General features: G+C 35.8%; 3 protein-coding genes across 4 annotated transcripts; 2 read left to right on the top strand and 1 right to left on the bottom strand.

Annotated features, from left to right (window-relative positions):
- Positions 1 to 33,725: 33,725 nt before the first annotated feature.
- Positions 33,726 to 42,022, top strand: LOC122316647 (GATA transcription factor 25). Its single transcript, XM_043133332.1, has 7 exons — positions 33,726 to 34,302; positions 34,708 to 34,788; positions 34,874 to 35,010; positions 39,527 to 39,634; positions 40,185 to 40,290; positions 41,439 to 41,498; positions 41,622 to 42,022. Exons 1-7 carry the CDS (start codon positions 33,982 to 33,984, stop codon positions 41,727 to 41,729), a joined length of 921 nt encoding a protein of 306 aa, XP_042989266.1. The 5' UTR covers positions 33,726 to 33,981; the 3' UTR covers positions 41,730 to 42,022.
- A 1,554-nt stretch (positions 42,023 to 43,576) lies between these two features.
- Positions 43,577 to 50,797, top strand: LOC122316833 (GATA transcription factor 24-like). Its single transcript, XM_043133642.1, has 11 exons — positions 43,577 to 44,167; positions 45,022 to 45,108; positions 45,195 to 45,328; positions 46,301 to 46,411; positions 46,524 to 46,638; positions 48,094 to 48,153; positions 48,598 to 48,663; positions 48,753 to 48,827; positions 49,200 to 49,280; positions 50,199 to 50,267; positions 50,392 to 50,797. The coding sequence occupies exons 1-10, from the start codon at positions 43,892 to 43,894 to the stop codon at positions 50,262 to 50,264; spliced, it is 1,071 nt and encodes a 356-aa protein (XP_042989576.1). The 5' UTR covers positions 43,577 to 43,891; the 3' UTR covers positions 50,265 to 50,267; positions 50,392 to 50,797.
- A 3,237-nt stretch (positions 50,798 to 54,034) lies between these two features.
- On the bottom strand, positions 54,035 to 96,219 carry LOC122316451 (protein SABRE). 2 transcript variants are annotated; one of them, XM_043132973.1, is made up of 23 exons: positions 95,612 to 96,219; positions 91,752 to 91,863; positions 90,432 to 90,692; positions 89,800 to 90,062; positions 89,322 to 89,538; positions 83,139 to 83,309; positions 82,968 to 83,045; positions 78,380 to 78,631; positions 74,330 to 76,408; positions 71,344 to 73,213; positions 71,002 to 71,102; positions 67,542 to 67,901; positions 67,322 to 67,440; positions 65,585 to 65,834; positions 63,980 to 64,204; positions 59,311 to 59,450; positions 57,940 to 58,012; positions 57,021 to 57,122; positions 56,739 to 56,912; positions 56,174 to 56,503; positions 55,916 to 56,083; positions 55,222 to 55,603; positions 54,035 to 54,770 (listed from the first exon to the last, which is right to left on the bottom strand). In XM_043132973.1, the coding sequence occupies exons 1-23, from the start codon at positions 95,680 to 95,682 to the stop codon at positions 54,661 to 54,663; spliced, it is 7,908 nt and encodes a 2,635-aa protein (XP_042988907.1). In that variant the 5' UTR covers positions 95,683 to 96,219; the 3' UTR covers positions 54,035 to 54,660. The 2 variants fall into 2 exon arrangements, with proteins under 2 accessions (XP_042988907.1, XP_042988908.1); XM_043132974.1 differs by lacking the exon at positions 90,432 to 90,692.
- Positions 96,220 to 101,746: the final 5,527 nt, after the last annotated feature.

The following is a 101,746-nucleotide window of genomic DNA, read 5'->3' as shown; positions in this document are numbered from 1 at the left end:
GAAAAAGAGTACAATCAGCACAAGTCTTCAAGACATTACTTCCCCTTCTTGATATCAATTTCAACTTTCTTCTCATGAATTGCAATGATCTTTTTGTGTGTATCTGAAAGATAACTCGCATTTGTACATCCAACTAACTGGATCTTTCTGCTGATCACTACTCTTCTGGAGTTGTACTCTTCTGGAGTTCTTGTAAATAACACAGTTAGTGGAGAATTCATCAACATTAAACTGCTAACCTCATTTTTAATAAAAACGGTGGCCAGCTTTTTAAGATCAGACAAGCACCGCAGATTTTCAACTCCTCTGTAGGTGTCAGGCGTGCTTTCAGGTACTGCAGCTGTCAGGCGTGCTGTTAGGTGCTGCAGCTGTCAGGCGCCTCAGCTGTCAGGCGCCGCAGAGCTATGAAGCTATATTCCATCTCTTTTCTCTTGCTTCACGAGAGATGTTGTATCATAATTTTCTCTATAAAAGAGATATTCAGCTCATCTTCATTCGCATCTCATCTTCTTCACTTTTCTGTAATCATACTGCAATTTTACTCTGCAATCTCTCTCTACATTTTTACTCTGCAATGGCTCAGCGATCTTCTCATGGCCAATATATGAGGTACTCTGCACCTCGTTCATCAGCTGTTCCTGCTTCTACCACAGGTGCTATCATGCAATGTAATGATCTGACTCATAGGTCAGATAATGAAGCTATCTATGAGCTTGTGAGTCTCGGTACCCGATACTCATCATCCATTGTCGCATTTTCTCAGCGACTGCAATCCAGAACTTGTGGAGTTGACTATCTCCACGAGAATATTGCTATACTTCAGCGACTTCTTCTGGAGTCCAACATGAAGATAGAATCAATAAAGAAAGAGAATAGGAATTTAAAATCTTTGCTTAAATCTTCTTTTCGATTGCCCACCGCTTTAGATAGGGATGACATGCAGATTCTTGAAGAACAAGAGCATTTGAAGAATGAGGCAAAGTGCCTTAAATTTCTGTAATTCTTGCTTCAAGATAATAAAATAATATTTCACAAATATTCATATTTGTGTTTCTATCTTCTGGTAGATGTTCTGTGTGTTTCATTTTATTTCTTCTTTAATAATGCACACTTCTTATCAAACCTATAATATGAATCTTGAAATACTAATTGTATTTAAAAGATGGTATTTCATGACTAATAACATCATCCATCTTCCCCTTGAAGCCGCAAGGGTTTCAGATTTATATTTCAAATATGTGCAGTTTCATGAGCTCTTCTAGAGCCTCAATGACATTTAAATCATATATATAAACTGCAATAATAGCTTGATAGAATACATATAAGGATCATATAAGGATCTTTGAAACTTGATAGAATACATATTTCCAGATGTATTCATATTAGAAGTTTCAGACATTTTCTATCCTTCAGGGATTTTCATATATATATCATGATCCAATGATCCATATAAATATAATGCAGTTAATCATGCATATCCAAACTCTCGGTAACTTTCAAGCTAATAAAAATCTCAATATGATTTCAACCATTAAAATCATATCAATATTGTTTCTTCGAGAAACTAACTTGTGATTTCTATATCACATTTTCATATTAAAAGTTTCAGGCTTTTTATATCATGTATATAAATATCCACTGATATTTAACAAAAAAAATCACCTATTTAGGTGTTTGGATTTCAGGTCCATATTTATCACATTTTACTTAGTGATATCAATTCTGCAGGAATTGAGAAACTGACTCGTGATTTATATATCACATTTTTATTTCCTTTTTATAAATACCCACTGACATTCAACAAGCATCACCTCTTTAGGTTTTTGGACTATAAGTCTCGATGCATCATATTTTACTAGTGAATCAATTTTGCAGGAATTGTTTCTTTCAAATTTGGTCAATATTTTACGTCGTATTCTTCGACGATTCTTGATTCACTTTCATCATTACTTCTGGTAATGTCAATTGCCATCTCATATGGAAATACATTGTCGATAACAATTTTATTTCTATCCATAATTTCTCCATTATTCATGAAATGTAACGAGATCTCGTTATTTTCAGGTACCTGTCCCTCTTCAAGGGAAGACATTTTCATGAAAAACCTCTTCAGGAGGCACTCTTCAGGAGATTTATACTCTTCAAGAGTTTATATAGGAGAATTTTATACAGAAAATTTGGATGGACTTTATTGCTTGTTCTGTGGGTATGGCCTCTTCAGAAGCACCAAATTATTTGTGCTTTACTCTTTTGAGATACAGTACCTTTTGTATCTATAGGTCTCACATGCTTTCAGACTGCTAAATTTCTAAATTGTCCTACAGGGACTTCAATCATCGCTGGGATTTTAGCAGCTAGAATATGAGACATTTTTATCTTATTGCATCCAAAATTTAATTATCATCTGAACTTCTGATTCACATATGATAATCAAGATAACGTCGAATTATTTCATCTTATTTGCTTCTGGCAAATTTTTCTTTCCACTTCTGGTGGTAAGATTTTATAGTAAAAGAATCTTCTGGTTCTTTTATGGATGTCCATATGAAAATCATTCAACTTATCGTAATTGATTTTGGATGATCAAGATAACCATTAAAAGATACAAATATTTTGAATCATATCACCTTTTGATGCACCATAATATTTGATTTAATAATTTGTATAATATCATCTCAAAGAGAAAGTTTACATCTTTTCCAATATGAGCTTCTGGTCCGAAAAGATATTCATTATCACGTCCAATCTCTTAATTTCTTTGAATAAAACGCATTATTCTTTTCACTTCAGGGAATAGAATGATATAAATTCATTATCATTCACTTCAGGGAATGATGTAGATCTAGTAAGACGTGATTAATTATTCTTATCAAAAGCTCATTATTTTGCACAGTCACTGAAAGATCATATATAAATTTAGAATATATTGTGAACATTTGCATTTCATATTGCTGCTTCAGGAGCATACTCGATATTGCTACTTCAGGAGCACATTCGAGACGTTCATTCAAATATATATTCTTTCTACAATTTCAATTATGCAATTTCAAGTGCATAAATCATAATGAGCTTTTGGTACACATATCACTCATTTAAACTATGAGGTACTCAATAAAATTATTGATTTAGGGCGATCCTTCAGGGATGCTCCATTTCCATTCTCAGATAAATCATATCATTAATAATTTATAACAAGTATAAATAAATAAATAAAACTTGTATATAAACTATGTGAATAAATATAGAATTTATCAAGTAATAATAATGAATATAATCTTCAATATTTATCTTAGTGATTGCAAATAATATATTGAAAACTTACTTGAAATAGAAGATCACTAACTTAAAAATCATCCAGCTCTCCATGAGAACCTTATCATGTGAGAGCCTTTTGCGTGTGTTACCAACTCCACTTATTGCTCAAAAACTTTGAAGAAAAGTCCAACTGTCCAGCTAGCTGCTTGAAATAGAAGATCACTAACTTAAAAATCATCCAGCTCTCCATGAGAACCTTATCATGTGAGAGCCTTTTGCGTGTGTTACCAACTCCACTTATTGCTCAAAAACTTTGAAGAAAAGTCCAACTGTCCAGCTAGCTGCCTTGACAAGCATAATCCAACAAGTAAACATGTCAAATGGTCAAGGAGAATTAAGAAAAGTCTAACTATTTAGCTAGCCGCCTAACAAAAATAATCCAACAAATAAACATGTTTTTTTTTTTTTTAAAGGTGTATTGTTGATGGACACGAGATAATCATCTCTTATCATCTTGTCAGCCACTATTAAAGAATTTGTCAAAGTCTATTAAAGTTTTGTCCCCACCACGAAAGTCCTTTATAAACGGCTCCACATGTTAAAGTCTTAAAAACTTGTTTCCACGAAAATCACGGCAAATGGTTGACGTGTAGAGCCAACCAATTTAGAAAAAGAGGTCCAGTAGCCCGAGAAGGGTCCGGATTGCTTTGGAAGGCCGGTGGTCAGTTTCACCCTCTCTCTCAATGCTCACTTCCAGGTGAGCTCCTGATCGCGTTTGGAGATGATCTTCGTGCGGGTCAATGATCATCCGATACTTATTTTGGTACAGTTGCCGACATCATCATCTTGCTTGTTTGGGTTTCTTTTGGATTTGAAGACAAAACAAAACCCAACAGATCTGAACCTTTTGCATGGAGATCTGGACTCCGAAAACTCCCTTACGTGCGCCTGTTGTTGAGGATCATTAAGGAACTGCAGTGGGTGTCTCCACGCTCCAGTCATGGGTCAGTTTGGGTGGGCGCTGCAGCTATCTCTCCTCACTCCCTACGTGCAGGAGCTTGGTATCCCTCACGCCTAGGCCAGCATCATATGGCTGTGCGGCCCGCTCTTAGGCCTACTCGTTCAGCCCCTTGTCGGTCACATGAGCAATCGATGCACCAGCCGCTTCGGCCGTCGCAGGCCATTTATATTCTCCGGGGCAGTGTTGATCGCGGTCTCCGTAACTGTTTCTTGAAGAAGAGCGGGAGAGAGCGAGGGCGCGTTTGGACGATTCACGGCGCTGTTGATCCGGTCGGAACCGCGCCTCGGAGCTTTGACTGTTATGGTTTTCGAATTACAAATCTGCCCTTTTTCTTAGTAGCCTTTAGCGGCGTGAAAAGCTGAACATGGTCTTGAGAGAGAAATCCGAGAGAGAGGAAATATGGGCGATCCCAGAGAACCCTTCTACCGGGTTTCAATCGTGAGAGGCCGAGTCATTTACGGCTTAAAAACCCAGAACTTGAGCCACCTGGACGAGGATTCGAACCCCTCGCAAAGTGAAAAACCGCAACGCAGCAAAACGGTTCGAATGAGACCAACATGGTGAGAGAAAGATTTGAGGGTAGTGATCTCCGGAAGGAGCTAGAGGTGGAAGAATTTTTTTTCTTTTTGCATCGTGCTGATAACGTGTTATAAACTCAATGAAAAATAAGAGAATTTCAAGAGATTGAGAGAGAGCGAGAGAGGAAATTCTTATTGATCTATATATCAAACTTATATCTTTCTTAAAGAATTTAACGATATATATAGGCGTACAAAGGGGGACTATGCTAGCTCACTATGCTAGCACTATGCATTTGACGACTAGATAAATGTGGTCATACAATTCAACATGGTTTACAACACTTTTATTAATATGTCATTTAAAATACGTCGTATTATTTAATATAATAGTAAATAAAAAAGATTTAAGATAAGAGAAACATTATTAGAAAAACACAAATACCATTAACGATTAGGGTACATTTGGATACTCAGCTTATCCAAATGATTTATGAATAATAATAAAATATTAAATAATAGTGAGAAAATAATGATTAAAATATTGAATAGTTGTTAATAGTAGTGAAAATTAGTAAAAAAAATTATTGATAAAATTTGAATAATAGTAAATAGTAATGTAGTACTACCTAAACATAGTTATAATAATATCATAAATGCTAAACCCACCGAAGTTGGGTCCCGACAGTCTCTCTCTATACAAATTTTTTTTTTTTACTTAGTGATTAAAAAAGTATTTTTTGTTGATGTTGTGAATGTTTTTAAAAAAATATTTAAATATCTTCTATATATAAAAAGTGTGTATGAAACGAAATTTGTTGTTTTAAATGAAAAATCTTGTTTTTCCGTTGTTTTGTTGTTCCCGTTAAATATCAGTTAAGCCATCGTTTATGGCCATTTATGTTGTGTCTGTTTCAATTCCATTATCTAATAATTTAGAATCTGCAGGAAAAATAGTGCCAAATTATAAGTATAGCCATTAGTTGCTTATTGTGTTGTCTGTTTGAATTCCATTATATAATAACTCGAAATTTTGAAGAAAAATAGTGCCAAATTATATACGTTGAGTCTAGGCAGGGATACCATTGTCTTTTCCTATAAATTATAATGGCAAAACATTATAATAAGTTACAATTTGAAAAAATTACAATCTCATTTCCTCTTATTTTTCCCCTTTTGTACGTATGCCAGCTATTGAATTTGTGAATATTGTCCATGCATTGGAATGAAAGTTGCAACCAGAGAGAAAATATAAGTTAAAAATCTATGGAGACAGATTTTAATCACATGTAATAGAAATTTATAATAAGTTTTTATAATATGCAGTATAACTTATAATTTATAATAAGTTACTTTTTATGTCCATGTGTGTAGGCAGGGAGAAATTAATAATTTCCAATCACTTGATGAGGCAGCCGAATGGCCAAGCAGTGCAGTAGTCATATTCAAAGTTTGAATACCAAGAAACATATTTCATAGGAACCCAAGAGGCATTGAAAGGGGTTTAAGAAAACCTTCTATTACTTTTAGTGCAATGGTGCTTACGTTTGAAAAGCGACTAATACTTTTTATTACTTTCAGTGCATTGGTGCTACAGTTTTCTTGGTTTGAAGGACGATTGAAAAGTGAGTCTAACTTTCTTTTGTGTGTTTATAGTATATCTATGCATTACATATGTTTTTTCATATTTCTAAGAAATTAACTAACTGATACCAAGAAACCATAGAATTCATAAAACTTATTAAAAAACCTATCACAAAACTCAATTCAGAAAACTTATCCATGCTCTGTCTCTCTCAAATCAAGTGTGGTGAAACAGTGCAATGGTGCAAAGGTTTGAAGGTACATTAAAAATGTCAATTTTACTGCCTTTCTGTGTTTATATTATATATAATCTATGTATGCATTGCATCAATCTCTAAGTTTTATGCTATTAGATTCCTACCTTTTAATAATCTCTAAAGTTTTATGATATTAGATTACTGTCTTTTAATAAAAACATCAATCCAAATCAAACCACAAATTTTCTAACATGAGCATATATAATACATGAGCATATATGATCACAGATGTTTTCCTGCACAAATTTTCTAGCATATAATTTCATCAGTGCTTTATAATTATACAGTTCAAAACTCTTCACATAATTAGACAAACAAATGAAGACCAATGCGTGGATAGATAAAATGCATGAAAATATAGTAATGATAGGCTAGAGATGTATAATAATTACTTTTTATTACTAAAGTATTAAGTCAAAAACAAATAAGTTAAACAGACCATAGGTTGATACAAGTTTGGGGGAATTGAAATTACAGTGTTTTCCTAATAGGAGCATATATGATCAGATGTTTTCCTGCACAAATTTTCTAGCATATAATTACATCAGTGCATCCCAAAACAAATTGTGTTTTCATGAATGCTACATGAGTTTGTACAGGACTCACCCAAAACAAACAAGATTATACAGTTCAAAACTCTTCACATCACCAAATTTTGAGGAGCCCTCTTCGATCCTTTCCCACCCCATTTATCACTTCTTATTATCCGCTTTCTTTTTTTGTTAAACAAAAGCTTGATAAGTCTAAATGCACGGATCATTTAGAGGTTGGAAATATTTTGTGGAAGGTTTATATAAAATACCAAACACTAATTGAGATATGAATTAAAATGATTCAAAACATAAAATCTTAGATCGAAGATATATATATATATATATATTAACCTAGAGGCTCTCTTGAAGAAGCCCATTGCAATTTGCATGCCCTCTATGACCCTAAGTAATTAACAAGTTGTCACTTCCTTAGAGAGTAAAATGCCTGAAACCCGGCCTCTTTTCCCACTAATTTTTGGTTGGTATCATAAATTAGGGGATCGAGTGATCACAAAATGTTTTCACTTAGTTTGCAAGGTTGTTTCATAATAACATTTTATTACATAATTAATTGCAGATTTTTTTCATGCACGAGAAAAAGGAAATTAAAAAAAAAAAAACTTTAGGATTCAAATTATTTAGGGTTGGATAATTCCATAAAAACACAAATCCAAAATACCAAACCCACCTATTTTTTCACTTTTACATTCTAATTGGTATATTATGATTCAAACAATGCAAATACAAATGCATTAAACTGGAGAAAAAACTGTCAAAGTTTTTTAGATAGTTTCTTTTTTAAGTCTTGCAAATAGGTTGGTTTGGTTTAGTATACTCAAGGTCTAGGACTGATCAAGAACTTAGCTACATCAAAATAAATATCAACTGAACAGTTTCAGTAGGAAAAAAATTTGCCTACCAATGAAAAAATAAAAATAAAAATAATGACATCCAAACCAAAAAAATAAAACCCATAAATTTTTAATAAACACAAACTGCAATCTGACTTGAGCATAAAAAGTTGTATAGATGCTTCAATTCATACAAAAATTATGATATGAAACATTTAAACATATTTATGTAGAAATTCATAAAACTTATTAAAAAAACCTATAACCAAAAACAGAGTACAAAACAACAGCAACTAGGGAAGCATGTATTTATAACAAATTAAGTCTAGATAGTTTGAGAAATATTAAGTAGTACTGGATCTGGAGATGATTAGTACGTAGGTGGTACCACTTGATAATTAATTTATCATTAGGAAGCTTTCATTTCCCGATGAAAAATATTATTATTTCAACTTAGAATTAATGTTCTACGCAAGAAAAAACAAGAAATTCTTAAAAACATAATCCATAAAAAACAAGAGATAAAAAGAAACAAGAAATCATGAGATAAGTGCAGTACAAAATAGATTCAACACCATATATATTCACAACCATATTCGCAACATTAGCCCCTATATGCAAAAAATATATATATGAAAGAAATATCTAGGTTAGGGCATTGTAAAATTTATAGAGCAATCAGTGATGGAGCAATAATATCCATAATACTTACATAGCAACCAATGATGAAGATCTACTGCAATGGAGATCGTTCAGTAGATCGATTGAGTGTTTTCTTCGTGTCCCTCTCGTAGACAACCTGAAAAATAAAATTATAAGAAACTAAGAAAATGAGGGTCTTAGAGAGAAATATTTGTGTAAAGATAAAACCAAGACTGCAGAAAACCACGACATGCAAGGGGAAAAAAAAAATCTAAACCCATTTATTAAACTACTCTTAGTGGAAAACTGCATGTAACTTTGCACTGAACAAAGATTGACTCGAACAAATTAACACATAAAAAAAGGGAAAAAAGAAACGACGTCAGAGCTAGGCTTCTCAAGCCATGGACGGTGGAGAGAGAGAGAATTACTGAAACCACTGTTTCTAAAGCGAAGTGGAGGAGATCGAGAAGAGAAGCAGTAGATCTGGCTGGAAATCGCAGAGGTTGAGGTCGATATGATGGAAATAGAGGGAGAAAGAGGCGTTGGGGCTGGGTCTCACAGCTTCTGGAGAAATCTTGGGTCACGAGATAGAGGGAGAGAGAAAAGAAGGGGTCTGAGTTGAGAGGAAGAGGAAGCCGGGAATGAGAGATTGTGTGGTCTAAAATTATTTGGGGAAAATATCACTGATACAACATCAAATCACATGATGTAAAGACTAAAATATCTACACATAAACGGACACAAAACTGAAGATATAGAAGACAAAACACACAATCCAGGGTTAGACGAATGAAAAACGCAAGAAATTTTTTTGATTTTCAAATATCAAATACACCAATAGAAGAATGCAAGTGTCAGTTTCCTTAGCTAGCAAGGTGTTAATAAAGTTAGTTTCCAGATTCTGTGGCAAGGTGTTAATAAAGTTAATTTCCAGCTGGTAAGCATCGATAAATACGTTTTCCAGCTGGAAGATTAGCTGGTAAGCATAAGATAGGAAGAAGCAGGAGCGAAAAGGAAAAGTCTCAAGATTTTTTACAATAAAATGTGGTTCATTGTAAGACAAATACACATGCCACATGCTGTCTTCCTATTGGCCGGTGTGAACATGAGTTAGACATCCGACCATTTTTGAGCTTTACTACTGATTAGGCATTTAGCGTTAGATGTAACCATTACGTTTCATGTTTAGAGACTCACTTAGCTTTTACTTTTTATTGTATTGAAATGGTAATGCTTCTTTACTGCCATATTAGTACTCTTTCCTTGATGAGTGTTTCACGCGGGCTAACAGCAATATTGTTTAGATTAATTTCAAAATCAGTATTTTTTATTTTATTAATTTATTTTTAAAATTAAATTATGTTATAAAAATATTTTATTAAATATAAAAACACAAACTTGAAAATATAAATTTTCTTCTATTAATATTACATTGCATACGTTCCTTTTTTATATATTTTTAATATCAGAAAAAGAATTTTATTTATATTTTTAATAATTATTATTTGCAATCTAGAATCTTTTACATTTAACTGAGGTTAGTGATCAAAGCAATATATATATATATATAATATGTAATATTAAGAGGTGATTGCTTCTAAATAAGACTCTAAACCATTTCAACGAATTCAAAAGCCATATAATATAATTATTTGTAGTTGCGTGAGTACCAGGAGAAAAAGAAACATCGCTCATAGTGTTTCAGCAACTTTAATTAGTGCTACTTCTGTTTCTTATGTCACCATGATGTCATTTCTGCCATAATAGTGTCAGCAACTTTAATTAGTGCTACTTCTGTTTCTTATGTCATAATGATGTCATTTCTACCACAATAGTGTTCCAGCAACTTCAATTAGTGCTACTTTTGTTTCTTATGTCACCATCATCACATGTATATATATATACGAAAAATTGTAATTATAGTTGTGTAAGTGTTGTATAGTCTTTTTGAAAAATTGAATTAATATAAAATCCACATAAAAAATTAATTTTTTAACTGTGGATCTTACTCTTTTTCAAAATGATTACGCGGTATTTACACACTCCACAACTGTATGTAGCATTACTATACATATATATATATGTTTTCATTTCTGCCATAATAGTGTTCCAGCAACTTTAATTAGTGCATTAAATGATAGACCTGTTGTGGGATTCAAAATAGAAGCAAGGTAATCTCGAATTAAAACTCAAACTAATTAAACGACATCAAATAACAAAGATAGAAAGTTCACAATATACTTTAAATCTTATACGTACGTAATAATCAATAGGGTGAAGATTAAAAATGGCCAACATGAATCAATTAAAAATATAAGCGAAGTTCCAGCAGAATGTTGTTACGTAATTTGTTCCATATATATATATAGGCACACACCCCAACATATAGATATACATGTTAAGAGTTCTCTGCCCACTTCAGCTTCACTTTGTGGGAGCAACTTTCTTCCTCCTACATGGGGCTTTCTATTATGAGTTTAAGGCAATACTTGTCAATAACCTTATGTGAAATCCTTATGTCAATAACCTTATTCCTTTCCTTGTCTGTAGCAAAATCAAGTAATTTTTTTACTTAGTATATGAATTGTACATGTAACCTAATAACACAACGAAATATAGTTTATTGATAATTCAAATTCATTCATATATCTTTTATAAAGTAAATAATATGTTCCAATTTATTGTATTTATTATTATCCCTAATATGTTAATATAGTTAAGCTTAATAAATATAATTACATTTTTATTACATTCTGTTTTTTATATATATATTTTTTAAATATACCTCTTGATTATATCTTTATTTCAGTTGTACCCATCGTGGTCGTTGGAATCCTGCATTTTCACTTGCCGTTTATTGGTCTTCTAATTTTCGGTATGTCCTGATCCCTTTTAATATAAAAAAAAAAATCTGGTGTTTATATTTTGTAATAATTATTTTACTTATTCACATGATTGTTGATAATATCTTCTGGCATATATCCTAAATTCTAGATGAGGTATAGTATAAAAGTTTTCGTATTATTTCTCTTGAATTGAATACTTCTAATCGTGTATTCAATTTTTTAATTGCATGCAGTAGTTTGATGTTAAAAAAATTAATGTCATGAATTGTTTTTGGATTATTTGATTGCATGCTGCTATTGGTTCTTTCATCTTATATTCTGTATTTGCCTTATGACAAATTAAGAAGAAAAATGAGTGAACCAACACACCTGTCTTTTTTATTTTTTATTTTTATTATATGTTTATTCATTTTTTTTTGGAAGGAAAACCTTTACAACTTTAAAATAAAATGACTTTTTTTTTTTTAATCAACAATCTAATATTAATGCTCCTCAAGATTGATTGATAATAAAATAAATTCCATGAGAAAAATTTAATTATAAGACACACACATACATACATATCTTAAATATATATATGGTAACATGAAAGTTAGGATTTTTGATGATTAAAACGGCGCCATTTTGAGTTAGGATAGGGTGGGCTGGGCTTGTTTGTGCTTAAAACGGTGGCGTTTTGGTTATTTGGGTTATTGAGCTTGATGATTGATTCTGGGCCTAGATTGATTGGGCCCTTTTTTTTTTTCCCAAATGAGAAAAAAACATATTGTTATATGTTTGTTTACCTAGCTACTAGCACACAATTCATTTAAATTTTTTCACTTAGTGTATAAATTTTACATAAAATTGTATTAAGAATTTAAAATATATAAAAATAAGATTTACATTGTTGTAAAATTTTATTTGTTTTAATTTATACATTAATAATTATTGCAGATTTAATAATAATGTTTATAAAAAAAATTTAAATTTACTACTGTTCTATGAAAAAATATAAAAGATGATGCTCCAGAATATTACCCTTTTGCAAAGAGGGACTGGCTTCACCTACTATGGGTTGAGTCCAAAAATAACTTAATCCACACCAACAATAAACAACACCAAAAGCCCACTAACAAAGACTCAATAGTGATACAAGTGTATGGTACAGTTACAAAAATTATGACTTTATACCATATGACTTAGATTTATTTTAAAATAAAATTAAATTTATAACTTAATATATAATGAGTAGAAGTTTTTATTATATAATTTTTAATTGGTTTTGACTAGGAATTTTTTGACAAAATCTACAACGAAATGACCCAAACCGCCACAAAAATGTGTGATCCCAATTGGGCCACCAGCCCTCCACTCAAATACAAGAATAAATAAAAATAAACTTGAAATAATGAATACGTCTATTTAAACTAATAATAATAATAAAAAAAAGTAAAGTTAGATATAGTTAAATATTGTGAAAATATTGTGTGATTGTTCTTAAACACTTTTTGTATGTGATATTGAAATATGTTTTTGTTATATTCCAGTTTCATTGTATTTTATCCTTTGATTATTTATTTAATTGAGTGTAGGAAATAATTGTTATTTATTTCTTTCATGTTGCTTGTGTAGAACAGTATACAACAGTTGAAACAATCATTTCCTTCATTAACATAATGAGAAGTTGTAAGATTCCTTAAATAAGTTTATAAAAATAGTTACGAACAAAAATATAAGTTTCTATAAAAATTTAAGTTTGTAAACTATTTTTTGAAGATCATGGAAAACAACCTGCAAAAACAATTCTATATAGAGATTTACCAGAAGAGAAAAAGGAAGAGATTCGTAGAAAACGAAGAGAAAGATATGCTAAACAAAGAGCATACAAAAGTAACTCGATTCGTATAAATGATTCCACATCATTTGGTGGTGATAATTTCGATACATCTATTGGTGATCAAACGACTATGTCGATTGCTCGATATTCAAACAATGATGTCCAATATACAGACAACATTCAAGACTTTAGTCTTGTTCAAAGAGCATCAAAGAGACAGCGGAATTCTGATGTTCATATTGATATCATTAAAGATGATTTGTCTGGTGAAGTATGTGTTCTTCCTGGTGTTGAAGTCTATGTCATTAATTCAGAGACAAATTCATCCATAAAACAATGTCTTCGAATCTTCTAATCAACTATTTATCCAGCAAGTTCTCCTCTAATCATTTTTCGATATTTCTTATTCAACCATCATTCTCTTCTTTTGCTCTGAGATTTCGGAATATATTATACAAATAGGATCTATATGTCGTTCGAGAGAAGTCAAGTTATGATACAAATATGCCAACACCTTGTAGGGGTAAGAAACAAATATAAAATTAGTTGGTTCTTTTAATTCAGTCATCAAATCTTGCTACTGTACCAGTAATGTCCTTACTCAGATAATTCAAACAATATGACGAGCTTGCGTCAGTTGTCTTATTTTTATTTTTTGATCAAATAGGTCAGTCGCATCACGATTCTACCTGATTTAGACAATTATTGAAGGTAGTGCCATCTGAAGCATATTCTCTGTCATTAGTATCCAGCTGTATACATTGTAAAGTAAAGCGATTCCACCATGAAACAATTAGCTTCTGCTGTGTTGATGGAATAATTTCTTTAGCCACAAGTGATATTTCTGATCAGCTTTATGCGTTGTTTACCTCCAACACATACGAATCTACATATTTTAGGACATATATTTGAACTTATAATAACAAGTTCACTTTTACATCATTTGGAGTGAAATTTGATAAAGATCTTTACAGGAGAAATAGAGGAATCTATACTTTTAGAACTCAGGGACAGATTTATCACTATATCAACAATTTGCTTCCTTTAAATGGTCATCATTCTTATCTCCAGTTGTATTTCTATGATATAGAACATGAATTAGAAAATCGCATTTCTGATTCAAACATAATGGATCTATTAATCATAACTCAACTCATCGATATTCTTCGTATCAATCCATATTCTATTTTTTTCGCTCTTTTGGTGATTTTCCAGATTTAAAAAATCGAATAATTCATATAAGATCATATGTTGGCCTAGATCAACGTGTATTCAATGCCCCCACATCTTCACAAGTTGCAATAATATGGATAGAAAATGATGATGAAGATCAACTAAGAGGACGTGACATTTTTGTCTTTAACCATTCTGGTAAAAGTCATATAGTTCAGTACTATTTTGGGTGTTATGTGTAACAGCCCGCTAGAAATTCAATTGTGAAATTTCTATTAACTTTAAGAACCTCGTGAAAACCCCATAAGTTTTCACGAATCCATTAATCATATAGGTTTTTGTCTAACTACATAGTTAGTGTTATTATTTACTATGGTATCAGAAGTGTGTTTTTGATTATTGGAGATAGTTAGAAGTGACAAAATGTATTATGGTTTGTGCCATTAGACTCGGAGGGTTATTTAAAGTCTTATGGCGCAATAACATTTTTTCATATTTTCGGTCAAAACGTCTGTTTAAAACTGTAGATATTATTGGATAAAAAGAAATATCTTGAGGTAATTTTCATAGATATTATTAGATAAAAATATCTTAAGTTGATTTTTTTTTAGATATTATTGGATAGAATATTATAAGATAATCATTTATAGATTTTTTTTGGGTAGGAGAAAACTACACTCAACTCTCAAGTCCAGCCTCATCTCTTCCATATGTCATCCATAAGTATCTCCAGCCACCTCTCCCCACGAAATTATCTAATTACACCTTCCAATAAAAGATTATCAAACACTCTCTCTCGGATAGCTTTTAGGAGGTCTTTTGCACGCCCATTTCGAAGCTGTTGTAAGTGTTTTATCATAAAGTCTCCTTCATATAAGTTGTTCCTTTTTGAGTCTAGTTTACATGGATATCTTATTTGCCCCATTTGAAGATCATTTGGTCAGTAAAATATTGTATAAACTATAGAAAGGTCATTCTGGGAGATAAACTGGAGAATATGTTATAGTTTGGAGTTTTTGACCAAGCTAATGGATAGATATTGGTCCGAAATTTTTATGGAGTATTTTTAACATGTATATGTGACTATTGGTTGAGGATTTTTGCATGATTAAAGGTTTTGATGAAAGATTTACTTAAATTTAGAAACTTAGAAACTGGAAGAAGAAAAACAGTTTCTGTTTTGAGAAAGTTTAACTCTTTGGTGGTCTAAACCTATTATAATGACTTTAATAATTTTATTGGAGGATCCTAAGTATGTTATATACATGTTATATTATTATTTTGAAGATATTTGATGTTAGTTTCAAAGATATGAAATTTTATGCAAAGAGATATTCAAATAAGCCAAAGTGTGGATATTCTTGGCTAAATTTATGTTTTGGTTAATTTCTAACCATGTGATCTTGAATTAGAAACTTATATATGTTTTAGGACATCTTTTTAAACCATGTGATGGTTTGGTTTGAAAATCATATATTTATAAGTCATAGATCAAGAGATTTATCAAAACTAGTTGAGGAAAAAGTTTCTGTTTTTGAACTAAGTGTAAAACCAAAAACTCCAAATGTTATTTTGTGATTTTGGTGACTTTAGTTTGATGATTTAAAGCATGGTTGATGTTAGGATGATATTATGAATATGTTAGAAGTAAGATTTGATTTTTGAAATTCTTGGAGATGTTTTGATTTAAGGTCAAAACTTGTAATTCAAGTGCTTGGATCTTTTTACAAAAAAAGTTTGGTGTTGATTATTAGCTTTTTCTAAATGGATGTTTTAAGTATGGTTTTGAACTTAGGATTGGAAGATGTTTGTTGCAAAATTTTGGTTTAAGCATGAGTTTTGAAGTTGGAAGGAATTGCAACAAAAATAAAGGGAAATGACCTATGGATGTTTCAACCATAGTGTGTTCTTCATAGTTGTGTTTTGTTTTAAATTTTTCTGGGTTGATATTTAAGTTTAGGATAAAATTTACATGAGGAATGTAAATTTTAGAAACTTTTAGAGTTAGTATGCAAAATCCTTAAGTTATGGGTAAAACGGTCATTTTCCCACATGTAGAGAGTAAAATGAAAATTTTACTCTTTAAGTTAGTATTTTTCATATTTCAAATTATTAGTGATTTAGTTCTAACTTTTAGAATCACTAATTACAGTTCCTCGTGATCGCACTTGAAGTTTTATAAGAAACGCGGAGATCGAGGTAAGTTAGCTTTTAACTTACTAGCAGTCTACTGTGTATGTGTGCTAAGTAAAAGAATTACAGTGTATGTATGTATGTTATCATATATGTCATGCCATACCAAGTTATCATGTAATTGTCTATTATACAGAATTTATTCTGTCATCAATTTTTTTCTGTTACACAATATATTCTGTCATGTATTACTATACATTACAAATATGCCATGCTAAATATGTTGTTTGTTATATGTTATGCCATGTTACGAAATGTTATTATCTCAAGTTGGTTATGTATTTCAAATTATGTTCAAGTCACGTTATGTTACGTCAGAACTTCAGTCCTTTCATATTCCAGTCACGTTTCATCTTGAGTATATTCAGTTTATGTAGAATACATGGGGCCACAACAACTGTGGAGTATGTATTTACACGTAGAATACATGGGGCCACAACAACTGTGGAGTATGTATTTTTCATGTTAAGTCAAGTTTGTGTAGAATACATGGGGCCACAACAACTGTGGAGTATGTATTTTTAATGTTAAGTCAAGTTTGTGTAGAATACATGGGGCCACAACAACTGTGGAGTATGTATTTTTAATGTTAAGTCAAGTTTGTGTAGAATACATGGGGCCACAACAACTGTGGAGTATGTATTTACACGTAGAATACATGGGGCCACAACAACTGTGGAGTATGTATTTTTCATGTTAATTCAAGTTTCAGAGCAAGTTCATGCTAAGTCAAGTTCAGTTCATGATTCAATTTAAGCTATGTCAATTATGCTATGTTGTACGCTAAGTTATGCTTTAATTACTTATGAATTTGATTATGCATTTATGCTTTTACTGTCATACATGCATCATTAGTCTGTATGGAAGTTTTTTGTTAACTTGCTGAGATTTGTAATCAAATCTCACTGTGGTAGTCCCAACTACCATTCCCCCCGAATGGTAGATCTTGTTACAGGACCTGAAGGAGGATCAGGAGCTGACCAACTAGACACAGTCGACTGAACGATGGTGCGTCGTTAATGTTAATATAGTAGTTAAATTACTACTTGTACGATGGAGTTGCATCTCCAGTACTATTGGATCATAACTATTTTGGAATAGTGCTGTGATCTTAGTTATTCAATGGATCTTTATGTATGAAGTATGTTTCAAGTATTGGGATATTTTCAGTTTGGTGCATAGTATTGCTAAAGAAAAAAATTATCCGCTGCGAATATTGCATAATGTTAGATGCATGTTAGGATTATTGCATCTTATATGTCATGAACGGGGGCAGGTAACCTTGTGTTGCATGTCTCGACGCTTCAAATGTTCGTCCGATCCCAAACGGAATTTGGGGGCGTCACAGGGTGGTATCAGAGCAATACGTCTCTGGGCAGTAAATCCACATGTCCTTAGGAAATGCACCAAACATTAGACTTGAAATTTTAGTCGTCAGTAGGCTTGAATTTCTTAAGGTATAAAGGGTAGTATGTGGTTGTAATATATATACTCGTGTGTTTCAAGAAGGGACACATGACTCGTGATAGAATACTTCGGAATCCTAAGGGAGATAACAATCAAGAGGATCAGAATTTCCCGATGGATGAAGAATTAGTTGAGGTAAACATAGTTAACGTTGATCTGATTGCAATTGATGGTAGTATTGCATTATTGTTATTTTGGAGTAGGTCAAGTCATTGGAGTTGGTAAATTGTACATTGTTTGATTCAAACGAGTCATTGTTTCTATTAATTGTGGTGCTTGAGAATTCAGCTTGGAAGCTAAATTGTTACCCTAGTAGTAAGAATAACAATTTTCATTAGAAGTATTATTGTTCATACCAATGTAGATATAGAATACCTTTTAGTAATATGAGAAAGGATATGTAGGATTGATAAATGGTATTCCACATATTTGGAGAATTGTTTTGATTCTGAGAATACGATAGAAATTGTGTTTGGAAGAGTAATTTGATTAGGAGAAACTTTAGCCTTGGTAGGATTTATTTATGATAATAGTATTACCACGCCACCAGTAAATGATTTCTGGCAAAGCACTATTTTTATGGATACATAGATCGATCTTCTTTTGAAGACTATTATATGGAGAGTAAAATCTTGGTCTTGAGGATTTATGTGAACATTAGGAACAAATCATTTAGAGTTAGAATAATTGATAACTTATGATGGATAGAAGAGTTATGACAATCATAAGAGAGAAAGTTTCAAGTTTAAGTTATTAACTGGTCAGTTATCAAAGTACCACCTAGGAAGATGACTGATTGTTGCGATTATAAAGAAGTAAGTTAGTCCTAGACCAGTAGAACTCCTTGAGGTTTTTATTAACTTGAAGATTACTGAGAGTTTGGATATGCATGATTAAATGCATATTTATATGAGTCATTGGATCATGTCATATATATGAAAATCCCTGAAAGAAATAAAATGGAGTACATAAAACATATACCAGAAGATAGAAACACAAATATGAATATTTGTGAAGTATTATTTTATTATCATAAAGCAAAATTACAGAAATTTGAGGCTCTTTGCCTCAATCTTTAAACGTTCTTGCTCTTCAAAAATCTGCATGCCTCTCCTATCTAAAGGAGTAGCCACTCGAAAAGAAGAGTTAAGCAAAGATTTTAAATCTCTGTTCTCTCGCTTTACTGCTTCTATCTTCATGTTGGATTCCATAAGAAGCCTCTGAAGCAGAGAAATACTCTCGTGGAGTTTGTCAACCCCACCAGTCCTGGATTGCAGTCTCTGAGAATATGCGACAATGGCTGATGAGTATCGAGTACCGAGACTCACAAGCTCGTAGATAAGTTCATTTTCTGACTTATTAGTCAGATCATTATTTGATTGCATGATAGCACCTATGGAAGAAGCAGAAACAACTGGGGAACGAGGTGCAGAATACCTCATGTTTTGGCAATGAGAAGATTGCTGAGCCATTGCAAAATGAGTAAGCAGAAAGAGATTGTAGAGTAAAAATGCAGATTAATTTCAGAAAAGTGAAGAAGATGAGATGAGAAAGAAGATGAACTGAATAATTCTTTTATAGAGAAAATTATGACGAATCACCTCTCGTGAATCATTTCTCTACAAGAGACAAGAGCAATGTAGTATCATAGCTGCGGTGCCTGACAATTACAGAAGAACAAAGTAGTGTCGTAGCTATGCGGCGCCTGACAACTACAGAAGACCTATAAAAATCACGCGGATCAGAGTTGTCTGGTCTAAAACAGAGTGCCACCGATTTTGTTAAAAAGAGAGAGGTTAACGGTTTAATTTTGATGAATTCTTTACTAACTATGGTATTTACAAGAACATTTAAAGTATATCACCTATGCTTTTTTTAAAGAAGAATTTCGGAAGATTATTTACTTAAAGTTTTAGGTTTGGAGAGTATGTCGTTACAACTTGGTCAACCTTGTGCAAAGAAGTATAATATAATTGTTGATTAAAATAAGAGAGTTAAGGAATGACATAATCTCAAAGGTAAATATATACGGGATAGACACCAGGTTGGTAAGCAACACATATTTCTTAACTTGTTATTTCTTACTTACTTCGATTTCGAGGACGAAATCTTTTTTTTAGGAGGGGAGATTGTAACAGCCCGCTAGAAATTCAATTGTGAAATTTCTATTAACTTTAAGAACCTCGTGAAAACCCCATAAGTTTTCACGAATCCATTAATCATATAGGTTTTTGTCTAACTACATAGTTAGTGTTATTATTTACTATGGTATCAGAAGTGTGTTTTTGATTATTGGAGATAGTTAGAAGTGACAAAATGTATTATGGTTTGTGCCATTAGACTCGGAGGGTTATTTAAAGTCTTATGGCGCAATAACATTTTTTCATATTTTCGGTCAAAACGTCTGTTTAAAACTGTAGATATTATTGGATAAAAAGAAATATCTTGAGGTAATTTTCATAGATATTATTAGATAAAAATATCTTAAGTTGATTTTTTTTTAGATATTATTGGATAGAATATTATAAGATAATCATTTATAGATTTTTTTTGGGTAGGAGAAAACTACACTCAACTCTCAAGTCCAGCCTCATCTCTTCCATATGTCATCCATAAGTATCTCCAGCCACCTCTCCCCACGAAATTATCTAATTACACCTTCCAATAAAAGATTATCAAACACTCTCTCTCGGATAGCTTTTAGGAGGTCTTTTGCACGCCCATTTCGAAGCTGTTGTAAGTGTTTTATCATAAAGTCTCCTTCATATAAGTTGTTCCTTTTTGAGTCTAGTTTACATGGATATCTTATTTGCCCCATTTGAAGATCATTTGGTCAGTAAAATATTGTATAAACTATAGAAAGGTCATTCTGGGAGATAAACTGGAGAATATGTTATAGTTTGGAGTTTTTGACCAAGCTAATGGATAGATATTGGTCCGAAATTTTTATGGAGTATTTTTAACATGTATATGTGACTATTGGTTGAGGATTTTTGCATGATTAAAGGTTTTGATGAAAGATTTACTTAAATTTAGAAACTTAGAAACTGGAAGAAGAAAAACAGTTTCTGTTTTGAGAAAGTTTAACTCTTTGGTGGTCTAAACCTATTATAATGACTTTAATAATTTTATTGGAGGATCCTAAGTATGTTATATACATGTTATATTATTATTTTGAAGATATTTGATGTTAGTTTCAAAGATATGAAATTTTATGCAAAGAGATATTCAAATAAGCCAAAGTGTGGATATTCTTGGCTAAATTTATGTTTTGGTTAATTTCTAACCATGTGATCTTGAATTAGAAACTTATATATGTTTTAGGACATCTTTTTAAACCATGTGATGGTTTGGTTTGAAAATCATATATTTATAAGTCATAGATCAAGAGATTTATCAAAACTAGTTGAGGAAAAAGTTTCTGTTTTTGAACTAAGTGTAAAACCAAAAACTCCAAATGTTATTTTGTGATTTTGGTGACTTTAGTTTGATGATTTAAAGCATGGTTGATGTTAGGATGATATTATGAATATGTTAGAAGTAAGATTTGATTTTTGAAATTCTTGGAGATGTTTTGATTTAAGGTCAAAACTTGTAATTCAAGTGCTTGGATCTTTTTACAAAAAAAGTTTGGTGTTGATTATTAGCTTTTTCTAAATGGATGTTTTAAGTATGGTTTTGAACTTAGGATTGGAAGATGTTTGTTGCAAAATTTTGGTTTAAGCATGAGTTTTGAAGTTGGAAGGAATTGCAACAAAAATAAAGGGAAATGACCTATGGATGTTTCAACCATAGTGTGTTCTTCATAGTTGTGTTTTGTTTTAAATTTTTCTGGGTTGATATTTAAGTTTAGGATAAAATTTACATGAGGAATGTAAATTTTAGAAACTTTTAGAGTTAGTATGCAAAATCCTTAAGTTATGGGTAAAACGGTCATTTTCCCACATGTAGAGAGTAAAATGAAAATTTTACTCTTTAAGTTAGTATTTTTCATATTTCAAATTATTAGTGATTTAGTTCTAACTTTTAGAATCACTAATTACAGTTCCTCGTGATCGCACTTGAAGTTTTATAAGAAACGCGGAGATCGAGGTAAGTTAGCTTTTAACTTACTAGCAGTCTACTGTGTATGTGTGCTAAGTAAAAGAATTACAGTGTATGTATGTATGTTATCATATATGTCATGCCATACCAAGTTATCATGTAATTGTCTATTATACAGAATTTATTCTGTCATCAATTTTTTTCTGTTACACAATATATTCTGTCATGTATTACTATACATTACAAATATGCCATGCTAAATATGTTGTTTGTTATATGTTATGCCATGTTACGAAATGTTATTATCTCAAGTTGGTTATGTATTTCAAATTATGTTCAAGTCACGTTATGTTACGTCAGAACTTCAGTCCTTTCATATTCCAGTCACGTTTCATCTTGAGTATATTCAGTTTATGTAGAATACATGGGGCCACAACAACTGTGGAGTATGTATTTACACGTAGAATACATGGGGCCACAACAACTGTGGAGTATGTATTTTTCATGTTAAGTCAAGTTTGTGTAGAATACATGGGGCCACAACAACTGTGGAGTATGTATTTTTAATGTTAAGTCAAGTTTGTGTAGAATACATGGGGCCACAACAACTGTGGAGTATGTATTTTTAATGTTAAGTCAAGTTTGTGTAGAATACATGGGGCCACAACAACTGTGGAGTATGTATTTACACGTAGAATACATGGGGCCACAACAACTGTGGAGTATGTATTTTTCATGTTAATTCAAGTTTCAGAGCAAGTTCATGCTAAGTCAAGTTCAGTTCATGATTCAATTTAAGCTATGTCAATTATGCTATGTTGTACGCTAAGTTATGCTTTAATTACTTATGAATTTGATTATGCATTTATGCTTTTACTGTCATACATGCATCATTAGTCTGTATGGAAGTTTTTTGTTAACTTGCTGAGATTTGTAATCAAATCTCACTGTGGTAGTCCCAACTACCATTCCCCCCGAATGGTAGATCTTGTTACAGGACCTGAAGGAGGATCAGGAGCTGACCAACTAGACACAGTCGACTGAACGATGGTGCGTCGTTAATGTTAATATAGTAGTTAAATTACTACTTGTACGATGGAGTTGCATCTCCAGTACTATTGGATCATAACTATTTTGGAATAGTGCTGTGATCTTAGTTATTCAATGGATCTTTATGTATGAAGTATGTTTCAAGTATTGGGATATTTTCAGTTTGGTGCATAGTATTGCTAAAGAAAAAAATTATCCGCTGCGAATATTGCATAATGTTAGATGCATGTTAGGATTATTGCATCTTATATGTCATGAACGGGGGCAGGTAACCTTGTGTTGCATGTCTCGACGCTTCAAATGTTCGTCCGATCCCAAACGGAATTTGGGGGCGTCACATTATGATCCATTGTAATATCCGTTGTTATTTCCATTTGGCAATGTTGGTTGGCATCAAGGGATTGAAAGGGTTAGTAGAGGAAGGAGATCTACATATAACGAAACAAACAGATCAATAAATCTTCAACAATCGGCGACTGTAGAAAAATTACTTGCAAGAGAACAACGAGGTTAGATTGCAGTATTAATATTCAAAAATTTCATTTAGTATATACGTCCAACTTAGTAACGTTTCATTCACATTCAACTTTTGTAGCGTCAAACAGAAAAAGGAAGGACCTAGTTGTTTCATGTCGTGAATATTATTACTACAAATTACAAATCAGAGAAAATATCAGATCAATTTTGCTACTTTCTGGTCGACTATTGCAATAATTTGTAGTAGATATATATGTTAAGATCGAGACGTCAAGATTAGATTATTTTATGAAGAAGCAACAATATATTCGATCAGAGTTATATCAAGGTATTGTTGATACAATTACTCTTGGGGAAACAAACGCTTCTAATGTTAGAAAATGGATTATACTACCTTCATCATTTATTGGAGGTCCAACAGACATGGAAGAAATGACTTTAGTTCAACGTTATGGCAAACCAGACATTTTCTTAACAATAACGTGCAATCCAAATTGGAAAGAAATTACAAATGAATTAAATCTGCATGAGGAGAGTTAGAATCGACCTGATTTGGTTACTCAAGTCTTTTGTGCAAAATTAGAAGAATTAAATGATCAATTATTCAAGAGAAAAATATTTGGTAAAGTCTCAGCATATGTCTACGTTATTGAGCATCAAAAGAGAGGTCTTCCATATGCGCATTTTTTAATTATCTTACAGAAGGATTGGAAGGTCTATGCACTTGAATCTTTTGACGAGATCGTATCAGCAGAGATACCTGATAAAAATACAAATTTGCACTTGCATAACGCTGTTATAAAGCATATGATGCATGGGCCATGTGGAATCTTGAACCCATCAAATGTTTGCATGAAAAAATGGCTGTTGCAAAAGTAATTATCCAAAGAATTATACATCTGCTACAACTGTTGGAAATGATTGTTTCCCAATATATAGACGTTCAAACAATGGAATAGCTGTTAAAGTCAGAGGCCAAAATTTAGATAATCGTTGGGTTGTTCTATATAATCCATATATGCTTGCAACATTTGACTGTCACATTAATATCAAGATTTGTTCTACGATAAAAGCAGTCAAATATCTTTATAAAAAGATTTATAAAGGATATAATCGTATTGCTTTCAACTTGATTTCTAAACAAAACAATCAACAAATTGATGAAATCCAACAATTCCAATCGGCCCAATAGATTGCTCCCCCCGAAGTTATGTGGAGAATATATGGCTTTACTATTGAAATGTACCCAGCAATGTATAGTTTACATTTACATATGAAGGATCAACACACAATGACTTTCCGAGCAAATGACTATCTAATCAATGTTGTCAACTTAGATCGTTCTAGAAAATCGATGTTAATAGAGTTTTTTGCATTAAATCAAGTAGACGAGAATGCAAAGAGATTATTGTATAAAGAATTTCTAGAATATTATGTTTGGAACAAACAAAATAAAGATTGGACTCCTCGGAAAAAGAAAACCTTTATAGGCTGTACTGTTATAGCAAATCCATTTGAAGGCGAGAGGTTTTATCTGCGGATATTGCTAAACTATATAAGAGGACCTTTATCGTTTGAAGATCTTAGGACGGTTAATAGTGTTGTGGCCTCAACATTTCGCGAGGCAGCAACAATGCATGGGTTGCTACAGAGAGACAGTAGCTTAGAAGATTGTTTAAACGAAACATCTCTATATCAAATGTCATCCAGTTTGAGACAGTTATTTGCAACAATATTGATTTATTGTAATCTAACCAATCCAATAGAGCTTTGGGAACATTTTGAGCAAGATATGTTAGTTGATTTCAAATCAACAGAAGATTCTATATCAAATGTAAGAACCCAAGTATTGAGGTCAATCTCTTTTACAATTGAATCAATGGGGAAAGACATTAATTCATACCATCTTCTTAATGACAACATTTGCTTCGATGAAGAAGAATTTCAATATAGAAAAATCGATGATGAATTGGTTGTTGAAATTCCATAAGAGGATATTGCCGTATCACAATCTCTTAATAGTGAACAACATGTCTATAATGCAGTGCTGGAAAAAATATTTACAAACCAAAATGCAGCATTCTTTGTAGATGGCCCAGGTGGGACAGGGAAAATATTCCTGTACAGAGTACTTCTCGTAACAGTACAATCAAGAAAATTAGTAGCACTTACAACTGCTTCATCAGGTGTTGTTGCATCTATTCTTCCAGGAGGTCGAACAACACACTCACGTTTTAAGCTTCCACTTGATACTGACAAAAGAAGCACGTGCTGTGTTAGCAAACAAAGTGCACTGGCAAACCTACTATGTGCAGCAAAATTAATAATTTGGTATGAGACTCCAATGACAAGAAAACAACACATAGAAGCATTGGATAAAATGCTACGAGACATCTATGATTCAAATGTAACATTCGGTGGGAAGGTTGTTGTTTTCGGTGGAGATTTTCGACAGGTTTTACCCATGGTTCGTAAAGGAATAAGACAAGAACAGGTTAATTCTAGTTTGGTTTATTCCTATTTGTGGCCTACATTAACCAAGTTCTGATTAACTGAAAATATGCGAGCAAGACTTGATCCAGTTTTTTCAGATTATGTGTTAGAAGTTGGAAACGGAATGCCGCCAAATACAGTTGATGAACCCATAAAAATTCTGAATAGGATGCTTATTCCCTATGATGATGACAGCACTTCTTTAGATCATTTGATAGAAGATGTTTTTCACAATATTCATGAATATTCAATAAATATTTCAACTATGATGAATCAGACCATATTAACACCAAAGAACAGTCATGTTGATAAAATAAACGCATTGTTGATTCATAGGCTCCCAGGTGAAATTCAGTGATATTATAGTTTTGATGAGACAATAGATGCATATGAACAATTAGTTATGGAAGATTTCTTAAATACTCTAACCCCAAACGGACTTCTGCCTCATGAATTATTACTCAAGAAAAACTATCACATCATGCTGCTTAGAAACATTAATCCTTCAGAAGGGCTATGCAATAGAACCCGTTTGATTTGTCAGGCTTTTGATCGAAATGTCATAGATGCAGAAATTGCAGTTGGACACCATATCGGAAAAAGAGTGTTCATTCCAATCATATCATTCTTATAAAATGTTGATGAAAATAGTAGTTTTTCATTCAAACGAACTCAGTTTCCTATAAGATTAAGTTTCGTAATGACTATAAATAAGTCACAATGGCAGACATTGGATTTGTGTTGGGATTTATTTACCTCAACTAGTTTTTTCACATGATCAATTATATGTATCGAGGGCAAAGACAGCATCTGCAGTGAGGATTCTAATACGACCAATGTCCACTGAACAACATGAAAAGAACTGCACAAAAAATATTGTATTTACAGAATTACTTACATTATCATGTTTGAATTAATGTTATATAGTTAACTAGATTTAATTGTATAGTTTCGATTTATTGTGTATTATAATATTTTTCTCAATATGCCTAATATTCAGTCATTTATTTAAATGTCTTTGTCAATTATTTTAGTAATTTATGAATTTAAATTAAGATCTGTTATACTTATACATCTGATATTTTTCTATCTAAAAAGGGAAAAAATGTGGACGGTGTATATATCAGTAAAGGATATTACTCCAAAAACAAAAAATTGAAAGATTAAGATGATCGTTGCGGAAAAGTCACCTAAGCGAATAAGCCAATGCACAACAGGTGAAGTACCAAAATTTGATATTAATTAATAAAGAAGTATGATATTTGTTAGCATATATTATGTTTCCAATTTTCAATATCCTTTGAAATTAGAGGTTCTTAAATTCTATCTTATCGTAAAAAAATATCAATTACATTACATTTATTTATTTATCTTTATACAACATATTTTGTTTTAAAAAAATAAAAAATACATAAATTATTTAAAAAATTATTATAGTAAAATAATCCTCAAAATTTTATATAATACACTACTAATCGCAATTATTTTTATTATTGGTTCAGGGAAATCGAGTGCAGGCAACAATGTTTGAAACTATTATTGACCCCCGGGACGACACTTTAAAAATTTTATACTCCTATTATATCATCAATGCATATGTCAAACCAGTAGATCCAAAATACAAAATTGGAGGATGTTAATATCAATGGATTCTGAATTCAAAAACATTAATAGAAGATGTTCCACAGAACGAAGAGTAAATAGATGCACCTAAATATGAGATCGTCCCATTCAATGACTTAGAGGCTTATAGATGGTCGATTGGAGAAATAGGTAATTTAATTTAAATTTTATCATAAATTAATTATCAATAAATTAACATTTCATATTTAAATATTTAGATATTTTAGCTGTCGCAATCAAAATTAAGCCAACTAAAGAAGTAACGACAGCATCTGGACCAACAACAATCCAGGATATATATGTTATTGATGAAAGGTAAAAAAAATTTATAACTTTCTCATTTCTTTTAAAATTGAATTACAATATTATTTTAGGGATATTTTATTAATTCTTTTAATTATTTCATATTTGTAGCTTAACCCCATATGTTTGACTATGTGAGGTCGATTTGTCCAAGACAAATGTCAGAAAATATCGGATATTATTGAAGATAAGCCAATAATACTTAGAACAAAAACATCTGTTGGATCATATAATAGTATTTATAATAATAAAACAGCTTAGATATTTATTCATATTGTATATACTAACACTAATATTGATCTCAATTTTAACGAAGGATTGTCTCTATCATCACATCCATTAAGTACCTTTATAATCAATCCTTTTCTTCCTGAGACAACTGCAATGAAGCAATGGTAATTCTCGAAAATTAATAATTACATATTAATTTATTTATATTAGAGTTAATTATGTGATTTATGTAATTTACATGTTTATTTCATTTCCTTACATTATTATTCCTTTATGAATTTTAAGGGCGGAGAATAATGATTTGATAATTAAAAGTATCATTGCAAGATCCTTGACATACCCATATGCACCACTGTCATCTGTTGATATTCGAAAAATTGTGAAGAATTATGATATTGCAAAGTTGATTAAGGGTTTACAACCCATGGCGGTAAATATTATTTTGTTAGTAAATATTATTTTATTAATAATAAATTAAAATATTTACACAAACATTCATTCTAAAAATTGATTATGATTTAATGTAGAAAGCAAAATTTTGGATAAAGACAAAGATAAATGTAATTGACTTTACCCAAGTATTTTATTATATGTCATGCATTAGCTGTAATAAAAGAACTAGATATAAATACAATGAAAGCTTCGTTTGTATATATTGCAAAAGTCAAAGGGTCTGCAAACCACAGTATGTATCTTACAATTTTAATTTAAAATTGATGTCTGATTTAATTTATAATTTAACACTATTCAAATTGAAATTAATATATTCAACGCATTTAAAGTGCTAGGGCGTATGTTGAACTGGACGATAATACTGAAAAGCTAGCTGCTACTATATTTGGTGAAGTAGCAGAACAGGCACTTGGTTGTTCAACAGTTGAATTGATGGAACATGCTGGAAAGGTATCTCTTTAATTTTTCTTCAAAAGTTGAGTTTTGTTATAATGAATTAATTACAAAAAAAAATTGGGTTTTTTTTTATTAATTATGTAAAGCTATTCAAAATTTATTTTGTAGGAAAATCGATCGTATGTTAAAAACGTTGCGGAGAAATTATCAAAAAAAAATTTGGAAGATTCAAGTTTATGCAGATCCAGAGAAACTTAGGGAGAAAAAATATAGACAGTTTAATGTCTTCTCAATTGAAGCGGTGCAAGATGAGGAAAATGCTGGATCGTCATATTAGAATCAAAATGATCTTAAACAGCTTTCATAGAACTATGAGCGATGTTTATTTATAGGACCATGCTATAGATTCTATTAATGCTCTTCTTTTTTAATATATCACAACTTTTAATTATTTATCAATTATATAAACATTACATCATTAGTTATTTAATTAACAAAAAATATTACATCTTAATAACACCCAACCCACCCAGATAATTAAATTGAAATGTGATTGTGATATGCCCAACCAAACTAAAATCATGTTCTTATAAGTCTAAGTACACACCATTTGGGATATTGAGAAAAATAGTTTTTAGAATGCAAGTGGTTAGGGACAAGAGAGAGAGAGAGAGAGAGAGAGAGAGAGAGAGAGAGAATACATAAATTGATTTATCCAAAACTGATTTACACCATTAGGGGTCGATATCTCACAGTTTTCGTCCGTCGAGTTCCAGTGAGTTTTTCTCTGAGGGTTGAGCTCCGTCCGTGGCAATTAAGGGCCTCAAGGTCCGTCCAATACTTGGCTCGAGGGGTCGAGTTGCTGCCAAGGATGAGTGTGGGGTCAAGATCTCATGTGATGGAGGCACGGGAGGGTTGGGCTATACGATGAGTTGATCAGGTGTAGGCAACTCTACAATATGTACGATAGAAGGCTTACGTGGAGGCGGGCTATTTATTGAGTAACAACAACCAGACCAGCTTCCAAGTTTTCTCATTTTTTTAATAATAAATCTCTCTTTTCCAAAATGACTTTACAACGTTTGCACACTTTACAATTATATGTAATATTATTATTTGTAAAAAAAAAATTATAAAAGAGAAATTTTAAATTTATACTACTTTGATTATATATTTTATATATTGCAATATTACATGAAGTCAGATTAATTCATAAAATTATATTTAAATAATTTTAACATATGGGTAGCTTGAACCCATATGTTTGACTATGTGGGGTCAATTTGTCCAAAACGAATGTCAAAAAATATCAGATATTATTGAAGATAAGCCAATAATACTTGGAACAAAAATATCTGTTAGATTATATAACGGTATTTATAATAATAAAACAGCTTAGATATTTATTCATATTATATATACTAAAACTAATATTGATCTCAATTTCAACAAAGGATTGTCTCTGTCATCACGTCCATCAAGTACCTTTATAATCAATCATCTTCTTCATGAGGCAGCTGAAATGAAGCAATGGTAATTCTTAGAAATTAACAATTACATATTAATGCATTTATATTAGAGTTAATTATGTAATTTATGTAATTTACATGTATATTTCATTTTCTTACATTATTATTCTTTTCTGAATTTTAAGGGCGGAGAATAACGATTTGATAATTAAAAGTATCATTGCAAGATCCTTGACATACTCATCTGCATCACTGTCATCTATTGGTATTCGGGAAATTGTGAAGAATTGTGATATTGTAGAGTTGATTAAGGGTTTACAACCCGTGGCGATAAATATTATTTTATTAGTAATAAATTAAAATATTTACAAAAACATTCATTCTAAAAATTTATTATAATTTAATGTAGAAAGCAAAATTCTGGATAAAAGCGAAGATAAATGTTATTGACTTTACCCAAATATTTTATTACATGTCATACTTTGGCTGTAATAAAAGAACTGGATATAAATATAATGAAAACTTTGTTTGTATATATTGTAAAAGCCAATGGGTCTGCAAACCATGTTATGTATCTTACAATTTTAATTTAAAATTGATATCTGATTTAATTTATAATTTAACACTATTCAAATTGAAATTAATATATTCAACGCATTTAAAGTGCTATGGCATATGTTGAACTGGACGATAATACTGGAAAGCTAGCTGCTACTATGTCTGGTGAAGTAGTAGAATAGATACTTGGTTGTTCAGCAATTGAATTGATGGAACATGTTGGAGAGGTATCTCTTTAATTTTTCTTCAAAAGTTGAGTTTTGTTATAATGAATTAATTACAAAAAAAATTGGGTTTTTTTTATTAATTATGTAAAGCTATTCAAAATTTATTTTGTAAGAAAATCGACCGTATGTTAAAAGCGTTACGGAGAAATTATCAAAACAAATTTGGAAGATTCAAGTTTATGCAGATCTAGAGAAATTTAAGAAGAAAAAATATAGGCAGTTTAATGTCCTCTCTATTGAAGCAGTGTAAGATGAGAAAAATGCTGGATCGTCATATTAGGATCAAAATGATCTCAAACAGCTTTTATAGAACTATGAGCAATATTTATTTATAAGACCATGCTATAGATTCTATTAATGCTCTTCTTTTTTAATATATCACAACGTTTAATTATTTATCAATTATATAAACATTACATCATTATTTATTTAATTAACAAAAAATATTGCATCTTCATTAATAACAAATTAATTCTTAATCAAAAAAATTACATATAAACTAAGCAAACGTGAATTGCACTTGCTTTCACCTAGTGTTAAAATATGCATGTAAAAAAACAAAAAATTAAAAAATATGAAATACATTTATCGATCGGTAGCTGTAGCTTTATTCTAATAATATTAATTCGGGTATGGACCTTTATATGAGTTCCCAGATTTAGGCATGATGTTTGAGTCTTATTCGGAGCGAGTTATAATCATGGGCCTGTTGCTTACTTCAGCCCATGGTTTTGTTTGGGTCTAAATTTTGTCTTTGTTATCATATTCCCTGGTTATTTCAGAAAAAATAAAATAAAATCGAAATCAGCGTGTTCTCAAATTTTAAAAGGAACAAAAAAATAAAAAAATAAAAAAAAAATCTATTTTGAATTATGGTGAGGGTGTTTTAGGGCATGCCTGACTAAAAAGATAATATGAGATTTTTGTGAATAGTAATTAAATATTTCAAGTTAAGAGATGTTTAATTGGTTTTTAGAAAATGAGAAATAAAGAGATGAATGAAAATATTATAAAATTAAATTATTTTTTTAATATTATTTTTGTTTTAAAATTTGAAAGTGTTGCATTTTTTTGTATTTTACTTAGAAGTTTGAAAAAGTTGTAATGGTTGGATGAAAAAAATTGAAAAATTGAAATTGAAAAGTATATGCTATAGTGATATTTGGGAAATAAATTTTGAAAAATTTTAAGATGAAATGATATAAGATTAATGAAATCATCTCACTTTTCAAACAGGTTTTTAGATTGGTTTGAGTTTTTGATGGACTTTGAACCTTGGAATAACACAAAACTTAACAAGGAAAATTAAAACGATGCTCAAGTATTTGATTTTTTTGACTTACACTTTTATGCTTGTAGTTTGGGTCAAGTTTTTACTTTTCATGCTATTGTTTACAAAACTTCATTTTGAAAATTCTATCCACAATCTTCTTAATTTTTGTCTCTTCATTAATTCCTTATATGGCATCTAATTTGATAATAAGTAATGAATAATAAAAAATTTTCCAATCATTCATGCCTACCATATTATTAGAGGTGCTATCTGCATCTCCAGACGGGAGTACCCATTTCTTGTGCCCTGCTCTTTGCATGGGTGGGGGGAGGTTTGCCCCCCTTTTGCATGCTGGGGTGGATTAACCCCTAGTTCATCCCCTCGCTCCTTATATTCCAATACAAAATACCAAAAAACATTAATGATTCAGTTATGGTTCAATGAACCAAAACACTAAACTTATGAACAAAAACCAACCATACAAAAAGAGAGATACTAGTTGGGGTCAACGGAGACAGGATGAGAACGAGGGCTCGCACCCTACACCTGACAATCGGTGTCACTTGGCCGCTCATGCGAGGCCAACCGGTGAAGGGTGGGAAGACATGGTGCGAGGCCTTACCATCCACTCTTAACAAAAATGTTAGTAGTATATAGCACTTATAAAAATGATAGTGTATAGCACTTCTCATTGCATTGTATTAACAGATTATTGGTCTTGAATTTTTGAAATTGGTGGTATTAACATAATTTTTATGTATGAAAAAATTATTCGACGTTTAAGATAGTTTGATAAAATTTTAAGAGAAAATTTATTTACCATAATTTTTTTAACACACTCAACACATTACTGAAATTTTTTTAAGAGATTTATCTGTTAATTTGTTTTGCTAAGTAGATAATAAATGCATTTTGGATTAAAAATTAAAACCTCCCACTCTCTACAGTCTAAATAGGAGAATTACGCAGGGATCCAAATCCGATCGGGGCCACCTTTACCCGTTGCATACTGATACCGCTCTCCCACCCCTCTCTCTCTCTCTCACCCAAAACTCCCTCACAACACAACACTCTTCAAAACCTACAATTGGCGTGTCTAATTCACGCATATACTCTCTTCTTTATCTTCCTCTCACAACCCTAGAGCTAGGGTTTTTTCCCCACTGCACTCGTTTACCTCTGTAATGCCCCATATACACTTCCTCCAATTCGCCAGAACCCAATGTACGGACGCACCCAGCCCCTGAACATGCCCAACCAGATCTCTGGGCCAGCCGACGACGATGACGTTTCCGGCGCCGGCGCCGGCGCCTGCGCAGAGTCCATTGAAAACTCTCACATTCGCTACGAAGCCCACTCGATCGACGACTCTGGCGGCGCGGTTGGTGGTGTCGTCGATGACGTCACCGCTGAAGCTGTTTACGTTCATGGCGGTGGTGGCGGAGCATCGGAGATGGTGATTCAGCGTCAAGAAGATACCAGCCAGCTGACGCTCTCGTTTCGAGGCCAAGTCTATGTGTTCGACTCTGTTACCCCTGACAAGGTGCAATCTTTCTCCCGTTGTTTTGACGGTGAATTATCTGGTTTGGGTTTCGTAGTATTTTTCTTGATGTGCTGTTTGGATGCTGAGAAAATGTGGGAACAGGAGAGACTCAAATTTCAGAATTTCGATATTTTTGTCTCTATTTGAGAGCTGAGATATGAAATTTCGATATTTTTGTCTCTATTTGATAGCTGAGATATGTAAAATCTCTCCTCAATTGAGCTCGATAAGATTTAAAATTCATTAATTTGGTGAAAACAAAGCAAAATGCGACTCGAATCAACCAAAGTTTCACCACATGTTTCTCCGACAGATTCTCGGCAACCAAACGGAGAATTGGGGTTCGGGTTTTGCGTATTTTCAAAGATTTGATTATAAAGTTGTGTTGTTGGTTCGTAATGTTAGGTTCAAGCAGTGTTGCTACTTCTCGGGGGCTGTGAACTATCTTCGGGACCACAAAACGAGATGTTGCCTCAGAACCAGAGGGTACTTCTGCAAACCAAGAATCTTATGGACATTTACATTTGATAATGTTATCGGTGCTTTTCTTTATGGGCTACATTTTCTGCAGGGTGGTGTTATGGAGTATCCTGTAAAGTGTAGTCAACCACACAGAGTGGCCTCATTAAATAGGTTCCGCCAGAAGAGAAAAGAGCGATGCTTTGATAAGAAAGTTAGATATAGTGTTCGTCAAGAGGTTGCCCTCAGGTTTGGTGAATTTTTGTGTACACTAGTTTTTTTGTCCAAATAGATTTGAGCTCTACGAATCAAACATGATTTGTGACTAAAAAGAAAAATAACTGATGGGGTGCTATTTATGTATCTTGTTCTTGTCAAATCGGTGCTGGACTTTGGAATAAGAGATGCTTTCTGGTTGTTTCTAATTCTTTTCAGCCATTTGATGTGAAGTACTTGTTACTTTTTTTTTTGATAAGTAAATAAATTATATTATCAAAAGAATAGGCAATTGCCCAGTACAAAGTATAGTTTCCATCACTACGTATGGGCGATGGACATTAGAAAATCATGTAGCTCTAGGCCATTAAAATCAACCGCTATGGTCCAAATACAAAGAGTTCTAAAAAAGAAAACTTTCAATTCCTCCATCGATCTCTCTTTGTCTTCAAAGGTCCTTGCATTGCGTTCTTGCCATAAACACCACATAATGCATATGGGTATCATCTTCCACACCTCTCTTATCTGTTGGTTGCCTCTCATATTTGTCCAGCTAGCCACTACTCCTGCCACCTTCTCAGGCATAACCCAAGCCAAGTCGATTCTACCCAGCACCTCATTCCATAACCCTCTTGCTATCTCGCAGTGAATTAAGAGATGGTCCACCGATTCGTCCCCCTCCTTACACATACAACACCAATTTATGATGATCACCCTACGCTTCCTCAAGTTATCAGTAGTAAGAGTCTTGCCAAGGGATGCTGTTCACACAAAAAATGCAGCTTTGGGAGGCGCCTTATGTCTCCATAACTTTCTCCAAGGGAACTGGGTAGGTGTCTCTTGAATAAGAGCCTTATAAAAAGAGCGCACCGAAAAAATGCCTTTGGCTGCAGGTATCAACCATAGACTATCCTGTGAAATACTCGCTTCACTTGAATACAGAAGGCTATAAAAAGCTTCAAAACTGCTCATCTCCCAATCTTGTGCCGCCCTACTAAAGTTGATGTTCCATTGAATTTGCTCCCCAGATCTTACCCTTACTTCTGCTACTGAAGCTTCAGTATCTCTTGCTACTCTAAATAGTGTAGGAAAAGATTCCTTTAGAGCAACATGGTCGCACCATATGTCATACCAGAACTTTATGCGGTCTCCTTCTCCTAGACGAAAGTGAGTATGGCGTGAGAACACCTCCCACCCTCTTCTTATATGTTTCCACAAACCCACTCCGTTAGCTCCTCTCACTTCTTTTGTGCACCAACCCCCCCATAATTTCCCATATTTGTTCTCTATTACTGTCTTCCAAAGGGATTCCGGTTCCTTGTGATACCGCCACAACCATTTACCTAGCAACGCCTGATTGAAGGTTTTCATATTTCTAATACCCAATCCCCCGTTCGAGATAGGGCTGCATACACTTTCCCACTTAACCAAATGAAATTTGTGTTCCTCTCCCAATCCACCCCACAAAAAATCCCTTTGAAGTTTCTCAAGTCGGATTGCCACCTTTGCTGGAATAGGGAACAATGACAAGAAATAGGTAGGTAAATTCGATAGAGTACTCTTGATCAATGTAATCCTTCCGCCTTTTGACAAGTATAATCTCTTCCAACCGGCTAGACGACTTTCCACTTTCTCTATAACTGAATCCCATATTGGAGCCGCTCTCGAAACCGCCCCCAACGGAAGCCCCAAATATGTCATGGGTAACCTCGCTGTCGTACAGCCCAAAATACTAGCCAACTGTCTGATACGCCTAACTCCTCCAATGGGTATCATCTCTGATTTTTGCAAGTTAACCTTTAGTCCGGAAGTTGCTTCAAAGCAAAGTAGAAGAGCCTTCAGGACTCGATCTGATAAGGGTCTGGTTCGCAAAAGAAAAGAGTATCATCTGCAAACAACAAATGAGATATGTTAACTTGCCCCCTATTCGGAGAGCCAACCTTGAATCTAGCCACCAAACCATTCGCAACCAAGGCCGAAGACATTCTACTCAATGCCTCCATCACAATAACAAAGAGCAGTGGGGATAGCGGGTCTCCTTGTCTCAAACCTCGTGTGCTATGGAAAAATCCAGTTGGACTTCCATTTATCAAGACAGAAAATTTTACCGTTGATATACACCACTTAATCCACAAGCACTATCTCTCCCCGAAACCACATTTCCCCAACAAATCAAGAAGAAAGTCCCAGTTTACGTGATCGTACGCCTTCTCCATATCTAACTTGCAAATGATCCCTGCCTCACCAATTTTCAGAGGACTATCAATGCATTCATTAGCAATAAGAACCGCATCTAGGATTTGTCTATCCTTTACAAAAGCATTTTGAGGCTTCGAAATAAGTTTGCCCACTACCTCACTCAAACGGTTCGCTAAAACCTTTGATAATATCTTGTATACCCCATCTACTAAGCTAATAGGTCGGAACTCCTTTACCTCCTCTGCCCCCACCTTCTTTGGGATTAGTGCGAGAAAAGTAGCATTAAGGCTTTTTTCAAACCTCCCCTTTGAGTAGAACTCCTGGAACACCTTCATTAGATCTTCTTTCAATATAGCCCAACAAGTTTGAAAAAAACCCATCGAAAAACCGTCAGGGCCCGGTGCCTTATCTTTTGCCATTTTTCTCACAACTTCATAAACCTCCATCTCCTCAAATGCCCTCTCCAGTCGATCTACCTGATTAGTATCAATGGACTCAAACCCAAGCCCCTCAAGTTTAGGCCGCCATCCCACCTGTTCAGAAAGTAAATGCTCATAGAACTCGACTACATGGTTGTTTATTACTAGCCATCCCACCTGTTTATTACCTGTGAAGTACTTGTTACTTCATCGGCTTTTCAAAAGCTTGATTTATTAATTTGTTGAGCTCAAATCAAAGTTTATGCTTCTCTTTAATGGAACTTCGATTCAAACTGATGTCTAAAATTTCTAAGGATGCTACTTGACTTGGGTGGACAGTGAACTTTTTATGTGGATATAAAATTTTAGTAGTGATGCCCCTACTGATTGAATTAAGTGCTTTCTTTATATGCGACTGATCTCATGTTTTGGAAAGCTTATATTTTCTGGAGCTTAAATGATTCGCCAAATTGAAAACAACCTCTGTAAATTGAATTTATTACTCAGCGATAAATTTTATTGGAAAGCACAAAAGGTGCAACCTAGGTATACTGGACGTATGCAAGAGAAAAACCTATCTAGGAGTAGAAAAAGATGCAAGAACATTATGAAAGTTGAGCCTATTGAAATCTTTAGAAATTTTCAAGGAAGAGAGTATTGAATAGGAAAATTTTGAGCTCCTCCAACATCCATTCTCTGTTCTCAAAATTTTTGTCATTTTTCCTTACATACGAGGCACGTAAGGACCATATTCCACACTACTGCAATTTGTGCACTTCTGTTTTAATACTCTCCAAGCACCAAAAAGGTCCACTATTATTTTGGGCATTACCCAAGTCAAATAGTCCGACTGAAGAAGTAATTCCCCAAACCAACTAGTATATCTCATAATGGAGTAAAAGATTATTAACAAACTTTCTACCCTTGTACATGCAACACCAAGTTATCACACCACAATGTTTATTTTCCTTCGTTATTTGTTGTGAGAGTCACTCCTAAAGAGAGCCTGTCCAAGCAAAGAAAGGTAGCTATTTGGGTGTTGGGGGGGGGGGGGGGGGGGGGCCCATCTTAGTCCACTACATGATATTCCTAGGAAAGAGTGTTATCATGAAAAATAAGGACATTATAGAAGGAACAGACTTGGGACAATCATCTCTTGGAATTCCCCTCCTCTTCTCAGCCGGTGGAATACAACAGGTCAAAGATTGCAATGAAGGCACTGCTTCCCTACCATGAGCCATTCTGAGAAAGCTTATACTCCATCTGAGGAAATCATTAGATATCTCCAAATGGTCCCCCATGCATTCTTAGGATGAGCGACAATGCACACATTCAGGAAAGCTTCATTTTCCACAACACAAATAAAATCTAACCTTGGAGCCATCTTCTACCCCAAATCTTGAACTTGAGTTTTACAGTGGTATGAACTGTATTCCTACAAGAATGTGTATTGTTATATTCTTGGGTTTAGTGGAACTCCCCCCTCCCACAATTATAAGTTGAAAAGAATAGATGATAGTGGATAACAATCGTTAGCCAAAAAGAGAACCTAAACAACCACCACAAATGCTTTTTACCTTGTCCATAAAGTTTTTTGGTTGGTGCAGGGTGTGTGAGTCTTGTTTCAATAATCTAATATGATCAGCCTTCCTTTAGCAAGCTATAGCATCACTCTTATGGATAATTTTGACTTATCAAACATAATAAAAATCCTAATTTTTACAAACAACCTATTAAATTTTGTAGTGTATGTTTTGGCAGAATGAAATCTTGTTAAAGAATATGATAGGGGAATATTGTTTTATTTTCCTCTGCCTGCCACTTATTGATGTGGTTTTGCATTATTCTTTTGCTGGTTATCATTGTTGTGACACTTTGTATGTAACCAGGCATTCTCTTTTTCCTGTTTCTTATATGTTATGCTGCACCAGGATGCAGCGCAATAAGGGTCAATTTACTTCTTCTAAAAAGTCGGAAGGAGCTTATAATTGGGGTACCCTCCAGGAGTCAGGGCAAGATGATAGTCCACAAGAAGCCTCGTGAGTTTAATCCTGAATATTGTTACCTTCTTCTAGACACTGTTGGATTTTTTCTGATCTTTTGAAAATAAGGGCATGTTTGTTATCAATAAAATTTCTTATTTACTGATAATAAATAAATAAAACATAAAGGCCTGTTTGGACACTAGGAGTATCTCAGAATTTTGTGAATAGTAGTGAAGTTGTTTGAGTGAAGATGTTTTATTGGGTTTTGGGAAAAGAGTGAGAAAAAGTTGAATAAAAATATTATAAAGTTAAAAAATTGTTTGACCATAAGTTTTTAATATTATTTTTGTTTTAATGTTTGTAAAAGTTGTAGTGATTATTTTTGTGTTTGAATAATGATTAGGTAATGATTAGATGAAAAAGTTGAAAATTTAAAATTGAAAATGTTGTTTGAGTGATGTTTGGTAATGAAATTATGAGAAGTTTTGAAAATTTTGAGAATTCTCAGTGTCCAAACATGGCCTAAATTATATTTTACTGTATCAGATTTTTTGTGCATGCTTACATCTTTTTTTACTCCTGGTATTTTTGCATGCTTGTCTAGATGTACACATTGTGGCATAAGTTCAAAGTCCACTCCAATGATGCGGCGGGGGCCATCTGGTCCAAGGTCTCTTTGCAATGCCTGCGGACTTTTTTGGGCAAACAGGGTTAGTATTATTTCGAATGATTTGAATGCTTTTTTGTCCTCAATAGCCAAGTGTTTTATGGTAGACATTAAAATTTTGCATTTTATAATGCCCAATGAGGCTTGAGATCTTCTCTTTGGATAATGTTGTCTATCCTGGCTTCAGTGGTACAAATTGTACAATGATATATATACCACATCTTATTTATAAAAAAAATATATATATACCACATCTTACCTAGTTGCCATGTCAATATAGTTTCAAGTTTTGAACTAATGTTCATGCCATCGACTCATTTGCCTGCTAGTGTTTTATGCCTTTTAGATTAAAGGGTGATAGATATGATAAGCGGATTGTGGAGTATTGAATCATAGGGTTCAAATGAGAAAAGCAAAGTGGACTAATAGTTGTAACAAATATGTGAGAACTTTTATTTTCGTCTGGTCTTTTCTTTTATCAGTTCAGAAAGGTAGTTGTTATCAGTTTTCTTTGAAATCTTTTCTGTATTTGCACACCCAACTTACACACAAATAGTCTAGGATTAATTACCAACATATGTCGAGGCCTGAAGTTGATTGTATTGTCTTGTAAATGATGTAAGGTAATGCCATTTAGCAGGTTTTTATTCTTCACCGGCTCAATAAAGTGACTGTTGCACTCTGGGAATGTCTTTGAATGCATTCAGAGTTTAATCTCATCATCATGATGACATTCTAATAAAAATAACCGAACTAGTGTTTAGTATAGTTAATGTGAAGGAATGTAATGACATCTCTTTCCTAAGACATTTGTCCAGCCTGGATCTTCTACGGGTTCTTTTTTTTTCACAAGGGCATCCCCTATAAGTTACATGGATAATTCCTCCAGTCTTCAATCGTTTGTCTCTGTGATACTCATCATGGATCACTGGAGTATACCTGAACTTTTGTTGTGATATTAGAGCTTTCTCTACCTACTTGTATAGTTTGTAATTACAGATTCTGTCTACTCTTGTTTATTATACTTGCTGCTGAATATTGTTCCCGCCAAATTTTCCCCAATAATATGCTGAGCCAATCATTCAAGGCCTAACTCGAGACAATTATTTGTGGGCATTACTTCAAAATCTGCTAGGCATCTTCTTCTCATCTTTCAATACTATCCTAATTTTTGACAATTCAACTCTGCAGGGGGCTTTGAGGGATCTTTCTAAGAAAACCCAGGATCATTCTGTTAGCCTGGCTGAACAGGTATGCTTCTCATGAAGTGTATACGTATCAGGATCCAGTTATTGTTTTGTTTACATTATTCTTTCATTGTCCCTGCAATATTAAAGCTGCGTCCTTTCTTTTTTGGCATTTTTCCTTGAGTAGGGTGAACGTGAAGCCAATAATTCAGACTGCGGAACTGCCATCCATACAAACAACAATCTTGTTACTTTCTCTCATGGGGATAACTCAGCTTTAATAGCTGAGCACTGAGTTGCAAGTTATCTTTACAAAAGAGGCGATACAGTTGCCTCTGGCATCATTCAAGTAGGTTTTGTAGTGCTTTCATTTGTCTTGTCCATCCGGTGTACAGATGTATTAGTGCCATCTTCCATCAATACAAGTGGTTTTATCTTTTTATATCATGGGAACTATGCAAAGATTATTGCCAATGGATCCATCGTCCCTTGTATCATCATGAAAGCTTAGATTGACGATATTGGTAATCTTGTATACAATATACTTTTAATAGTAATAGCTCGATGCCATAGCCTGCTTCAATGAAATTCTTTAGCATTTTCGTCTTGTCAATCTTTTTAACAAAACATTTAAGGATCTCTATGATTGGTTTAGTTAGCATCTAAGACTACCATCTAATTGTAGAATACCATGAAAGTTATTTGAAATACACCAGAGAAACTGCAAAGGGAACTTTTTATAATAGGAAAATTTGTCCGTTTCTTTGAGTTTATGCAATTTATTGAAGCATTTTATGGCGGCACTCATTGTGTCAATCTTCTTATTCTAGTATGCCTTTTTACTATTATTCCAACCTTAATATTTTCTAAGAAAAACTTGGACACATTAGGCTTGACATGGAGTAATGATTTCCAATAGGAGTTGAAGAAACTTCCAATTGACTGTCAGTTTGAATGGCCTTTAATGTAGATCAAGGTGGTCGTGGTTTGCGTCACCGCCCACCCAACCCACAAACGGCCCTACTGCTACTGCAAAGTTTAACTTTCCATCCTGTTCATGACGAGTGCATGTATCCTGGAAAAAATGGCCAATAGATATCTGCATGCTCACGACAACTCAATGTAGTATTTGTTTCTGTTTGATACAAATGAGTATTATTATTAGGTGCTCTCTGAATATGGATGTCGCAGTAATTTCATCCAATCACAAACCAAGTTTCCGAATGAAATTATAATAGGCTATTTAGTCTGTGCCGCGCGCGGGCAACGTTGCTCCGCATATATGGTTTACCAGAAAATAAACAGCTCGGAAGGAAGTATGAACTATGAAGTTGTCTTGCTTGCTGTGGAACATAAGGCCAGCCTCGTCCGTAAACAACGTTGGATCGTCTTTCGTCCAAATGTATCATCCTTGACTGCGTTGCCGCCCATTAAACAGTGGAAACTGTCTGTCAGGGTACCAGATAGATGCTTCTGTTATATAATAATTATTGGTCTTGACTTATATTGTCGCATTTCGGCATTTGCTTTATTTCCTAATTATTACTTACTACGGCACTGCTTTCTCTTCGTCTCTTTGATCCGGATGTTCGAGGCCTTTTGAGTACCTACTTTTATCATTTTAATAATAATAATAATAATAATAATAATAATAACAATAACAATTCCTTCCTTTCTCTAATTAAATGAAAATGTTAAAGAAAATCATAAAAAAAAAAAAACACATTAAAAGTTGGGCGACAGATTTGGTCGGCTGGTGTCCAAATCTGTCCAAACAAATCGGGTGCAAACATCACCAACCTAAGCGCTGACAAATACTTTGACCCATCAATTTCTACTGTATTATCAGTGGTCAGTCAGGAAAGAATGAATGAATACCGTGAACTTTTTGGGAAAATGAATATTTAAGACACTCTCTCTTTCCATTGATATTTGATTTTATTTTTGAAAAAAACAAAAGTCAATGAACATATATATATATATATATATTTTTATTTGTTTTTAGATTACAAATAAATTTTCAATTATCTAATATTAAGATAATAGAAAAAAATAATTTCTGAAAAATACTTTTATGTAGGTACGAGCGTGCAACACACAAGAATACCCTTAAGACACATATAAGAATAACACAGTCAAATTCTCTTCAGTTCAAACAAAAAAGAAAAGAAAAGAAAAGCGAAAATTACCCAATTGAGCCTCTTCGAGGAAACACAGGGGCACACCCTGCGAATCTTAGCTATTTCGGGGTAGTTATTTTTCCCCCGCTCTCTTCGATTCTGGACATTCTTCCAGCTCCGAATCCAATCTTTGTGCATAGTTCGGTTGAGGGTTTCCTTTTTAGACCGTGACGAAAAACCATGTTTCTTCTTCGATGGAACAGGTCCCGTACTTAGGGTTTGGGGTTGTGTTTCGGTTCCGATACGGTTCGTGCAGGCAGAGTTTTGATTCCTGTAGATGGCGGCTGCCAACCCACAGCCCTTGCAGGCGCGTCCTTTAGAGGACCACATGCGGGGCCCCATACGGATCGAGGACGAGGAGGGTGACTACGAGGATGGTGGTGACGATGCTATGGATGACGTCGAAGATGCTCACATGAATTCTGTGAGCGTTGCGGAGCATGGTGAAGTAAGAGTTGGAGGAGGAGCGGTGGTTATGGCGTCTCGGACCAGTGAGCTTACTCTCTCTTTCGAAGGCGAGGTCTACGTGTTCCCTGCGGTGACGCCTGAAAAGGTAACTTTTTTTTTTTTTCGGTCGAGCAACTCAATGGCTTGTTTTAATCTTGTTTTCATTTTTGTTGGCATAGATGAATAAGACCATTTTTTAAGGTACAATGAATAAGAACAACGTTTTTTCCTTATAATTCTTTTTGTGCGGTTAGTGGGTTTAGGGAGAATTTGTAATTTTTAATGGGGGAATTAATTTTCGTGCACCTAGTGGTTTTAGGATCGGTACTTGCATTTCTGTTTCTTGAGTTCATTTGGGGCTGTAAAGAATGGAACTTTATGGGAACGCGGTCCCAGCTAAAAAAAAAAAAAAAAAAAAAAAAGGAAACAAAGAAAAGGAAAGGGGGAAATTTCGGGTGTTTAACGATTGCTTGTGCTTTTTATTTTTATTTTTTTTCAACTTCATATGACTTTTTGGTATATTCGCACGTTTCTTTACTAGTCGTTCTAAAAAATATATTCGTTACTGTGCATATTGTCATCCAGTCCATCGCACTGTCTTCTGGTCATGGATTCCCGTTTCAACTCAATGGTTTTAGAGTTATTTGTTGGAACGAAGAAAACTGCGTTGCAACTTTCAAATATTTGAAGTGTTAATAGTAGCATTTCAGCATGACAATTTGAAACATACGTTCCCTGAGCTTTCCATTACATTTTCTGGAAGTTGGGTATTTTTTTCTGTGCATGAATTTATTCATTTCTACTGAATATAGCCGCAGTTTCATTAAAATCTAACTATATGTTCTTTTTTTCATGTTTGCTCCTGTTGTCGAAAGTGATATTATCAACTGTTCAATTTTTTAGTTGACTATTTGAAGACTCTTTGAAAGATGCTTCAGTTTGTTGGATTTTACATAACAGGTACAAGCAGTGCTCTTGCTTCTAGGAGGACCAGATGTACCAACTGGTGTGCCCACCTTTGAAGTACCTTTTAATCAAAATAACAGGGTATCATAGAATTTGAAACTATTGAAAGCAATAATCTAGATTTTTCATTTTCTGTGCTAATTTCCTGCTTATCCACCTCTTCCTAGGGTGTGGTTGAGACTGCAAAGCGCTCGAATATTTCACGAAGAATAGCATCCCTGGTCAGGTTCCGTGAAAAAAGGAAAGAGAGATGTTTTGACAAGAAAATTCGGTACACTGTGCGAAAAGAAGTTGCTCAAAGGTATGATAAATTCATTAAAATATATTTATTTGTCATTAATTCCTACAATTTCAACCATTTGGAATTTTCACTGATAATAATGTATTTGGTATTAAGAATGTTTCTCTAGTATTTGAATTTGTCTTTATCTTTTTGTTGTAAAGTCATTGTTTGGGTCAAATGGTTTCAAAAAATTTATTACTCAATGTTTTACATCTTTCTTAGTTTTAGTTGAAACTCAGCATTTGGGTTTCAATCTATGTCATCTTAAAGGAAAAAGAGAGAAAAGAAAGGAAAAAGACAAGGGAAGGAAGTTGTGTTGCATCTTCTTTACTGATTAATAGAAAGTAATATACTTTAGGTTTTGTTCTTGAGCAAGGCTGAATTTTTAGATGGAAGGAAAGATTCATCTCAGTGTTTAGGATGAGTTTTTACTCTATATGCTCACTTCTAGGTTTATCTGGAATTTATGATCTTACATGGGTGATTATTTTGATGGAAAGAAATGTCAGGAAATCAAAACATGTTCAATAATGAATGCATGCAAAAATTGTGTGTTTGTAAGTGAGCTCTAGTATTTTACAGAGGCAATCAATTTATTGGATGCTGGATTGTATTTTTCATGCATGTTGCTTATTTGTTTTCCCACCGCCCCTTGCACTCTTAAATTGGGAAATAAAAAATAGCACACCGTGTAAACTTTTACACAATCTGAACCTCTCTCGATGTAGAAAATATGTAGCATTGTTTTCTATATGCCTTGGTATCTGCCATACCATTTGGATCCTTTTGGCTAAATATGGGTGCATGAACATCCAAAACCAAAATATAGGAGAACGTGCAAAATTCTAGGAGTGGAAAAAGTTGGTTTACCTTTACCCTGGTGCATTTGAGATCTGTGATTTCAGGTTTTATGGGAAGCTATAGCATTCTTATTCCACATCATTACAACTTTACTGATGTATGATTCTCTCTCTACCATTATTCTGCTAGGATGCACCGTAAGAATGGACAATTTGCATCCCTGAAAGAAAGTCCCTCTACTTCAAATTGGGATTCTGCTCAGAGTTGCCTTCAAGATGGTACTCCTACTGCAGAAACTGTGTGAGTACAAAGTCTATTCTGGTTGTTGTGTACTTCTAGTTTTGTAACCTCTTTGATTCAATAGCAATACTAAATTCTATATTTTTCTTGTTTGTGGAATTTTCATTACCAGTTTACGTAGATGTCAACATTGTGGAGTTGGTGAAAATAATACTCCTGCTATGCGTCGTGGGCCAGCTGGACCAAGGACTTTATGTAATGCATGCGGTCTAATGTGGGCAAATAAGGTTTTTATTTTTTTTTTGAAGTTGCATTCTTTTGGCATGGTTCCCATGCTTCAAAAATGAGTATGTACAATTGCATGATTGGGCACTTTGTATGCATATGTTTGCTTTTATTCGCTGTTGGTAGCATGAGTTGATGTCATGTGAAGAATAGTTGGACGTTATTTTCTCATCTTGGCTCTGTGCGTGTGTCCTTTACTAGCTTTCTCACCTGATGCTATGATAGGTGGTACCTGTGAGAGTTTAAGAGCAGTGGGTGGTTATTTTAGGGAGAGTGATATAAACAACTCTCAATCTCTGTACCCTAAAACTACTATGACTCTTTCAAAGTTGTGTGCATTACTGATTCTTAAGAGATTCAGATTTTTTGTTTTTTGGGTATTAATGATAATGTTGGCTTATGCTGATTTTATGCTTTATGGTACTTAGTGCAAGGACTGTTCTATCGTCTGTCTGATAGGTTAATTCACATCTGGACAGTAAATATTGTATTCAGTTATATGACACGTAGATACATTAGTTTTCTACTTTTATTTTGGTTATTGGTTGACTCTTCAGCATGATTTGTTTGGTAATAAATGCTTTATAGTTTGTCATCTATTTTTTGTACTTTCTGTGATACTCCCATATGATAAGATTGAAGGTAGGTGGTGTATGAGATCCCACATTGCTTATAAGGTTCCAATGGGGCTCCAATTGTATCATTGACTAGTCCTTTTGGAGTATAGGCCATGTGGTTTGGGCCTTCCATTGGGGCGTTGCACTTTCCTACTTGTGCAAAGACTGCTGTTGTGGCTAAGTGTCATAGCATGCCTCAGCTTTAGTAGATAATTAGAATGGATTGAGGAAACGTCATATTGTAGTTATGGACCGGTGCTATATGTCCAAGAAGAGCGGAGAGTCCATTGACCACCTGCTACTACATTGTGAGATTGCCATGACCTTGTGGAATGAAGTCTTTGCTTGATTGGGGTTAGCTTGGGTGATGCCGAAAAGGGTATGTGAACTTCTAGCTTCTTGGAGAGGTATTCGGGGCAATTCTCAAATTGCATCCATATGGAAGATGATACCTATATGTCTATGGTGGTGCATTTGGAGGGAGCGGAATGCAAGAAGTTTTGAAGACCAATAGCGATCGATGGATGAGCTTAGAAATTTTTTTTTCAATACTTTACTCCATTGGTCAATTGTAATTGATTTACATGGTATGACATTTCATGAATTCCTTGTATCTCTAAATTAGCACGCCTAGGCGTTGCTCTTGTATGTGTCCCATATGCTTGGGCTTATGCCTAATCTTTTGATCAATAAAAATTTGCTTACCGATTAGAAAAAAAAAATAGAACAGATTGTTACTATCTGTGTATGGCTTCAGCTTGAGTTCTGTTGTCGCTATTGTTATGGATGTGTCCTTTAGTGTAATTTATTGTTCTCTTAATCAATCTCTTGAATGTGCAGGGAACACTAAGGGATCTCAGTAAGGGGGGGAGGAATGTTTCCACGGACCATATTGAACCTGTACGTACCACTAGAAAGAGCTGCAACACTTTTTCTACAGAATGCATATTTCTTTGGAAGTCTAGCTCACAGTAATATGGTGGATAATTGTTTTCATGATTTTCCTCTTCATTTAGAGCTCGAAATTGGCTACGTTTATCATACATTTCCTTTTCCCTTTTCATTTTTGGGGAAAACCCAGCAAATGGGGCGGGGAGGGGGGAGTGTGGTTGTAAAATTCGAGGCATATGCATCGACATAACATAATATTTCTGATATTGGTCTGCATTTTTTGGATGGTCCTAAATTTTTTATTACAATTCTTGGAATTGCTGAAAAAAATATTTGGTCAAGGCATCTATCTAGTTGGTACACAATGTTAAATTGTTCCCATTAGTTTTTTGTGGGTCATGTTGCGATTTTTGTGAAGATTGATTTACCCTAGGCTTGTGATGGGACCTGCAGGTAACCCCAGTTGACATCAAGCCGTCAATTACAGACAGAGACTTATGCGACAACCAGGATGATCATGTATTATATCTTCTCATCTGTTCAAATACCTTGAAAGAGAATTGGGAAAGCTTGTTTCTACCTTCTAAACTAATTTATGGTGCATGCAGGAAACTCCTAAAGACCCTTGCAAAAAGGCGGTAACTGAAGGATCCAATAAGTCTTCTGTCAACCATGATGAGGAAGTACGTATATTTTTATTCTATTGATAGTAAAATAGACAGTAGTGAAGTCATTTTGCATTTGCTTTAACTATATATATGGGTAATCCATTTCCTATATAAAATTTTTGACTACTTTTTTTTGTGGCCTTGATGAAACATTTAATTAATTGCACTAAATTAGTGGACAGTATGATAGAAATTTTTAGGACAAATAACACAGTTGTAATTGAATCTATTTATCTTGTTAGAATATCAATATTTTGTAGAAATTATTTGGCTTACGACACAACTAACCTCTGGCTTTTATTTTCCTCATCTCTTAGAAATTATTTTTTAGACCCTAATATTTATTTGACTTGTTTCCATGATAATTTTAAATTCTATGTGTTGCAGGATTTGCATGGAACTGCTTCAGATCTTACATGTACTCTTCCCATGGGCGTTGTCCATTCCTCAGCCACTGATGAGGAGCAGGTACAATAGCCGTAATTCTCTGTATTAGTTAATTACGAAGGGTAGTTTACAAAATGCTAGTAAACTATTTATAAAAATATATTACTGATTATTTTTTTAGTTTAATCATTACTTTATAATAACAAGATGTTTGGTTTTTGATTTAGGTAGGAGTTGGGAATGGAAGGGTTGGGAAGATAATTGGTTTGGTTCTTCCCAATGGAAGTTGAGCTTTAAAAAAAATGGAAGTTGGAAACCCTGTACATAAACTATATCAAGTGTAAAATGATATTTCTAAACCCATGTATAGGTTTGACTTAATAGTTTGTCACATTTTATCAAGAAGATGAAACTGAACTCACTTCCCATCAATTTGAGTGGCAAGAAATAAAAAGTGGGTCCAGTGGGAAGTTCTCTCCTAGTTTTCACTTCCACCAGAATGTACTTCCCATGTAGTTTATGGCACTTATCGTCCTTCTACTTCTCACCACTTCCCTCAAACCAAACACATTTAAAGTGATGCCTTATTTCTTCTGCCCTTTGGTTCCATACTTGTCAAGTGCCAAAAATTCCGGAGATATTAAAAAGTTAATGAATTTTCTTGGCTATCATTTCTATAGCAGTCTACATATCTTGTTACATGCATATTAATTTGCTACTGCAGATATAAAATCTCAGATTTTTACCTTATTTTTATGGGCCTCCACGATTGTCTTTAATGGGGCTAGTTTTCAAGACTTTCTTGCATCCATTTCTAGCTCCTAATCTGTTATTAAGTGCTCTCCTTTGTTTGCTTGTGTATTTGGGCTTTGCCTATTCCCTTGATTCAATAAAATTTTAGTTTACTTCTAAAAAAAAAAATCTCATATTTTTTAAACAAAGCCTGCCGATAATTCTTTTGAAGAAAGAATTTTCATGTTGAAGTACTTGTGCTCGCAGGAACCTTTGGTTGAGCTCGGTAATCCTTCAGATAATGATATAGACATACCTGCTAATTTTGATTAGAAGGTACCAGTTTGCTTAACCAATTCAAGTAATAGATTTGGTTGCTTGATATCGACTTCATCTTACTCATGAGCTACCAGTTTGGCTCATTTCGATTTGACTTCTCATGTGCTTCTGCTACGGACAGGTCAAAGTTTATGATCCTTGTAAAGGAGGGGCATTTAGGATTATAAGGTTGCTATAATTACAAACGACCATGACGTGAAGTCCAAGTGCAGTGATCATCTTGTGACTGGAGGAATTGCACTGCTGCTTTCGTCTGACATTAGATTCATGGCAATGGTTGATGTTGATATAAGCGATGGGATCTTGCTCGTGTACAAGCTGTTAGGAGAGACGTTTGAGTGCTTTTACCTGTATGTGATTTATTTTTAGCGCAGTTCTGATTGCTTTAATAGTAATTACCACTTTTCATTTTTAGTTTTATATGTCAAAAGTATCAAGTGAGTGTTTGCCTGATCTTGATAAACCTCAGTTCTGTAGTTAATAAGTGGGCTCGCCAAGTAATTTAGAAACATGGTGATTTTCATAAATTGACAGTTGCTTTTGACGGGGACAGTTAGTACGATCATAACCACTGTCACCCACTTCTCCTTCTCACAGCTGCTTCTTTTTCTTTTTTTCTTTTTTAAAAAAATTTTAATATTTCCTTTGTGGGAGGTGAATCGGAGTTTGGGAAGCTGAATACGAAATGATAGGAAAGTACTTAGCCTCACTTGATAGGGACTGCCGGACTAAGCCAATTGGGAGGATCAGATCAATAGCAGGATGATTGGCTAAGATCTAAAATCCCTTTGAGTGAAACAATCTCTATGGGTTATCGGACTATTAGGAGATTTTTTTTCTTGAATTACCTGACTTCCTTGTCGAGGGATTGTAGACCATTGAGATTGATCGGGACGTTGTTCCAAGACATTTGGTGCTAATAAAAAAGAAAAAAAAGGACTGGTTGTACATTGGAATGAGCGGAGATAGTTTTGGATCCTTTGTTCTCTCTCTCTCTTTTTTTTTTTTTTTTTCCTGCACAGAGCCTGAGTTGCAAAGGGTTGACAATGAAATCATGATAACAAAAGTAAATCAGAACTGAAGACTGAAGTGATTTTTCAGGAATGAAAAGGAAAGTTTGGAAACACATTTTCCGCGATGTTTTTCTTTCAAACAGCAGACACAGGCCAAAATCGAGAGATCATAATATGAAGTTCTTTGAAGGTAGCTAATTTTTAGGAGTAATTATCTGAAACTTATCTTTTAATGCCTTCTCTCTTGTTTACTATGGCTTTGAGGCGGTGTTTTTATAACGTTATTTGAAGCAGGTTGTGGGTTCTAGCATGGGGAATTGGGTCATTTTGGTTTTTGAGAGGTCCGAATAGAAGTAATGTAAAAGGTGATTAATCAATCTTGTCTGACGGTAATTATTGTAATTTCTAACTCAATGCTATGCCAATTATAAATTAGTAACTGGATAAGTGATTTTAATGACATGGCATTTTTCCAAACTAATAATAATTTTTTCCAAACTTATATTGCAGAGTAAGTTGTGAATCCAATATACTATGTATTATAGTAATGTGTAGGATATATTTTGCTAAATAATAACTAGTTGTTTGTTTAAGCGATTATCATACACTAAAATTTCTACAATGTTAAAAGGTAGAGACATGTCAAGGGAAATGAGAGATGATATTTGCAGTCGTGATTGTGCAAGTGCCATGCAGTCTTTTTGAAAGAAGTGAATTAATATAAGACCCACGTTAAAAAGAGCAAGTTGTTTGACAGAATAGGAAAATTCTTACTGCAGTCCCTGTTCGGGATTGCAAGTCAAGCCTAAATGAAACGACAATGTTTCATTACTCAATCAAACAATGTGTTTCAACCATCACCCCATCGCCCTCCCCTCATGCCATCTTAGAAGTTCCCATCGCATCCCCTCACTGCATCCTTCTATCAGAAAGCAGAAAGCATACCCAGAGGACACCATCCCCATCGCCCCGTCGCCGTCGCCGCTCCACATTGCATGCTACGTCATCGTCCACTTCCTCAAAAAAGAGTAAATCCCTTCCTCCCCCTCGCCCCATCTTCATCGTCGCCCCCTTCCTCATGACATAGTTAGAGGATTTTCAATGATGCCCCACGTAAGTCATCCACCACTTGGAGCTCCGTGATCTCATCCTTTGCCCAGAATGAGTTTCTTTGCTTGCCCTCTAGTTCTTTCGTTGAATGTTCCGTATTGGGGTTCGACCCGACAACCATATACTCTCAAGCGCGACGAAGTAGTGCGCGATTTTGTCCAGTTGTGATATTGGGCAGTCTATACATTGCCTTTCTGTGATTGTTTAAGATTGTTTAAGCAAGCTTTGTTCGAGAATTTGGATGTTAACGATTTTACATTTTCAAGTGTGATAAAGGTTTGTGGCTATTCAACACTATTAGAATTGGGCTTTGCTAGACGTAATCGGCATGCAGTTGGCTGTACGGAATAAATAAAAAAAATTATAAAAATATTTTTTTTTTCATGGTCATACAGAATGAATAAAAAAAAGTTATAAAAATAATTTTTTTTTTTTTTCATATAGGTCCTATATTAATTCATTTTTTTCAAAGCGACTGCACGTCGACTGCATTTGCCGACTGCACAAATCATTTCTCATTAGAATTAGGGAAGCAAATACATGTGTTTTGCTTGAAGACGAGCTCTGATTCATTGAGTTTTGTGGGTAATTCTTTGATTTCGTTGTATTCTAAGTGTGGGGTTATCGAGGGAGCTTATCAGGTTTTTGTGGCGTTACCAGTTAAGAATCTTGGTACGTGGAATGCAATGTTGATAGCTTGTGCTCAGCATACCCATTCGGATAGAGCTCTCTCTCTATTTAGAGATCTGGAAGCTGTTGGGATGAAGCCAAATTTCATCACTTTTTAGTGTGTTCTGTATGCTTGTAGCCATGCAAGGTTAGTTGAAGATGGGCGAGATTACTTTCAGCTAATAAAGGAATATGGAATTGAGCCAGGGGGTCAGCATTATGCTTCCATGGTGGACTTGCTTGGCCGTGCAGGAAAATTGCAGGATGCAGTTTCGATTATCAAAGAAATGCCGGTACCAACATAGTCTGTGTGGGGAGCTTTATTCACTGGGTGTAGAAATGCCTATGGAACCAACGAATGCGATTCTGTCATAAAGACACCAAAACATTTGAGCACAGAGCACAACATTTGAAAATACTTTCATGCATAAGACACCAAAAAAAGAAAACAAACTGTCGTAAGGGAAAAAAGACACTTGGACAATTTTTTTTATGCGCAACACACCAAAGATGCGTAAGACACCAAACCCTCATAAAGAAAACGATGAAGCGTAATGCACCAAAGGTGCGAAAAAAAAATACGCTTTTATGCGTAAGACACCAAAGATGCATAAAACGGCAGCATCTTAACCAAAATATGCGTAAGACACCAAAAATCGAAAAGAAAACAAACCTTGAGTATGTGGCTCCATCGATGGTGAATGTGGTTGTTCCATTGATGGTGGAAGAGATTGGGTTGTGGTGGTTGATGATGGTGGAGATTTGGTCGGGGGCGCGGCATAGGCATATTGCAGAAGAGATTCAAATGTTTTCTTGTCCGTTTTGCTTTGGGTTGAAAAGAAGGGTAATGTAGTTATTTCTTGCTGTAAAATGGGGATAGTTTAGTCATTTTACACATCGGGACTGCAATATAGTCCTCTTTAGAGGACTGGATATAGCACCACTCGACAGAATATACCCCAGCCCCATACCTAGTTTTACAGAATATTCTTACAGAGAGTTGAAAGCTATTTACATTTCACGTAGGAAATTAAATTCTTCAGTAAATATAATTTTCACAGATCATATGGGGACTAAACAAACAGAGGCAATATAACCTTATTTCTATTGGCAAATATATATATTTATATATATATATATTAATGTATGTACAAAATAACAAAATTCTGGTAACTCAAAATTTAGAGACTATATTCCCATACTCGAGCCATAACAATATACAAAAAGACAACCCTTTGAGGCAAAGGGATTAGTTTCCTCTCTTGTGCCAAAAGAGTTTTGTAACGCCAGAGCTAGCAGGTGAGTTCAACTCAGGTCCTTGTAGTCAAGCACCACTGAAGGTATGCTCCACTCATATACTCAGCCCTTTTAGGCATATATTGATCTCCTCCATTAGAGGTATCCCCCAGATTGCGTTTTATTCAAAGATGATGCGGGAAAATGAATCTCTCAAGCTCTTCATCGAGAGGATGCTGACTAAGTAGAGCAGGTTACCACCCTGTTCATTTTCCCCTTAACAAACAAAGGACTGAGGGGCCTTCTGGTGTGTGCTCCATAAAGGACTACGGAATATCCCCACTGGATAAAAAGAGAGAATTCTATTCATGAAAATCCTCGTAAGGGGAGGATCCACTGGAAGAATCACTCTCAAACGGAGTGGTCTCCCTTGGTGACGACGGAAGTGATTCTCTCTGTTGGGAGGATGAACCTGATTCAAGAACAAGTCAGTCTCAAAGTTTTCAAGTTGAGTTAAAATCATCCAGTCGGTAGGCTTGAAAAAAAAAAAAAAAAAAAAAAAAAACGTTCCAATCAAGAGTTTATCACTTCTAAACAGATACTCAAATTGTTGCTCTGAATACAAATAACCAACCATGTTTGCTTTGGTTGAATTTACTGGGATGCAGAGATCCAGAATCTAAGGAATAATCAAAATATCCCTGACAACTAACCGAAAGAAATATTAAAAAATTAAAAAAATATAGTTTGTGGAGGTTGGGAGGTTGTGTAGCATTGCTCTAACTGAGTACTCTGAGAGTAAATGGATTGAGACCATTGTTCTCTACTTCCATAGAGGTCTAGAGATGCCCCCCCAACCCAACAAAAAGGCAATAATCATTAAAAATGGGAAAAAAACAAAAAATGAAAAAAATTACACAAACCTTTTTGTCCCCTTGAGCGGAACTTCTTTGTATGCCGCCTAATAAGCCTCTTGGCTTTTGTTATGGTGAGCTGCCGAGCAAAAGGAGAAAATTCTACATCACTTTCACTCCAATCACCTTGAAAATCATTCTCTGCTTCACCCCTCATAGTCCGCAGCACAAATGCCTTGGCCTTGCGACGCTGAGTATTGAAAAGGCCCCTGATGGAAGTGACAAATCCGTCACCTGCTCCATCACTTGGACGCTTAAGCCAGGAAACTGGATACTGATCAGATTTCCCCGGTTGGCCTCCTTCATTGTCACTGAAATTCAGGTCACTATCAGGAACACCATTTCCGCTAGTGTCCCTTTGACTGTGTGCTTTGTCTTTGAACTTTTTACCCTACAAGATTAATGGAAAGACTGACAATTGGTTCCAATTGAAAAAACCAATGTGATTGTAATTTTCCCTCAAAAAGAAAAATCAAATATATTAGAAACTTTAGCTTTCAAGAGAAATTCCTAAGGTCGTATATAAAGGCATATTAGAGATCTGCACAACAATACTGACAATAAAAACAATAATGTTTTCCTTATGTTCCATAGAGGAAGGTAAAGCTTTCTAAATGTGTCATGACCCAGCTAAAGATGGCAAATGCTGGTTGATTAGCAGTGGTTGGGAGAACTTGAATGTTTGTCAATGCAGATTCTTTACCTGCATTCCTGTGACAGACTTCAAGACTCCCCAGATTATATGCTTCTTAACTCGCGAGAATAGTCTCCGCCAAGTTCCAGTGAATTGACCACGGTGAAATGTATCCATCAGCAACTTCAGATCATTCACGACAAACCTTGATCCTTCATAAGTGACCAACAGCTCAACCTGCACAAAAAGGTATACAGCGTTTGGTTACAACAACCAAATTACTGAAACACAAATGTTTGATTTTGACTACACGCAAACTGGACCAACCTGGCTTATCTTGATATTATGAAACTCCATCATTTTTCGAGGTCTAGTTCTTTTTTCTTCATGAGACTTTGCTACCTTTTTTTCTTCATGAGAGGGCCGACCAGATTTGATAGCTTTAGACTCTTTCAACTTATTTTTTGAGGATTCATCTGCTTGCTCAATAGAACCAAGCGGCCCACTTTTTGAGGAAGAGATGCTCTGTAAGACAAGTTCATTAGCAACGGATTCTGCAACATTTTCCTCCCATGTTCTATCAAAAGATGATGTCCTTCTTAGCTCCGGGGTTGAACCACTAGCAGTGTGTGCTTTTGGGTTTTGCAACTTTGAAGCCTGCATGGTGCACACAGGTTTCAAAAGACTAGCATATAAAACTTATGCGATAGAATAAAAAAGAAAATATCATATTTTCCCCCTATTAGAAGATATAAAGTTACTGGGTATCCTGTCTAATAGAGGTCTAAAGGAGCATATAAAAATTACATTTTCAACATTTTCTCTGGAAAAATACCATTTTATGTACACATTGTTTTAAGAATCATATGACCAAATAGACATGGAAACTTACTTGAGCAGAATCAGCATGGACAGAGTGTTGATTTGTAACAGAGGCAGCAGCAGTTGTTTTAGAAGTGGTCTCAGACTCTTTTGTTGAATGACTGCTTGACGCTGAAGCTTCATGGATTAATAAGCCTTTCTTTACACGTTTTGAACCAGCAGTCGTTGATACCTTCCACACTTCCTGCACATCTCAATGTGAACCACCAATTGCCATAGCTTCTATAACCAACTAATCTTTCTTTTAAATTGTCCACTATAATAGTGTATCAAAAAATTACCCCCGACTAACCTGCCGTCGCTGCGAATCTTGTTCTTCTTCAGGGAAGAAATAGTCCCACATCATTCTATACATTGCCTCTGTTAAATGGATCTTAAGGGGATATATCACCACCTACAACAATAATAAATAGCCACATTGAACAATAAACACTAACTGCATCCAAATTAATCTGATAGATAAAAGCTGCTCCTTCGACAGAAACCATTCACTAACAGGGGGTGGCCAAAATGTTAATCTCCGATAACTAAAATTTTCTCACGTTGCAGATACATGATATAATTCAGGCATCACTGCTCAATGGCAATCATGAAGCTTTTTTATTCTTGTTTTACAGATCATGTTCAGCTACAGAAATTTGCAATGTCTTTATCATACATACATATGGCATAATCATTAGAGTTTTTTTCCAAAATATTCCATATTCGACCTCCTCACTCTCCCAGAAGGATTGCTTATAGCACTAGTATTCAAACTGGGAGGCAATGCCAGACAGGTGTGGCATGTTAAGAACAAAGAAGATCACAAGCCTTCACCACATAAAAGCTATTGAGCTTTCAGGTATTTTTTACAGGAATCGGTTGGGTTATTGTACCACCCTGATTTGAAAATCAGGGATGCTAGAATTTAAGCTCAAATTCACATCAGAAATCGCCAACTTTAATGCAAACAAAATTGATGAAAAAGGACAAAAAAAAAAAGCACTATTTTTTTATTGCTTTAAAAAAAAAAACAACAATATTTTTTCTTCATATCCTCCTCTTGTTTGGATTAATTAGGGAAAAATCTAGTTGCAAGCACAGCTGAGTTGAGTTGAAATATAACATTTAAAATAGATGCAAACACAGATGCTTTAAATTAAATGCTATTTAGCAACGCAAAATAATGTTAATAACAATCTGCTCAGAAGGAAACCAAGAAAGCTTGTCACCTGGAAAAGTTCAAGGGGAGAGTTTCCTTCCCTTGGAGCTCCCTGCTTTGCATCTACACGAAGCATGACCTTTCTACAGACAGAAAGTTAGAAGATTGTAAGCAGTTACCTACTCTCTAATACTCCAAAGAATAAAGGGAAGAAAAGCAAACAGATAAAACGTTGGAGCCTAGAATAGCAGTTTCGAGATCTTAGACAGTCTATCCTTCTTAGACTTACAACATTTGAATGATTTCTAGGATATGTTTATGCATACTATAGCATCATCATTTGTTTGTTGTCACAATACAGTTCAGAACATAAATAATATTGGACAAATTGGCAAATACATTGAACCGGTAAGGCCAGATTATATTGTAACAGTAGCATACACGAGATAAATATTGATAAAAACAAGTAACAATGAACAGAAAAACATTATTCCATAGAATCATAGTTGTGTACATAACTACAGAGACTGAATTTAGCTTAGAAAGGATTTATGACTTCAATCAAGATCACAAGGCATAATCTATAATTTTCGAAGCAAGAGCTTGGCTCCTGTTAAGCCATGTCATACATTTCTAAATTAAAGAACCATGAATTAGATCATTTAAAATTAAAAGAATGCGAAAGTCAACATCACTAAATATTAGATAATTTGAAATTTTAAGAGTCTAAAACACTTTGTAAGCTTTCTTACATTTCTTCTTCTTTCCTCTATATCAAATTTTTTACAATTAGTAATCAAAGGATGTCACCTTTAAAAAAATCCACAATCAATTTACTAAAAAAGCACAAGGGGCGCTACCCAAGTACATTGGGAGTATATACAAGAAAAGTGCCTAGCTAAGAAGGGGAAAGAGAACACGAATTTGAAAAATCTACAAGTGGAAAATCTAGTACTGTTGTCGACGGTTGATCATTCATATAAAGATTTGAGTACTTTTAGCTCCAGTAGCATTCTCTCAGTCTTCACAATTGCAGCTGTTGTATTTGTTCTAAATGTATCACATTAAGCACAATGGAGCCATTGTTTCATTTCTCTCCAACTAAAACGGTTCATTGAGATGAAGTGGGACATGGAAAATGTTTTATTAGAATGGAATAGCAATCACTGGTGCTTAGGTTGAAAGTTCCATTAAAAATTTAAGATCAAGATTCGGGCCACGAAGGGATTGGATGCCAAGATTATAACCCATAAAAACGAATGCCATTAAAGGGCATGGACACTAAGGTAAAATTTGTTGAGAGAGAGAGAGAGAGAGAGAGAGAGAGAGAGAGAGAGAGAGAGAGAGGGCATAATGCCAGATTTCATATTATCCAGACAGGAGATCTGCTAGGAAAATAGTACAGCCAAATGCAGCAAACAGCTAGGAAAAAAGTTCATACTTTCCCCACTCAGACGGAGGATTCCATGCAGATAAAAGCATATCAGATTTGGCATTAACCAAGCAGTTTCTGACAACAAAATATTTTGTTGTGAACTGAGCAACACCGACATCTTTGTAATCCCGGTCAAAGTCATAGATCTGTTCACAGGAAAAATTATAGAATTATATCAGCTGCCAGTCTATGAAAAGCAAATGCTACCAATACCATAAGAATAATACAACCTAGAGCACTCATGAAGGATACTGGCATTTGTTGAATTAATATCCAACAATGTGAAATCATGTCCATCAAAACAAGGAATATCCACCAACATCAAACTCAGGCAAAACAAAGATAGCCAAATGAACTGCCTGATATAAGTAATCAAGCCCTCCATTACTCCTGCTCTAATAATCATTGGAAAATTTCACATCAACTCCCTCTAAAGCCAAAGTTTTATTAATACCCATGAAACCACTAAGATAACCATAGTCGTCCAAATGGCACAAGTGAACCAAACCTCGGCTCTTGAGTATCATGGAAAGGGTTTGAGTAGAAATATTAAACCAAAAAATCAATATTCTGTATTTTCATCCCTTGTCTAAAAAAACTATTTCTAGTGCACACTCTCTATTGGGAAATGAAGTACTGCCTCCTAACATTAGCCACAATGAAATAATTGTTAAACCTTCTGAAATTTTAATGAAGTGGCCTTGCCATCTTCAGGAATCTGCTCCAGCTTCGCAATTCTCCTTGCAAGCATTATTATTATTATTATTATTATTATTATTATTATTATTTTAATGGTAATCAATGTATTTTATTCATAAGAGTAGGCAAAGCTCAAGTATACAGGGAGTATACATAAGAAATACCTAACTAGAGTTTACAACTGATAGTAAAAAGTCATGGATATTTAGTCCGTTACATACAATGGCCCCCACCCATGAGAACAATGTTTTAAAGAAAAAAAATCAGCTCTTCCATTGTCTTCTCACGGTTTTCAAAACTTCTATCATTTCGTTTCCGCCATATACACCAACACATGCAAATAGGGAACATTTTCCAGATTGCTGCAACTTGTGAATTACCGCAGAGACCTCTCCAGCTAGCTAGCTAGAAAATTGACCAAACTAAAAGGCATGACCCATGATACCCATGATAAACCATGAAGAAGTAATCCCACATGTTCCTCGCCACCTCACAATGTAGAAACAAATGATCTACCAATTCCCCATCTTTCTTGCACATGCAACACCAATCCAACACCATTATCCGATGTTTCCTCAAGTCATCTATGGGGAGAATTTTGCCTAATGCTGTTGTACAGACAAAAAAAGCAGCTTTTGAAGGAGCTTTTGTCTACCAAACGCTCTTCCATGGAAATGTGTGCATGCTTGGGCTCGTTAAAACTTTGTGAAATGATTTGACAGTGAACTTGCCTTTCTTAGATGGACTCCAAATCATCCTATCCATGGTACCCTCAGTCATATGTGAGAATATAGTGCTGCATAGAACTCTATGATCATCTCCAACTCCCAGTCTTGGGTTGCCCTAATGAAAGCAACATTTCATTGAGGTGAGCCACCAAAAGACACCAAGAGGTCTGTTATTGCTGCATCCTTCACTCGTGCGAGCTCAAATATGGCAGGAAAAGTATCTTTGAGGCTTTGTTCACCGCCCCAGTTTGTCATACCAAAATCTGACACGAGAGCCTCACCCGCTACAAAATGTGTATGTCTCCTGAACATCTCCAAACCCTTCCTATGGGCCACGTACCTCATTCAAACACTAACCACCACGTCTTCCCAACCTGCACATCTATAACAGACTTCCACAGGGCCCCCTCTTTCATGTTGATACCGCCACAAGCATTTACCTAATAGAGTTTGGTTGAACTTCATCAAGTTACGAATTCCCAATCCACTCCTTGAAGTTGGAGTACAAACCATTGACCAATTAACCAGATGGAATTTGAACTCGTCTCCCAAACCACTCCAAAAATAGTCGCGTTGTAGCTTCTCAAGACGATTTGCAACCTTTGCTAGAAACAAGAGCAAGGAGAAAAACTAAGTGGGTAAGTTGGCTAGAGTACTTATAATCAAGGTAAGCCTACCACCTTTAGACAAATACAACCTCTTCCAAGATGCTAGTCTACGTTCCACCTTCTCAATCACTACATTCCAAATTTGCTCTGATTTAAAGGAAGCACCCAAGGGTAAGCCAAGATGCTCTAGGAATATATAAGATACCTTACATCCCAAGAGAGAGGCTAGAGTCACCACATCGGAAACAGTCCCCACCGGTACCATTTCAGACTTCGACAGGTTAACTCTCGAACCTGAGACAGCTTTGAAACAAAGTAGAGTCCTCAAAGATTGGATCTACCCAATATTAGGTCCACAAAAAATGAGAATATCATCCGCAAACAACAAGTGAGAAATAACAATAAAGCCATAATTATCATTCACCACCGAAAAGCAATAGAGAAAACCACCCTCCACAAGGCCTACAATCATTTTACTAAGAGCTTCCATGACAAATGTAAAGAGTAATGGAGAGAGCAGATCCCCTTGTCTCAAGCCACAAGATGAGTCAAAAAACCCATTGGTGAACCATTCACCAAGACAGAAAAGCGGATAGTTGAAATGTAGAATTCTACCCAATTCAACCATCTCTCCAAAACCGCATCTTGCAAGTAGATAAAGCAAGAACTTCCAATTTATATGATCATAGGCTTTTTCCATATCTAGTTTGCAAAGTAACCCCGGTTCTCGAGATTTGAGTTGTCCATCCAACACTTCATTAGCGATTAAAACCGACTCCAGAATCTTTCTACCTTTAACAAATGCGTTTTGCGGCTTCGAGATTAGCTTGTCCATCACCATACTCAATCGGTTTGCTAGCACCTTGGAGAGAATCTTGTAGATCCCATTCAAAAGGCTAATGGAACAGTAATCTCAAACATCCATTGATCCCACCTTTTTAGGAATGAGTGCTAAAAAGGTAGCATTAAGACCTTTTTCAAATCTCGTATTATTATGGAAATCTTGAAATACTTGCATGAGGTCACCCTTTATCACTTCCCAACAGGTTTGGAAAAAGCCCATTGTGAATCCATCAGGGCCTGGGGCCTTGTCGCTAGTCATACCTGAGACGACTTTGCGTAATTCATCTTCTTCAAAGGCATCTCAAGCCACCCTGCACTCTAGTGATCTAGTGCTGAAAAAGTCAGTCCATCTATTGTCGGTCTCCAAAGATGTTCGGCTAGGAGATGTTCATAATATTGTGCAATGTGGTTCTTGATGATTGACTGATTCGAAGAAGCTGCTCCATCTATCATCAGCATATCAATAGCATTGTACCTACGATGCGAATTTGCCACCCTAAGGAAAAACTTTGTGCACTTATCTCCATCCTTGAGCCAGAGTGCCCTTGATTTATGTCTCCAAGAGATCTCCTCCATCAATATTACTCTTTCAAGTTCGGTGACTACCTAACTCTTGCAAGTTTTCTCGGGTTCAGAGAGGGTTTTAGCCTCATCCTTGCCCTCCAGACCTTGTAGCTCCTCTAGAAGGGAACAGCATTGTAGAAGCACATTGGCAAATACTTGTTCATTCCATTGCTTCAAATCATGTTCTAGCCTCCTTGCAAGCTAATTGCATGCAGTAATTCCTTGTCACCAATAATATAAGTTAATTAAAATTCTTTAGACCTTCCACTCCCCTTACCTTCTAGAGACCATTTTTTCGTGTCTCTAAACTACTTTGCTGAAGTTAGGCATGTTTGCTGGCAAAACCGACCACATACGAAGATTGCTGGTACCAAAATTATTACAACTACATACTATAAAACCTTGAGCCAATTGACTCACTTCTTCCAACCCCCCCCCCCCCCCCCCCCCCCCCCCCGCGGTCCTCTTCTTCAGAAAAAAAAAAATCTCTAGGATAATGGCCGAGCAGCCAAGTAGCTTTCAGAAGGACCACCAAGGGAGATAACTGGAGACGTGCAAAATCCGTCAATTTTTTTCCCTTCATCATTATTACTCTTTCCACTGAGATTGCGCAATCATGAAAGAGTTATCTGTAAAATTTATCCTAACAAGCACCATTTCAAACCTTACCATCAAAACAAAAAATGTTATAAGGAATTAAAAGACTGTTTCACTCACTTTGAAAGTTGACAGCAGATCTTTAAAAGTATCTATATTTTTCTAGAAACTTAGGTCTCGTTTGGGAACCCATCTCATCTCATTTCCTCCCCAAATATCACTCAAACACAAACACTTTTCAATTTCAAATCTTCAACTTTTTCATCTAATCATTATCTATTCATTACAACTTTCCCAAACTTCCAAACAAAACACCAAAAACAATTCAACTTTTTCAAGTTCCAAAACAAAAATAATATTAAAAAATTTTATTCTAACAATATTTTAACGTTATAATATTTGTATTCAACTTTTTCTCTCTCCTTTCCCAAAACCCAATAAAACATCTTAACTCAAACCATTTCACTACTATTCACAAACCATTCACTACTATTCACAGATTTCTCATCTCATCTCATTCCCCGTTACTAATACCATTTCCCCCCACTTATCAATCCCTAAGATAAATTAATTAATGTCTTGGGAAAATAAGAAGAATTCAACTGTTGTGTACACTGAAAGATAATACACACTCACCATATCATTTAGCTCAGCTTCAGCAAAAGATTTACCATCTACAAGCATGCTCCAAACCACTTTGTTAATTTGCACAGAAATACGCATGGCATAAGAGGGGCCTTTGTTCTTTTCCTTCTCCATCAGTCGTAGCTGAGCAGTTTTCTGCATGGCCATCCTCAATGATGCAGATGCTGTCTTCCTGAGTTTTTGAGCATTTACAAGATCTCTCTTTAGTCCTTGGACCTGAAAAGGTAAGGCTCGTACTTTATAATCTATAACAGACTCAAAAAGCAAATTGATATTTGGATGTGTGGATATAAACATACATGAGAATAGACACTACGCACTCTTTGTTTTTGTGGGGGGGGGGGGGGGGGGGGGGGGGGGGGGGGGTTGGGAGGGAGAGCGCAGGATTACAAGAAAATCACAGAAACAAACTTTAGATAACAGCAACAGCACAATGCATATTCTGGTGTTTGCAGATACACTATTCCATCTCCACACTTGAGAAACAAACCAAGAGATGCTAAATAGAGTTTAGTTTCATAAATAATAAAATGAAAAAGATTCTAATTTAGAACAACATTATGAAGAAGGATCACTAATTTTCTTTAGTCCCAAAAGTATTTATAAACATTGGAACAAAATTCTGGAGATCCATCACTAAATCCTGGAGAGTTGATAGGTAAAGATCCATTATTTTACCAGCACACAGGTATTAAAAGGTACATTTATCCAAATCTTACACAAGGTGATGGACTCAGCCATGGATGCAAGTTCAAAGTTCAAGTATGTGCCAGAGTGGCAGATTTTCCTGATTTACAAAAATTTCCACCACGTTTAAGTGTGCGGTGGTAATCACCATGCTCATATCAAGATTTGTGCTAAAAGTACTGAAAAGTCAAGGTAGCACATAATGGAACTCTAGCTGAATTATAAATCACAAGACGATATGACACAAAGGGGTTGGCAGAATATAGGTAGCACTCAAGTGGAGCTAAATAAATATTTAAGACTGTAATTGTAGATATGGCCACACATCACATGGTGCTTACCATTTAATCAACCAAACGCGGTACAATTGCTGCGGCTTGTCAATGCAATGAAGATCCAAAATTTGAATATTCAGTAACTAGGTAACTAGAATATGCAAGGACTTGAAACAAGGAAGATGGTAACCTTTGATATTGGGATTAAAAAATGCATAGCACACTTGGCGCTCACCAGAAAGGTAAATAATAAACAAAGTAACCAGGGGAAAATACTTTAAAACTAGAAAAAGCATTTATTTCTTCTTTTTTTTCCAAAATAAAAGAGACAAAAATATGGTTCCCATTGCAAACCAAATTCAAAAAAGATTTTAGTTTTTCCCAAAAGTATAAATTTTAAAAATGTTAATAATTCAGTTGATAAGAGACCACATGAGGTGTACAGAAACATGTGTACCAGCCATGTTATTTTGCAAGTCTTGATGCACTAGCATTAATTTGAAAAGGAACTATCATTTTCTCGATGCCAGAAAGTTTAACATTAAATTTGTGAAGAAACAGTACTAGGCATTAAAAAACTTTAACTGTCATTAAACTACATAACTAGAGGTTGTTCAAAAGGTTTGTTTCTTACTAAGGTGGATCTTCCTCCAGTTATCATCCACAAGTCGGCTTCATTTTCTGGATATGGGTCACTGGATGTATCACACCTAAGGGACAATTTCCTAATGTCATCAAGAAGTAGCTTCTGCTCCCGCTCTGTCTGTTCAAGGTTGATTTTGGCAAGTTCCACCTCTTCAACACCATCAGGAACCATCTCATCTGCCTCTTCTTCAACATCTTCATCATCTTCAGCAGGAAAAGATAGACTACTTTTTCGAGGCCTAAATCACATACGTTAACCAAATAAACTGAAGAGTTTAGAAAGTGGAACACACTTGTTTTAAACCCAAATCACACATTTAATTTTTAGTATTTGTATAGTAGAACATCCAACTTATAATTATACAAGTTTAAGCACCAGAACCAAGTTTCCAATGTACCTCATAGATTGATTTTTGACATCCACATAAGATAAACCAACCATCTTTGGCTCAGTAACAGCAATCATTGAATAGAAAACATAGGCAAGTATTTAATCAAAATTCCAGCTATCAAAGTGTTAGATATCCAATATTGTTAAGCCAACATTTGATGCAAGGTCATGACAGTTTAAAATGTTCCCTGGCTAGGATCAGACTAAGCTGAACTGAAGCTAATGCTCAGTCTTTACCTTTTGCGATGATCAACCAAATAAAGCAAGATGGAATAGAATAAAAGGCCTGAAAGGTTATACAGCTGAAAGGGCATTTCCACAACAATATGCAATACCAACATTACAGATACAGATATTCCCAAAGCATTGTGAACATATAGATTGTTCAGGGAAGGGAGGATAGTTTGCTGGGGATTCATGCAGAAAATTCCAGATTTTCAGTTAGTTCCTTTTATAAGGCACTAACCTGTCATTGTGTCTTAAAAAAAAATAAAGATAAAAAACCTGTCATTGTGTCTATGATTACCCCTGGAAATGCATTTGGAGAGTTAAGGTGCCTAGTAAGGTGGCATTTTTCTGTTGGTTGGTGTCTCTTGGAAAAATTCTCCACCACGGATAACTTAAGAAAGCATGGACTTTGTGAAGTAGATTGGTGCTTCATGTGTAAGAAATATGGTGAATCTGTTAACCATTTTTTTCTTCATTGTGAGGTGGCTAAGACATTGTGGAATGATATTTTTGGTAGGACGGGTATTGCTTGGGTGATGCCTAAGCATGTGGTGGATCTTTTTGCATGTTGGAAAGGTTTTGAGGGGGAGATGTATTGCTGCCATTTGGAAGATGATTCCTCAGTGCTTGATCTGGTGCTTATGGTTGGAGAGGAATGTGAGGTGCTTTGAAGATAGAGAACGCTTGATGGGAGAACTTAGGGAATTTTTCTTTAATACCTTGAGGTTTTGGGCTAACGCTCTTGAATTGAATAGAGATAATCTTCTTAATTTGCTTTAGTCATTTTCAGTTTCTAGAGTTTATGTAGGTTTTTCCTCTTCTATACTTCCTGTGTACTTGGGCTATGCCCATTCTTGGTAATAAAATCTCTTACTAACTATCAAAAAAAAATTATGAGCATATAGATATTGACTCAATGAGGCCTATTTATGTGGATCAATAAACTTTTTACTTATCAAAAAAAAAAAAAAAAAAGATATTGACTCAATGAGCCACCACATGTAATTAAGAATTTCAAATAGGATTAACAGACCTCATGTGATTCCAAAATGAAGACACATATAAAGGAAGAAGAAAAAAGATTAAAAAAAAAAAAATCATGCTCACTTGGGTAGCCGTGCAAAAAGAAGATTGGTCAACACATCCAGCATAACTTGAAACTGCCGAGATGTCATTGTTGCAGTTATATTATGAGAATTGAAAATAAGCTCCTTTAAGGGCTTCACCTGTAACAAAAAGATGAAAAACAAGTGTTTAAATAAGCATCTTGTTTGCTATAACTAAGCAACGTTAATGTGATAGAACGAACACATGAAGACCATATTACCTTCAGTTCAGGAGTCCCACCTTTATGCCTTGTGTACCGAAAGTACATATCACAAGGCATAAAAACTCTCTCGAGTAGAGCACCAGTACGCTTTACTTTTGGTGGAGAGCTTCTAAGAATTTTTGGAAGCCACTGCAATCCAGCCCCTGGATCAACATCAGTTGGTGCAACATGAGCTTGCACATCCTCCAACATGACAGAGAACTCCATGCGTTTCCACATCATTTCAGGTTGACATTCAGGGATCTGTACATTGCCAGTACCAAGTGCTTGCTCAATCACCTCATATCCAACCTGGAGGACTGAATGAAATGATCGGGCCAAAACACGACCACTAACAGCAGCCAGAAGAAATCTACCCTGTTTGGGAAAAAACCATGGAGACCCTAAGCATCAGTGCAGTTTGTCTGCCATGCCAATGCAGATGAACAAGTATACAGCATAGGAGGACAACCACCATCACAAAATGAAAACCCCTCGTAATGAGGTTTCTTTAGATAAACTCAGATTCATATAAGGCATTAGAAATCTTCCAAGAAAGATAGGTACTCCAAGAACTTTCTGGATTACATAAACAGAAAAGCTTAGCAGCAAAAATTTGTCAGAATTTTATGACAACATTTTATAATGCATAAAAAAAATAATATTTATCATATTATTTGTATAACTTGACAACATCAAAAACTTTTGACACCACAAGTTTGACAACATCAAAAACTTTTGACACTACAAGTCTCCATTGTGCTCTGTTTTCAAGGAGTAATGCAATATTATTAAAAGTGTAGAGAGGGTGCAATCTTTGCACATAGAAGCATACAAAAGAATACTCTTAATCATCGGGGAAAAGAAAAATAGCAAATCTTTTCTTTTAATTCTAGGAAGTTAGTGAAACAGAAGCTGCTGTGAGCAATCAACCAAAAATAGGGAGTACTCAATACAACGGCTCTTAACTCTGATACCATCCTCTCATGATCTTCAAAAGTCTGGGCATTGCACCCTTTCCAAATGCACCACATTATGCACAAGAGGACCATTCTCAAACTTCTGAATTTCTATGACTTCCACACGGGCTCAACCAACATGACAACAACTCCACCACTCACAGGAGCATGACCTCTTCATTTACTCAAATGCTAAACATCGCTACCAATAATTCTCTAGCGAACTCACCATGTACCAGAAGATTATCAATGCCCCCCATTTTTCGCACATTGAACACCAATCTATTGTTGCAGCATGCCTCTTTCTCAAATTATTTGTCGTTAAGATCTTTCCTAAGGCGGCCTTTATAAAGGGAGGGAAAAAAAAAGGCACCCTTGAGGGCGGCTTATTTCTGTCAATACATTTCCAACGAATTAATAAGCCAACTGGAGGGATGAGCCCAATGTAAAGGACTTATCTCGAAGATCCATCTTATAGACGAGACCGAACATATTTGATCATTGTTGCTCCTCCATCTAAAGCAATACATCTTGCTATAGAACAAAAGACAGCTCCCAATCATGGGCTGGTCTACTAAAAGTAACATTCCATTAGAGACAATTATCATACTCCAGCAAATGTTCTGCAACTGAAGTCTCCTTACAGTAGGATAAACAAACAATTCTTGGAAGATAATCTAAAAGATTCGTCCCTGCATCACACATCATAAAAAACCTAATTTTTGATTTTTAACCCACCTCAATTCTAATAAAATAAAAGAAACCCCCCATCCTTTCCTGATGTTCTTCCACATCGCAACCCCATAAAGCCCACTGACATCACTTGAATACCAACTGTCCACATGCTTCCACAAATCCTCTCTCTCGTTATCATGATGCCATAACCATTTTCCCAATAAGGCTTTGTTCAATAAAAACAAATCCCCAACTGCCTAGTGAAATCAGTGTGCATAACTTGGCCACTGACTAGGTGGAATTTGAGCTCAACACCAGCCCCTCTCACATGAAATCCCTCTACAAACTTCTTGAGTCGTTGGGCTATGCCAACGGAACGCAAAATGGAGAGAAGAAATAATTAGGAAGGTTAGAAAGTGTACTCTTGATCTGAGTAAGCCTCCCACCTTTGGATAAGCATAACCACTTCCACCCAAATACGCGACATTCCATCTCTTTTATAACACCATCCCAAAAGAACTTCACCTTAAACTATGCTCCCAACAGGATACCCAGATACTTTGTGGGTAGAGATGGCACCTGACACCCAAGGATACATGCCAAACAGCCAACATTTTTTATTTCCTCTATCAGCACAAATTCAAACTTCCCAAGTAGATTTTCAGCTCATGCATGGATTCAAAGAAAAAAATAAATTATGCAAGTGATGAAAATGCTCTTGGACATCCTTTTTTTTTTTTTTGATTGGTAAACAGTAGTGTTAATAAGAATATGCATAGCCCAAGTACACAAAAAGGTATACAAGAGATAAGGCTATTTAGGTCGCTATAGAGGACAAAAGAAAATCATGTACATTTAGGCCATTAAAATCTACAGCAATGGCCCAAAGAAATAAGGTGGTGAAAAATAAAATGTGAAGCTCCTCTAATGTCCGCTCCTTATCTTCGAAAGTCCGCTCGTTACGCTCTCGCCATAAACACCACATAATGCAGATAAGGACCATCTTCCACACAGCTTTGATCTATGGAACTTCACTCGACATCACCGAACTGGCCAATAACTCAACCACTGTAGCAGGCATCACCTAGTTTAACCCTATTCTGCTGAACACTTCGCACCACAAGGCTCTAGCTGTCTCACAATGCTCTTGGACATCCTAAATCAATAAGATCCAAAAGATCCTCGCCTAACACAAAGGGCATAACCTCCATTGAGAAAACACACATAAGTGCTTCCGAACACAAAATTTCATCTCCAATTCATCCATCGGCATAGTCTGTGCACAAATATGGATCTCTGACCGGCCTAGTTGACATCTTTGCTCAAACAAACATTTCGAAATTTGCAAAGAAGGTTTACTAAAGGATAATATCACCAACCTAGCTAATATTAAATTTCACCTAAAATAAAAAATTTCAACGTTTATTTTCATCTCCACTTTCCCAAGCTCAATTATCCATCATTGGAAAATTTCGAAATATATGAATATCCATGGAAATTTAGGTGCCGTTTAGATAGTGAGTAAAGATGAGATGAGTTGATGTGAAAGTTGAATAAAATATTGTTAGACTATTATTTTTTAATATTATTATTGTTTTGGGATTTGAAAAGTTGAATTGTTTATTATATTTTTTATGAGAATTTGGGAAAGTTATAATGATGAGATGAGATGAAATACTTTTACTATCCAAATGGGGCCTTGCTCCACCAGAGAGCACAAATAAATAGGAATGCAAATTTATACATATCAAAGAAAATGCCAAGATAAGCAATAGTTAATAATAATATTTTTCAACCTAAAATGAGGAGATTGTTTTGATGCTGAAGTTTTCTTCACAACTTACATTGGCGTCTTCTGAGTGAAGATTGAACTGCGGCTCAATAACATTCACCATGAAATGACGAGTGCCGTCCTCCTCAGGATCAGTTATGTTTACACTTTTCACTGGAAATTATGCAAAAACAAAGTGCCTCTTAGCTGAATATTTTGGCAATGAAAAATCATACTGATAAGAACTTCAACTAACTGATGGCAAAATATAGCTAGACATGTCTTAAATGCTGCTGACAATCATTTGTACCTCGAGCAAAACTACACAAACTGAATGTCACTAGTTCTATCAATGAATTTGCACTGCTAAACTAAACCCTTCAAACCAAAACGTCAAAGGTTGCTTGAGATATACCAGCAGCTGCAGCTGACAAATTCTCCATTTTAAGGGAAAACGAAGGTAATGATGATGATGTTTCTGCATTTTGAGGAGGGGGAGAACTTGCACCATGGCTGGTAGAAAGGGGCTTAGCCATATCATCTTGATGTGTTTCAGCTCCACCACCTTGCTGGTTTTCCTCAACTAATTTCCTCTGGGCATACTGCCGAGAAGGAGAAGGCTTTGGAGGTTCAAATGCTTTGGATATACCACCAACCCAGGACCATACGGCATCTCTGTTCTCAATAGTCCACAAAAGCTTAAGGCCATAAACAAAAACACGCTGACAATTGTCAGCTATTACGACATTGTACCCATCATCATCACTTGGGTCAGATCGTGTATGCTCATCACTCTCACTCCCATTTTCAAACTCAGATCTCCAATAAGTCATCTCAAGATTTCTTCTTCCAGCCTCTTGCCAGGCTAATAACCTAGCAGGGTCAGCCTTTGGGGCTTGCTTTCTAATTGTAAAATAATCAGATGATAAAAGAAATCCATCGTCACGATGCTTCTCGGTGCAACCATTCACATAATTACTTTTCCCACTGGAAACTCTATCCATGGATGCAGATTGGGTACTTTTTCTTGTCATTTGAACTACTTTTGCAATACTAGTGCTATCATCTTTATTCAAAAATGCCTTAGGCGTGTGGAGGTCAAGACCTTGGTAAACGAGATCAAGAGGATCACGCTTGCTTTCAAAAGTGTATTTTTGCTTACCTCGACTATAACATAGTTCATACCTCAGCTTTGACATATTGAATGTCAGTCCTTTGGCTGGATCATCATCAGCTAATGGCATATGCTTTATACAGGTGGGAGTAGCATCTATTCGGAGCATAAATTCTGTCATCACTTTGTCCAATGATAAATTCCCAGATCTAACAGCTCTTGGAATTCCAAAACGGGGCCAGCGAGCAAAGCTACGCAATTTGTGAGGAGGAGCATAATTCATGTTCCAAAATTTTATTATCCATGCTAGATCATGAGCACCGATATTCAATGTTGGAGAAACAATCGAAACAGTCTCAAGCTTGTGCGGAGGACCATAGACAGTTCCGTCTACACCAGCACTATCTTCCAAGGTGGAAGGTGGGGATTGCGTCTCAGACGTCTGAAGGAGGGGTCTAAGAGAGAAGTTCCACCGAAGGGACAGAGAAGTTGATCTGAAAGGATCAAAAACTTTTTCCCGAGGCTTGCCTTCAGAGGGAAATGCATGTAGATAATGATTTAGAGGATTGCCAGATTCACATTCCCAGTACATCATAACTTCAAGAGTGAAGGTCGGGGCCTCTAGTAATGGACAAGATATGCCAGTAGGAAGTTTTAAACCACGACGGCTAGCCAAACTCTCCAAACTGCTCACTAAAATCTTAAAATCTTTTGCTGAGACATAAACTTTACCATCTGACTGATGAATCTCCATTGAGCTAGAGATAATTTGAAGTTTGTCAAGCTTTTCATAGGGATCAGTAGTTGCAAGGACATTCCATCGGGTTTCAGAAAACATTAAAGTGATATTCCCATGAATGTAATATCTCATATCATCCCACCAGGGTAAGCTCCGTTCCTTTTTGGGTGGCTGAGTTTGTGAAACGGAAGAATCAACATTCCTCACACTCAGATTAGCCCTGCGAAGTGCCACAGCAAAAGCATAGCTCACATCAGCAAAAGCTGGTTCATAGCCCACTCCAAAGGACACTTCCCCTTTCTGAAAATGTATGGGCAAATCTGAGTATGTTTTCACTGGTGGAGTAGTACCACTGGCTGAACGAAGCATGCGCACCTTTCTCCATCTTCCAACAAAGACATCTTGATAAATTTGAGGCTGAAAACAGGTTGCCTAATTCAAAGAGAAAACAGTCACAGCCACAGAACATAACTTGGATGTCAAGATATTTCATGAATACAAAATGAACATCAGTGAAGCCAGAGATACAAACAAAAAAAATCTGGTGTAGATGCGAGTCAATATTATGCCTTCAATGGAATGTCAACTTCCTCAAAGCTGGACAAGATTGGGAAGTTGACTCATTTATAGGTTTCTACACAGCTTCCTTTAGGGAAGATTCTCACCCTAGACAATCTAAGGATGCGCCAAATCATTGTGATGGACTGGTATTGTATGTGCAAAAAAAGTGGGGAGCCTGTTGACCACTTATTATTGCATTGTGAAGTGGCCATGAGCTTACAGAATGATATCTTTGCTAGAGTGGGATTACTTTGAGTGATGCCAAGAAGGGTGGTCAATTTGCTAGCAAGTTGGAGAGGCATCCAAGCTAATCCTCACATTGTAGCTATGTGGAAGATGGTCCCGATTTGCCTTTGGTGGTGCTTATGGAAGGAGAGAAATGAAAGGAGTTTCAATGATCTCGAATGGAAAATGGACGAGCTTAGAATATTTTTCTTAACACTTTATTCCATTGGTTGATTGTAATAGACTTTGATGGCATGAGCATTCATGATTTCCTTGTATCTTTAGACAATCACACATGGGTGTTGCTCTTGTACATGTCTTGTGTACTTGAGCTATGCCTATTCTCATTAAAAAGTATATTATATCTTCAAACCATTATTCTATACTAATTTGATTGAGAACAATCAGGAATGTAGAATCATATTAGTCAAAGAGAAGCAGGGAGTTCTTAGAAAGTGAGACTGTTTAAAGGTACACATACTTCGTAGAAGGTCCATGATAGCAACGCCCTCCCATATAACAGAACAATCTATCAGTCCATAGGTTGTTCATGCTATAAAGGATACATACAGAAGTGAAACCCTTAAGTTTCAAGATATGATTATCTTTTTTATGGGCTTCAGTAATAAAAAAGTGCTTATCCAATCTATGAATTTTCACAAATCCAGGATGCCAGATTTTCACAACCAAAAAGCATCTACAATGCAAGTATACACTAAAAATGAAACCATAAAAGTAAAGAGAGGCAGCTCTGAACTTCACCTGTTGTGCTAGAACAACATGACCTTCACATTTACCCGAAGTAGCATAGAAAAGAGGAAATGTGTAATCTCGTAGCTGAACAACGAGAGAGCCTGTATGCAAGAGTATTTTTCTCCCATACAGCTTAGAAAATGGTATATTTTTTTCAAGGCAGACAGGATCCAGCTTCTTTAAAACCTCTATCATCCCAGCATCTCCACCATCAATTCTAGTCAAGCTTACATCTAAATCTGTGGCAGAAATGGAAAGAAGCGAAGTTCTGGCAGTGCTAGGCTTAAAACCAGCCTGAAACCCTTCTCTACAGGCACCTGAACCTTCAGACAGTGCTAGACTCTGACATGTCTGATAATATGATCGAAATGACTGTTTATAAATTTCTTCTTCCATTTGACAATTAGCTGAAGGATCTTGTACGTCAACCTCTAATCCATTAGCATCATTTGTTTCAGCTGTTTTAGGAATTTGATTGGCTTTGGAAATAAATTCATCGAGAAATTTTAACCTGACAGCTAACTCACAAGCCTCATTCTTCATCAGCTGATAGTGTTCATCAAGCCAGCCCTGCAATGGCTCTTCCTCGATATCAGCAGTTAGCTTACGTATGCAAAACTTTACACTACCGAATTTTGTTGCGCCAGGCTTTTTAGCTTTTGAGCTTTCTTTCTTTGCGGGAAAAATTAGATTAGTTTTAGCAGCAGTTATAAGCTTCAAACCACGCAACATATCCTCAATGGCATCATCGATGGCACGCAATTGCAACCTATATGGCATGCAAATATGAACATCAAGGCCTTGTACTACCCAATCCCATGAAGTGGCAACTGGCACTTCTGCATCTATAGAGGCACTGGGAATACGTGAAATTTGCATTCGGCTACTTCTGAATACTCTTGACCCGTTGAAACAAAGCATAAGCCCTTCAAGAAGTACTCCTATACGGGCATTCTCAGAGAAGATAGACTGAACCTGAACCATTGCGTCAACCCCATCTCCAACCTCTGCAGATATACGCAACATTTCTACATCAATGGCAAATATAGATTCCCTTTTCTTGTGCCTATCACCATTTCCTGATACTGAAGTGGCTTCTTTCTTCTGTTCAATATCCCTGACACCAGGGACGTCTTCCACAGATTCATTGCCATGTCTGTGAAGCTTCTGATTGTGTTCCAGCAACTTCAATTGCAAAACAAGTTCAATTAATGATAGGTGTACATCAGGCTCCCACCTGACCATAATATCAGTAGCACTGAAAAGAGAGCATACAGCAATCTCTTTCAGGCCACCAGATCGCCGTACAAATTTGGCGTTCTGAATGTCAAACAACGTCACTTTTGTGGCAGGCTTATGTTTCAATAAATACTCCTGATAGGCAGATCGTGCTCTCTCAAGTTCCAACTGTGTGGACTGTTTCTCCTTGTTCACACACAAACTCAAATGGAAAATATCAAGAGAGAAAGAGTACTTCAACTTCTTGTATTCTTCTGATAGTGTGGGCATTACTTTTGCACAGCGTGGTGTGCCATCAGCAGACACACTGATAACAACCTGACCACCCTGTGTTCCATAATTCACACGCTTGGGATCTACAACAACTGTGTTTTCCAAACCCACATCACCACAGAAGTTTACAGAACAGCGCTCAAGATTAAATTTTAAGAGCCGTGTCCCTTTCCCTGAAGATTTGGAGGAACGCCCTACCCGGTTCTGTGCTGTTCTTTTTCCGGATGCAGAAAGTTTTTTGAAGAGAGTTTGAAAGGATATGGCAGTTAATATAAGTGATTCAACGTGCTTGAAAGTTAAATATACACCCATACCAGTTACATCAACAGATAGAACCAATTTAGACCTAGGACCCTCTTCCTCGGATGATTCCATGTCCTTCTTACCCCAATCCAAGCTAACCTTTGCTATGTTCATTAAAGAACCTGAATTTGATTCCACACCGAAAAGGCTCTCTTTTAAGCATTCTTGATATTCATCTGCCATGTGCAAATTTATTTCACCAAGTTCCATGTGCACTGCAGTTCCCATATTCGATATATTATTTGCAAACACGTGTGATGATTGTGAGCAAACCTATTAGGAAGTCAGAAGTTAAAAATACTGTAAATACATAATCAGTATTTCATCAAATAGTGGAAGTTAAAGAGTAAGAAATAGAGAGATATAATGAGAACTATACAATGGAGGAAGCTTAGAAATTCCATCCATAAAAGCATAATCATGTCACCTATTATTTATATTCCAACATAAAAAGAATTAGATGTGTCAATCCATGTATGCAGTTGCACAACTTCATACTGAAAGCAAGGATCAGAAACGTGAATATGAAAATTGTTGAAATATAAAACTTCATTTGGCATAAATATTCAATAATTTGAGGGGTTGTTTGGGATTGCGGTAGGAAATAGAGTTTTACACAGTAGTGCTTTTAATTGTCGAGCTTTACCATAAAGCTCTATACTTCAGAAGCTGTTTACTGTTTGATAAACATGTATCTAAAGCGCTTTAAAGTTAGTTACAATAGTTTTTAAAAAATACACAGTTATCTCAAGAACTTTTCAATAAAAGCTTCAATTGGTGCTTTTTAAAAAAGTAGATTTTCAGCTTTTTTAAGTGATTAAAACACTTTTTATAAATTTACCAAACATAACATTTTCTTTAAAAGAGCTTTTTAGCTGTTATAAGCACTTTTTAAGCTTCCAAACTCAAACCCAAACAGGCCCTAAATTTATAAAAGTGCTTCCAAACTCTTGTAGATAATGCTACATTTTAAAAAACAAAACCACCATAACTAACTTTAAAAGCATGCATTTTTACCAAACAATAAACAACTTCTTAATATTAAAGCTTTTTAGTAAAATTCTACAAACTACTATGAAAAGCTCTATTTCCTACCACAATCCCAAACAGGCACTGAGGTGGTCAAATTTGTAGAAACAAAAACACAACTCTCAAATAAAAGGTGGCACTGCAACTTAAGCCACTACCGTACACCACAAATTGGCCATCAAAACTCCAAATTGCTCACTCAAAGCCCTAATACTAAACAAGTCTATCATTAAGACCAACACATTTAAGACCCCAAAATACACAAGTACCTTAATAGGCAAAAGGGGGGTGTTGGGAGGAAATTTTTTTTTTTTTATATATAAGTAGGTGTTGGGAGAAAAATGGGGAAGTGAAATAGAATTACCTCCTATCAGGTGTCCAATGAATCTATACACACACACACACACACACACACACACACACACACACATATTTTAAAGTCAAATATCCACTGATTTAAGACCCTCAAATAAAATGAATAGGTGATCACTATCATATACCCCCCCCCCAAAAAAAAAACCCTAGTTTATATGTTCTCGAAGTCAAACAGTGTTTTATGGTACATCAAAACGCCCCACTAGAATAACGGATTTTCATCACGGGCCTCCACGTGAATTTTTCACATCTTTAACAGTAGTAGATCCAAGTAGTTGCCCCCTCACTAAATCTGATGGCCATTAATAATGCAAGGCTTAAAATGTTGTTCCATTTTATGGAAATGTGGAGAAGTATGTTTATGTTTACAATTCATATAAAGCAGAATTCTCATTGCTCCACCATTGTGCTGAAGATTAGTCACTATATTGTCTGATCATGGCATCTTAATCCTGCCATGGTATTGATTTGCAGAAGCTTGAATCAAATGCTTCCTTGCTTCGGGAAATTAGACTGGTAAGAATTTTATGAATCTCTGCTTTTATCATGGTGCCATTTTCTTATAAGAAAATTATCGTGGGCACTAGTTACCAAGATTAGCAAGGTAGTTTATTAATGATAGAATCAAGTAGATGAATACTACGAAACTCGAGTTCCATTCCTCATATGTACTCAATATATTTATTTGGTTGCCTCAATTTGAAAATAGGTCCAAATGATACCCCAAGGACATAACAATCTTACAGTTGACGAGCACTAACACAACACTTTTTCAAAATAAAGGCATCAAGCATTTCCCCTAACCTAACACCATGTGATAGCAATAAATATAGCACTTACATGATAAACTGGCAAACCGTTGACACTATAGAGCACAATGGTCATCTCCGGGGCTGAGACAGTACATGTCCACATGATGGCTTTGGATTCAATTGATTGAGACTTTTCAAGAGCAAGAGTTTCCTCCTGAAGCACCATTTTTTTCTTTTTCGAGTAGTGGAGGCGCAACCACGGCTTTAGTCTACTCATTATGATGTTGCACTGAGTACCTCCGAGTTTAAAATCAATTTCAGCTCTAATAGGTGAGGTCAGCTGTATAGTAAGAACATTAAAAAAAAGATCTAATAAATAAATGATATTGTGCACCGTCAATGTAAAGTTTAACATATCCGATGCATCTAAAAAGAAAGACAGCATAATTATTTGGAAGTAAAACCCAAGTAAAACATAGTGTCTGTAATGTACAAATGCAACACCACTGATGTCAGCATGCTCTAGTAGTCAATGCATTGATATCTTCATGCTAAAAGCTCAAATGACAATAAACTAAACCCATCGTCTCCACCGTTGCAGGAAAAGGTCTCCAATTCCTCTCTAACTAGCTGTGACCATGAGAGAGGAGACCAAATAGGATAACTGAATAGATGTATTTAATAAAGGTGATTACCTAGCTGACATGCATCAACAGGAGGACCAAATACAAGGGCAAAAAGAGTGAGGGTATGTGTAATACGCAACCCACCAACACCAAGACAGAACTTTCTCAAGATAAATAAATAAATAAAAACTGCTATTCATTTTGTTCTCAGGAAGCATTTGCAAGCACCTGTATGGCATCAGATGCCAACATCCATATTACTGCCCAATAATCCTCTCTAACCTGTCATCCACTCTAGCTGTGACCACGAGAGGGGACAAACTAGGATAACTGGATAGCTGTATTTGATCAAGGTGATTACCTAGCAGCTAGCTGACATGCATCAACAGGAGGAGCAAATACATGGGCAAAAAGAGTGAGGGTATGTGTACCAACAACCAACCCACCAACACCAAGATAGAACTTTTTTTTTTATAAGTAAATAAATTATATTCATCAAAGAATAGGCAAAAGCCCGATACAATGTATAGTTGCCATAGCTAGGTATGAGCCATGGAAATAAGAAAATCATGTAACTCCCCCATTGAAATCAACTGCTATGGTCCAATTACAAAGAGTTCTAATAAAGAAAGCTTTCAATTCCTTCATCGATCTCTCTTTGTCTTCGAACGTCCTTTCATTGCGCTCTTGCCATAAACACCACATGATGCAAATGGGAATCATCTTCCACACCTCTTTTATCTGTTGATTGCCTCTAAAATTTGTCCAACTGGCCAAAACCCCTACCACATTCTCAGGCATAACCCAAGTCAAGTCAATTCTGCCAAGAACCTCATTCCATAACCCTCTCGCTATCTCACAATGTATTAAGAGATAGTCCACCGATTCACCCCCCTTCCTATACATGCAACACCAATCTGCAATGATCACCCTATGCTTCCTCAAATTATCAGTTGTGAGGATCTTACCCAAGAATGTTGTCCACACAAAGAACGTTGCTTTGGGTGGTGCCTTATGTCTCCATAGCTTTCTCCATGGAAACTGTATAGGTGTCTCTTGAGTAAAAGACTTATAAAAGAGCGCACCGAGAAAGTGCCTTTAGCTATAGGTATCCTCCATAGACTATCCTGTGAATTACACGGTTCACAAGAATACAAAAGGCTGTAAAAGGATTCAAAACTACTCATCTCCTAATCTTGTGCAGCCCTACTGAAGTTGATGTTCTATTGGCCTGATCTTTCCCTTACATCTATTACTGATGCATCAATATCTCTTGCAACTCTAAATAATGAAGAAAAATATTCCTTTAGAGCAACATGGTCACACCAAGTGTCATACCAGAAATTAATACGGGTTCCTTCTCCTAGGCGAAATCAAGTATAGCGAGAAAAGACCTCCCACTCTCTTCTTACATGTTTCCATAAACCCACTCCGTACACTCCTCTCACTTCTTTTGTACACCAACCCCCCCATAGTTCCCCATATTTGCTCTCAATTACCGTCTTCCAAAGGGCTTCAAGTTCCTTCTGATACCTCCACAACCATTTACCTAGTAACGCCCGATTGAAGGTTCTCATATTTCTAATGCCCAAGCCCCCAATCGAGATAGGGCTACATACATTTTCCCACTTAACTAGGTGAAATTTATATTCCTCTCCCAATCCACCCCACAAGAGATCCCTTCAAAGTTTCTCTAATCGAAATGCCACCTTTGCTGGAATAGGAAACAATAACAAAAAATAGGTAGGTAGATTAGATAGAGTACTCTTAATCAGTGTAATCCTACCACTTTCTCAATAACTGAATCCCATAATGGAGTCGCTCTCGAGGCCGCCCCCAACGGAAGCCCCAGATAGGTCATGGGTAACACCGCAGTCGTACATCCCAAAATGCTAGCCAACTGTCTAATATGCCGAACTCCTCCAATAGGCATCATCTCTGATTTTTCCAAATTAACCTTTAAGTCCGAAAGTTACTTCAAAACAAAGGAGAAGGGCCTTCAGAACTCAAATCTGGTAAGGATCTGCTTCGCAAAAGAAAAGAGTACCATCTGCGACCAACAAATGAGATATGTTAACAAGTCCCCTATTCAGAGAGCCGATCTTAAATCCAGCCACCAAACCATTTGCAACCAAGGCCGAGGACATTCTGCTTAACGCCTCCATCACAATAATAAAGAGTAATGGGAACAACGGATCTCCTTGTCTTAAACCTCGTGTACTACGGAACAAACCAGTTGGGCTTCCATTTATCAAGACGGAGAATTTCACTGTTGATATGCACCACCTAATCCACGAGCACCATCTCTCCCCAAAACCACATTTCCCCAACAGATCAAGAAGGAAGTCCCAGACGTGGCCATACGCCTTCTCCATGTCTAGCTTGCAAATAATCCTTGCTTCACCAGTTTTTAGACGACTATCTATGCATTCATTAGCAATAAGAACCGCATATAGGATTTGTCTATCCTTGACAAATGCATTTTGAGGTTTCAAAATTAGCTTCCCCACTACCTCACTCAAACGATTCGTTAAGACCTTAGATAATATCTTGTATACCCCATTTACTAAGCTAATAGGCCTTAACCTACTCGGCCCCACCTTCTTTGGTATTAGTGAAAGAAAAGTAGCATTAAGGATTTTTTCAAACTTCCCCACCGAGTAGAACTCCTGGAACACCTTCATGAGATCATGTTTTAATACAGCCCAAGTTTGAAAGAAACCATCAAGACACGATGCCTTGTCTTTAACCATTTTCCTCACAACTTCATAAACCTCCATCTCCTCAAAAGGCCTATCCAGTCGATCTACCTCATTAAGTTCAATGAAATCAAAACCAAGCCCTTCAAGTTTAGGCCACCAACCCACCTGCTTAGAAAGTAATTGCTCAAACAAGTCAACTACATGGTTGTTTATCACTAGCTCTTCCTGACACTCCACTCCCTCTATTTTCAGCATCTCCATGTTGTTGTATCTCTTATGTGAGTTAAGTATTCTGTGAAAGAACTTAGTGCTTCGGTCACCTTCCTTCAACCATAACGCTCTTGACTTTTGACGCCAACATGTCTCTTCTAAAATTACAATTCTTTCAAGTTCCGCTTCCAGCCCCAATTTTAGAGCTATTTCTTCTTGAGTTAAGGACCATGCTTCTTGTATCCTTTCCAACCCTTGGATCTCCATTTCCTTACTTTTTTTGCACTCCCATATATTGCCAAAAGAATGCCTATTCCACAACTTTAGGTCTTTTTTTAGAGCTTTCAGTTTACCAACAAAAATAAAACTAGGAGTTCCTTGTATCTGATATGATGCCCACCATTGCCTGACCCTTTCCTCAAAGCCATCAACCTTCAACCACATGTTTTCAAATTTGAAGTACCTACGCCGCCTTTGGACTCCTCTGCCATCCAACATAATAGGCCAGTGATATGAACACAAACGAGGCAATCTCTTTTGCCACACATCCGGGAAATGACATTCCCACTCCGGTGAAATCAGGAATCTATCTAGTCTAGAAGATGTCTGATTATTAGACCACGTGCATGCACCCCCCCGCTAATGGTAAGTCCACGAGATTCAAATCAAAGATACACTCTGAAAATTCTGTCATAACTGGCCTAATTCTTATATTCCCAAAACACTCAGTTAGAAATCTTGTTACAAGATAAAAACTTGTTACAAAACACCAAGACAGAACTTTCTCAAGATAAAAAAACAAACTGCAGTTCATTTTGTTCTCAGGCAGCATTGTCAAGCACCTGTTCCAAGTCAGATGCCAACATCCATAGGACTGTCTATTTGACCTAAATCAAGTCAAACTCACTCATTTGCCACTTGTGATAATGAGTAAGCTTTAAATTTTAAGATTAACAAAACTGCATTGTTCAAGACAATCGTATAAAGTGATAATCCAAAGAGGGTGAATGTCCTAACAAAAAAATAGTACTACATATATAGTTCACACAACTGTTCTGTATTTACATAAACTAAAACACACAATAAAAAGGTAGCAGCTAGAAAAAGATAATAAACTGATAATAAACTACCTACTTACCTGTATCGGCACATACAAAAATGAGACAACATCAACTTTAAGTATCTCCAAAACAGAGGTGCCAGCTTCTCTAAGAAGCTGAAATGTAGTGAAAAATCATTGTCAACAAGAAGTGAAGCTTAACATGATTGTAAAACTCTGGCACAAAAGAGCTGTAAGAAGATCAATTACATGAATCTCGCTGAAATCCATTTGCACATCAAGGCGTGTGCTGTCCCCCACATCTTCACTAAATCGAGATTTGATTATCTTTAATTGAATCCCCATGATGTTATTCTCAACATCAATATCATGCTCATGATGCACAAACCTCACATCCAGTTTTGGCAAGTTGAAGCAAACCTATATGTTAAGAATATGTTTTTTGTTAGTTAATTTTACTCCATTTAGCAAATTTTCCAACTTATTTATCATGCATTCCAATCAAACGCAACCAAGACATATTCTATGTGCCTTGAAATGGCATAAAGCATGTAAACATATTGCTGCTACCACAGGCAACCAGTGTATATATATGTAGACACGCGCACACTCAATAGTATGCTATAAGCAGAGAATTAATAACTGCTAATACAGCATATGTAGTTGGCTTAACAAGCGAACTTAATCCACAAATTAACTAAAATGATAGCATTGCTAGCGAAGGAGATAAAGAGGAACTGTGTCAGATAAAATATCATACAAGGCAGAAGATGGCTCTGCTGGTAGCCAGTGGTGAAGAAAACCCCACATTAACAGGGGAAAAATTTGAAACCCAGGTTTTACATAAGCAACCTAAGTTCTCTTCCAATTTGCTACCCGGGTGTAAGAGGTAGTGGCAAATAGTAAAGTGAAATACCAACCCAATCAATTGAAGCTGTATAAATTTTTTTTTTTTTATAAGTACTTTGAAGCTGTATAAATAAAATAAAATAAAAAAGGATCAAAGTTACTGAAGAGAAAAAATCTTTTTTATGCCGCACCTCTTCAAAGTTACAGAAGGCATGACTATTAAAAAAACATACCTCTTCCATAATGGGATAGGATATACATTACTATATGAGCATGCATTAGTGACAAAGAAAACCCTAAGGCTAACCCCACCATCACCCTTCACCTAAGGCACTGACCAGCATCACCCTTCACCTAAGAACCCCACCACCGCCACAAACAAGGCCGACGAACTCCGGCATCTTTGCCAAGGCCACTTCCGGCATCGGTCCTCCCTCCGGCGACCTGGAATTTCTCAAATTTCTCAGAGGCATCGTCAACCGTGGTACTTGTGCCTCCCCAACACAGACAAGACCGACAGGCTCTGGTGACTCCTCGGAGGGCACTCCAACATCGGTTCTCCCTCCAACGACAAGATTCAAAATCACCAAGGAGATCTCTCGGACCTTCATCAGTCAGATATGTGCCTCCACCACACAAACAATACCATCGGGCTTAGGCGAATCCTCTAAGGGCACTCCGGTGATCGGATTTTCTCAGGAAAACCACTCCTTTGATTTTGCTGCACAAACCTACATCAGATCTGCATGTTTGGGGAGATGATGTCTGAGATGACAAAGTGAGAGGAAGCTTGATGTTTTGGGAGATGATGTTGTGATTTGGTACCAGAGGATGATGACGCGATGCGGATTCATTTCAAATGGAAGGTGAGAGGTGGTTGAAGGTGGAATCAAAAACTTTCATTTTTACGAAAGAGGGAGGAAGTAGCTTTCGCATCTCTAAATGTAGTAAAAGGATAGCTAAGTTCATGTGCCAATGTGGGACAGGGGTTGGTAAGGGGATAGAGGATTGTTTAGAACTCATCTGTCATGATGGATTCTTCAGGGAGTTAAGGATGGGGAAAGGAGTTCTCATCATTCAACATCATATTAACGCAAAGGGCAGTTTTCTGCAACTTTCAGAATTTCGGAATGGTAGGAGGAAGTGTTTTTTGGTAATCCCTGAAGGTGCAAATGGCATCAAATGTGAAGGTTTTCAGAATTCCATTTGAAGCGTCACTGGGTCCAGAGCCGTTATTCTAAAGCATGCAAACAGAGGGGAGTTCGTTGATGGAAAGACAGTGAGAAGGCCTTCCCCGGTCAAAGGTGCCTCGTACGCCTCGGTGTTGAGGTCATTGGCAGGTAGTCCAATTGACAATAGCTCCGCGGTGGAAGGAAAGGGTGAGACACTTATAGGGGACAAAGGATGTCAGGTGAAATTGGGAGAAGTGAAGGGTAAGCACCATGTGGTGCAGGGTGGAATGGCTACCTCGGTCGAGTGTTTGAATGTAGGAGAAGTGGAGGAGGTCTTCTAGGCTGTAAAAGCTCAATTGATGGGAGTTATGGAGTATGTGAGAGATCTTAAAAATGACAATTAGTAGTTTTTAATTAGTCTAATTCATTTCTAAAATATAATTTGGCACCATGTTAGGATAACTTCCTAGACCGCCGCCACCATTCACCCACCCTAGACCGGTCAGTGACACGTCACCACCGACACATACAAGGCCGACGGGCCTCGACGTCTTCCCTGAGGGCCATCTAGCGTAGGTCCTCCCTCCGGGGATTTGGATTTTCGCAAGATCTATCTTTCTCGGAGGCAACGTCGACCGTTGAACCTATGCCTCTACCACCGCCGGAGACAAGGCCGATGGGCTCCTACGACTCCTTTGAGGGGCCTCCAACGTCAATCCTCCTCCGGCAATCAGGATTTTCTGCATTTTTTCGTAGGCGCAAGGCAGGTGTACCACAACATCAACCGTCGAACCTGTGCCTCCACCATCGCCACTGCCACAGACAAGACCATCGGGCTCTGGGGACTCCATTGAGGGGCCTCCGACGTCAATCCTCCTCCAGCGACCGGGATTTTGATCTGCAGTTTTTCGTAGGCGCAGTTTCATTTAACATCTTTTTCCTTAAGATGACGAAGCGGGATGTGATCTCGTGATTTGGGATCATGACAATGTGCAATGTGGATTCGTCTCAGTTGGAAGGTGAGAGGTGGTTGAAGGAGGAATCAAAAACTTTCGTTTCTACGAAAGAGGAAGGAAATAGTTTTCATCTCTGAACGTAGTAAAAAGATGACTAAGTTCATGTGTCTAGGTGGGACGGCAGCTTCATGGGTGGCAAAGGGGATAGATGATTGTTTAGAGCTTAACTGCCATGAAGGATTCTTAGAGAGCTAAGGATAGGTAATGGAGTTCTCATCATTCAACATCATATTAACACAAGGGGAAGCTTTCTACAGCTCTCAAAATTCTAGAATGGAAGAAGGTTTATTGGTGATTTTGGAAGGCACAAATGGCATTGGATGGAAAGGTTTTCAGCAATCCATTCGAAGCGTTACTGGGTCCAAAGCCACTATTATGAAGCATGCAAACAGAGGGGAGTTTGTTCAATGAAAGACAATGGGAAAGCCTTCCTCAGTCAAATTTGCCTCGTACGCTATGGTGTTGAGGTTATTGGTAGGTAGTCCGACCGAGACTAGCTGCCCTCAATCACCAGTTGCAAATGGGGTTGGTACTTTTCTCCATGGTTCACTTTCGGGTCCCTCCAAGGTCTTGAGTACTTTGGAAGAAATAGACGAGCCTCTTTTAGAAGATGAAAATGGGGTAACAGAATGTAGTGCTTCCCCTACCTGTTCTATGCCTCCTGAGGGAGCAATAGGGTCTGACAAAGTGGCACTGAAAGGATCGTTGGGGAGTGAAGCACATACAAGCAATGTTCTCGTTGATGGAGGGGAGGAACCTTTAATGGGGACAGAAGCAATGGACAGCAACCATATAGTTATTAAGGAGATTCGGGATTTGAATGCAAGATATGGCGGGGGGGAAATTATGGGTTTGTTGTTGGTACCTTGTGAGAAGGAATGTCTAGAGACGGGAGGTGCCATTGGGTACTATGTCTAGGGATAATGTTGTTCCCATGGTTTCTCTTCTTCTGATAAACGATATAGCAAGTTCACCATCGGATTGGATTCTGTATAAAGTTAACGAGATTCAGCATATCGTGGGGCTTTCACGTGAAGGATGTGAAGATCAATTTAAAGCACTACTCACTGTGATTGAGGCGAGCCACGCACTTGAAACCAAATCAAGTTTTAAGAAAAGTAGGGAGTTAAAGAGTCTTTCTTGGGCAATCAACTACGACGCTAAGGGTGGTAGCTCAAGTCTAGGGAAGACTAAAGGGAGGACATTGTGAAGACGTTCTCGTAGAGGGAGAGTATTAGTTTTACGTGAAACAATGGGTTGGGGTTGGGGAGGTATGTTCCATTCCAATTCGAGCTTGGTGTATTTTGAGTAGTTTTTCACAGGCTTTTTGGGTCGTCAGGTGCTCTCTAGTATGGGCTAGGCGTTTTCTTGTATACGTTCAGTGTACTTGGTTACTCCTAGTGATATATATAATATTTTTACTTATAAAAAAAATGTGAATAAGGGGTTGGACCTGGCCATGCGTTTGGGTGATGAGTTGAAAATGAACAAGGGGGACGGGGGGTAGATCCTACGGGTTTAAAGGCCTCAAGTGTGCTAGCAAAGGGCACTTCGGCGCCATCGTAGATAGGGATGTCGGACGCCGACATCAGTGTTCACGCCGGTTTGTTGTCTTACTGCCCTCAGTCACCAGTTGCATTTAGGGTTGGTAACTTTATCCAGGGTTTACTTTCAATTGATGATGGGGCGATCCTTCCAGGGTTTTGAGTACTTCAGGAAGAAGCAAACGAGCTTCTTTCAGAAGATGAAAATGGGGTAACAAAATGTAGTACTCCCCTTACTTTGTTCTATGCCTCCTGATGGAGTAGTAGGGTTTGACAAGGTGGCACAGAAAAGGTCGTCAAGGGGTGGAGCACCTACAAGCAATGTTCTCATCAATGGAACGACGACACCTATGCCGAAGGTGAAGGAACTTCTAACGATGATAGCAACAATATAGCTGTTGAGGATGTTTGGGATTTGAATGTAGGATAATACGGGGAGGAAATTATGGGTTAATCGTTGGTTCCTTGTGAGGAGGAATGTCTAGGGTCGGGAGAGCAATTGGGAACTGTGCCTGGGGATAATGTTGTTCCCCTGGTTTCTCTTCCTCCGACAAACAACATAGCAAGTTCACCATTAGATTGGGTTATACATAAGGTTAACGAGATTCAGCATATTGTGGGGCTTTCACATGGAGGATGAGAAGACCAATTTAAAACACTACTCGCTGAGATAGAGGCGGGTCACTCGCTTAAAACCAAATCAAGTTTTAAAAAAAAGTAGGGAGTTAAAGCTTCTTTCTTGGGCAATCAACTACGACGCTAAGGGATGTAGCTCAAGTTGAGAGAAGACAAAAGGGAGGGAATTGTGAAGACGTCCTCGTAGAGGGAGTTTTGGGTGGAGTATTAGTCTTACGGGTGGTGGGGTTGGGGAGGTGTGTTCTATTCCAATTCAAGCTTGATGTATTTTGGATAGATTTCTAATTTTCATGGGCTTTTTGGGTCATTTGGGGCAAGCTAGTATGGGCTACGTGTTTTCTTATATACGTCCAATGTACTTAGTTACTCCTATTTATATATATAGAATATTTTTACTTATTAAAAAAAAAAAAAGCATTTAAGAAGTGCAGTTTGAACTATCTAATTCAAATGAACTTATATTTTCCAGTCATGAACTTAGACACATTCAGATTGTTCATAACTCCCTTTCTTCCAAAAATTATAGCATGAAAAGAAAAACAACCAATACCATATTTTTCCAAGCTTGCTCTAGGTTCTATTACAGTAGATCTAATGTTCTGTAATGAAGTATTCTTCTAACCAGGCCTTATAATTATACATTTTTCAACACGAATGATATTATGACCCGCGCGGCGGGGGGGGGTGGTGGTGGTGGTGGTGGAACTTTGCAGAGTAATTTCAGTAAGGAGTTATAAACATTCACAGCAAGCATTCAAGAGAAGGGGCAAGGGTAACTTAAGATTCATTTTTTTCACAGGTTCATCCAACCAACCAGAAATATTGAAACTTTCTCTTTTTTGGGCAGAATAGCAGGTTCAAACAACTATTTCCAGCACCCCTGCAGGAAATTCATTTCTGAAAATGTTATCCCCTATAGCTATAGTTTACTTGTATACACACATTTTTTTATAAGTAGTTTCCTTGTATACAGTAACCAGCAGAAGTACAAACACAACTGTTACATAAAAATTTGTAGCAAAATAAGACTGTCAAGGTGGAAAAAAAACATTTATACACTAGTCAACTTTTTTTATATACCCTAGTCAACTTATATTGCTTTCTTCCTGAAATGGTTTTATTTTTCAATTGCAACCAAATAAAATTGAAAAAAATATACAAAGCAAGAGCAAAAGAAACTGGGAAGCATGTAGAAAGCCATCTATAATGACAAACCTTTTCCGGAAACATAATAGTGTACTTCGAAAGTGCTGCAAGAGTTTGTTTGCCCTGTGGCCTTTTAGCGGCCACAGAATCAACAGTTGAATCTATGACTTTATCAGAATGAGAAGTGCTAGATGATCTCTTGCTTTTTGAAAGAAACTTCTCATTTAGGTTCACAGTGACCTCTCCACTGGTAATATCCAAATTCTTGATAATTACACCAACTTCCCTACATCCAAAAGAAACAATTGTAAATCTTTAGTCGGCAAACCAGTATTATCAAGATCAAGTTAAAACATTAACAAGTTAACAAGTGGATACCACCCATTTGACATGGAAAGTCGCAAAACAACCACTAAAATTTGTAAATTAACCAACTAATCTTATGTGATGTTGCCCATTAATTGAAAGATTCCACTTTTTGCCAGAAAACAATTTTAAGACTTGCGTCTAAAAAAGGCAAAGAAAGGAGCCTAAACAGGGAAAATACCTGTCATGACCAAATTCACAAGATAGAGAGAATTCTTCACAGCTAAAAGGGGCAGAAGACTTATCAATGGCAAAGGATGACTGGCCTGCAGAAATGCATCCTCCACTGTTAAAAGTGGAAGACTGCTCACAACTAGCCCGTGGTTCACCTATGTAAACGAAAATAGGCAATATACGCAGCTTAACGAACAGATTTGGCTTGGATCCACCATCTTTAGATATATCCACTGTCAATTCCTTAACTTCAATGGTAGCTTTGGGTGTCTGCAGCATGAGAAGAGTTACCATGACCAAAAGAATTTCTTGCCACAAAAAGAAACCAGAGACTATTTTAACAGACAAACAAGAAACCATATTGTAGTAAATTTGAAGCTTTTCAACCCTAGTTCAGAAATTATCATTGGAACCTTTTGGGGGGCTAATACATTAAATTTCTGCTCTATGCTAATGGAAAGGCAAAATAGCCCATCACCAAAAAGACATGAAAGGTGAAAAAGTAAAAGACCATAGGAGCAACTAAAACAATAATAGCACCCAAAGTAAAAGAGACCAGATGAGTCATTCAAAAAATATTATGAAATAATAACCAGAAGAAAAACTTCACCCCCAAAAAAAAAAAAAAAGTGCAAATACCTTTACAACGAAATCGGTGACAGATACTGACAAATATCTCGCAATGTTAGCTACAACCATCCACTTTCCCCGGCCTGAGGTGCGGGGTTTTCGAATTTTAGCCTTTTGTGTGCTTTTAGTTGAATGCCTCACTACAACTTCTAAGTCACATATTAACACTTGCAGCTTTGGATCCCGAGAAATAAAACCAGCACCAAGTTTGACCAAGGACTGACGTAGGCTGAGTCTAATTTCACCAACAGATACAGATTCAACAGCACCCTGCCAATAACAAATCCATAAAGACAGTGATAAAAGTGTCCAGATGTGTTTCTTTTGGGGGTGGGGAGTTTTTGGGAGGAGGGGGAGGGAGGAGAACAATAATAACATATTAATTACTGAAGGAATTCCAGTTAGATTTAACAACTTTGCTTGAATTCCAGTTAGCTTTAACGACTTCGCTTGCAGTCAATGACCAAAGCTTCCATAAAAATTAGCCTGCCAGTCGGTACACTACAAAATTATTCTATGAAACCTAATATCAAATGGAATGGTTGCCTCTCTCCCCCCACTTCGTGGAAATCGGACTGGCTTTATTTTATATGACCACCAAAAATAGGTAAAGCAAGAGAAACCTCCTCATTGGCACCAAGGCCTTGATACAATGAATTGGTAAAAAGAACTCAAAATCAGGGTGTTGGGGAGGCAGGGTGCACCCTAGCCAAGACCAAAGATGTATGTTCAAAAATCTAAGTCGCAATACATGATGCAGACCCTCATTTATTATAAGAGCAACATATGGCAAGCCCATTAATGAGCACCATCCATGATTCAGGTGATAGGGCCAGTTTGGGTGGTGGACTATTCTCAGCATACTCCACTACTTTCATTATTTTATCCTTACTTTTTACTATTGTGTACTACTATTCACTGCTATTTAATATTTTATCATTATTTTTTCACTACTTTTTCTCTATTATTCAAGAATATCTGAGATTACCTTACTACCCAAACCCAACCTAAGACCCACATTTTGCATGAATTGACACGGCATAGAAAAAGTCATTCGATAAGCATCATAAAACCCACACCATTCCCAAAGTCAACTTAGTTCACAATCTCTTGTCAACAAAAATCTATTTTTAAGTGGAAATTCACAGATATTTTACAAAGTACTTTTTTAACCATGTAATCAATCTCTCATAGTGAATATAAGTGAACTCTACCTAGTAATGGGCGTATGATGCTATGATGAGCTATTGACCTAGCACAATAAGGAGAAAACTAAGACCAACTGACACATAAAAACAAGTTAATGCAGTTACTCAAGGAAAAGAAAACCTTTTCAAACTTCACCACAACATCTCGTAAACATTTCCATCCGCCAATCCGAAATTTGACAGATGCTCCCACAATCCGACTCAAAACCCAAGCCAGCAACTTGGAAGCAGATCTGGATAAAAGAAGGAAAAGAAAGTCCAATAAAGAATTGGCAATAAAAATGACAGCCAACAAAAAAATAAAAATAAAAATGGCCACAAATCCAATTGGCCTATAAGATATAAACAAGAAAATGACAAAATAACGTAATTCACAACAGTATCGGTGACAATACGCTTAATCTTAGAACATACAATGGCATTAGTGTAAACAAAGTGCACACAAAGAAAGATGATAATGATGGCATGCCAGATAAGAGAGACGAATTAAGTATAGGAAGAAAGTGACAGTGAATAGAATCTCACATTGCCAATGAGAGAAATTTCTTATGGTTTATAGTGATTTCAGAAAGCTCCAATTGTAATATTAAATAGTTCTTTTTTAGTCCTTTGAGAGATGATAAGTTATAAACATCATGTGTGCTAAGTCCCACATTTGCTACTTACTAGATAAAATTCGGCTTTAAAAAAGCTTATGGGGAAACTTCAAATTGACTAAAGTTTTTTAAATTAAAATGTGGATGTGGCAAAGTGAGGTAAAAAAAAATTTTGAAAATCGATGTGGATGTGGCACAACAATGATATTGAGATGATTAAAGCTGATAATAATGTGCTCTCTCCACCTGATGAGATTCAAGATCATGTTGTGCAGTTTTATAGTACTCTTCTAACTGAGATAGAGGATTGTAGACCTAAAATTGATGGTCTGAATCTTGAGGCTGTGGATTCCTTTACAGCAACCTGGCTTGAGAGGCCGTTTGAAGAGGTTGAGGTGTATCGGGTGGTTTGTGGGATTAGAAGAGACAGAACTCCTAGCCTGGATGGGTTTTCTATGGCTTTCTTTCAAGATTGTCGGGAGATAGTGCGAAGTAGAATTTATAAGATAATTCGAAGGTTTGGGCAAATCGAATGAGCAAGGTGATGGATAAAATTATTTCTAAAACCCAAAATGCCTTTATTAGAGGCCAACAAATCATTGATTTTGTGCTTATTGCGAATGAGTGTTTAGATAGTCGGTTGCGGGAAGGTGTTCCGGGGGTTCTTTGTAAGCTGGAATGGAAAAGGCATACAATCACATAAATTGGGAATTTCTTTTCTACATGCTTAGAAGATGTGGTTTTGGTGACAGGTGGTGTGGTTGGGTTAGACATTGTATTTCGACTGCTTGGTTTTCGGTTTTAGTCAATGGGCAGTCTTGTGGTTTTTTTCAGAGTTCAAGAGGATTGAGACAGAGGGATCTGTTATCTCCATTTTTATTTGTTCTTGTTATGGAGGCTTTCAGCTGTATGGTGGAGGCTGTGGTAGGAGGAGGTTTTATTTCCAGTTTTTCGGTGAGAACTTCTACTAATGGCTTTACTTCTATATCACATTTACTTTTTGCTAATGATACTCTTATTTTTTGTGATGCTATTGGGGAACAGATTAAAGCATTGAGGGCTGTCTTGTTATGTTTCAAGCCGTCTCCGGGTTAAAGGTGAACTTGGGTAAATCCGAGCTGGTCCCAGTGGAAGATGTGCATAATATTATCAATTTGGCAGAGTTTTTTTTTTTTTTTTTTATAAGTAATAATCTTTATTGAATATGAAGAAACTAGGCAATGCCCAAGTACACAGGGAGTATACAAAGTGAAAAAAGAGATCAAATAAATTTGGCAGAGTTATTGGAATGTAGAGTTGCTTATTTGCCCATGAAATATCTAGGCCTCCCGTTGGGGCCATCGTTCAAGGAAAAATATATTTGGGATGGGATGATTGAGAAGATTGAGAAAAGGTTGGCAGCGTGGAAAATGTTGTATTTATCAAAAGGAGGTAGAATCACCCTTATAAAGGGTACTCTTTCTAATATCCCAACGTACTTTCTTTCTCTATTTCCTTTACCAGTAGGAGCGGCCAATTGTATTGAAAAGTTGGAGCTTTTTTGTGTGGAGGTTTGGGAGAGGAGAATAAAATTCCTTTAGTAAACTGGAAAAAAATTTGCTGTCCAATTGCTGATGGAGGCTTGGGGGTTCGTAATTTGTGTAGTTTTAATAAGGCGTTGTTGGGGAAGTGGTTGTGGAGATTTAATAGGGAAGAGGGAGCGATGTGGAGGGGGGTGATTGTCCGGAAGTATGGAAGTGATTTATTTTTTGGTTTTTTTTTTTTTGGGGGGGGGGGGGGGGGGGGGGGGCTGGTGTGCTAAAGAGAGTAGGGGGACTTATGGTGTAAGTTTATGTAAATTTATTAGAAAAGGATGGGATAATTTTGTGAAACATGTTAATTTTGTAGGTGATGGTTCAAGAGTTCGATTCTGGTTTGATGTTTGGTGTGGTGAGACTGCACTGTTTAGAGCTTTAGATTGGTTGTTAATCAGCAGGCCTCAATTTCAGAGTTGATGATGAGTCACTCTAATGAATATGTGCATTGGGATGTCAGCTTTTTCAGACCTATTCCAAATTGGGGAATTGAGGAGGTTACTGATTTTTCAGGCTGCTGTATTCAGTAGTTATTAGACGACATGAGAGGGAGCAAATGTATTGGAGATAAACAGCGTCTAAAAAGTTTTATGTTAGATCTTATTATAAGACGTTGTACGATCAGCATAATATCTCTTTTCCTTGGAAAAGTATATGGAAGGCTCATGTTCCGTCAAAGGTTGCTTCTTTTGTTTGGACAGAAGCAATTGGGAACATTCAGACAATTGACCGTTTGAGAAAGCATGGAATGATTGTCATGGAGTGGCGCGTCATGTGTAAGAAAGCTGCGGAATCAATGGACCATTTACTTATACATTGTGATGTGGCTACAGGGTTATGGGATGGCATGTTTAGAAGATCCGGACTGTCCTGGGTTATGTCAAAATCAGTGATAGACTTACTTGCATGTTGGTCTAAACCTCATTCTTGCTCTCAAGTGGCAGCTGCGTGGAATATGATTCATTTGTGTATTATGTGGTGCATTTGGTTGGAAATGAATGAGAGGTGTTTTAATAATAAAGAACGCAATGTAGATGAACTCTGGAAATTTTCTATGTGTTCTTTGTTTAGTTGGTTTTCAGCTATTGTTCTTGATGGAGGGGCAGTCCATGAGTTTTGGTCCTCGTTGTTCGTATTTAGGTGTTCCTTTTGTATACTTCCTACGCATTCAATGAATAAAATTTTTACTTATCAAAAACAAAAAAATTTGAAAATGGAAACATCTACCCTAGCGTGAGGCTGGTAAGTTTTTGTTAAGGAATGGGCACAGGAATAACAACGGTAGTATTTGGAGTGTACGAACAGGATTTCTAGATGATGCTGCCATTATGATTCTCAATAAATTTACTCATTTGCAATGGTTGAGAGCTACATATAGAATTTGCTGCTGGAGCGGCTCATCACGCCTATATTGAGCCTCATCCAATCTCGCCTTTGTCAGTATACCTCCAATCCCTGTAAATTTATTAGCGTTGAACTCCACGTACAAGGCTACTAAATGGTGTCAACTCACTAAATTCAGATACCATAAGATCAAGCCACCTATTTATTTTACCTATCAAACAAAAAAATATCAAACCACCTAGTCTTGCGTCTCAAACCAAATGCGAGCTCAATTTGATCATACAAGTAACACGTTGCATTAAAAACGAAAAGGCCAATACAAGTGCATCAAACCACACGATAAAATTGTTCCTACAAACTGATCAACCCATATTTGATACCAAAAAATATACATTCCAAATTTCCAATAACGTACACAAAGTAAAACGTACAAGTTATGCACTTGGCGGCGGAATTCAGGAACTTACATGAATATTAACCACAATGTGATGGAAACTAGCAAGAACCCGAAGAGGAACTTGACGGGCGAAGCTGCCATTTCCGCCGGAGAATCCGTATGTCTCCCAAAATGCGGTTTTTGATCAAATTATCGAATTCCAAAGAGTGAAATAGAGAGCATTCTGAGACCGTAATTTCATTTTAGAATGCAGGAGAAAAAACCCTAATAATTCAATCCCAAATATTCTCTCTAAAACCGGTGGGGCTAAGAAGGCCAATCTGACTAGGTCTTCGACGCGCAGTGATCGGAGTGTGTGTGTTTTTACAGACGAGTGAGATCCGATCCGTCAGGTACTCGCTGATGTGAGAGAGAGAGAGAGAGAGAGAGAGAGAGAGAGGGTGGGAGGAAGTCAATAAGAAGATCGTGGTATGGAGGGAGGGAGGCAGAGAGAGAGAAGGGGGGGGGGGGGGATCAATGAAGGTGGGGGGCTCGGATCTGGTGCGGTACAGGATACAGGGTGAGGTCGGTGTTCTATTCGTCAACGGGTTCCCGGGGAAACGTGGGTGAGACGTCAATGTTTTGATGGCGAGCGTGTCCTTGGGAATGGCTTTGGTCAACGGTGCGTTTGGACAGCTTTTGTTTGTCTTGTTTCCTTCTCTCTTTATCCTTTATTTTCTCTTCAGAGGCGGTTAACACGATCTTTGGAAGTTTGACGGTCCGGGTGGCAATTTTGCTACCCGCCGTGGGAGAGAGAGTGAAACCTTCAGTTTCGGTTACTTGATAGATGGTTGATCCGATCCACTAAGCAAATTATATATTAAGAATTTAAGGACGATGTATTTACGATGGATTGAGTATATTTATCATCTCATATCACATATTTCATATATTTTAATATTTTTTTATTTTATTTTATTATTATAAATCTAATTGAGTTATTTTACTTATCATTTATATATTATATATTTATTATAAAAAAAAAATTAAAATATATATAATATATGGTGTGTGAGGATAATAAATATAATTATTTTTTTAAAATCAAATAAAATTAGTTTTTAATCCTTCTATAAACTAATAATAAAACATATTATTCTTATTTTTTATTTCACCAACTTATCTGTTTCTTATTTAAGATTGATCTGTTAATTGATACCATTAAATATAAGATTGTAAAAGATAGGACGAAGGAAAATAATAAATATTGCTCTATTATCGTGCCATTTTATTTATACCATTTTTCCACCCCTTCTTACCTCAAAGACTAGTTTATTTTTATGACCCTTCTTAACCTATCTCATCCTATATAATTATTACAACTTTCATATATTTACACTCAAAATAAAATAAATAATTTAATTTTTTTAAATCTCAAAATAAAAATAATATTAAAAATATATATTATAACAATATTTTATTTAACTTTTAACTTTCATCTCATCTTATCTACGAAAATAAATCTCTCGTTTTATGTGCCCTAAATTGAAGTAATTTGTATATGAGTTAACCTCGGGACGGTTAGGCTTTTAAATCTCAAATAACAGCCTTCCATTAATTGGCTGCCACGTACGCGTCCCATGACCTCCATTTCTTAACCGCGATTCACCCAATTCTTAATCTTTCGCTCCCAAAATCGTCTCTCACTCTTTCACCACGACCAAGTGTTTCATTCTAGGTCCCCTCCCCTTCTCACTGCAGTGGTTCAAATCAAGATGGCTTCAAACCCTTCTCTCTGCGGTGGTTTAAATTGTGACAGCTTCAGATACTAGTTTTTTCTACTCTATTTTTTTCCAAGATTAAACCTTTTTGTTCTACGTTATGGATTAACCATCCCTTGTCTGATTAGTCAATTTTGAATGAATGAAATGGATGTACCATTGGCTCAAGATTCACAAAATCTTTTTACTTGATCTAAGATTTGTGATTTATAGGTTATTTCGACATAATCTCAGGATATGTTTGGGTAGATAGATTTAGAGGGGAGAATATGGATTTTTCAACTTATTCTAACAAATAGTCGGAATAAATTTCAATGCACTTAATTTCTAAAATCCATTCGGACAAAAAAAAATTAGAGAAAAATAAGGAAGAATTCATTACATAATCATCTTCCCAAGTTTCATCCACATGATTTGCCATGAGAGAATCGCAAGATTTTCTGATACTTGGCAGTTGCAGTGGAACGAGGATAACTATTGGTCAACGAAGCAAAGAGATGGATTCGATGAGCTTCAATTCTGTCGATGGTGAGGATAGTGTCTAGAGTGAGAAAGTGAGACAGAAGAGGGGAGGCGATTGAGGGACCTACATTTGTGATTTAGTGTGGGTGGGTGTAATGGTTATTTGGTGTGATATCTGACGTGGTACTTCATGATAGGAAGGCTGTTTTTCTCATAAAAATGGTCGAACCGCTCCGAAGCAGCTTTGTTTATATATTTAAGTAAAAGATGTTAAAAACTACTTAAATGTATGACATTAATGTGTGCTTTTGATAATAATGTGAGATTAGATGATTTTATATTAAAGTTGAATAAAATATTACTTTTTAATATTATTATTATTTTGATATTTGAAATAGTTGAATTATTTATTATGTCTTGTATGAAAATTAAAAAAAAAATTATAATAATGAAATGAGATGAAATAATTTTACTATTTAAACAGGCCTAAGTTGTAAAATATATTTGACCCGATAAATCACTTATGATTCATGCGATTTCCGGTAAGAGCAAGAAAATAAAAACCATTGATTTCCATTTATTGTGATCGGACTGATATTATTTTTTCATGAGTCTTATTTATTCTAAGGTTTTTAATAGCTGTGTTAATGCAAAGTCAATGAAGAAAAATCAAACTTTAAATAAGCAAAACATGCTACGTCGTTTTTATATCGAATCTCTTCTATTACCTTTTAATGTGCTCGGATATTAATGGGGCAAAATTTACCTTCAATATATAACCTCTTCATGGACCGACGATTTCATATACTGTAAGGGCACTCTATCTTTTGAAATGTAATGTATAGGCACTCACGAAATGAACCAAACTAAAAACTATAAAGAAACAAAGAAAGATCATGTGAAAAAATAAAAAAATGTAAATATATATCCAATTATCTATCACTCCGAGCGCGTCCCTCTCTTACATATTTCTATCAATCTTAAATAATGAAAAATATTTGATAGTAAACTATAGAATGAAATATTCTTTAAAAACAATGAGTTAAAATTATTTTAAAAATTGAATTATGAAAATAGGTATCTCATATATGTTAGATCAATGAGATGCACGGTGACTAGAGTGGTGGCCCTAGCATTGACTAGTCACCGTGAGAGTCAAATATTACCACTCCCATAATGGTCAAACTCGAGGTGCCTTTGGATTTTAGATTTAAGTTAGATCAATTCAATTTTAAACTAAATCTAACATTTAAATATCCAGCTCTCAAATTATTAAACTCATATTCACTTAAAATTTTTTTATATGTGGAATCTATAACATTTTTTAACTTAATACCTCTTTACATGCGAGACCTACAATCTTTTTTCAATTTATCATAAATACATTTAAATTTATCTTAACATCCAAACACATCTAAACTCATATTAGATGGGCTCTACAAAACTCACTATATTATTTCAATTTATTAATATTCATAAATAACTCAATTTATATTAACTCGGCTCAACATTTAAATAGGATCAATCTACCATAAAGTAGTTCAATTAATATATGTACACGTTTTTTTTCTAAGGAAATGAAAAATGGGGGCAACTAGCGTAGCATCGCTCTCAATACGTAACCATAGGAATCTCTTCCCACTGTAAAATGTCTAGTTTGAGCCATAGTTACTGCTCCAAGTGCAAACCTGTTATTACCGCACCTCCAAAACCCATCATATGGCCCAAAAGTTAGGCTTTTACTACTACAAATGGTTTAAACTTATGTTCTCTCGAACTCCTGGCCTCGAAGTTATGAAATACCAGCTCGTATCAACTGGACTACCGCATTGATAGCAATTAATATATCTACACATGATGCATCTAATGGTATTTTTATCATCTGTTATATTTATTATAAAAAAGGGCAAGTAAAATTAAAAAAGAATCACAACATATATTAACAAAAATATATCACCTACCGATTAAATCACCAATGACCCTAGCTTTAGCAACCTCCAATATGACTAAGAGCATTGTTAATAGATTATTTATATTCAAAATAAACTATACTTTATAACTATTAGATAGAAAACTTACTTACAATGGATTAGGCAATAGCAAATTTTGTAACTTTTAGCTACAATAATTAGAAAGAGAATATCAAATTTGGTATATACTTTACAAAGACCAAATCTTTATTTTATTAATTTATTTGGAACTCTCCTCTCTCTTCTCTCGCATAGATATATCTCAAAGAGCATCATTCTGTTTATTTCTAGTAGCTTTAATTCACGAATTAAATAAATTAAATATTTTTTTAATTAAAATTCAATTCATGATAAAATTAAATAAATTAAAAATATCCAAATTAAATATATTTTTAGGTTAATATTAGTTTATTACTATATAATGAATAAATGAATAATCAAATATAGAGATTTGATGTGAATGGAATAGTCAAAATTAAATTCATTTCATATTATTTTATTATTATATAATAAAAAAATAACTATTATAATGTGGAGATTTATATGAATTGAATAGTCAATATTTAAATTCATCTTATATTCATAAAAAATATCATTTATATATACATAATTCAATAACAATGCTCTAAACTCAAACCACCGTTAAATAGTCAAATCCACGCAGTCAAAATCCATGTATCTAAATAGGATGCATTGACCACAATGCATATAACACGCAAAGATGCATCTATTCGTAGTACTATGATAACTTTTTATTTTATTTTTTATATATGTGGATAGGTTATTAAAATATTTTTGAAGAAAATAAGTAGAAATAATACTTATAAGAAAAAATAATAAACGATTATTAAAACACATGAAATCACTGGTATTAAAAAAATTAATTTTAAGTATAAGTTTCAAATAATTTTTTTTTTACATAAAATCTTTATAAAAAAATAAATGTTAATAAAAAATAATATATATTTTTTTAATACTTTTTCAAATGTATACTTTTTATTGTAAGACCCAGGTTCAAAAAATTTGTAAGCCCAGCCCAGCCCAGCCTAGCCCAACCCAGTTTATTTTTCCCTTTCCCTTTATGTTTTTCTCCAACCCCAAGATACCCTACACCATTCTATTTTCCACTGCGCGGCCCAACTCTCTCTTGCTCTCCTTTTGCCAAGCCGTTGCCGCCAGTCGTGAGTGCCGCCATATCTCTCTCTCGAATTTTCGGCTCCAGCTCTCTCTCTCTCTCTCTCTCTCTCTCTCTCTCTCTCTCTCTCTCTCTCTCTCTCTCTCTCTCTCTCTAACTCCGGTGTCATCGCAGCAAGCCGTGGACACCGAGACGTCCTCTCGCTCTCTCTCCCTCCACCGTGGGTGCCGCCGGACTCCGCACCACAACACCACCGACGAACAACCCCGCCTCACCCTGTCGCGACACCGTGAATCACCACATTTCAGCCTTTCAAACAATGGTATAAATTTGATCTCTCTGTTGTGAGGATAAGTGTGTTTATATAGGTGGAATTTTGAAATTTTGGTTTGGGGCCATGTGGCTGTGATTGAAATTATTATGTAAATTGGTGGAATTGATTTGTAGCATTAGTTGTGAATTTGTGTATTGGCTGAGTGTCTGTGAAGTGTTGAAATAAAATGTGGGATGGCATTTCGATGTGTCGGGAATGGCGAGTTTGGGCATTTGGCCTGGGCAATCTTAAACCCAAGGCACCGTGTTTGACTGGTTTGATTGGTGAGTTGTTTTTTTGACATGTCGGGAAAAGGTGTGGGCTCTTGGTTTGTTTGACATGCCGGGAGTAAGTTTGTTTAACTTGAAAGTGTAGGATGTGGGTTGATGTGTGTAGTGAATGGACAAGAAAATTTGAGGAGGTTAGATAAATCTATTAGTGTAGTGAGTGGATGTCGGACTTAGGCCATTATAAACCCATGGCACCAGTATGAACTATTTTGTTATGGGTTGGTCCGGCTTACTTTGATCTTTAGTTTTGAGTTTTACAATTTTGTTAGTTAGTC

Source organism: Carya illinoinensis, chromosome 7 (assembly GCF_018687715.1).
Source record: "Carya illinoinensis cultivar Pawnee chromosome 7, C.illinoinensisPawnee_v1, whole genome shotgun sequence".
NCBI classification, from domain to species: domain Eukaryota; kingdom Viridiplantae; phylum Streptophyta; class Magnoliopsida; order Fagales; family Juglandaceae; genus Carya; species Carya illinoinensis.
Note: the sequence above shows the minus strand (reverse complement) of the source record. Positions and strands in the feature narration are given on the sequence as shown.

Excerpts from the sequence above, each read along its gene's own strand:
- LOC122316647 (XM_043133332.1), top strand. The coding sequence starts at position 33,982 with ATGTACGGACGCACCCAGCCCCTGAACATGCCCAACCAGATCTCTGGG. Across the intron at positions 35,011-39,526 it reads CGTCAAGAGGTTGCCCTCAG|GATGCAGCGCAATAAGGGTC; the intron begins GTTTGGTGAATT and ends ATGCTGCACCAG. Across the intron at positions 39,635-40,184 it reads GATAGTCCACAAGAAGCCTC|ATGTACACATTGTGGCATAA; the intron begins GTGAGTTTAATC and ends ATGCTTGTCTAG.
- LOC122316833 (XM_043133642.1), top strand. The coding sequence starts at position 43,892 with ATGGCGGCTGCCAACCCACAGCCCTTGCAGGCGCGTCCTTTAGAGGAC. Across the intron at positions 48,828-49,199 it reads CTGTCAACCATGATGAGGAA|GATTTGCATGGAACTGCTTC; the intron begins GTACGTATATTT and ends TATGTGTTGCAG. Across the intron at positions 49,281-50,198 it reads CAGCCACTGATGAGGAGCAG|GAACCTTTGGTTGAGCTCGG; the intron begins GTACAATAGCCG and ends TTGTGCTCGCAG.
- LOC122316451 (XM_043132973.1), bottom strand. The coding sequence starts at position 95,682 with ATGGCAGCTTCGCCCGTCAAGTTCCTCTTCGGGTTCTTGCTAGTTTCC. Across the intron at positions 78,632-82,967 it reads TTTTGTATGTGCCGATACAG|CTGACCTCACCTATTAGAGC; the intron begins GTAAGTAGGTAG and ends CTTACTATACAG. Across the intron at positions 59,451-63,979 it reads AAGCTGAGCTAAATGATATG|ATCTATGACTTTGACCGGGA; the intron begins GTGAGTGTGTAT and ends TCCTGTGAACAG.